This window comes from Neoarius graeffei, chromosome 18, assembly GCF_027579695.1.
Source record: "Neoarius graeffei isolate fNeoGra1 chromosome 18, fNeoGra1.pri, whole genome shotgun sequence".
NCBI lineage: Eukaryota > Metazoa > Chordata > Actinopteri > Siluriformes > Ariidae > Neoarius > Neoarius graeffei.
Genome location: NC_083586.1, coordinates 49,889,497 through 50,033,675, shown reverse-complemented (window position 1 = coordinate 50,033,675; position 144,179 = coordinate 49,889,497). Strand labels below are relative to the sequence as shown.

General features: G+C 41.8%; 4 protein-coding genes across 6 annotated transcripts; 3 read left to right on the top strand and 1 right to left on the bottom strand.

Annotated features, from left to right (window-relative positions):
* Window positions 1-27,101: 27,101 nt before the first annotated feature.
* Window positions 27,102-33,958, top strand: fgf8b (fibroblast growth factor 8b). Its single transcript, XM_060899548.1, has 4 exons — window positions 27,102-27,132; window positions 27,716-27,908; window positions 32,494-32,600; window positions 33,241-33,958. The coding sequence occupies exons 1-4, from the start codon at window positions 27,109-27,111 to the stop codon at window positions 33,514-33,516; spliced, it is 600 nt and encodes a 199-aa protein (XP_060755531.1). The 5' UTR covers window positions 27,102-27,108; the 3' UTR covers window positions 33,517-33,958.
* A 4,960-nt stretch (window positions 33,959-38,918) lies between these two features.
* dpcd (deleted in primary ciliary dyskinesia homolog (mouse)) lies at window positions 38,919-50,987 on the bottom strand. Its single transcript, XM_060899547.1, has 6 exons — window positions 50,915-50,987; window positions 45,363-45,443; window positions 45,169-45,284; window positions 44,948-45,081; window positions 39,738-39,840; window positions 38,919-39,370 (listed from the first exon to the last, which is right to left on the bottom strand). Exons 1-6 carry the CDS (start codon window positions 50,976-50,978, stop codon window positions 39,266-39,268), a joined length of 603 nt encoding a protein of 200 aa, XP_060755530.1. The 5' UTR covers window positions 50,979-50,987; the 3' UTR covers window positions 38,919-39,265.
* A 762-nt stretch (window positions 50,988-51,749) lies between these two features.
* poll (polymerase (DNA directed), lambda) lies at window positions 51,750-81,314 on the top strand. Of its 3 annotated transcripts, none has more exons than XM_060898980.1 (10): window positions 51,750-52,009; window positions 52,184-52,258; window positions 55,017-55,151; window positions 68,323-68,620; window positions 68,910-69,024; window positions 72,868-73,188; window positions 74,464-74,637; window positions 76,678-76,806; window positions 77,674-77,842; window positions 80,425-81,314. In XM_060898980.1, the coding sequence occupies exons 3-10, from the start codon at window positions 55,043-55,045 to the stop codon at window positions 80,784-80,786; spliced, it is 1,677 nt and encodes a 558-aa protein (XP_060754963.1). In that variant the 5' UTR covers window positions 51,750-52,009; window positions 52,184-52,258; window positions 55,017-55,042; the 3' UTR covers window positions 80,787-81,314. The 3 variants fall into 3 exon arrangements, with proteins under 3 accessions (XP_060754963.1, XP_060754961.1, XP_060754962.1); XM_060898978.1 differs by having other exon boundaries at window positions 52,135-52,258; XM_060898979.1 differs by having other exon boundaries at window positions 52,135-52,288.
* Window positions 81,315-87,153: 5,839 nt separating this feature from the next.
* wbp1lb (WW domain binding protein 1-like b) lies at window positions 87,154-119,623 on the top strand. Its single transcript, XM_060898977.1, has 4 exons — window positions 87,154-87,403; window positions 103,877-103,979; window positions 113,797-113,958; window positions 117,691-119,623. The coding sequence occupies exons 1-4, from the start codon at window positions 87,323-87,325 to the stop codon at window positions 118,197-118,199; spliced, it is 855 nt and encodes a 284-aa protein (XP_060754960.1). The 5' UTR covers window positions 87,154-87,322; the 3' UTR covers window positions 118,200-119,623.
* The last annotated feature ends 24,556 nt before the right edge of the window (window positions 119,624-144,179 follow it).

Sequence of the window (144,179 nt, the reverse complement as noted above, 5' to 3'; positions counted from 1 at the left end):
GACAAAGTCAGTAAGGGTCTGGGTCACAATAAGCCACCAGAGCAGCTTCAATGCACCTTGGTATAGATTCTACAAGTCTCTGGAAATGTACTTGAGCAACAAACACCATTCTTCCAAAAATATATTCCTTTAATTCATGCCTTGATGATGGTGGTGCAGACTGCTGTCAAACACATCACTCCAAAACCTCCCATAGGTGTTCCCTTTGATTGGGATCTGTTGACTGTAAGAGCCACAGCGTATGATTTACATCATTTTCATATGAAGAAAACCATTCGGTGAGCCCTCATGCCTGTGGATGGAGTCATCCTGGAAGAGACCAACTGGACAGAACTGTTTTATGACAGGGTAAAGGTGATCAGTCAGACAAACTTTGTATTGATTTGAAGTGACCCTTCCATCAAAGAGAATTTGTGGATCCAAACCATACTAGCACAGTGCCTTTTACAACACAGAGCTGCCAGTTTGTCATGTATAAGACCTGTATAAGGTCATGGATAGGAGAAATAGGGTGGAGCAATTTGGGGTGTGTGTACTTGGTGGTCTTAAAAGTGTCTCATGGTGGTCTTCCTCCCAGACAAGGGTCAAAGCAAAAGTCAGGATTCCATTTAACCTCTCAACCACCCACCCATCCACCCACCACACACACACGTACATATTGGAGGAGTAATTGGTTCCCCAGGTCACCCATGCACAAGCAGTCATGTTTCCATGATGCAATGGCTGATTTTTTTACAGTGACTTTTACAGCTGCAGTAAGACTGACCTACCTTAGGATATCGAGTGGTGCAGGGAGGATTGCTGATCAAGGTGTCAGAGTGTCAGAATGTCAGAATGTGGGTGTAGATCCATGTTGTGTGTGTGTGTGTGTGTGTGTGTGTGTGTGTGTGTGTGTGTGTGTGTGTGTGTGTTCTTTCCTACAAAACAGCCAAAATATATTTGACAACTTGATTGTTGCTTATTTCAAGGAAGTAACCAACATGGACACACACACACACACACACACACACACACACACACACACATATATATACACAAAATTATTCTATCCACATTCACTGGATATGAGCAATTGTGCACTCTGATTGGCTACTCTACTACTAGGCTATCAGCTCATATATCATGAGTAGAGAAAAACAAAATGGCAGATCGTGTTGCTGAACCAACCAAAGATGAAACAAAACCTCTACTCGAAAACAAAACCCCCCAAAATACAAAAAAAGCAACAAAAGATGGAATGAAAGTATTTGATGGTTAGAACATCTCTTTTTTATTTTTCAAGAACTATTATAGCATTTTTCATAAATTGCTACTGTCATTTCGCCAGTTTGTTTACATTCTAAGTGGAAATTATTTTGTCGGACGTTTTGTATAAAGTTTTTATTTATCAAATTTGCAAAAAATAAAAATGCTCTGTTTCTCAAAATCCAGTGAATATGGATAGAATAAAAGTTATTCCACTCAATCTCATCATGCACGGCTTATGTACCACTCAATTTCATGGAATAACTGTTAAATGCACATCCTAATAAATGGTCTTTACAAATCTGACTTGGTCCAAGAAAAGCCATTCAGGACAATCAGGATTTACTAAAAAACAAACAAACAAACAAAAAGGTTTGCATGTCTTTTCATAGATTTTCCAACTTTCCAGGCTTCTCGATATTGAAAATAATAGAACCATCAATACTACCGATTATAGATAAGACACATCTGAGTGATCACTAATAAAGAGCCATGAGAGTGGTCTGGGGTTAAAGTTGTAAAGGCAGAAGCCCCAGCACTCAGCACTCGCTGAACCTGCGCATGGTAAAATAATTAAACCTGGCTTTGATGGGGACTAAGCAAACAGTACCACTCTTAACACCACATTCTCCTCTCCCTCTCTCTTCCTCTGAAGACATGACTTTTCTCTGAAACTGTCCAGCCAACTCCTTTTCTGCTTTCTCACTTTGTTTTGCATGCCGGCATGCAAGCACACACACACACACACACATACACACAATCCCCTCTTTACCTCTCTCTAATCTCTTGATATGTGTTGTAACTTTTCTGGAAATCTCTGTGAAACAGAAAACATATTCCAGAGCTCCTTTGATCTGTGTTTTATATTTGCGATTATGAGATTTTTACCATAAGACTTTACATAAATGTTTACATTTAAAAAAAATTGTAGTACACATTCCGTAAATCAGGGGTTCTAATACTTTTAGAGGACCCCTTTAACTGTACAAAGAGTTCCATGGACTTCCTCAGCACAGATAAAGTGTACAATATTTTGGAAATTTATTAAAGCCATAGAGCTTTTAATTCCTGAAATATAAACTTGTAGAGCATGTATTTATTAAAATTGTCATTAAACTCATACATATGATAATGTATAATATTATATATTTAACAATCATTCCACAAAATCAAGTCGTGCATGAGCTGATAGCCAATGAGGCACGAAGTGCTGAGTTGGCTATAAGCCATGTACAACAAATAATTGTTTTATTATATCCACATTCACTGGATTTTGAGGAACAGAGCATTTTTATCTTTATTTTTTGTGAATTTTATACAAAATGTCTGACAAAATAATTTCCGCTCCGAATGTAAACAAACCAGCGAAATGACAGGAGCAATTTGTGAAAAATACTTTATTAATAATTATTGAAAAATAAAAAAGATACATTCTTACCATCAAATACTTTTATTCCATATTTTGTTGCTTTTTTTGCATTTTTTGGGGTTTTGTTTTCAAGTAAAGTTTTTATTTCATCCTCAGTTGGTTCAGCAACACGCGCCGCCATTTTGTTTTTCTCTACTCATGGTATATGAGCTGATAGCCAAGTAGTAAAGGAGCAAATCAGAGTGCACGACTGCTCATATCCAGTGAATATGGATATAATAATAACTTATATTACTTATATAATAACTCATAATAATGTGTTATGAATTTCAGCACAGTAATTATAAATAAATAAATCCCCTGGTTATGCAGACAGGATTCGACTTTGAGAGCCATTACACATGTTCATGTAACACAGTAAACAGAAAGTAATTTATCAGCTATATCAAGGGCTTCTGGAATTGTAGGAGGTAAAAACAGTCATTTATTAATATTAAGCCTGGTTATTAAATCGCTACTCTTAATTACAAAGTTTAGTTTCTCAAGGAGAAACGATAACCAGGTCATTCAGTGAAACATTAGCATGGCAGTCATGATGGACAGTAACGAAATACATTTACTTGAGTACTGTACTTAAGTACACTTTTTGAGTATCTGTACTTTACTTGAGTATTATTTGTTTTGGAAACTTATGACTTTAACTTCACTACATTTGAAAGACAAATATCGTACTTTTCACTCCACTACATTTCTATCAAGGTCCTCATTACTCGTTACTATGAAGCAGCTTTGAAAGTGGATGTTTTTTCTTTTTGTTTCTAAAACATGATAGACTTTCTCAGTGTCATCTGCGAAAAAACCTATCAGTAATCACTAGGGTCATATCACATCCATAGACTGTATCTATGATCAATGATTTCTCAGCAGCGTTATTTAACACGATCAGTTGATGGCAGAATGGAAGGAGGCGGTTCTTCTGGGGAATGCACACACACCCATGGCTATAGCTAGAACCCATGTTTCAGTTTTCTGAAAGGATCAAAGATTCGTTTCGTTTTAATTGTTTGCTTTGTTTACATAAAACAAGCCACATCACAGCCTACAAAAACTCACCGTCCAACCTGCGGAAGCATATTGAGGTATGTAAACATTTTATTCCAATTGAAAGCTTGCAGTGAAGTTGTCTGTGCTTTTACAGCTAGCAATAATGTTGCAATAGCTATGCAGTCTGGTTCGTCAAATGACTTTCTATAGATTTGCTCACCAAGTTGTCGTAGCTTTGTCCACGGCTAATGTTTACACATAGCTAGTTAACTTGGACACTGTTAGCATATAAACATGGAGTCACGCTAACATGAATAACATTAACTTATCTGAAGTCCTTTCAGAAATATGTTTCAGCATAATCTTGCCAAATAAACAGAATGTAGAAATCTGTGTTCATCTGTGTTTAAAGGCATTTATTCTACAGGTTCTACAAGCTAGTCAGTAAATCCAGTTGGTTGCTTCAGAGGCATTAGGTTCTGTAAGCGTTGTGGCAATAATACAACGATGCGTTGACAGAAAATGTACTTTTAATACGTAAGTATTTTTAAAAGCAAGTACTTCAGTACTTTGACTTAAGTAAAAATTTGACTGTACAATTTTCACTTGTATCGGAGTAACATTTAACCAGTGGGAACTGTACTTTAAGTAATGAAGTTAGGTATTTTGTCCACCTCGAATGGCAGTTGATAAAAGCAATCATGATATAAGCCTTGAAAGGTAAAGATGCATGTACTGTATTTTCATCAACTGCCAACAAGAGAACCACCATGAGAAATAACATGTTAAATTAACACATTTTTTAAATTACATTTCATACAGCAGTGATAAAAACTTCTTGGTTTGGTTTCAAAGGAGATTCCAGGTAACATGTCAATCAATATCTGTCTCTCAGCACAAAAGCTACTGAAAAAAAAAAGTTGGCATTTGAACCCCCAAAATATGAGAGTCGAGAGCTGCCTTTTTCATCTCCAGCCCTCTTTGGGCTTCTTTCCTCAGAGGAGGAAAGATGATATAGCAGGCAGTGACAAGGTAGCAGTGACCTGCTCCAGAGCAAATTCCATCCCACCCCCATGTATGCCTTATGAAGATTTTAACCTTGCCGCCTGCTCCCCTTTGCAGCAGGACGGATGGACAACAGTTTAGCTCACCCAGCACCGAGATACATCTGTGTATGGACCACAATGGCCGCCCACAACTTTAAGAAAATGGCAAGCCCACTGCTTTCTTATTCAAAGTGCAGGCTTTTGCTGGAATTCATAGGTAGAATTTGAAAAGGACCAGAAATGCGATCATATGCGAGGCGCCCCAATCGATTAAGCACCTGGGATGAAAACAGTTCATTTTTAAAATGATCATTTCTCTCCAGACTTTCAGATGTGACAGACAGAGAGAGAGAGAGAGAGAGAGAGAGAGAGAGAGAGATGGTGGTGGGAGGCTTTGGCTTTACTAACAGCCCTGTAAAAGCAGTGAAGGCAATATTCTGTGGTGATTTGGGAGAGAGAAACAGAAAAGGAGGAAAGAGAGGAGAAGAGAGGAGAAAAAAACAAACTCACAAAAGACAGGACCTAAGACTGAATTAAAGAGGACAAGAGAGACTGAGAAAGACCGAAAAGGAGAAAGGGAGAAAAAGTCCCTGCGGCCCATTGAATTTCCAATCTTTCTTTTCGGCCTTTCTTTTTGTGCTTTCCCCCCGCCTAGGTCTACACAGCTGTTTAGACACCAGGGGCCACTTTTCTGCACCCAGATGAAAAAGAAAAGACTCAAAGCAAACTTGCAGGTAGACCTGCTAAAGTAATCACCCCAACCTGCCCTAAACCCAAAACTACAAGGAAGGGGGAGCAGAGGAGAGTAAGAAAGTGAGGGTGGCTTACAAGTGTGTGTGTGTGGGTGTGCGGGCGCACACTCGCTCGCAGAGTGGTAGTGGATGGGGGGGGGAGTCAAATGCAACTCCAAAACCGGGAATGGTATCTGCTTTTATTGACTTTGTTAAAGCGTTTTCAATGCTACTTCCTATGTGTTTACAAGACAGTAAATCAGAGTGTGTTCAGAGGAACAGTGCACAGGAGTCAAGGGAAACATTTGGAGTGAACGGGATGAGCTACCGCTAGCAGCTGTCTTAAGTAAATCTTTTTTTTTTTTTTTTACCTCAGCATCACCAAGTTCTGATTCATTCCGTAAATCAGAAGCACTAAACCATCATGCATATTAAATCCATAAATAACATTGATCATCACTATTTACTTGGGGTTTTTTTCTTCATTCGGGATGGACAAATTATAAATCCATTAGCTAGCCCACTGAGCACGTGGATGCTTGACCAGACCAGTCACATAATTTTTGGCTGCCCAGAAACCTAAGTGACTATACTAAATAACATATGGCCCTGTAGTTAAGGTGCATTAATACATACTAAGACAAACAAATAGTTTTATAAGTTCCCAGGGACGAGTCGACTGTGTAGCCATCCTTTTCTGATGAAGTTTTTAATGTAGCACATCAACAAAAAGTCACCAAGTTGTTGGCAAACACTTCATATTTATTTCATTTCAGTTTTGTCAGTATTTTCACATACCTCTGTGTTCCTGATTCATCTGTACATAGCATTTAAAGTGCGGAATAAAAATCGTTCTAACATTAGACAGATCTCTCCTAAACTTATGTATGTAGTGCAGCGGGTGGTGAGATTCAGAAGCATGGCCTACAGTCACAGCATCATGTAGTGTGCAACATTTAAACATATATAGATCAGCAGCTACAATTATTGACACCTTTGTCCACAGTTATCGACACCGTTCCACAATTATCGACATCCACATGATTATTTATAAAGAAAATAATCGATACGTGGTGTTTAAGTGAACAAAACATGGTTTTTATTTAAAATTTGTTTGCATAGACTGATATTTAGTACAAAATATGTGGATGTCAGTGTTTACATAAATGAGGAAGTAATTCAAATGTTTGTAAACAAATGAACTGATAATGTTTAACCTGTGTCAGAAAATCTTTTTGTTCCACTTTCTACCCACTTTCTAAGTATTTTCGTAGATCACATTTTGTTAATCATTCGTTGTTGTTTGTATTCATTTCTAGTTTTGTAGTTTACCAATAAATGTCAACAGGCGATTGACATTGTAACCACATGAAAATCCAGGTCAAAGGTCGCATCTCATTACTCAAACCAAAATATAAAATGTCTACTGATACTGTAATATGTGGTAGAGATTTACAACAAACTGCAAAAAAAATTTTTTTTGAATGGAGGAGAAAAATCTGAATATTTCAAGCATGTAATTTTTTATATGCTCGGAATTTAATTTTGGTCTAATTCTATTTATTACAATAGGATTCCAAATACTCTATAAACATTCCATTCTGTTATGAATCAGAAAAAAAAATTATAAATCACAAGACTTTTTTTTAAAGTACTTCATCGACTTCAACAATGTTACACAAAGATCGATCTATAACAGTTGTAAACGTCACTTGATTCCATGGGGTGTCGATAATGGTGGACACCGGTGAAAGTGATCACTATTATCGACACCTCACGTGACTTCTCAAACGCGCATTTAGATACAAAATGGCGACTGTCAAATGAAAGAGTCAGAAACAAAGTAGGTTTTGACAAGGAGATCATGAAATATCGGTGAATTTGATGAGTAAAAACATGTCCATGATCTTTCCACCATGCTTACCTGCAATGATAACATCTGGGTTTTCATTAAATTGCTGATCATGCTAAAAAAATTCCATCTCAAGTCATGAGTTGTGTCATCAGACAACAAGATCAAAGGGTGAGGCGGGTCTTCCGGTTTATTAATTAACCAGTACTAACTGTTGTAACTGAAACTCACCTTTGTAAAATTGTTTTTTATTGGTAAATCTGAAAAGGTGTCTCTAATTATGGACGGTCAATAATTATAGCCTCCGCTCTATATAAAAAACAAAATGTTTGCACCATAGAAAGTATGCTTCATTTTCTTTCCGAGCTTGGAAGCAGATCATGAAATGGCTAAACTGTTACCGAATGAGAGGAAAGAAAGTATGCTAACTGCAATGTAATCATTATACCATAAAATATTTGAGTGCTAATTCATTGCAGGATGTAGCTATCAATTATGGTTACTGCATTTTTATTAGGATGGGCTTATATATTGACTGTATCTGATGTATACATCAACATAATATCAAGTTTTTACATTTGTTACATTCAGTAGCTTACACTTGATCACGGAGCTACAATACAACGAGATTGTCAATGACGGCGTAGCTCACTCCGGCCCTGTCTAGTCCAGAAGGAATGATCTAAAGTGGGCCACCTTGCGCAATAAATGTTGCAAGCTATCAAATTTATATACACCCTAGGAATACCAACCTATTTGCCAGAAAGAATACAAAACGGAGAGGAATTGACCGAGAAGAAGCTATTTTTGTTGAACTGCTCATTAAGGCTTAATTAGTCCATAACTTCATTAATAATTGTAATTAAGCAAATATGGGTAGAAGTTATATGCACCCTAGGTACCCCTACCTTCATGCCAGAAAGAATCAAAATCGGTGAAGAATTGAGGGAGAAGAAGCGATTTGTGTGGAAACTGATATTTCGGGATTAATTACTCCATATCTTCATTATTAAACACAATTATGCAAATTTGAGTCGAAGCTATATGCACCCCAGGCAGGCCTACCTTCCTGCCAAAAAGAATAAAAATCAGTGAAGAATTGAGAGAGAAGAAGCGATTTTCGTGAAATGTGGACGACACAGGATGGACGACAGATGACAGACTGACGACAAACAACACATGATGGCATAAGCTCATCGCTCGTCAGCCAGATAAGCTAATAATGTATTCTTTATCTATCAGCTTTTTTTTATCTCCAATCTACACACTTTCTAAGTATTAGCATGTCATGCTCCGCCCCAGACATCCACTCCTGAGATTATGGATCTCTCACGCCAGCACTGATCCGGATCTGGGACAGGAATTCCCTCTCACCTGTATTCACTTCCTGGTTTTCACTACTGTGTATAAATAAGCCGTTTTCAGACTTTGCCAGAACGTCTTGTTTGCTTCTTTATCCGTTTTTGTGCCTCTCTTACTGTTCATGGTTATTCTCTCTAGTGACTTTTTCTTGTTCATGGTTTTTTCACTAGCACTCTTCTGGTTCATGGTGTTTTTTTGCACTAAGGGTTATTTCAGATTCATGGTTTCTTGCACTAAGGGTCTTTTCTTGTTCATGGTTTTTTGCACCAGCGTTTTTGTCTTTGCCTGTCTCATGTTTTTGTCAAGTTGTTTGTCTTATTTTGTCCAGACTATTTTTGCCATTTGTTTTTTGTCCTGTTTGTTTACCTTTATGCCATGCTAGGGTGACCAGACGTCCCGGTTTTACCGGGACAGTCCCGATTTGGGGCTGTGTCCCGAGTCCCGACAAAAGTCTGTCGGGACACGGATATGTCCTGGTTTTTGCCACTTGCGACGTTTGCGACTGAGCAGCGTGGGAATCATTAGCGGAGAAATGTCTGCATTTACTATTTTGATGAATTGACAGGAATCGCAAACTTTCCTGGTTACTGCCCCCTGGCCCTGTGGCATGGGTGTTTATTTAGCCACATTATTCCAGACAACAGAACGTGTTGCCATGCAACAACAAAATAAACATTAACTGGCACGAATGTTCTTTGTCTAGCAGCTAGCAGCAGTAATGCCGCAGCAATTATGCCGAAAAGAAAATGTACCTTTTCCAAAGGTTTACAGGGCACCTACCCCTTCCTCCGAGAGGTGCAGAACAATGCGCACGAAGCCTACTGCACACACTGTAAGTGTTTTGTTCTTGTACTGAGTTGGGTAGCCTATGTTGCAAATGCTGTGCGCTCCTGTGGGGGCTTTTCTCGGGCTGTCGCCCCTCTCCTCCTTTAGTGCTGTTTTGTTTGAGTGTATATTTACAGAAGCCGTGAGAGGCCCTTCATATAATCTTTTTTTATTCACCTTGTTATCCCGAGATAACGACATAATTAATTCAGGCTCTCGAGAAAACAACACAACTAATTCGAGATCTCGAGAAAACAAAACCGTTATTCCGAGATCTCGAGAAAACAAAACAATTATTCTGAGATCTCGAGAAAACAAAACAATTATTTCATGATCTCAGCTGGATCACTGTATCTCCGTCGGTAGAGACGAAGCCAGGACAGTCTTCTGCGGAGGTGCCGCGGACTGATTTTGAAATTATCCCTTATTAAAAGACTTAATGCAATCTCTCCCTGTGTCAACCCCTGATCAAAATATTGCCTTATTAGGTGATCAATTATTCCAGACATTCTAATGACCAAAGTTGCGTCTACAGTATACAGAATGAGAAATAGCCCCAAAGTCAGCATATCACAAGTCTCTTGGCGTACCTGAATGAACCATTTCTCAGCTGTTTACTCGAGATCACGGAATAACGGTTTTGTTTTCTCGAGATCTCGAATTAGTTGTGTCATTATCTCGGGATAACAAGGTGAATAAAAAAAAAGGATTATATGAAGGGCCTCTCTCGGCTTCCGTAGTATATATTTTCAAATCACTTGTCTCTTTTTTGTTTCTGTTTAACATACCATTCTGACAGTTTGGCCATATTGCTGTGTTGAACAGCTTGTTGCACCTTCCATTAAAGTGTTCACTTTTGTACACATCTTCTTGCTTTATTCGTTCAGTTGTGGGGAATGGTTAGTAAGGTTGATTCTGATCTAGGCTATGTTGAGGTCACATATCTACTTTTTAAGTTCATGCTATAGTGCATACAATTTTAGAGATATAGCCTACATGTGCATATGCATTCTTCTTGGTGTTCTCACAAACAGGTGAAATAAATCAGTTTAAATTTGGCCTATGAACATAGCCTGGCCTATTCTCAGCCATTACAAAATCTGTTGTCTGACCATAATTTAACTGATCTGTATACCACTATGCTACTAGATAACAAAATGCCTGTTTGTTTTATTTCATGTGAGATGTTGATAAATGTGAGCTTCAACAAAATGATAAGAGCACCTCTCTGAGTGTCACGTTTACGTTAAAAAAAGGTGTGCATGCACGAGCATGGTCGCGCGCAAAAGTTTCCCGGTTTCAGACTAGGGAAATCTGGTCACCCTATGCCATGCCCCTTTTTTCCCTGAATTAAATCATATTATTTATTGGATTACTGTCCATGTTCTGCTTGTGGATCCTAACTTCACCATACCTCCACCCACCCTTACAGTATGTTCTGGCCAACATGGATCCAGCGGAACTCGCCCATCTGAGAACGGCCACCCAGCAGCAGGGGACTCTCCTCGGGACCCACCAAGAAGACCTACAACAAATTACCCAGAACCTCGCCACCCTGTCCAACGCACTCAACCTTCTCACCACGCAGATGCAGCACTGTCAAGCCGTGCCTACCCCTGCTCAGCCGTCTCCTACTTCAGCTCTTGCCACCACCTTTCTCCACGAACCAAGACTTCCAGCACCTCAGCCCTACGATGGAGAACCAGGTATTTGCAGATCGTTTTTGTCTCAATGTTCGTTGACCCTAGAGCTGCAACCTCTGGCCTTCCCCACAGAATGCTCCTGAGTAGCATATACAATAATGCTCAAATCAAATAAAATCAAATAAAATCAAGTTTATTTGTATAGCGCTTTTAACAATAAACATTGTCGCAAAGCAGCTTTACAGAATTTGAACGACTTAAAACATGAGCTAATTTTATCCCTAATCTATCCCCAATGAGCAAGCCTGTGGCGACGGTGGCAAGGAAAAACTCCCTCAGATGACATGAGGAAGAAACCTTGAGAGGAACCAGACTCAAAAGGGAACCCATCCTCATTTGGGCAACAACAGACAGCCTGACTATAATATTAACAGTTTTAACAGGTATAACCCTCAACTGTCCTCATGGGGCCATCCTTCACAGGAGCGGTGCGATAAAACTCCGACCAGACACAGGGCACCAGGATGGATCAAGCAGGTCCGAGGGGCAGAAGAGGCCAGCATCTCAATCCCAGGATCAACATGTAACTCAGAGGGACAGATTGGGGGGGGGGGGAAGAGAGAGAGAAAGAAAACACAGATTGTTAGGTATGCCCTAAAAATGACAAGTATTAAATCTGTGTGGTAGGCTCGCAGAGACGAGAGTCTTTACATCAGGCATAACACACAACAATGGCATGTTAATATGGTAAAAAATATCATGACCTGCTCTGGCTGGATGCTTGATTGGGTGATGGGAGCACACTCCTCAGCAATGATGAGATGCAGATGGGACCCTTAGGGCTGGCCAAGACAATTCAGTTACATTTCACCGGGTCTGGGACATGCGACAGAATGTCTGACGGCCGATTTCCTGCAGGCTACAATAGCCAGTCGAGGTCTCCACCCTCTCCACCAAAAGATTTCCTGTTGACTCCATGTAACTCAGAGGGACAGATTTGGGGTGGGGGGGAGGGAAAGAAAACACAGGTTGTTAGGTATGCCCAATGTCACCTGAATAAGTAGGAGCAGTATACATATTGCACCGAGTACAAGCAGGGACTCCGGCAACTAACTATGACAGCATAACTAAAAGGAGAGAGCCAGAAGGTAACACAGGCATGAGGGAGCCCCGGGACATAAAGCAGCCAGCCACTACACCGTCAACAAACTCGAGTGAGCAAGCGAGTGGGGACTGACAGCATCCATACATCCCAGTTTACCAAAACACTCTATGTCTGAGGACCCTCCAGATCTACTCCTTTACCTCATAAACACCATTAACAAAAGGCTTGACTAAACAGATATGTTTTCAGCCTAGACTTAAATGCTGAGACTGTGTCTGATTCCCGAACATTACTTGGAAGGCTGTTCCATAACTGTGGGGCTTTGTAAGAAAAGGCTTTGCCCCCTGATGTAGCCTTCACTATACGAGGTACCAGCAGATAGCCTGCACTTTTTGATCTAAGTAGGCGTGGCGGGTCATAGAGGAGCAGAAGTTCACTCAGGTACTGTGGTGCGAGACCATTTAGTGCTTTAAAGGTCAATAGTAGTATTTTATAATCAATACGAAATTTGATTGGGAGCCAATGCAGTGTGGATAAGACAGGCGTGATGTGGTCATATTTTCTAGTTCTAGTAAGGACTCTTGCTGCTGCATTTTGAACTAGCTGGAGCTTGTTTATGCACTTATTGGAACATCCAGACAGTAAGGCATTACAATAATCCAACCTGGAGGTAACGAAAGCATGGACTAGTTTTTCTGCATCATGCAATGACATTAAATTTCTTATCTTTGCAATATTTCTGAGATGAAAGAAAGCTATCCGGGTGATGTTATCAATGTGAGTTTCGAATGAAAGACTGGGGTCAATAATCACTCCGAGGTCTTTTACTGCTGCACGTGAAGAAACAGAAAGGCCATCCAGAGTCACTGTGTAATCAGAAAACTTACTTCTAGCTGTATGTGGTCCTAGCACAAGTACTTCAGTCTTGTCAGAGTTAAGCAGAAGGAAATTTATAAGCATCCAGTGTCTAATGTCCTTAACACATTCCTCAATTCTATTAAGCTGGTGTCTCTCATCAGGTTTTGCAGAGGCATACAACTGTGTGTCATCAGCATAACAGTGGAAACTAATACAATGTTTACGAATAATATCGCCCAGAGGTAACATACTGTATATAGAGAAAAAAGCAGTGGACCCAAGACAGAACCTTGTGGAACACCAAACTTTACCTCGGTACGTCTAGAAATATCACCATTTATATCAACATACTGATAACGATCAGTTAGATAAGACCTGAGCCAGGAGAGGGCCATTCCCTTAACTCCCACAACATTTTCTAGTCTATCCAGAAGAATGGAATGATCAATGGTATCAAATGCTGCACTAAGGTCAAGCAACACAAGTAGCGAGACACAGCCCTGATCAGATGCCAACAGTAGGTCGTTTACTACTTTAACCAGTGTTGTCTCTGTGCTATGATGAGGTCTAAATCCTGACTGATACATTTCATGGATGTTATTCCTATGTAAATATGAGCATAACTGCTGTGCCACAGCTTTTTCAAGGATCTTGGAGATAAAGGGGAGGTTTGATATTGGCCGATAATTGGACAGCTGACAGGGATCAAGGTCAGGTTTTTTAATCAGGGGTTTGATAACTGCTAGTTTAAAGGATTTGGGTACATAGCCAATCATAAGAGAAGAATTTATTATTTTTAGAAGTGGTTCAATTACTCCAGGCATTATCTGTTTGAATAGATGTGTCGGTAAGGGATCTAGTACGCAAGTTGAGGCTTTTGATGTAGAGATTAATGAAAGTAATTCAGTTTCTTTTAGGGGAGTAAAACATTCTAACTGATGATCTGATACAGTTATATTGTTAACTACAAGGTCACTTTCATTGTCTAACCTTAAATTAGTAGTTCGAATTTTTTGTCAGATATTCTCAATTTTGTCATTAAAAAAATTCATGAAGTCGTTGCTACTACATACTGCAGGTGTGCATGTGTTGATGGTGGACTTATTCCTGGTTAATTTTGCTACAGTATTAAATAGGAATCTAGGATTATTTTTGTTATCTTCTATTAGGGAGGAGAAATATGTTGATCTCGCAGCACTAAGAGCTTTTCTATACTTCAGGAAGCTCTCCTTCCAAGCTAATTTGAACACTACCAATTTTGTTTGACGCCATTTATGTTCCAATTTTCGAGTGGTCTGTTTTAATGTGCGAGTGTCATCATTATACCAGGGTGCTAATTTTTTGTCTCTGACCATTTTCCTTTTTAGAGGAGCTACATTATCTAAAGTATGGCGGAATGTTGACTCTAAGCATTCAGTTGCCTGATCAAGTTCTGCAGGGGCTGACAGTGACCCAATCAAAGTTGACAGCTCTGGGAGATCATTTATAAAGCTCTGTGCAGTAGTTGACGTGAAAGTACGTTTAATACAGTAGCGTGGTGAGGTGCATATATTATTAGTCAGACATATCTTGAATGAGATGAGACAATGATCTGAGATAACTTCAGACTGTGGAAGTATGACTATATTATCTACGTTTAATCTGAATGTTAGTATTAGATCAAGGGTGTGACCACCATTATGGGTCGGTCCTATGACATTCTGCTTAATCCCGACTGAGTCTAAGATGGACACAAACGCTGTTTTTAAAGGGTCTTCTGGGTTATCGAAGTGAATATTAAAATCTCCGACAACTAAAGCTTTGTCTAAGGAAATAACCAGATCTGAGATAAAATCTGCAAATTCAGAAAGAAACTCAGAATATGGCCCCGGGGGCCTGTAAATAATAAGCAATGGAATTAACTGGGTAGACTTATTTTTCGAGGCTACATACATTATATGAGTATGAAGAACTTCAAATGTATTAAATTTATAACCAGGTTTGTGTGTTACACCTAGATAATCGTTATAAATAACCGCGATGCCTCCTCCTCTGCCAGTTAGACGAGGCTGGTGTATATAACTGTATCCAGGAGGACTCGCTTCATTTAATGCTATATATTCATTTGGCTTAATCCATGTTTCTGTTAAACACAGTACATTAAACTCCTGATCAGTAATGAGTTCATTAACCATTAGCGCTTTAGATGTAAGAGATCTAATATTTAATAGCCCCACCTTTAGATCAAAGGTGCTGGCAGCAGCTGTACAGTCAGTATGATCTAATTTTATATTGATTAGGTTACTGGAACAAACTCTCTGAAAATTTCTACCTTTTTGTTGAGCTCGGGGAACAGACACAGTCTCGATGTAGTGGGCCCTGAGTGACGACTCTGTGCAGCTAGCAGACAGTCGGTTTAGCCTGTTCGTCTGCTCCCTGGTCTTGGCTCTGGATTGTCAGAAATTAACTAGGCCTGTTCTGAGACTATGACCTATGCTGCAGGAAATGAGAGCAGCACCTTCCCGAGTGGGATGGATACCGTCCCGCCCTAACAGGCCAGCAGTGCCCTCAAAATTGGCCCAATTATCTATAAAGCCCACACTGTTTTCAGAGCACCACCTGGACAGCCAGCAGTTCAGTGACCATAACCTGCTGTAAGCTACATCGCCACGCCGCATTGGGATGGGGCCAGAGCATACTACAGCATCGGACGTCGCCTTCGCTAATTTAAACACCTCTACAAAGTTACTCTTAGTAACCTCACTGGCAAGGCCAGAGAGTGGGGAACAATGGTCTGGGATGCCAATGCACCCTTTTGTTCCAGTTTCAAGGATTTCTCCGAAGAGATGAGGTGAACTTTCGACTGTTCTCTGTCCGGCCGGGAGGCGGCCAGAGAGCTCATGGAGCTGTGGCAGGGGTCCCGGTCTACCTCGGATTACGCCATTGAGTTCCAGACGTTGGTGGCTTCATGTGGTTGGAACAAGAACACCCATATCGATGCATTCCTGCACAACTTGTCCGATGCCATCAAGGACGAATTGGTATCACAGGAACTGCCGTCAGACCTCTCCAGCCTCATGGACCTCGCCAACCGCATTGATGCTCGGATCCAGCAATGGAGAAGAGAGAAGAACCACCCCAGACTCACCTCCTCTCCACCTCCCGCTGCATCCGTCGAACCCATGCAGGTAGACCAGGTTCGGGTGTCAGCGGAGGAACGACATCGCCGGCGGAGCACAGGGGCCTGCTTCTACTGCGGTCAGCTGGGACACATCTGCCGAGCCTGCCCGCTAAAAGGACGAGCCCACTGGTGAATCAAGGGGCCCTGATGGGCAACGCTCGGAACCAGTCCCCCGCTAATCGTCCATTACTTCCTGTCATCATTATCCGTGACAACCAGCATCATCACCTCCAGGCCCTCGTCGACTCAGGGGCGGACAGGAACCTGATTTGTTCCACCACTGCCAAGCGTCTGGGAATCCCGCTACTTGCTCTTGATGTCCGTCTCACTGTCCTGACACTCAATGGCACTGGCTTGACCAGCATCACCCACCTTACCGCCCCGTTCACCCTAAGGATTTCTGGTAACCACTCAAACAATCCAGCTTCATGTCATGAACAACCCCCACATACCCATCATCCTAGGATTACCATGGTTAATGCAGCACAATCCCCACCTTAACTGGACTAATAACACAATCCTAGGCTGGAGTTCTTCCTGCCTGGCCTCCTGTCTGAACTCCGCTCTGCCTCCCACCAAACCACCACAGCCCTCAGCCAGCGAGTTTCCCAACTTCTCTCACGTGCCTCCGGAATAGTGCTTTTTGAAGAGACTCTCCCCGCATTACTTTCTAAAAAAAAAAGCATGGAATTGATAAACCGGTCTCCTAACGAAATTGACACAGTTTTCCTGCCGGAACGTTTGCGGCTGGTTACGCGATGGACGCGTGGGAGCGGTGGCGAGTCGTGTGCATGGCGATTCTTTCTGTGGAGGACATTGAAGATATCTACCTATTCAGTACCATGATTACAGGACTTTTGCTGATTGGGTTAGGCATTGCCCTGGTATATCGAGGAAATCAGACAACAGTGACAGCTGTTCAAAGCCCCACAAAGCTACCCGATATGATTGAAGTGGTGGGCAAAGCTGTCAGCACTCAGACTGTGGATATTCAGAACTTGAACCACAATATGGTTGTTATCTTGGAGAAGCTTTCGGCTTTGCAAGGAATACGTTTTTCAGAGACCAATTTGAACAGAATGGATGGAATGGACAGATATGAATGGGTGGTGTGGACATGCAAAGACTGCATCTGGAAAGACCAAACAACTTATATCTTATTGACATTCAGCTCCCTGAGACAGCATTGGCCTCGGTTAAGGCCATTGCTGAGATAACATTTCCCCCTGAAGGTCACTGCTGGGAGACGCTCTCGCATTCCTCGCATTCCTTCTTCAACTTTCCATGGTCGCCATTTTCACCCCCAGTGTGACAAGCGGGTGTGTGACCAGCGCCTTCATGGCTGCAGGAGCGGACGGCTGCTTGCTTGCGCTGGGTTACCTCTACCTCCTCCCCTCCCCCCCACACCCACCCCCCCTTACCCCCACCCCTGATTGCCCCCTCCTTTCCCCCCTTTCCCCCCCTCAAGTCCCGTGTTTTAAAATGTACTTGTGTTATTGTGTGCTTATGTGCAGAGGTTTTTAAATGTTCCCACACTGTACTCCTGACAGGAGTATAGTGGGGGGGGGGGTGTTCTTTTTTCCTCATCTCTCCTCATGTTATTATTGTGTTTCCTTTTCTTTTATCCCTGTCTTCCTGTCCTGTTCCCCCTCTGTAAGGACAGGTTGATGGTCAATTTCACTGGCAACAGTGATAATAAAGGGTTCATTCATTCAATATCTGGACCTTAAGCTAGTTTTCAGTAAGACCCAAGCAGTGTCCCTCCCTCCTCACAGACCCTACGACTGTGGTATTGACCTCCTGCCCAGGACAGCGCCACCCAAGGGACGCCTCTACTCTCTTTCTCCCGCTGAAAGACAAGCCATGGAAAAGTACATCACCGAATTGCTGGCAGCTGGGATCATCGGCCCTTCCTCCTCCCCAGCAGGGGCGGGGTTCTTCTTCATCGAAAAGAAGGACAAGTCATTCTGCCCCTACATTGACTATCGGGGTCTCAACACCATCATGGTCAAGAACCGCTACCCACTACCGCTCATGACTATGGCCTTTGAACTACTCCAGGGAGCCAAGGTATTCACCAAGCTAGATCTATGCAATGCATACCATCTCATCAGGATTGGGGAGGGGGACGAGTGGAAGACAGCCTTTAACACCACCACTGGTCACTATGAGTACCTCGTGGTCCCTTTCGGCCTGACCAACGCACCCGCAGTCTTCCAGGCACTCGTTAACGATGTCTTAAGGGAATTCCTAAACATCTTTGTTTTCGTGTACCTGGATGACATCCTGATCTTCTCCCACTCCCTGGAGGAACATCAGGGTCATGTCCGGCAGGTCCTCCAGTGCCTGCTAGAGAACAAGTTGTTCGTCAAGGCAGAAAAGAGCAAATTTCACCAGAGCTCTGTCTCATTTCTGGGATTCATCATTTCCCCAGCAAGGATCCAGATGGACCCCCTGAAGCTCGAGGCAGTTGCCGATTGGCCCACCCCATCTTCGAGACGAGAGCTCCAGAGCTTCCTAGGATTCACCAACTTCTACAGGCACTTCATTTACAACTTCAGCACAGTGGCCAGACCTCTCTCAGCCCTGACCTCAACCAAGACCCAATTCAAGTGGGGGGAGGAAGCAGATAAAAAAGCCTTTTCCATGCTCAAGCATAGGTTTACCACAGCACCCATTCTCACCATGCCTGATCCAACCAAGCAGTTTATTGTCGAGGTCGACGCTTCTGAGTCAGGGGTCAGAGCTATACTTTCCCAGAGGGCCAGTGATGACAAGGTCCACCCATGCTCCTTCTTCTCCCGCCGGCTATCCCCAGCTAAACAGAATTACGACATTGGCGACCAAGAACTACTGGCTGTTAAACTAGCCTTGGAGGAGTGGAGGCACTGGCTCAAGGGGTTGGAGTTCCCCTTCCTAGTCTGGACCAACCATAAGAATCTGGAGTACCTCAAGTCCGCCAAATGCCTTAATTCCCATCAAGCCCGTTGGTCTCTCTTCTCCCGGTTAAACTTCATGCTTTCCTACCACCCAGGCTCCAAGAATGGCAAACCCGACACCCTGTCCAGGATGTTCTTCTCCCTTGAAGAGGAGTCCAAGCCGCCTGAGACCATCCTTCCTCCATGCTGCCTGGTGGGAGCTGCCATTCTAGAGGTTGAGACGCTCATGCAGAAGGCCCTGGAACAGTACCCCGGTGAAGGTAACCCCAACAGCATTCCTCCTAACCATCTGTTTGTTCCCAGTCCTGTGCAAACCCAGGTGCTGCAGTGGGGTCATGGGTCCAAGCTGGCCTGTCATCTGGGAGCTGCCCGAACCCTGGCACTCATCCAGCAGTGCTTTTGGTGGCCATCCATCAAGGAGGACATCCAGGCAGGAGTTCGTGGCAGCCTGTGACACATGCTCCCAGAACAAGACAACCAATCAACCCCCTGCCGGCTTGCTAAGACCCCTCCTGACTCCACATCGACCTTGATCTCACTTCACCCTGGACTTTGTCACAGGACTCCCCAACTCAGGTGGCAACACATGCATTCTCACTGTCATTGACCGTTTCTCCAAGACCGTTCATTTCATCCCTCTGCCCAAGCTCCCCTCAGCCAAAGAAACCGCTGAGCTACTCATCCAGCACATTTTCCGTCTACATGGACTGCCCACTGACATCATTTCTGACCGGGGTCCTCAGTTCACTGCGCAATTCTGGAGGGCTTTCTGCAAACTCATTGGGGCCACCTGTAGTCTCTCCTCAGGCTTCCACCCACAGACCAACGGCCAGGCAGAATGGCCGAACCAGGCCTTGGAGGTTGCACTCAGGTGCATGGCGTCCAGGGATGCCAGTTCTTGGAGTAAGTATCTACCCTGGATTGAGTATGCTCATAACACTCTTCCTTCATCTGCCACAGTCTCTCACCCTTCCAGTGCTCCCTAGGTTACCAACCACCACTCTTCCCCAACCAGGAGGAGGAGGTCACCGTACCCTCTGCCCAGATCTTCATATGCCGCTGCAGGAGGACGTGGGCATTGGCCCGTAAAAAACTCATTCGCTCCGTCCTAGCATCCAAGAGGCAGGCTGACAAACGTCGCTCTAAGGTGCCCACTTACCGGGTGGGGCAACGAGTCGTGCTTTCCACATGCCATCTGCCACTCAGAACCGTCTCCTGCAAACTGGCTCCCAGGTACCTAGGACCCTTCCTCATCAAAAAGGTAATCAACCCATGTTCTGTCAGATTGGCACTACCACTCACCATGCGACGCCTCCACCCCACGTTCCATGTGTCACAGCTTAAACCTCTGGTCTCTAGTTCTTTGCTCCCACCCTCCAAACCCCCTCCTCCTCCCAGGCTCATCGATGGTGGCGAAGCCTACACAGTCAAGAAGCTGCTGAAGGTGCGGCGGCAAGGCAGAGGACTCCAGTACCTGGTGGACTGGGAAGGTTATGGTCCCAAGGAGAGAAGTTGGGTCCCCGCCAAGTTCATCTTGGACCCAACCCTCATCTCTGACTTCCACCGGCAACACCCGGACACTCTTCCTAAAGCACCTGGAGGCGCTTGTTGGGGGGGGGAGGGTGTTATGGTCATGCTCCACCCCGGACATCCACTTCGGAGATTACGGATCTCTCACGCCAGCGCCGATCCGGATCCAGGACAGGAATTCCCTCTCACCCGTATTCACTTCCTGGTTTTCGCTGCTGTGTATAAATAAGCTCTTTTCAGACTCAGACTTTGCCAGAACGTCTTGTTTGCTTCTTTTAGCCGTTTCTGTGACTTTCTTACTGTTCATGGTTATTCTCTCTAGTGACTTTTTCTTGTTCATGTTTTTTTCACTAGCACTCTTCTGGTTCATGGTGTTTTTTGCACTAAGGGTTATTTCAGATTCATGGTTTCTTGCACTAAGGGTCTTTTCTTGTTCATGGTTTTCTGCAACAGCATTTTTGTCTTTGCCTGTCTCATGTTTTTGTCAAGTTGTTTGTCTTATTTTGTCCGGACTATTTTTGCCATTTGTTTTTTTGTCCTGTTTGTTTACCTTTTTGCCACGCCCCTTTTTTTCCCTGAATTAAATCATATTTATTGGATTACTGTCTGTGTTCTGCTTGTGGATCCTAACTTCACCATACCTCCACCCACCCTAACATAGCAGGTCTATAGTGCTGCTGGTGGATACATTCCTGCATTATCTTCATGATTTTTTTTTTTGTTGTTTTACTTGTTTGAAAACTTTGTCTTTGTCATAAATCAGGCCTTGCTAAAGACATGATGTAAAAAAAAAAAGCTTCTCATGGCGAATTTTAACTGAGGAAACTTCTTCCATCTTTGTTTTGTCTTGCTCCAGAGTCTCATCAGTCTCTAAATGATGAAAAGGAGTCTAACTGAGCTGTTTCAGACATTCAGTCATTCTGTTCTTCCTCTAAGAGTTTTAAGCCTGCAGTGCCAAACACCTCTCTGTCTCACTTTTATGCTCTAACGTCACTGGTGATGGTGTATTCAAACTGCATCGATACTAAGCTTTGTACTGAAAGGAGAGAAAATGGGAATACCAGCACAGTCTACGGGAATCCCGAGAGAAACACGCTGATGGAGAACAAGGGCAGTGTTTGGCTTGGTGTCAAAACCTCAATGAACAGACTTCAGACAGCGCAGCCGCTCAGAGCCAGCCAGACCTACTAATATGAGAGTTCATTAGTGGAAAGGACATGTGAAAAGACACAACCTAGCCACTTAACAAGACATGATTTTTGGTTAACCACCAGTGAATTATCATTGCCACTTAACCACAAATGACTGGGAACAAGAGAGATGGTGAGAGGAAAGACAGAGAAAGAGCTATAAACTTTTGAGTCTGAAATTTTTATTATCTTGAGACCGCAGTAAGGGCTCCAAAGAAAAATAATGTGCCGTCCAAGGGGAAACTGGCGCTAAACTGTTATGTCAAGGTTGGTAGGAATGTCATTCGAACTGACCGTTATCTAGTATTTAATCATTATTAGCAAATTAGTTCTACTTTGTGTATAATGTAAGCTCTAAACCAACAATAAAACATATAATAATGCCAAATGTGGGTGAAAATCTCTAAACCCACACCTTGAATGTAGGCGAATGTTTGGTCTGAGGTGAGATTTTTCTAACTAGTGCACTGAGCAGTTCCAGGTGGCAAAAAATTATTTTCCCTCTGGAACTAATCACGCAGGTTCATTCTCACTCTCTAAAGACTGATTTATAGGGGCAATGTGAATGAACACCGATAATTACATTTTCTATACCAGAGAACAGCTGCTCTGCCATAGCTATATGAGCGCAAAGGTGTGAAAAGTTCCCTAATGCTTCTTGAGCAGTACGTGGGAACCGAGATTTTAGATAGAAATTTGTCGTACATGTAGCATAGCAAACCATATCCCAATTTGTCTTCTTTTTATTTAGGTATGTTATTGTTATCTATAAAATTTTATGCCATTAACAAAAAAATTTACATTTGATGCTTCAGATTGCTGATATTGGGTGAATAACTGTAAAGGACTTCCACCAGAGAAGGACTAAAAAAGATGCATGCCATATGTTACTGTCATTAAATGTCTCTACGCACAGAGCAATATATTTGCTACTTCTACACACACCGATATTAAGATTAACGATATTAAACTACATATTTATGCTCTTAACAATGGGATTTGATTCATAGCACATGTTTTCCATTGTTCTAGTGCGTTATAGTTACACATCCACAATGAATGTTACAAATCCAGATTTTATTCTGCTGGGGCCATGAAATAATGTTTTACTTGCTGTTAAGGAATGATAAGAAACCTATTCACCAGACTTTAATAAGGGATTACAATAGAAATTGTTCTTTGTAGTGTTATGGAATAAATATGAAACCTGTCATATTTCAATATGAAATAATGCAGGTATGATGTAAAGGAGATGAGTTATATTTCTTGTCATGACTGTAAATTCACACAGCTTATCTCTGACTAGGGTGTCAAATAGCTATAGAGTGAAACACCCATTATATTTATCCTATAATGAAACATTTCTACCCCGATGGGTGTGATCTATTCCAGCATGACTCCACCCCATCTACAGGATACGAGGGCTCACTGAATGGTTTAATAAAGATGAAAAGTATGGAAATCACATGCTATGGCCTTAATAGTCACCAGATCTCAACCAAACTGCTTAACTATGGGAGATTTTGGAGCAAAGTGTTGGACCACATTCTCCACCACATCATCAAAAGGGAAGTCATGGCCTAATGGTTAGAGAAGCAGCTTTAGGACCAAAAGGTCACTGGTTTGAAGCAGGGACAAGCTGAAGTACTTTGAGCAAGGCACCTAACCCACAATTGCTCCCCAGGCTGCTCTGGATATCTTGTATGTCACTCTAGATAAGAGCATCTGCTAAATGCCTGTAATCTAATGTAATTAAGGGAATACAGTATCTTCCGGATTGGTACAGTCCCACTGAAACTGTTCTAGTGGCTCCTGGTTGCCCAAATCCTGACTAACACATTGATGTCATTTAAATTTTCCTTTACTTTATGATTGTTCAAGTCAACTTTATTGCCAATTCTGCTATGTTCTGTACAGAACATAGACAGGGTTGAAATGCCATTTCTCCAAGATCCTCAGTGTAAATATATAAGTACATAAATAAAACGAGGATAAAAAGTAAGCTGAAGAAAGACACACACATACAAAAACACACAAGCAGAAAATAGTTCTTAGTAGGTCTATAACGGATTAACTGCATCACTTTTAAATTATATGTAGGTATTTGGCTGCAAAACTACATACTATGTAAAATTAGCATACTAAGTAAGATTATTAATTAGTATACTATGTAATGTAGTAACTGTGTAACTATGTAGTCTACTATGTTAACTCATATACTTAGTAAGATTATTAATTAGTGTACTATATTAACTAGCATACAATATAAAATTATCAATTAGTATACTATGTAATACAGTAACTATGTCACTATGCAGTCTACTATGTTAATTAGTAAACAGTGAAAAATTATTTAGTATACTATGTAATACTATGTAACTATGTAGTATATGTTAATAAGTATACTGTGTAAAAATGTATTAATTAGTATAATATGTAATATAGTAACTATGTAATGATATAGTATACTATGTTAACTTGTAAACAATGTAAAATAATTTAGTATACTGTGTACCACGTAATGTACCACGTTAACTAGTATACTATGTAAAACATTATTAATTAGTATACTATGTAATGTTGTAACTATGTAGGATACTATGTTAACCAATATACTACGTAAAAATTATTAATTAGGATACTATGTTAACTTAGGATACTATGTAAAAAATTCTTAGTTAGTATACAATGTAAAGTATGTAAAAATTAGTAATTAGGATACAGTGTAATGTAGTAAAACTGTAACTATATCATGTACTATGTTATCTATGTAAAACATTATTAATTAGTATACTATGTAATGCAGCAACTATGTAAATATGTAGTGTACTATGTTAACTAGTATACTATCTAAAAATTATTAATTACGATACTATGTTACCTAGGATACTATGTAAAAAAGTATTAATTAGTATACTATGTTAACTAGTATATTATGTAATGTAGTAACTATGTAATGATGTAGTATACTATGTAATGTAGTAACAATGTAAATATGTAGTGTACTATGTTAACTAGTACACTGTAAAAATTAATTAGCATACTATGTTAACTAGTATACTATGTAAAATTATTCATTAGTATACTATGTAATGTAGTGACTGTAAATATGTAGTGTACTGTATTAACTAGTATATGTAAAAATTATTATGTAGTGTACTATGTTAACTAGTACACTGCAAAAGTATTAATTAGTATGCAATGTTAAATAGTATACTATGTAATGTAATGACTATGTAATGATGTAGTATACTATGTTAACTTGTATACTATGTAAGATTATTAATTGTATACTATGTTACCTAGGATACTATGTAAAAAATTTAATTATTAGTATCCTATGTAATGTAGTAACTATGTAAAAATGTCGTGTACTGTGTTAACTAGTATACTATGTAAAATTATTAATTAGCATACTATGTAATGTAGTAATGATGTAGTATACTATGTTAAAAATTAACTAGTATACTATTTACTGCAGTAACTATGTAGTGTATTATGTTAACTAGTATACTATGTAAAAATTATTAAGAAGTATACCATGTTATGTAGTAACAATGTAAATATGTACTGTAAAAATGATTAATTAGTATACTATGTTAACTAGTATACCATGTAATGTAGTAATGATATAATGATGTAGTATACTATGTAAAAATTATTAAGAAGTATATCATGTTATGTAGTAACAATGTAAATATGTACTGTAAAAATTATTAATTAGTATACTATGTTAACTAGTATACTAGTAACAATGTAAATATGTAGTGTACTATGTTAACTAGTACACTGAAAATTATTAATTAGTATACTATGTACTGTAGTAACTATGTAACTATGTAGTGGACTATGTTAACTAGTATACTATTCAAAAATGATTAATGTATGTATTTGGCTCCAAAACTGCATACCATGTCGGCCAGAGCTTTTGGGTGCCACTTGTAATTTTTATAGATTGAATGGCATTCTGTCTTGACTTTGGCCTAAACTTTCGTACAACAGCAGGAAATGTGATGTGTTAAAAACTGCATACTGCAAAACTTATCATCATACAACACCATATGGTTTATGGGCACAATAATAGGCTATTGTTAGATGTACAGATGGGAGTTTATTACTGAGGCATCCAAAACTGCACCAAATCAGATGAAAACAGTGCACTTCAGAGAAGGGTCTGAGTTCTAGGCTGTGTGTATGGACGTGACTTTGCCTTTGCTCCTCCTGCCTTTTGCGCGCGCCCGTATGTGTGTGTGTGTGTGTGTGTGTGTGTGTGTGTATGTTTGTGTGTGTGCGTGTGTGTGTGTGTGTTCAGTGTCGGAACTTAAATGCAGCAGGGATCCTGGTCCGAGCCGCACTTCTCTGCGTGATAAACTGCGGGATAAAAAGGCGACTCCTTGCGCATCAGTTCAAGCGGTTCCAAGCGGATCTTTCTTCCTTTTTTCTTTTTTCTTTTCAATTTCAGAAATGACTCTGACATGTTTTTTCCCCTTATGACTGATTTGATCTTACGAGAAAATAAGAACAACTGAAATAATGCACAAGTTACTGCGCGCTCTGATTAGATGCAAACGCGTCTCCTGGATAGCGGAAAAGATCCATTGTGTTTTTCCCAGGTTAGTTTTCCCCCCAGTTGTTTATACGAATCAAATCACGGATTCACACAGTCTGTGGTTTGGGGTGCAGGTATAAAATCTGCTTGAATGCTCTGGAATAACAGCAAGAACGATTTTTCTTTCTTTTTTCTCTTTGATTGATTGATTGATTGATTGATTGATTGATTGATTGATTGATTGATTGATTGATTGATTGTCCAGTTATACCCAGTGGAAGAAGATTTATTTCTGGGTCAATTGTGGATATCCTTCAATAGACTGTAAAATCCTGAGCTCTCAATTCAATCCAGCTTTAATTTGTAATTGATCAGAAACAGGATATATATACATATACATATATATCTATCTATTTTTTTTAGAGGACATTTCCATCGGGACTAACTGTGTCCCCTCAGAAACAGGGACCTCATGACGGATTTAAATCAAGAGACAGTTTGCACAATTTCACAATGAAGTTCAAATCCTCTAAATGGGGTTACCTGTGAGTACATCTCTTTTTGTTTGTTTGCTTGTTTTTTTTTTTAAATCAAAGAATACATATAATTATTAGCTGCATCAAATCCCAACCTTGTCTTTTTTTTAGGTTAATCCAATTCATGACGCTAATCTTTTACACACAGGTAAGTGTATATTTATTTTTAAATAAAGTATTGCAAATCTTTATTTTTGGTTGATGCAATGCACCAATCACTGCAGCCATGCACAGAACTGATCCTATATTTCCGTGCTGGTGTGTGAGTGCAATAAACCTTCCTTATATCAAACATCTTGAAAAGACGTAAGCCTTAACCACTACCACCACCACCACACACACACCATGCTCTAAAAGTAATGGTAATAGCATGTGGATCTGATGTATAGCTGACATGAAAAGATATCGTTGAGAGAAACGGTGCATGGAAAGATGGGTGAAAGATCACTCGTGCTAAAACAACCCATCAGAGGCATGTCATCTGTGTAAAAGCTCCCTCCAACTGCACTAGTGTCAAATATCTGTGTATGCATCACATGGAGCAAATTAATCCATGATACATTGATGTAAATAAATTATAGTTCAGGACTGAATTAGCACCTTTAATCCTTTATCTGTTATCTGGAATTTGCCTATATAATAAACATCATGCATGTTTTTTGCCTGTTGTTGAATACTAAATGCAAATCATTGAATCGCCTGTTTCTTTACACGTGTTTTGGTTTCCTCAGACGGCGGCAGGTCTGCACTCTGTGTCCGTGCCGAACTTCAAGCAGCACGTGACCGAGCACAGCCGCTTGTCAGACCGCACGAGCCGCCGATTGACGCGCACCTACCAGCTGTACAGCCGCACAAGCGGCAGACACGTGCAGGTGCTGAGCAATAAGAGGGTTGTGGCTAACGGCGAGGATGGAGACGTGCACGGTAAGAACAACAACAACAACAACAAGTCACCTTTGAATAGCAGTAAATCAATATACAGGCAATTTCAAATGAAATTGAAACATGACAAAAATTTATTCTAATCATCATCAATTAAACTAAGCACACCCCTGTTAACATATTGCGAAATTATTAAACCTGAAACTCAGGTGTAATAAATGAAACTAAACCAGATTAACTATCATGGATACAATTCTCAAATGAAGATCTAGAAACCCCCAGACATCAGTCACTTTCTCCTAGTTGCTCTTGCTCCTGTTGTTATAGATGTAATAGTCATAACTTGGTTATTAGGCCTACCTCACAGGTCATTTCCAGTGAATTGGTTTAAATTTTGAAAAGTCGTTCGTTTCATAATCTACAGCTAATTCATACAAGTATAGAATAATCAGATTTTGAATAAAATTAGGAATTGCTGTTAGAATCAGGAAATGTACTGTTGATTAAAAACGTATCAAATCGTTGAACAGGTTTGGATCACGAAATATGCATTTTGGTCAAACATGCCTAATATGTTAATATACAGGGTCCTGCAAAAGTAGGTATACAGTAATGAAAAGCAAAATGTTCACACGAAATGTTCGTATTAAATGAAACCTAGCACCACTATTACGTATAATACTGGTAATACTGGAGTAATCCTTACTGTATACCTACTTTTGCAGCCCCCTGTATTTACACGAACCAAATTGTAATACATACTCAGAGGGGGGAAAAAATACTAAATAGTACCTGTCCTGTACCATGCTCACGTGGTACCTACCCTCAAGAGTAAATCTTGTATCTTTCACACGGATATATAGATATAGTGTAGCTTTCAAATGATTTATGATATATTGTGATTCGCTTTTACAATAAAGCTTCGTGCACTGAGGCGAAAGATACACACACACACACACACACACACACACACACACACACACACAGCTACAAAGTGTGTCACATTTAGGGTATTCAGGGTACCACCCCAGCTTCAAGGAAAGATCCAGTTGAGTACTGATTTTTCCCTGATAGTGTAGCTGTTTATGAGGGGTTCTGAAACTGATACACCGTAAACATCTGAAGGTTTTAGCCAAACTCCCAGAATGTTGTGCATAGTATCCCTGCATGTTTTAGCTCAATAAGTAGGCAACTATTAAAGCTATATAGTTAGAACTGGCTCAGAATTAATCATATGGACGTATACGCTCTTTGAAATAAAGGTACTGAGCTGTACTTTTTCTTGTTGTTGGTGTAGTACCGCCATGTTTTGTACACATTTGGTACCTTGGAAAGCACATGCAGTACCTTTTAACTAGCTTTAACACTAGTGTTTTCAGGTTTAATGTGTATTCAAAAGTACGAAAGATGTATGCTTGATGGACCCACCCCAGCAATAAGGATAAGTACAGTTTGGTAAACTTTAAGATATTAAGAGAGTGTAGTTCATTAGCCATGACATCACACTTCAAACAAATGTACATGTTAAATCAAGGAAGGTTTTAGCCAGACGTCCAGAATATAGTTTAATGGAGGGATGTTTAATGTTTACTATACTATACTATACTATACTATACTATACTATACTATACTATACTATACTATACTATACTATACTAACATTACAAAAAAAATGGCTGTGAATTGTATAACAGGATTACCATAATCAAGTACGGTAATATCCTATGCAGTATGAAATAACTTATCATCCTGGTCATTTGCTCAAATGGCTGATGTGCAGGGAAACAAATGCAACTTATACAGACATTGATGGAGGATACAACGCCATCAAGTTGAAAGTCAAGGGTCAGTGCAATCTTTTCGCGTGAGTTATTTCAGTAGTAGAAATGGCTGAATCAATGGTTAAGGCTTTAAGTTATAGATCAGAAGGTTGTGTGTTCAAATCCCAGCACTATTGAACGTCTGTGGTTGGGTTATAGAGCATTGATTCTTAGCATTCACTTTTTAAAAGGCATCGGTCAAATGAGCACATGTACTGGATCACGTGTTATTTTTATACGATGTAAAAGTATTACAGCACTTTACTGTAAATGTTTTACGGTAGCTTGTTGTAAATTTTTCAATATTTTACTGGCAACCCTGCTGCTAGTAAATTACTGTAAAATTTACAGTATTTTTACACACACACACACACACACACACACACACACACACACACACACACACACGTATTCCACCATAATTCCAAATTTCATTTGGATATTCCGAATTTAGCATTTTCGGATTAAGATGTGGGCTATGCGGATATTATTTGGGTTTTCGGAGCATTCTTTGAACATGTATACAGTGCGTTCAGAATATGCATCTCAATTGGGGTCTTTACGGAATTTGTCGACGCACGGTCTCGTACCTGTTTACGGTTAGCTCTGCACATTGCACACAAACCAACTAGACAATCGGAGTATGTACGGCTGTATGTAAATGGGAATGTTAATGGAATATTCATTTTCATTGCCATGTAAACAGCTTAGTATGAATATTGGGGGGGGGTCAGGATAAGGGCAAAAAACAATATTTTGTGCATGCAAATGTAGTAAATCATTTGACATACAGGCATTTAATGAGTGTGATATACCAGCTATGATTTCCCAGATTAGCAAATATCAAGGATGGCTGTCTTTATCTTCAGGCTGGTAAATGACCCATTGGTTTACCAGGGTTAAATATTCACTAATTAGTCTTGAATATATACAATCTTGACTAAAGGGCTAAAGTTTATCCTAATTTGTCCCAAAGGATTGAGCTATAAAGCAGACTGCATATTTTGAAATGTCATATATATGGTTGTGAATGTGTGGGATCTTGGGAAAACCCGGCTCAGTCTGGAAAACACATCAGTTACTCATCTTACCTCTGTACCTTCTTAGCTAAACATTTCCTGAGCAGCTCTCTGTCGAACAAAAATGGAGCTGGAGGATGGAAAGACGAATAATTTTCTAACCTTGAGACAAAGCCTTTGTGCCTTGAAAGTGTGTAAGAAAACATGTCTATAGTTTATCCATAAAAGGGGCTTCTCAGCATGTAGGTTATAATATGTGTTAATCAAAACAGCTTGGTTACGTTCATGGAAGTGGTTTGTTTTATAGCTGATGTAGTGCACGTTTTAACTTTGTCTCCAACCAAAACAGATGGATAAACTCACGTCCTGAGGTAACAAGTTAATGTCACCTCAGTGCGTCTCTCCATCTTTCCACTTCGTCTCATTCTTTTTTCTTTTGTAGACTCGTTTTCATCGCTTTACAACTCGCCTACACGCTACTTTTAAGATATAAAGACATGAAGTGAGGTCAGTGTTGAAATCTTAGCCCCTTGTGTTTCTCCCAGTTTACCTTTTTACCACCTGTCACACGTGATTCGTATGAACTCTAACCTTGTAAATGCGATTTGGTTGGATTTGGAGCCTCGCCCATCACCATCACCTTAATGTGACGTTATCATACGAGTTTAAAATTCATTTCGCCTTTTATACGAGATTCATATGAATTTGCCATCATGATAAGGCAGCACGAGCACACTCACACCAGCGTAAGGGGGAAAAAAAGGCTGTCAGAAAGATCCAAAATGGAGACTCAGTAAAAGGCTTATGCACTCGAACACTTTAAATGGTTCTTAAATTTCCGTCAGGTAGAACCCTGAGATGCTTTCTTTCAGAACAAAACCTCCAAAAAGGACAAAAAACAAAGCAACCATTCAAACTTTTTTCCTAAGAGTGTGTATAAAAGTACTCTTACTGTTAACTTTTAAACTCTTGTTTTATGTGAATCAAATTGCAAATTTTGCATAACGTCTTTAAGACAATGATAAATGAATTTGTATTATTTGCCTCCAAAGCTTAAAATGCCGAATGAAGATGCACGTTGAATGAAAATGGAGCGATGAGGAATGAGAAAGGAGCGAACATGACAAATGTGGTCACTTAAGATTTCTTAAGCCTCTTAGGAAATTCAATAGAGGAGCGAGTAATCACTTTATAGTATAAAAGGACAAACAGGGCAGTCCATGTTGAGAATACGTCCCTGTTTATTGATGCTCGTCCTCAGCTTTGCTGATCTGCCTGAGGTTCAGCTCCAGGGGAAGTTTATGTCCATGTCTCAGACTTTATAAATTGCCCTGCTTAGTGTACATTCACAGGATTTCCATTTGGTATGCGACAAAGATGAAATTTAAAAGGCTTGATAAAGCAAAATAACTTTCAAATTGTGTAGAATTGTTGAATTTAAGTAGGTGTGGTGTAATCTGGCTTTGGATCACAGACCACTGTATGTTTTTGCCACTTTCACTAAGTGAATGGGAAAATTGCTGAATAAGATTTGGATTTTAAATTGATCCGATTTGTGGAAAATAATAAACAAAGTTCGAACATGTTTATTTCCGTTTCATTATAAAAAAAATTCTGATGTTTTATAAAAATTATCTTCTAAATCGAGAAAAAAACCCCAAAACCTACACAATTACTTCTTTAATATATGCATACTTCATAATAATTTGGATTCAACCAAATTCAGAGTATAATAAGGATTGTTAAATATCTCTTAAGACACAAATCCTGTTTGTTTGACATTTCCAGCCAAACTGATTGTGGAGACCGACACGTTTGGGAGTCGGATTCGTATCCGTGGAGCTAAGACAGGCTTCTACATATGCATGAACAAGAAAGGAAAGCTGATTGGACGGGTGAGGCAAATATTTTTTTTTAAGTGATGCAATGTGCAAATTTTGTATTGATTATGTCTTTATTTTATATGTAAAATTAGAGGTGAAAATAAACTAGTGTGGTAGACCATGACAGAAAAATCTATAATAGTAAGTGATCAATATCACAAAAATCAGAATCACAAGAAGAAAGAAAGAAAGAAAGAAAGAAAGAAAGAAAGAAAGAAAGAAAGAAAGAAAGAAAGAAAGAAATGCACAAGGCATTTTAAAGAATAACCATTGTTTTGTAAAACTCCATAACCAAATGGCTTGTTACTTCCACAATTGCTGCATTTTTATATTCCACGTAGCGTCATCCTTTACAAAATGTAAAGTTGTCAGTAAATACTGAATCCCATGATATTTGGGTTCTACAGTTAGCACGCTATGAATTTTCATACCACTCCACTCCTACTTCATAGAATTTTTATCCGTTTTCTTTTGTGCATAAAACAGTAATATAAATGTCTTTGAATTCTTGAATCTAGTCCAAATTTTTAACTCGATCTCAGCACGTCTTTTTCCCCCTTTCCCACCTTCCACAATGCAATAAAAACCAGCACCGCAGAATAACAGTTTTCTAACTTTATGTCCTCTGAACGTTTTACTGTCCCTGTTCCAGAGGAAGGGTCATGGCAAGGACTGTATTTTTACTGAGATCGTCCTGGAGAACAACTACACAGCACTGCAGAATGCCAAGTACAAAGGCTGGTATATGGCGTTTACACGTAAGGGCCGTCCACGGAAAGCGACACGCACGCAACAGCACCAGAGAGAAGCTCATTTCATGAAACGCTTTCCACGGGGACACCTGCTTACTGAGTTCAAGCCCTTCGATATTGTCCCTTATCAGCTCAACAAGAGGACTAAACACAGCCACCGGCCTGGCGTCAACTAAGGAGGCCCACTGACTCTCTCTCTCACACACACACACACACACACACACACACACACACACACACAATATAGAGCTAAGCAATAGCACACATCTTTAAAAAGACCTCTTGTACAGTAGCTTGAACAATCAAACTGGATTCGATTTGTGTGTATCTTATTTAAATGCAGAGTTATGAGACTTTATTTGACTTCTGAAGAGACTGAGCCTGGACTGCTTCTTCACTATAATTTAAAGAGAGAGAGATTGTTCTCAAATCAGCTTACTATGGAAAGGCTCCATAAGTAATAATGCGCAGTTTATCTCTGGGAATGAGATACACACACACACATACACACACAACAAATACACTCACACATGGCAGCTACGTTGTTTGAAACAATCCCATTCAGCAAAATACATCACCCTCTCTGGTGTACTTCTGCAGATTTGTGTACGTCTTTTGAGATGCCTCCATATCCTTTTCATTGTCTGTTTGAATATATATTTTTTATCAGAGGAATTTTTAAAAGTGAGGACAAAAATATTTATTATAGAGAGTGTATTAAATTTCTGTAAGTGTCCTGTTTTCCTTTTCATTTATGATGAATGGCATATGTTTATGTTTAAATGTATGTAAAATATAGATTTTAATTAAATTAATTCTCAGACGTCTTTTTAAAAAAAAAACCCAAAACCTCAAATTACAAGTGTTTTGAACTTAGACATGATTCAATGTTTTTCTCATAAATTCCTCAAGCAAGCTTATAGTGATGTGCCGCATGTGTGTGGGCGCCATTAATTATAAGAGAACCGCACGAAGTGGTTAAAGTTGAAAAGCTCTGCTTGGGTAAATTAGGACTCGGATTCTTTTAGAGACAGTGGTCTGAGGGGGAAAAAAACACAAGAGTCATGCATACAAGACTATTCAATAGGTTTCGGGTAGTATAGCTTTTTTTTTGGCCCTGGTGGTAGCTCAGCTCCTGAGGAAAAACAAGAAGCCTGTGAGCCCCAGTTAACCAGGAACCAATATCTGTGACTGGTCAGGCCTGATTGAATGTGCTCAGCAAGTGAGACTGGTTTTGAATGGCTTCGGGCCTTTCGCTTCGGGAGCGATGAGGTCAAAGCAGCGTTGCAGGCCCTGAACAAAGGTTACCACCACGTAGTCACATTTCTGTGAGCCGCACACCGTAACCCTCTGATCAAATGCCCCCTTTGTCAGCCAGAGAGAAAAGGAACATGTTGTACAATGGCAGGGCTCGAATAATGACACAAGAAGGGGTCAGCCATCACGAGGAAAAAGGAGAGTGGCATTGCATAAGGGAGGGAGAGAGAGAGAGAGAATTTCAGGGGTGAGATGAGGCAAAAGGCTCTGAAAGATGGGGGAATGGCTGGGAAGAGGCAACAAGGGATGCATGAGGTTGAAAAGGGGCAAAAGAACGAGTGTCTCTGGTGAGGCAGCCGAGCATGACTGCTGGGGCCTCGAAACAGGGAGGGACAGAGAGAGAGGGAAAGGAACAAGAGAGACTGGACAAAAATCACATCACCCTACTGCCTATTTACTTTTTTTCTTTAAATCTTCCCACGACTTCCAGTTTATCAACCAGCTCTGGAATCTCTCTATGTGCACAGCCTGATTGTCAGGATCACTGAAAAGTGGTGAAACTGGGGCTGAGCACCAACCCATTCCATTCAGAAAGGCAGATCATTCATGCTTAATGTTCAAAAAAAAAAAGATGGACCGTTCAGTCTGGTTATGAGCTGGAATCAGACAATTACAAACCATTAGATGATTCATGTGTCAACATGAATGTGAAATTTCTTCCCAGGAAATAAGCCAAATTTTCCTGTGCCTCATGACCCATGGTTTGAAAACTCAAAAGGAAATGTCAAAGAAAGCAACCGGTAAAAATGCAATGGTTTCGAACGATACGAAAAGCACAATTCAAACTTTTCTTTGGAACAAGCCCACACCAACATGGAGGCTATAAACGTTCCGCATCCACCCAGAACTGGAGATGAGCGTCACATGCAGCCAACAAGCCAGACCTCATATCCCCACATTGTAAGGGAAGAAAGCTATTGGCTCAAAGTTCCTGGGTTCGATACTGACTGGAGGATCTCGAAGAGCCTCTCTCTAGGTGGCCATTAACTCCTAGACCTTCTCAATTTGAACATTTGCCTGTCGAAATTTCAGAATACTCCATCAAGCCAAGGATTTCCCCTAGACAATAGGAATCGGTTCTTTCTGGAAAATACAGCGGCTGGAAGCTAGGGCGTACCACCTTTTTGTGCAGAGGGAATACACAGAGATGAGGTCCGAGCCAGGAGCTGCTCTGTTCCTGGAAAGCTCCAATGGTGTGTGCAAAGGTTTGGACGCTAGAATGATTGTCAACACCATAGGGATAATAACGCGTAACGGGTTCTGTTTTTCCATGGACAAAACAGTCGCTTGAATGTGAAATTTTGATTCAGCGCCACGCTACTGCGTTCTTCTGATCAAGTCTTTATAGTAAAGCTGATAAAGTCAGTTTGATAAAGATTATTGCCTAGTTACCCAAATAGATCTTTGCACAAGTTTGAATTAGATGAGATGAACACCTCTAAAACTGTACGAATATTATTTGTTAAAAAAAAACCAGACCAAATAATGTTAATCACATTTGATTTGCGGCTTTTTATTGTTCTTGGCATTCACGAAAACATGGACCACATAGTTCAGTCACTGAGCATAATCATCTTTTCGTGCAAAACTCACAAGTCTGATAGCTCGCTCAGGAGCAGGATGGAGGAATCCCTCGCTGAGATCTAAAAAGCAGGTATGTGTGTATAGAAAATAAGTTGTAGTCTTCTATCCGATCAATGCAAGAATTTGCCAATGTGGAAGGTCTATAGGAACTAACCAGAATCATCATTCTGATCAGTTCAACAAATCAATTACTTGTAATCCCTTTCAACAAATAGGGCTAAAATAACATTTACTTGTCAAAAATTTTCCTTTCCTCAAACCTATTGAAAATCAAGGCTAATTTTAATCCAAACACGCACTGTACGTCATCATGCTTATTAGAAAAGTCCTGTCTGAAACAGACTAAATATGTATATACCAAAAAAATTGTGATGTGGGTGCTAAGCAGTGGTGAACTGTTACTATTAGGGCTGGGATTTCAGCTCAGCCAACACTTAGCCAGACACCAAAAAAGCAACAGGGCAAAGGATTTTACAAGGGATCAGCGGCAGGCTGCCAGGTCGCTCCGTTGTGTGTACTCGTCGATGTTGATTTCAAAAGTAACTAAGTAAATTACACAGGGAAATGAATACTTAAGTCTGAGTGAAAAATACTGTCGTGAGCATGCAGGGTGGAAGAAGAGTCTGGAGTTTCTTGATCATTAGCCTGTGCTACCTGCTCTCAATAGATAGCACTGGCTTGACTGCTTTATTAGCATTTGCTAACACTACTGATGAACGCTACACCGGCTGGAAGGTGACTTCACTGCTGTGCTGACGGCACCGACTCGTGGTTAAGCTCATGTTGGCCTTCAAGAAGGCAGAGGGCGATAAATTTTTGGTCCCTCCCAATATAAATCAAAATCTGATTGGTTAATTCATCTGTCACTTCCTACATAAACACACACTGCCATGGCCTTCTGCCCCGGCAATGAAGTGCTAACCAATGAGTGAGCAGCTCTAAACTCTTCTCAGCCAAGAAACAATAAACAAAAAAATCTCATCGGATAACTCGATTTTAATGTTTTCAGGACAGTAACATTTTCATTACTGATGCAAATTTGATAGAAAATGAGGTCAAATTAAAATTAGAAGAGAATATTATTATGAAAATAAATTATGAAAGAATGAAAGCAATTAAAGAATGAAAGAAATTAAATATAACATTTGAAATGCTGATATGTTTGGGCCTTCTCTGAAGGCCTAGAAGGCTCTGATGGTTCCCATCTGGTGCTCAGGAGTTAATGCCATATTTTTATGATTCCTGTAAGAAGTTAGAGGTTGTGTGCTGCTCTGACATCACATGGGTATAGGAGGGGAAAAAAACAAAAGATCAAGAGCTTGTTTTTCTTGCTCACTATTTTCCAGAAATGTTTGTCATATTAATGTGATATTCACTGTTGAACTCAAAATTACAGAATGCAATGCACAACACAGCTGCACTAAGTTATGATCTAGGAAGCAAAACACAGTACGAGACGACGAGCGTTATGGCGTTTCATTAGTGTGAAATTTGAAGTCGTGGAAGCCTGATCTGTTTGAGCAGTGTGCACGGAGGATGAGAAAAGGGTTAAAGCTCTGCTGCATCATTCTCTTTTGAAAGAGATGAAGCCCCTGTCAGCATGTACTGAAAAGGCATTGTGGGAAACGTAGGAAACCGTTAACTAAAGTGAAAAATTTCTATGAAAGAAGACAAATTAAAATAAGTCAGATGTTTCTTATAAAATAAATCAAAGATGATTTAAATTAATTATTTAACAATTATTTAGCGAAGGCAAGGTGAATATCGGTGAATAATGATAAATGAGACGAAGTCGAGGTTATTATTCACCGATATTCACTGAGCCTCAGACGGATTATTGTTTTAGGAGAAATACACAGGTGATTATTTTAAAAATAATTTATTACAAACTTCAAAAGTGGCATGCAAATGAAATAAAGGCGTGGCACAGACTTGTCACTTACCCATAAAATAGTTTGTTTTGAAATCAGTAAAATAAATCACAATTCCACCTTACCTTTGAATAGTTTTAGACCAAATTTCATAGCATCTTTAGTGCTTTTAGGAACAGCGTTTTCTTTCATCATTTGTAATTCTTCCTCACTTACAGTGTCAAAGCGACTGGCCGCCATTTTGCCGAGTCGCTCGAGGTGATTATTGAGAAATAGTCTGAATTTCTCGACCAATCAGCGCACGATTTCCTATATTCACCTGCATATCTGTAGTAAAGATGTTTAATGGTTACTTGCTTTAAGAATCCAACAGTGTTTTTCTAGGCCTTGGATTTGGCATAAATCCAAGGCATAAAGGGCAGCATGGTGCTGTAGTGGTTAGCCTCACAGCAAGAAGGTTCTGGGTTCGAGCCCAGCGGCCAATGGAGGCCTTTCTTGTGTGGAGTTTGCATGTTCTCCCTGAGTCTGAAGACATGTGGTTAGGTTAACATGGGGCAACCTTGGGCTGAAGTGCCCTTGAGCAAGGCACCGAACCCCCAACTGCTCGCTGAGTGCTGTAGCATAGCTGCCCACTGCTCTGGGTATATATGTATGTGTGCTCATTGCTCACTTGTGTGTGTTCACTGCTTCAGATGGGTGAAATTTCACTGTGATTGAGTGTGTATGTGACAAAGGCTTCTTCTTCTAAATCTAACGAATGTAACGACAGTAACAACAAAATCCACAGCCATTTTTATTGACTATCCATGATCCATCAAAATTGTAATACAGCTTAACGGAGTAACATGACAAAAAAAACAAACAAACAAAAAAAAAAAAAAAACATATGTCACATGGCATAAAAAACTGAAGTAAATTTCCTAAATGTATTTTAGACCTAACGTTCTGGTTGAGTTGTACACATGCTGCACTTCATTGATGAGATAAAATTCACATTCACTTCAAAATAACTGCACTATAACGCCAGATGCTTTTATACTTTGTGCACATAATGAAGCTTCTGAACAGCAACAAAAATCAAAATCCCTTAAAAAAAGAAAAGAAAAAGCCACAGACAGATGCACATAACGCTACAGAGAGGGTCCACACCAGTTCATTGGGTTTTACAGTCCACGTCTCCTTCATTTGTCCCCTTCAGTTTCTTCAGTTCCCTCATCAGCTCCTGTTCCAGGCCTAAAATCTCTTTGGGCTTCTTATACTACGACAGATGTGAAAGAAATGCTTACAAGAGCAGTGAACACAATACAAAAGAAGCGAAAGGGGATCTAGTCTGAGAATAAAATGGAGTTTTCCTTCTCGTGCTTGTCTGAAACTGGCTCTTGCTAAGCCCAAGTGGATTCTTCATAAGCTTTTTTTTCTATTTTATATACTAAAGGGTATTGTTTTACGCAGCTATATGGACTACATATACAGTATTTTAAAAGAAATAGAGAAAGAATAAGTGGGATCTTTTTCATCACTGTGACTCCACTTTTTGAAACTTAAAGCAAACACAAAGCAGGTTCTGACTGAGTGAAATAGCAGGTGAGGGATTATGACAGGATTATGATGGGATTATCACTTACGCTGATGATTAAAGTGTTGTTGGCATGACTGAAGCTCAAGGCTGAGTTCTCGAGAGGTAGCTGGCAGCGGTCAAGATCTGGAATATTGAACTTCTTGTAGTACCTGGGAAAGGAAAGGACAAATAGAAGGACTGATTGAAAAAGCAAACCCACCAGCTTTTGCAACAGCACAACCTATGGGATTATTATTGTCATTACATGCTCTGGACATGAGCGCAGAAGATTGGATCGTTACTATGCGCTAACAGCACTGGCACAAATTGTTACTCTCATTCAGGATCTTTCTACTTTATTATTATTATTATAATGTTTTTAGGACGCCATTTCTCCCTCAGTTTTCAACCAATCATCACCACATTTCACATGAAGAATACCTCTGGGCTGAATTACGTTGCTATGACTTTTGGTGCTGATCTGGATCACTGATCTGGAATGAGCCATGATTTTTTTCAATCAGTTTTTGTGGCTACTGCCTCGTAGAGGCAGAGCCACAATGTCATCGTGTTGTAAGAATGAGTGCAACAATAGCGCACTGCACATATGCATAAGCATTATAAATCACCAAAACGGCGAATCGTGATCTCACGATATGAACAGTTGATCTCGCGTTATCAAAGGTACACAAGAACGAGTGGCGAAGCCACTTGTAAGAATGAGTGTAGCAATAGCGAAACTTCGTAACCAATCAGCACTTATCCTGATGAAGTTCGATTGCCCGTTCCTCTTCTTGATAAACTTTGGAACCAACCAATCAGAACCAGAAACGGAATAAGAGAAACCTCATTATAACTTCGTAGTATCGGAAGATAATCGGCAGATAAAAAGATCAACGAAATTCACCTAGTGGTTTGCCAAGGCTACTGATTCGATATCAAGTAAGCAGTGTTTATTTGAAGAAAATTTGCCTTTTGATTATCACAGCTTTTGTTTGGTCCTTCTGAAAGAGTTTTTTTGAGCTTTTTGGCAGATATTTACACCAAGAATTCCAGCCATTCAACAAAAACCCCAGAAGGCAGCGAAGACAACTTTGGAATCTTTTGAGCGAGCCGCTCGGTTTGCAATTACAAAAGTCCCATGTGGGAATAAATCAGCTCCTTCGTGAAAACTAAAAGTCAAAGTTAAAAGTATAATTGGTCAAACTTCTGCAATTGGCTTTAATTTTTTCATTTTATTTTCAAGTTTTTATACTACACTTGTGAAACAAAATGTGCTCATTAGTACTAAATAATGCTTCGAAGAAAATTCATGACCAAGTGCTTTCTTACTATTTTGAAAACTGATCTAGTTCACAGCGCTGTATTTTGAACAAAACACAGTAAACAAAATTGGTAACCAAAATCCTACAAGCCCTGATGCTGCTCACAGCTTGGTGATGCTTGCAAGAGATGAGACGAGTATCACTGATAACATGTATATATGCTATATTTACTGTATGGACATGGGATCAGAAAACTATTTTATTTATAAGCAATAGGCACATGCACACATAGGGTACCTATAATTTTTTTAAAAATTTTGTTCAAGGTGGCATGGTGCAACTTTTCCTCACCAAGCATCATTCTCTATCTCTTTCCGTTCCGGATCTATAGTGTATGGTAACCAGATGTCCTGGTTTGTAACAGCTAGCGCAAATTACTGTGACTTAAGTCACAATCAATATCTAGTTTTTAGTAACTGCCTTTTCCTGATCTAAAGTGGATCCTGAGTCTGTCCTATAAACACTGGATGTGAAACAGGAATACAGTTAGGTCCATATATATTTGGACACTGACACAAATTTTGTTTTTTTAACCTGTTTATTGAAACATATTCAAGTTGTAGTTATATAATGGACATGGACAAAGTCCAGACTTTCAGCTTTCATTTGAGGGTATCCAAATTAAAATTGGATGAAGGGTTTAGGAGTTTCAGCTCCTTAACATGTGCCACCCTGTTTTTAAAGGGACCAAAAGTAATTGGACAATTGACCCAAAGGTTATTTCATGGGCAGGTGTGGGCAATTCCTTCGTTATGTCATTCTCAATTAAGCAGATAAAAGGCCTGGAGTTGATTTGAGGTGTGGCGCTTGCATTTGGAAGATTTTGCTGTGAAGAAAACATGCAGTCAAAGGAGCTCTCCATGCAGGTGAAACAAGCCATCCTTGAGCTGCGAAAACAGAAAAAGCCCATCCGAGAAATTGCTACAATATTAGGAGTGGCAAAATCTACAGTTTGGTACATCCTGAGAAAGAAAGAAAGCACTGGTGAACTCATCAATGCAAAAAGACCTGGAAGCCCACAGACGACAACAGCGGTGGATGATCACAGAATAATTTCCATGGTGAAGAGAAACCCCTTCACAACAGCCAACCAAGTGAACAACACTCTCCAGGAGGTAGGCGTATCAATATCCAAATCTACCATAAAGAGAAGACTGCATGAAAGTAAATACAGAGGGTTTACTGCACGGTGCAAGCCACTCATAAGCCTCAAGAATAAAAAGGCTAGATTGGACTTTGCTAAAAAACATCTAAAAAAGCCAGCACAATTCTTGAAGAACATTCTTTGGACAGATGAAACCAAGATCAACCTCGACCAGAATGATGGAAAGAAAAAAGTATGGCGAAGGCGTGGTACAGCTCATAATCCAAAGCATACCACATCATCTGTAAAACACGGCAGAGGCAGTGTGATGGCTTGGGCATGCATGGCTGCCAGTGGCACTGGGTCACTAGTGTTTATTGATGATGTGACACAGGACAGAAGCAGCCAGATGAATTCTGAGGTATTCAGAGACATACTGTGTGCTCAAATCCAGCCAAACTGATTGGTCAGCGTTTCATAATACAGATGGACAATGACCCAAAACATAAAGCCAAAGCAACCCAGGAGTTTATTAAAGCAAAGAAGTGGAATATTCTTGAATGGCCAAGTCAGTCACCTGATCTCAACCCAATTGAGCATGCATTTCACTTGTTAAAGGCTAAACTTCAGACAGAAAGGCCCACAAACAAACAGCAACTGAAAACCGCTGCAGTAAAGGCCTGGCAGAGCATTAAAAAGGAGGAAACACAGAGTCTGGTGATGTCCATGAGTTCAAGACTTCAGGCAGTCATTGCCAACAAAGGGTTTTCAACCAAGTATTAGAAATGAACATTTTATTTACAATTATTGAATTTGTCCAATTACTTTTGAGCCCCTGAAATGAAGGGATTGTGTTTAAAAAATGCTTTAGTTCCTCACATTTTTATGCAATCATTTTGTTCAACCCACTGAATTAAAGCTGAAAGTCTGAACTTCAACTGCATCTGAATAGTTTTGTTCAAAATTCATTGTGGTAACGTACAGAACCAAAATTAGAAAAATGTTGTCTCTGTCCAAATATTTATGGACTTAACTGTATGCCCCAGACGGGATGCCAGTTGCACACACACACACAGACAAAATCATTCACACAACGAACGGGAAGCCATGGCTTAATGGTTAGAGAAGCAGCTTTGGGACCAAAAGGTTGCCGGTTTGATTCCCTGGTCCAGCAGAAATGGCTGAAGTGCCCTTGAGCAAGGCACCCAACCCCCAGCTACTCCCCAGGCTGCTCTGGGTAAGAGCATCTGCTAAATGTAACTGACATTTATTAAAAGTAGACGGCCTTTCGATTTCATAAAATCGGTGAAATTTAGTTCCCTAAGAAATTTCGTTGTGAGATGTTTATTTCTGTAATATCTAAAAAAATAAAATAAAATAAATAATATCAGGGGGCGGCACGGTGGTGTAGTGGTTAGCGCTGTCGCCTCACAGCAAGAAGGTCCTGGGTTCGAGCCCCGGGGCCGGCGAGGGCCTTTCTGTGTGGAGTTTGCATGTTCTCCCCGTGTCCGCGTGGGTTTCCTCCGGGTGCTCCGGTTTCCCCCACAGTCCAAAGACATGCAGGTTAGGTTAACTGGTGACTCTAAATTGACCGTAGGTGTGAATGTGAGTGTGAATGGTTGTCTGTGTCTATGTGTCAGCCCTGTGATGACCTGGCGACTTGTCCGGGGTGTACCCCGCCTTTCGCCCGTAGTCAGCTGGGATAGGCTCCAGCTTGCCTGCAACCCTGTAGAAGGATAAAGCGGCTAGAGATAATGAGATGAGATGAATAATATCAGGCGATTCTGTGGCTGGGAAGTTATTTAATTTGAGGGGATTCCCGAGCAAATAATGTGGATGAAATCGCTTGCTTTGCGCAGTCAAGCAGACAGAGGAAGTCCGTGTGTGCATGCGCACGCTTTACCTTCATCTTTTGGATTTTACGGCAGCTGGCATCCACAGTGTTGAATTACTGCCATCTACAGGTTTACCTTTGACCGTGCACTGACAGTTACAGCGACATTATGCCACTAAACGAATAGCTGATCACACCGAGGTGCTCGCTGACCACCGATATTTATTAGTTTGGTCCTGCGTTTCCTTTCCTTCGCAACATAAAATCTTTTCTTCTCGCTTACCATTACTGTAGTAATGGTGTAGTAATGTAGTAATGGTTTCACGCTTCATTCGCATCCTCCACTTTTCTCTCCTGTCTCAAATTTGTATCCCACAATGCCTTGCGTGAACGGGGAAAGCCCACCACGTGATGCATGACGTAGTATCTTGAATTGCATCATGGTGAAGCAGGAAAAAATAGCAGAGAATTTAGGGCCACATGGCCTTAAATTCATTAATTGTTCTATTAGAAAAAAAAACCTAATAAAATTGGAAGTTTGTGATTCGAATTCAGTAGCTTTCAGTCCACTAAACAAAAATAATTGGGTGTTGGGAAAATTCTTTTTATGACCTACACTTCTGAAAGGCAGTCTAGCTTTAACTTAAAACTGACGCATCATATAATTCCAGGATTGATCCGAGTGGCACGGCAGGTAGAGTTGCAGCCTCACAATAATCCCAACAATCCCAGTTTGATCCTGCGCTTGGATTAGTGTCTCACACATTACGTTCTCTTTGTATTCAGGTGAGATACCTCCTCCCACCTCACAAAAACACACCAGTGGGTGGATAGGTGACTCTAAAACACCCCAAGGTGTGAATGAGCGTGTCAGTATGTGGGTTCACAGTGCCCTGACATGGACAGGGGTCAACTCCTGGGTGTATTCCCACCTCGTACCTCACACCCAGTATTCCAGAAACAGGCCCCAGATCCACCCTGACCAGTATAAAGCATTTCCTGAAGACGCATAACCAAATTAATTGTGGAGTTACTTTTTGTTTGTGGTCCGGACGATACAGCAGCGCTCCAGAGGTTCCACTGCGATCTTATAGGTGTCTGTGGGGTACGGGATGTTACGGACCCTCCACTGGAAACTGGTCTTGGTGTCCTTGCGTAAAAACACAGGCTACAGAAGCAAAGCAACTTCAAAGTCATATATTCGGGAGGTTAAGCTGATGCAAGAACAACATGATGTAACTTGACAACAACATACATTTGAGCTGTTCTCTTTTATTTCTCCTGTCTCTGTGACGTTCGGGACTGTTTCACCCACTTCCACCTGCCATGCTCCTTGTCCTCCGAGTGTGGTCTTAGAGCGCAACCTACGTGCTGGGAAAAACAAGAACATTAGGGAACATTAAACAAGAACATGTTTAAAACCAAAACAAGTGTTTGAACTTTACTTACAGAGAAGTTCATCTGTCTTCATGTCATATTCTTCAGCCATCTCGGTACCGTCTGTAAACAAGTAGTGCACTTTCCGTTTTCCTGTAAAGACAGATTTTATAAATCTATTATTCCATCAGGGGCGGCACGGTGGTGTAGTGGTTAGCGCTGTCGCCTCACAGCAAGAAGGTCCTGGGTTCGAGCCCCGTGGCCGGCGAGGGCCTTTCTGTGTGGAGTTTGCATGTTCTCCCCGTGTCCGCATGGGTTTCCTCCGGGTGCTCCGGTTTCCCCCACAGTCCAAAGACATGCAGGTTAGGTTAACTGGTGACTCTAAATTGACCGTAGGTGTGAATGTGAGTGTGAATGGTTGTCTGTGTCTATGTGTCAGCCCTGTGATGACCTGGCGACTTGTCCAGGGTGTACCCCGCCTTTCGCCCGTAGTCAGCTGGGATAGGCTCCAGCTCGCCTGCGACCCTGTAGAACAGGATAAAGCGATAATGAGATGAGATGAGATTATTCCATCAGAATATACAACAAAAAAAAATAATAGCTGTCTTTTCCACTGAACATGTTAGACATCAGTCAGCTAAATCTTAGCAACTGTGGACAAACAGTTGTGGTCAGAAGTTTACATACAGTGACATTCATGTCATCTTGGATACGAACGTCATGGCAATATTTGGACTTTCAGTAATCTCTTTGAACTGTTCTTTTTCTGTGGCAGAATGATTGTACAGCATACATCTTTAATTAAAAAAAAACACTAGAATTTGGTGCACAAGTTTTAATTTTCTTTGGGTTTTCTGAAATCAACACAGGGTCAAAATTATACATACAGGGGCAAAAATATACATATAGCACACCTAATATTTGGGTAAAATGTCTCTTCGCAAGATTCACCTTGACCAAACATTTTTGTTTACCATGAACAAGCTTCTGGCAGAATTCTGGTTGGATATTTCATGACTATTCATGGAAGAATTGGCAGAGTTCAATTAAATGTGTTTTTTTTCTTGGCATGGACTCGACTTATAAGCACGGTCCATATATTTTCAATAGGGTTGAAGTCAGGACTTGTTTTCAGCTTAATATTAGCCTGCTTTATCCTTCACAGCCAGCTCTGATGCGTGTTTGGGTTCATTGTCCTGTTGTAAGTCCCAAGTCGTGTTCAAGTTTCTGATGGTTTATGCTGAAGAATTCTGAGGTAGTCCTCCTTCTTCATTATTCCATCCACTTTGTGCAATGAACCAGTCCCACTGGCAGCAAAACAGCCCCAGAGCATGATGATCCTACCACCACCACCAGCTGGTACAGTGTCCCTCTGTACATGGTGGTCATTGTGGCCAAACAACTCAATCTTTGTCTCATCTGACCATACAGCTATCCTCCCGAAGGCTTTTTCTTTGTCCGTGTGGTCAGCTTCAAACGTTAGTTAAGCTTGAAGGTGTCAATTTTGGAGCAGGGGGTTATTTCTTGGATGGCAGCTTCTTAGTCCATGGTGATCTGAACTGTACACAGTGATCCATCAGTTTCCAGTTCATGGCAGGGCTGTGCAACGATGGTTCCCAGGTTGTTCCTGACCATCCAAACCAATTTCCTTTCAGTTGAGGGTGACAGTTTGGATTTTCTTGAAGCAAAGTGGCTTGGCAAAGTGACTACACCTAACAATAACTTGGATACAACTGTTTGAACTAATCTTGGAATTTGCAGTTGTTTAGAAATGGCTCCAAGAGACATTCCGGAGTTGTGTATATCTGTGATCCTTTTTCTCAGATCTGCACTGAGCTCCTTGGACTTTCCCATTTTATTGTGTGTTGGTCAATCCAATGAGTGCTGTAAACAAACCCTTTTTATGAAGGCACAGAGAAGCTACCAGCTGTAGTCAATCATGATCACAAACAGGAAGTTAAGAAACCTCGGCCATGGCAAGATAAGAGACATTTTGGAAGTTTCAGCACCTCTGAATTAATAATCTAAGTGAGCGTATGTAAATTTTTTACTCTGTATGTATAATTTTGACCCTGTGTTGATTTCAGAAAACACAAAGAAAATTAAAACGTGTGCACCAAATTCTCATGTTGTTTTTTTTTTATTAAAGCTGTATGCTGTACAATCATTCTGCCACAGAAAAAGAACAGTTCAAAGAAATTACTGAAAGCTTAAATATTGCCATGACATTCATATCCAAGATGACATTCATGTCACTGTATGAAAACTTCTGACCACAACTGTATATTTGTGGACATCTGACCATCACACCCATACAGGGCCCTCCACTATTATTGGCACCCCTTGTAACGATTTGTAAAAAAGGGTTAGAAAAAAAATCCACCTTTTGGTGAAGTCGTTTCATCTCACACTGAAAAAATGAGAAATAGCCAACCTTTAACTGAAATATGCTACATCAAAATTGTGGACACACCCAGGATTCCAGCTGTTTGACTTGTTGCCCTCTGGGAAGATATACAGATCAATCAAAACCCGGACTAACAGACTCTATTACAGCTTCTTCCCTACAGCAATATGCACCTTAAACAGACTCTGTTATACAAGATGAATGTAAATTCTCATACATGTGCAATATATACAGTCTGGTTTGGGAATTGCACCATCTCGGATCGCAAAACCCTACAGCGGAGAAGATCACTGGAGTCTCTTTTCCATCCATCAAGCACATTTACACCACACGCTGCATCTGGAAAGCTACCAGCATTGTGGATAACCCCACACACCCCTCACACAATCGCTTCACCCTCCTGCTGTCTGGAAAAAGGTACCGAAGCATTCGGGCCTTCACAGCTAGGCTCGGTAACAGTTTCTTCCCACATGTCATCAGACTCCTCAACTCCGAGGGACTGGACTGATACACACGGACTGTTGATGACATCACATCCCACTGCAGTCTTTGCACAGTGAAGAATATTGTACCATCACTTTTTACAATGCTTCTGACATACACAATGTTTGCATTCGTTTATTGTGGCTACTGCCTCATAGAGGCGGAGCCACAATGTCATCGTGTTGTAAGAATGAGTGTAACAATAGCGAAACTTTGTAACCAATCAGCACTTATCCTGATCAAGTTCGATTACCTGTTCTACTTCTTGATAAACTTCAGAACCAGAAACGAAATAAGAGAAACCTCGTTATAACTTTGTGGTATCGGAAGATAATCAGCAGATAAAAAGATCAATGAAATTCACCTCATGGTTCGCCAAGGCTACTGATTCGATATCAAGTAAGCGATGCTTATTTGAAGAAAATTTACCTTTTGAATATCACAGCTTTTGTTTGGTCCTTCTGAAAGGACAAATGAAAAGTTTTGTAAGCTTTTTGGCAGATATTTACACCAAGAATTCCAACCATTCAACAAAAACCCGAGAAGGCAGCGAAGACAACTTTGGAATCTTTTGAGTGATCTGTTCGGTTTGCAATTACAAACGTCCCATGTGGGAATAAATTAGCTCCTTCGTGAAAACTAAGAGTCAAAGTTAAAAGTATAATTGGTCAAACTTCTGCTTGTCAAACAAAACGTGCTCATTAGTACTAAATAATGCTTCGAAGACAATTCATGACCAAGTGCTTTGTTACTATTTTGAAAATTGATCTAGTTCACAGCGCTGTATTTTGAACAAAACACAGTAAACAAAATTGGTAACCAAAATCCTACAAGCCCTGATACTGCTCACAGCTTGGTGATGCTTGCAAGAGATGAGGAAAGTATCACTGATAGCATGTATATATGCTATATTTACTGTATGGACATGGGATCAGAAAACTATTTTATTTATAAGCAGTCACCACATGGACCCATAGGATACCTATTTTTTAAATTTTTGTTTATATAAGCTCATCTCATCTCGTTATCTCTAGCCGCTTTATCCTTCTACAGGGTCGCAGGCAAGCTGGAGCCTATCCCAGCTGACTACGGGCGAAAGGCGGGGTACACCCTGGACAAGTCGCCAGGTCATCACAGGGCTGACACAGAGACACAGACAACCATTCACACTCACATTCACACCTACGGTCAATTTAGAGTCACCAGTTAACCTAACCTGCATGTCTTTGGACTGTGGGGGAAACCGGAGCACCCGGAGGAAACCCACACGGACACGGGGAGAACATGCAAACTCCGCACAGAAAGGCCCTCGCCGGCCCCGGGGCCCAAACCCAGGACCTTCTTGCTGTGAGGCGACAGCGCTAACCACTACACCACCGTGCCGCCCCTTTTATATAAGCTGCCTCAAAATTTCTGTACATTATCAGTAATAGGTACTGGTTGGCACCGGAATGCCCGTTTGTGCTAGTTGTCGTTTTTGCACTGTCCTTGTTGTTTGCACTTTATGTTGTGTGTAGTTTTTTTGTCTACAGTGTTTGCACTTGCTGCACTCTTGCACTTTATGTTGTTGTTGTATGTAGATTTGTAGTCCTGTGATGTTTAATGTCGTACCATGGTCTTGGATAAATGTTATTTCATTTTAACTGTGTACTGTACCAACTGTGTATATGGTTAAGTCAAGTCAAGTCATTTATTTGTATAGAACATTTAAAACAACAGAAGTTGACCCAAAGTGCTTTCCAGAATGAGGCGGATGAAAAATTACCTTAGAGGTACACATGGATAAAGGAAAACAAGTTAAATACACTACCGTTCAAAAGTTTGGGGTCACTTTGAAATGTCCTTATTTTTGAAAGAAAAGCACTGTTCTTTTCAATGAAGATCACTTTAAACTAATCAGAAATCCACTCTATACATTGCTAATGTGGTAAATGACTATTCTAGCTGCAAATGTCTGGTTTTTGGTGCAATATCTCCATAGGTGTATAGAGGCCCATTTCCAGCAACTCTCACTCCAGTGTTCTAATGGTACAATGTGTTTGCTCATTGCCTCAGAAGGCTAATGGATGATTAGAAAACCCTTGTACAATCATGTTAGCACAGCTGAAAACAGTTTAGCTCTTTAGAGAAGCTATAAAACTGACCTTCCTTTGAGCAGATTGAGTTTCTGGAGCATCACATTTGTGGGGTCGATTAAATGCTCAAAATGGCCAGAAAAATGTCTTGACTATATTTTCTATTCATTTTACAACTTATGGTGGTAAATAAAAGTGTGACTTTTCATGGAAAACACAAAATTGTCTGGGTGACCCCAAACTTTTGAACGGCAGTGTAGATCCCCGTGGAAAACACACAAAAAATGTGTTGAAATGACAATTTTACAAAATTGATGTCTTTTGGATTTATTGTTAATTATTGTCCTTTTTGCTATTGTTGTTATTGTTGTTGTATGGTACAGTCAATAAATGTATGGAGGGTTTTTTTTTGTACTAATGGCACCTTACTGAAGTTGCACTCCAAATTTCGTTGTATGGTTTTTAACAATACAATTACAATAAAGGCATTCTCTATTCTATTCTATACTATACTATTCTCTATTCTATTCTGTTCTGTTCTCACACCGTGCTGCCTTAAAGATAAATAGATAGTTACATCCGGGTCTCTGTCTGCTATCACTAATATTAGCAAATGTTTAAAGTTATTTTACAGAAAAAAAAAACAAAATACAAAATACCATCTGAGATCAACGCCGTTTTCTTCGCAGCCCTCAAGAGATCCGACCAGCACTGAACAGCCATGTTGTTCAACTTCCTTCCTGCAACAAAAGCACGCCAACGGTTTCCATAGAAACGAGGGTGAGACGGAAGAAGAAAAAGGGTTTAAGGATAAAAAAATCTGTTTTTTAAACACATGGTATAATAATAATAATAATAATAATAATAATAATAATAATAATAATCACTTTTTTGTTTATGCCTCCTTCAAAATATTTTAAAAATAAAATATATTATTTTTCAGTAACGATGACCCGGAAGTGATCCTTTTAAACATCATGTTTCTCTTCTAGAAGGTTGTGTTGTGGATGTTTCGATAGTTGTGGTTTACAATGATTTAAAAAAAAAACGCCCTTGAATTGTTTTCATTACTTGATACCTTTAAGTTAATATGAGAAAGCCCTTTATATTTTATGTTTATTCTTTATTTTATTTCATTATTATTTTACCAACCACAAGAAGGAACTGTATGTGACTTTGAAGTGCCTTATTTGTTTGTATCTATATGTTGTAAATAAAGTTTTGAAAAAAAAAAAGCTGTATGGCGTTTCCATAGAAACGAGGGTGAGACGGAAGAAGAAAAGGGTTTTAAGGATAAACATTTTCTTCAGTTTTTTAAACACAATATAATAATAATAATAATAATAATAATAATAATAATAATAATAATGTCACTTTTTTGGTTTATGCCTACTTCAAAATATTTAAAAACATTTATTTTTATGTGACGATGACCCGGAAGTGATTCTTTTAAACATCCTGTTTATTTTTTCTGTCAGGCTGTGTTGTGGGTGTTTCGACAGTTGTGGTTTACGATGATTAAAAAAAAAGGCCCATAAATTGTTTTCATTACTTGATACCTTTAAGTTAATATGAGAAAGCCCTTTATATTTTATGCTTATTCTTTATTTTATTTTGCTCAATCAAAATAAGGAACTGTATGTGACTTTGAAGTGCCTTGTTTGTTTGTGCCTATATGCTGGAAATATATTTTTGAAGATAAAAAAAAAGCTGTATGGCGTTTCCATAGAAACGACGGTGAGACAGAAGAAAAGGTTTGAAGGATAAACATTTTCTTCAGTTTTTAAACACATAATAATAATAATAATAATAATAATAGCATTTTTTTTGGTTTATGCCTACTTCAAAATATATATATAAAAAAAATATTATTTTTCAGTGACGATGACCCGGAAGTGTTCCTTTTAAACAGCCTGTTTCTCTTCTAGAAGGCTGTGTTGTGGGTGTTTCGACAGTTGGAGTTTACAAGAAAGCTGTATGGGGAGAATAACATGTTAGAGAACGTGAGGAGCTGACACAACACACACTGTTTAGTGAGGAAGTTTGTATTTTTATACCGAACAGAAATCAGAATAGAAACCAAATGCGATTTTTTATTATTATTATTATTATTATTATTATTATTCCAACACAAAGGCTGTACAATATAACAAAACCAAACGAAAGACAGTAGTGCATAGACAGTGAATACAAGCTGTGTAATGAACCAAAGGAAGAGGCAGGTTTTTAAAGTGCAAATTAAATCCTTAAGTGATTCATACAATATCAGTGATTTGTCATAGAGCGGCGGCTACAATTATCGACACCTTAACAATCTTTTGGCCGCTGCAAAAGTAGAAAAGACTTTCAGGATGTAAATTGTGCAGGAATAATTACTCAAACTTCCACTGGGAAAAAACTAGCTGATTCCCAATTATGTAGCGTATCAGGTCACATAACACCGTTCCACAATAATCAACATCTTTGTCCGCAGTTATCGACACCATTCCAAAATTATCAACACCTTTGTCCGCAGTTATCGACACCGTTCCACAATAATCAACATCTTTATCTGCAGTTATCGACACCGTTCCACAATTATCGACACCTTTGTCTGCAGTTATCGACACCATTCCACAATTATCAACATCTTTGTCTGCAGTTATCGACACCGTTCCACAATTATCGACACCTTTGTCTGTAGTTATCGACACCATTCCACAATAATCAACATCTTTGTCCGCAGTTATCGACACCATTCCAAAATTATCAACACCTTTGTCCGCAGTTATCGACACCGTTCCACAATAATCAACATCTTTATCTGCAGTTATCGACACCGTTCCACAATTATCGACACCTTTGTCTGCAGTTATCGACACCATTCCACAATTATCAACATCTTTGTCTGCAGTTATCGACACCGTTCCACAATTATCGACACCTTTGTCTGTAGTTATCGACACCATTCCACAATAATCAACATCTTTGTCCGCAGTTATCGACACCATTCCAAAATTATCAACACCTTTGTCCGCAGTTATCGACACCGTTCCACAATAATCAACATCTTTATCTGCAGTTATCGACACCGTTCCACAATTATCAACATCTTTGTCTGCAGTTATCGACACCATTCCACAATTATCAACATCTTTGTCTGCAGTTATCGACACCGTTCCACAATTATCGACACCTTTGTCTGTAGTTATCGACACCATTCCACAATAATCAACATCTTTGTCTGCAGTTATCGACACCTTTGTCCGCAGTTATCGACACCGTTCCACAATTATCGACACCTTTGTCTGCAGTTATCGACACCGTTCCACAATTATCGACACCTTTGTCTGCAGTTATCGACACCATTCCATAATAATCGACATCTTTGTCTGCAGTTATCGACACCTTTGTCCGCAGTTATCGACACCGTTCCACAATTATCGACACCTTTGTCTGCAGTTATCGACACCGTTCCACAATTATTGACACCTTTGTCTGCAGTTATCGACACCGTTCCACGATTATCGACGCCTTTGTCCGCAGTTATTGACTGTTCCACAATAATCGACATCTTTGTCTGCAGTTATCGACACCGTTCCACAATTATCGACACCTTTGTCTGCAGTTATCGACACCGTTCCACAATTATCGACGCCTTTGTCCGCAGTTATTGACACCGTTCCACAATTATCGACGCCTTTGTCCGCAGTTATCGACACTGTTCCGCAATTATCGACACCTTTGTCCGCAGTTATCGACACTGTTCCACAATTATCGACACCTTTGTTTGCAGTTATTGACACCCAGATAATTGTTTTTAAAAAATAATCGGTATGTGGTATTAAGTTAACAAAACAGTTTTTATTTAAAATTTGTTTGGCATAGACTGATATTTAGTACAAAATATATTTTATATAAATATATGGATGTTGGTGTTTACGTAAATGAGGAAGTAATTCTAACATTTGTAAACAAATTAACTGATAATGTTTAACCTGCATCATAAAATCTTTTTGTTCCACTTTCGAAGTATTTTCGTAGATCACAATTTGTTAATCATTAGTTGTTGTTTGTATTAATTTCTAGTTTTGTAGTTTACCAGTAAATGACAACAGGCTGTTGAGATTGTTACCGCATGAAAATCCAGGTCAAAGGTCACTTACCTGCGATGATGATAACGTCCGGGTTTTCCTCAAATTGCTGATCGTGCTCAAAAAAAAATTCCATCTCAGGTAACAAGCTGCGTCATCAGACGACAAGCTCAAAGGGCGATGGGAGGCGGGTCTTCTGGTTGATTAATTAGCCAATAATAACTGTTCGAACTGAAACTCACCTTTGTAAAATTGTTTTAATTCGTAAATCTGAAAAGGTGTCGATATTTATGGACTGTCAATAATTGTAGCCGCTGCTCTATATACACTGTACCAGTCAAAAGTTTGTACACCCCTACTCATTCATAGGTTTTCTCCACTGCAGAATAATACTGACAACACCAAAACTCTGAAACAGCATGTGGAACACATATTTATTTGTTTATGTGATTAACAAAAAGTGGTTAAAATATCAGATTTTTATCAGATTTTTCAAAATAGCCACTGTTTTGATCCCACCGTTTTTTTTCTTTCCCCTCCCTTCCCCCCTTCTCTTTTTACTTCAAATGCTATTTATAATACCAGTTGTGTAAAGTAGTCGTGGTTTTGTGTGGTTGGTTATCTTTCCGCACTAACATTCCTATAAAGAGTCCTATTTTTATATTTTAAATTTCTGTGCTGTTATTAGGGCTTCTCACCTGTCACCTGCTTAAAATGGAGACTCATGGCATTATGAAAGCCTTCCCCAAAGTGAAAAGACATCGGCCACATGAGGGTAAAGATGCTCCTCCAGGCAAGAAAGCTCCTGGTCAACCTGTTACTGGTAATGTAGTTTACTGCGGTACTCAAATATGTGCAGCTATGACTAAAATCTTTCATTCATTCATTTATCTTTAGTAAACACTTAATCATGATTCAGAACCGATCCTGACCTGGGGAACAGGGAATAGCGGGGAGGCTTGGGACAGTTTGTATTCCCATCAATTAATTTCAACCAATCAGGTTTGAGATGACCTCAGTTAGATGTTCGATGTTGCCCCTGAGAAAAACCGTCTTCCTTTGGAGGCATAAAGCTGGACACTGCCACTGTTTACAAAATACAGACAAGTCACGGAATACGGATTCATGGAAAATAAAAAATACAATACAAAGCACGGATCTTTTATTCATAGCTATGTGATATTTTCCGTGAAATCTCAGCAGTAAATTAATAAAGTCAATATATAAATGCAGGTAAGGCATGATATTTTAATCATGAACTTCCGCAGTGCAAACATTTAATTGTTTTAGACTTCTTTTTTTTTTTTATCCATGATGCATCATCATCCGTATAAAATCCGTAATATACTGAAATGTCCGTGACCACTCTGTAAATTACTAGCATTAGTGATCCATCCATATTAAAATCCATAACCACTCTGTATTTTGTATCCTTTTTTATTATAATTTCCCCGTGCCCATCTGCTCCCCAATCCCTACTTTCTACATCAGTCTTTGAATGAAATACGTAAACTTCACCTCCTTTTGGCAAAAATGGCATTTCAGAGTTGGGTTCTCTGTATATTATTATTATTATTATTATTATTATATGTTCCACATCTCTTATCGAAAGACTCATCTGCCGATTAGTGAGTATTGGCTTGACTTTATCTGGCGCTTCTACCTCCATTATGTAGCTACCATCGGCAGATAACATCACCGTGGAACAGTGTTGTTTTTGATGACGAAATGATTTCATTAACGCACCTTTTTTTCATGACTAAAACGAGACAGTGACGAGCTAAACATAACTCTTTGATCACGAAAATATGACGAGACGTATCTGTTGTTTTCATTGACAAGACGAGATGAAAATGTTAGCGGGTTGGCTATAGGACTATCAAAATGCATGGCGTTTCCTCCAACGGCGCGTGCGCGAGCAAGAGCGTGCACGCGAAACATTAATGTCTGCATCGCGCATATGACGGAGTGCGCGAGAGAGTCTGCGTGTGTGCCTGTTCATGTAACACATGCTAGACAAAGAGCATCCTGATTGGTTTACAGATATCCAAACTCATTTCAATCAGGATGCTCTTTGTCTAGCATGCGCTACATGAACAGGCACACACGCTCTCTCTCGCGCACTCCGTCATATGCGCGATGCAGACATTAATGTTTCACATGCACGCTTTTGCTCTAGATTCCGGGAGATATTATCCAATTTGCGGGCATCAGGGAGCCACTATCAATATGCGGGAGACTCCCGGAACTGCCGGGAGACTTGGGATGTCTGCACTCGACAGTGTTTATGTAGAGAGCATGCGCACTAGACAGCGTTTATGTAGCGCGCATACACACATCAATCAATCAATCAATCAATCAATCAATCTTTTATTTCAATTACATATAAGCATATAATAGACTACACAAGTCTGCAAATAGTGCACTGCTAATCAAAGCAGACTCATGTTTACAAAGAAAAAAATTTTATATGAATTAATATAATACTTAAATATGTATGAAAAAGATAAAACATACTTGACAAATTAACAACTATTTGGTAACAAAAAGAAAAAGAGGAGACAATACTTATTCGATATAAAGGTACAGTAATAAATCATTCAATAACATTGAAAAAAATATATATATGAGAGAGAGAGAGAGAGAGAGAGAGAGGTATACTTGTCATACTGATAATAATAATTCATGCATGGTATTAAATAATATTTCAAGTTAAAACAAAAATAAATAAATATATATAGCTCTTAATTATATATAGAAATAAAGTTATGTAGAAAGAAAGAGTTTGGAGATGTCAACATCATATCCATATCTACTTAAATCAGAAAAAAAGGTGGTGTCTGACTTTTTTCTTGAACGACAATTTAGATGAAGATCTTATAGAAGTTGGAATCTGGTTCCATACCCTAACACCAACACGGGAAAATGAGTTCTTTTGTAGATTTGTATGAGAATACTGAGTATATAAGCTCTTGGAGTAAGATGACCTAGTGTTATAAGAATGGATACTAGAAATAGAAGAAAATAATTTACAAATGTTTGAGGGTGCACTTTGATTAACAACGTCATACGTTAATTTAGAAATACATTCATAGAAAAGATTTACTAGTAAAATATTGGTTTTGGAAAACAATGGAAGGGCACTTTATCAACAAAATGGATTAATCTTAAAGCTCGTTTTTGTAGGATTAATACTTTGAGTTTTACAAGCCTGTCCCCAAGAACTAAGACCATATGTTAAATAAGGTTGAATCAGAGAGCGATATAATGTCATAAGGGTATGTAGTGGAATAAAATGTCTAAGCTTGGCCAAAAGGCCGACAACCTTGCTTATTTTGTTGCAAATAAAATCAATATGAGGCTTCCAAGAAAGATTGTCATTGATTATTAAACCCAAATATTTGACATACTTTTTATGTTCAAGTGAAACAAGTTTGTTTCACTGTTTTGAGAGTATGTTATGCACAACCTGTCAACCTCAATTACAATTTCCTATCTCTGTATTGGCCTAATTTAATGTTTTAAAGTAATTATTTTTCGACTAAAATGAATGACTAAAACTGGACTAAAACCCTTTTAGTTTTCGTCGACTAAAACTAGACCAAAACTATCAAGGATGGAATTGACTAAAATGTGACTAAAACTAATAAGCATTTCGTCCAAAAGACTAAAACTAAATCAAAAATGGCTGCCAAAAACAACACTGCCATGGAGACAATCTTTGTAATGTCCGTGTCATTGTTCCGTAGACTCATAGCAACGTCCGTAAACTTAACCATCCGTGATACATCATCTGTATGAAATCCGTAACCAATCCATAATAAAAAGGCCGGAAGGGGTATTACGTCGTGGTGATGTCTGTCCATCTGTCCCAGGAAGGGACAGAAAAATAAGAGAGCAGAAAGGGTGTTTGGAATTTGTCCCACCATGGTGATCCCAGCTGGTGAACTCAGAGCTATTAGAAAATTTCAGCTTTAAAATGACCATTAATGTGGAATCTTCAGTGCGGTTTAACACTTACAGAATCTTAAAGTTTCAGATGAGGCTTGTGGGTGCGGTTAGTGTTTACACCTTTTATTTACAACTACATTCATATGAACGGAAAGTTTTTTTTTTTCCACATAACTGAGGACTAATAATAATTAGATTTAAAAATTTCTGTTAAAAAAGGTTTTTTATCCCCCGCTGGCCGAAAGGCCCGAAGAGGGATTATGTCGTGGCGATGTCTGTCCGTCCATCCCGGGAAAGGTACTCACCTTCTGAAATCAACTCCTCTCACAATTTTTGGAGGAATTTCGCGAATCTTGACAGGATTCTTCATTATATGTCGGTAATACGTATATTGCAATTTCGTTCAATTGAGTCGCATTTTACCAGAGTTACAGCCCTTGATGACTAAACTTGTACTTTGACAATTTCATGAAAGTGTGCTCGTCTTCTGAAATCAACTCCTCTCTCAATTTTTGCCGGAATTTTCTGAAATTTGGCAAAAGGCTCTACTATATGTCAGTAATGCACATATTACAATTTCGTTCAATTCGGTCACATTTCTCCAGAGTTATGGCCCTTGATTACCAAACTTGTACTTTCATGAGGGTGTATTAAGCACTGATAGCATAGTTATAGTTAGGTTAACATGGGGCGGCCTTGGGCTGAAGTGCCCTTGAGCGAGGTACTTAACCCCTGACTGCTCCCCGGGCGCTGTAGTATGGCTGCCCACTGCTCTGGGTGTGCGTGCGTGTGTGTGTGTTCACTGCTTCAGATGGGTTAAATGCAGAGGATGAATCTCACTGTGACTGAAGTGTGCATGTGACAAATAAAGGTTTCTTCTTCTAATTGCCAGCGTGGGATATTTTGCTCTCAGAGCACTCGTTACTATATTTCCATAGTCCATGACCTATCCGTATTTTGTCAACCACTGGACACTGCAGGAAGATTTGTGCAAGTAAATATTTTATCAACCAAAACTTGTATTTTCTACTTCGCGGTCCACCTCCACTCTATGGTGTAATGTACGCTGGTGAATTCAGGGTTTGCTAGGAATTAAAGTATGTAGCCCAGAGTTACCATATCGAGTATTATTTATTAAACCTAAATTCTGTGGAAAAACATTGAAGGATTTTTTTTTTCCCAAAATGGCCAGATAGGGAGTGTTGGGACAATTTATCAAATTACAGTTGTTGTTTTTTATTGTGGTTTAAAATTTTTGTTAAAAATGTGGGCGTGTTTCTGCATGAGGATTAAGTTTATTTCATTCCTTCTTGAGAATGGAACTGTTTTGTCTAGTCAGGTTTGAGTAAACTACATGCAGATTAGCTAAAATACCCAGGTTGCACAAGCTAGTGCATTCTTTGTCCCAGTCCCAAGCCCGGATAGACTGGGGGAGGGTTGCGTCCGGAAGGGCATCCGGTGTAAAACCTATGCCAAATCAAACATGCGGAGAATGATCTGCTGTGGTGACTCCTAACGGGAGAATCCGAAAGAAGAAGAAGGTGGTTTGGGTAAACTTCAGAGGTGGACAACTTCATTACTTAAAGTACAGATCCCACTGGTCAAATGTTACTCCGATAGAAGTGAAAGTTGTCCAGTCAAATTTTTACTTAAGTTAAAGTACTGAAGTACTTGCTTTTAAAAATACTTAAGTATTAAAAGTACATTTTCTGTCAACGCATTGTTGTATTATTGCCACAACGCTTACAAAACCTAATGCCTCTGAAGCAACCGACTGGATTATTTTGTGAATTCACAAAATGAACGCGTGCTGTGCCGTCATGGTGGTTTAACGTTAAGCTAGCTAGTCAGTGAAGCGCCACCTGACATGCTAGCAAACTCTTTTCAAACTCGAAATCATATTGGGTAGCTAACGCTACTAGAAAAGAAAGATTTCCACATTCTGTTTATTTGGCAAGATTATGCTAAAACATATTTCTGAAAGGACTTCAGATAAGTTAACGTTATTCATGTTAGTGTAACTCCGTTTTTACATGCTAACTAACAGTGTCCAAGTTAACTAGCTATGTGTTAACATTAGCCGTGGACAAGGCTACAGAAACTTGGCGGGCAAATCCATAGAAAGTGATTTGACTAACCAGACTGCATAGCTATTGCAACGTTCTCGCTAGCTCTAAAAGCACAGACAACTTTATTGCAAGCTTTGTCTTGGAATAAAACGTTTACATCACTCGATATGCTTCCGCAGGTCGGACGGTGAGTTTTTATAGGCCACGATGTGGCTTGTTTTCAGCAAACAAAGCAAACATTTAAAATGAAATGAATCTTTAATCCTTTCAGAAAACTGAAACATGGGTTCCAGGTAAAGCCATGCGTGTGTGTTCATTCCTCAGAAGAACCGCCTCCTTCCATTCTGCCATCAACTGATCGTGTTAAATAACGCTGCTGAGAAATCACTGATCTTGATTTTATACAGTCTATGGACGTGACGTGACCCTAGTGATTACTGACAGTCTGTCTCAGTGTCACCTGCGAAAAAACCATCATGTTTTAGGAAAAAAAAGAAAAAACATCCACTTTCAAAGCTGCTTCATAGTAACGAGTAATGAGGACCTTGATAGAAATGTAGTGGAGTGAAAAGTACGATATTTGTCTTTCAAATGTAGTGAAGTTAAAGTCATAAGTTTCAAAAGTGTACTTAAGTACAGTACTCAAGTAAATGTACTTTGTTACTGTCCACCTCCGGTAAACTGACATTTTTCTGTTGCTGTACCAGCATTGTGTGTTCACCCAGTTCAAATGTTACAAGTTTTGATAATGAATAAAAATGAAACATGTAGGTCTAGGGATTTTATTTTTGTTCCATGTCTCTCCATTATGTCCCAAGTCTCCCAGCAGAAAATAATGAGAGAAAAAGTGAAGCCTGAAGGTCAGTATATGTGACAAGCTGAGAAACTAATGTTGTCGTAAGAGGGGATAGTAAATCCTCTATTAACGCAGTACGAATGTGACACTACCGGCAAAGAATTTCACACAATCTACAAAAGCCGAAAACGTGTCCCAAGTTTCCCACGCTCTCCCCTACTGATCGGATGGGTGTCAGTTGTAAAAGTTGTAACTTTAAAGCGAGGGTAGGCAATTTATTTTGGAAGCATTTTAATTATATTTCTTGAAATTCTCTTTACATTCCAAGAGCAGTCAAACGCTCTGACGATAAAAAGAAAAAAAATCCATAATTTGTGGCCGTCACAGGGCTGTAAAAAGAAAATCGACCCAGAAGAAATGATTGGATGGCTTACCTGCCTGTCTGTTTTCCTGTGCACGCTCTGCTCACGCACACATTACACATGATCTGAGTCTTCCACAAGGCTCAGCAGACATATTGCTCACACTAGCAAGCTAGTCAACAGCTGTGAGTACTAAAAGTAGCCATGTTTGTTGTTTACATTTATTATGATCATGGTAGGTGTTTTGGTTTTTCTATTTTTTTTTCTTTACTATGTGAATGAAACATGGGGTATTTTGGATATGATACTGATGCCCTACACTCCTCCCTCCAACGCGTTCTCGTCCACCAGCAGTAATTCGGCAGCGCTCATTCACTTGTTTTTGGAAGGAGGGCTTTTCCCTTTGGATACTTTCTACCTTACTCTTGCTGGTTTCTCCAAAGCCGCCTACCTTACTTTTAAGTTCTGTAACAGAAAGCGGACAGTTGAGGCTCCTTCCAAAATAAATAAACATCATGTCACAGAAAGCTTCACCATATCAACAACTACACAATTTTCCGTTTATGTCGAGAATCTGCTGTCTACTATAGAAACTATAACACAGTAAAACAAGTATATGCAGGGTTTGTACGGTCATGAAAAACCTGGAAAAGTTTTGGAATTTTAAAATTAAATTTCCAGGCCCTGGAAAAGTTATGGAAAAAAATATTTTGTTCAGAAGTTTTGGAAAAGTCATGGAAATCTATCTAGTGTTTCATCGATTATCTTTATAAAATTGATGTAATAAAATGTAAATCGCCACAAGTTGTCTTGGAAATGTTGTCTAGCGCAGTCTGCGTAGCCTACTGGCTATGCCTATTGACTGCCACACCCAGTGTTGCCAGATTGGGCGGTTTTCAAATTAGGCAGGTTTTAGTGCCTCCAGGCGGTTTTTGAGCATTTTTTTGGCTGGAAATCATTAGTCACATCTGACAACCCTGGCCACACCCTCCTCGTAACGTGCGATGTGCTAGTAGTTGTAGCGTGCTAGGCGTGGTGCGTCAAGTTTGGGGATGCTGGGACCTCCCCTGCCCGAGCTACGGGTGTCCAAAGTCGGGCTGGAGCCCGGGATAGAAACGAAACCTAAGCGGAGCGCCGCGGCTCGCCTCGGGGCGAATTACGATGCTGGAGCCCTGGAGCTCTCGTTTGATGGGGTTTTTTTTGCGTGTACAGATGGTAAATAAGATACTGGATTGGATAATATCCTCAGTTTTATGACTCTTGAGAGTTTTGCGTTTTAAAGGATAAAAAGACTTAATTTGTAATAGGTGAAGCCATATTAGCCTAGCCATTTCTTAATCTTGTGTATTCTCTGAATTTGGAGGTCACAATTGATTTTATTTTGCTTAAATTTATAGGAAAGGGATGGAAATAGACATTCCACTTTTTCAGTTTTTCACCCTCTATTTTCATTTTTTTATGATGCCATTTAGGCAATGCTTAATATTCAGTGTAGGGCCCTGAGGACCTTGCTGGATTCGGATGTAAATGTTGTTGATTAAACTGATTGAACACAGAAATAAATAGACATTCAATGTTAGTCTGGCTAACGCGACTTCAAAGCTCTGCGAGCATTTGGTCTGGCAAAGATATTAAGCCCAACCGTTTCCCAAAGTGCGTGGTTGACCCACCTCCCTGAAATGCCTCAGTTTGCTACTGGTCGAAGCCAGAAAAGGCTGTGACGAAGCTTAAACCAATCACATCACTCTTTCCTCTGACGTATGTGACGCGACGGGGCTAACTGGTAGATTAAACTCTTACCGAAGCCGGTCGGGAGCAAGGCGAAAACATCCTTCCTTTCAATAAATCCCTCCAGGGCTGCTCTTTGCTCCGTTTTCAATGAGAACTTGCTCCATGTTCGTAATGTTTCTAGTGAATGAAGCGCTTCCGGCATAGATTCTGTAAACAATCTATGGCTTCCGGTCGCAGTTCTACTACGTCACTGCCTTGAACACGCCTCTACCCAGGGCCGTTGGAGATGCTCAAAGTTGATTGGCTCCCGATTTTTCGGGAGCTTGGAAGAGCTGGAGATAGCTTGCCTGGCCAGACTAAGCTCGCAACAGGCCCTCGTGTTGCGTCACACTTAGGATGGGTGGGCCCAGGCTAATTCAATGTCGTCTTCAAATTGTAACTTTTTCCGCATTTACGATATCATTTAGGCAATGGTTAAATTACAATATAGGCCTATTGTGAAAGCACCTGTAAATTTCAGTAGTCTGCCTGTGTGCATATGTGTGTGGGGGGGGGGGGGGGGGGTCATAGTGCCAAAGTACCAAAATGCTTGTAATGCACAAATTACAAAGTTATGGGGTTGGGCCTGGGCAGGGGGTGGGTTGCTGAGAGCATGGGCTATGGGTTTGGGACAGATGGACTGGATATTTGGGGAAACATGGACTGTGGGTGTGTACTTGCATATGTGATGTGAAGGGGCATGAGGTACAGTACTGTAGTTGTCTGTGTGTGTGAAGAAAGGGGGCAACAGTGTTGTGAATGGTGACGTGAAATAGGTATGTGTATGATGTGATTGTGCATGAGGGGGTCTGCTATGTAAACTAGTGTTGGGGGCTGTGCTATAAATGCGATGAGCAGTGATGAACCAGCGATGGTCATGGAAATTCAGTAAAAGGTTTTGGAAAAGTCATGGAAAAAAACTGGTGAAAAAGTGTAAGAATCCTGTATATGAATATAAACCTTACAGCTGGAACCACTGTCACTGTGTGTGAATGAATCAACACCTTCTGCAGGGGCGTAGCTAAGATTTTTCAAAGGGGGGGTCACGCATTGACTGGCAGCCTGAGTGCATTATGTAACAAAAAATAAATTACCATTGCTAGTTTTAGGTAGCTTAGAAACCGGCTCTTCCATTATTGCGGTTTCTTCCACGTTTTCTTGATGATGTGTTCTAGAAACGGCACTAAAACTTAGCTTCGAAGCCACAAAATGTAACTTTGATGGAAAAAATGTATAATAAATTGCTTGCCTTTCTTCACGTCGAAAGAAGGAGGAAAGTTTCGCTTGTTTTGACATGGCGAATTATTAACACAAGAGGAGATACTCGTAATTCGCAATTAAAAAGACTGCAGCTACACTGGCAGCTTGACCATGCTTTCTAGTGCGATCGTGTTGCGCTTGCACAGAACTGTTTCAGTCCTGCACGCCTTGGCTCGTGCATCTGAAGGCGCGCCTCGGGCTGCGCGCGCCCCTAACGAGCTCCGGCACGCGCGCCGTTAACAAAGAACACCTGTCTTTAATCAGTGAACTATGTTTGGGCTATTTCAGGACTGCACCCATGCAAGGACGATGCGAATATTACGCCACGTCTAGTGTGTCTTACTGAGCCTTGTTTCCTGGCCCTGTCCTTGTTGACCTCCTGGTTTTTTGACTCCTGTTTCTTGTCCCTTGATCTTGTATAGTTTTGCCTCTGATATTCTGTCCGCGCCTGGATTGACCTCCTGCCTGTTTCCTCGATTATGACTTTGCCTGCCGTTTCGGACTGTTTGCTTGTTGTGTGCGTTTTACGCACTTTATGCTCATATCATACTGTGTATTATTTAACATATCTGCACTTACATCCGCCTCTCCCACACACACACACTGACAAACTGGGTTTTCGTGCCCAAACCACTGGAAGTCCATACAAGGTTATAGAAACCCTAATGAGGCTGAGGTGATAATCTAGTTTAAAAAAAATGTTAGAAAAATTACAGTGGGCACTTTTCTAATATTCTTATGTGGCTACTCAAAAAATGTATGGTCCGACAAGGGGGGGGAGAGGGGTCACGGGCACCCCAGGACCCCCCCCAGCTATGCCCCTGTTCTGACCAATAAGAGCTGAGCTTTCAACAGGAGTGATATATAAAATCTTTCTATCCACATTCACTGGATATGAGCAATCATGCACTCTGATTGGCTACTCTACTACTAGGCTATCAGCTCATATACCATGAGTAGAGGAAAAACAAAATGGCGGACCATGTTGCTGAACCAACCGAGGACGAACTAAAAACTATGCTTGAAAACAAAACCCAAGAAATACAAAAAAAAGGCAACAAAGTATAGAATGAAAGTACAACCCCGATTCCAAAAAAGTTGGGACAAAGTACAAATTGTAAATAAAAACAGAATGCAATAATTTACAAATCTCAAAAACTGATATTGTATTCACAATAGAACATAGACAACATATCAAATGTCGAAAGTGAGACATTTTGAAATTTCATGCCAAATATTGGCTCATTTGAAATTTCATGACAGCAACACATCTCAAAAAAGTTGGGACAGGGGCAATAAGAGGCTGGAAAAGTTAAAGGTACAAAAAAGGCACAGCTGGAGGACCAAATTGCAACTCATTAGGTCAATTGGCAATAGGTCATTAACATGACCAGGTATAAAAAGAGCATCTTGGAGTGGCAGCGGCTCTCAGAAGTAAAGATGGGAAGAGGATCACCAATCCCCCTAATTCTGCGCCGACAAATAGTGGAGCAATATCAGAAAGGAGTTCGACAGTGTAAAATTGCAAAGAGTTTGAACATATCATCATCTGCAGTGCATAATATCATCAAAAGGTTCAGAGAATCTGGAAGAATCTCTGTGCGTAAGGGTCAAGGCCGGAAAACCATACTGGGTGCCCGTGATCTTCGGGCCCTTAGACGGTACTGCATCACATACAGGCATGCTTCTGTATTGGAAATCACAAAATGGGCTCAGGAATATTTCCAGAGAACATTATCTGTGAACACAATTCACCGTGCCATCCGCCGTTGCCAGCTAAAACTCTATAGTTCAAAGAAGAAGCCGTATCTAAACACGATCCAGAAGCGCAGCCGTCTTCTCTGGGCCAAGGCTAATTTAAAATGGACTGTGGCAAAGTGGAAAACTGTTCTGTGGTCAGACGAATCAAAATGTGAAGTTCTTTATGGAAATCAGGGACGCCGTGTCATTCGGACTAAAGAGGAAAAGGACGACCAAGTTGTTATCAGCGCTCAGTTCAGAAGCCTGCATCTCTGATGGTATGGGGTTGCATTAGTGCGTGTGGCATGAGCAGCTTACACATCTGGAAAGACACCATCAATGCTGAAAGGTATATCCAGGTTCTAGAGCAACATATGCTCCCATCCATACGACGTCTCTTTCAGGGAAGACCTTGCATTTTCCAACATGACAATGCCAAACCACATACTGCATCAATTACAGCATCATGGCTGCGTAGAAGAAGGGTCCGGGTACTGAACTGGCCAGCCTGCAGTCCAGATCTTTCACCCATAGAAAACATTTGGCGCATCATAAAACGGAAGATACGACAAAAAAGACCTAAGACAGTTGAGCAACTAGAATCCTACATTAGACAAGAATGGGTTAACATTCCTATCCCTAAACTTGAGCAACTTGTCTCCTCAGTCCCCAGACGTTTACAGACTGTTGTAAAGAGAAAAGGGGATGTCTCACAGTGGTAAACATGGCCTTGTCCCAACTTTTTTGAGATGTGTTGTTGTCATGAAATTTAAAATCACCTAATTTTTCTCTTTAAATGATACATTTTCTCAGTTTAAACATTTGATATGTCATCCATGTTCTATTCTGAATAAAATTTGGAATTTTGAAACTTCCACATCATTGCATTCCGTTTTTATTTACAATTTGTACTTTGTCCCAACTTTTTTGGAATCACGGTTGTATTTGATCGTAAGAACGTATCTTTTATTATTATTATCACATTTTTCACAAATTGCTCCTGTCATTTCGCTGGTTCGTTTACATTCTTCATCTTTAAGCATTAAAATTTGCTGAATATTTTTTTTTTTTTTAGACTGGTTAAAAAGCAGGCGGCACGGTGGCGTAGTGGTTAGCGCTGTCGCCTCACAGCAAGAAGGTCCGGGTTCGAGCCCCGTGGCCAGCGAGGGCCTTTCTGTGCGGAGTTTGCATGTTCTCCCCGTGTCCGCGTGGGTTTCCTCCGGGTGCTCCGGTTTCCCCCACAGTCCAAAGACATGCAGGTTAGGTTAACTGGTGACTCTAAATTGAGCGTAGGTGTGAATGTGAGTGTGAATGGTTGTCTGTGTCTATGTGTCAGCCCTGTGATGACCTGGCGACTTGTCCAGGGTGTACCCCGCCTTTCGCCCGTAGTCAGCTGGGATAGGCTCCAGCTTGCCTGCGACCCTGTAGAACAGGATAAAGCGGCTAGAGATAATGAGATGAGATGGTTCAAAAGCTCAAAGAAGCTTGAAAGTTACAGAACTGAAATGTCCAAGGAAGAATTAAATAAATCTTCAAAGCTATTCTATTCCTCGGCAAGACGGCACTTTCGGTTTTTAAGAAGTCCGTCTAAGTGGAAATGATTTTGTCGGACGTTTCGTATCAAGTTTTTATTCATCAAATTTGCAAAAAATAAAATAAAAATGGTCCGTTTCTCAAAATCCGGTGAACGTGGATAGAATAAAACAGTTATTCCCCTCACTCTGGTCGTACATGGATTATAGCCAACTCGGTGCTACGCGTCTCGTCGGCTATTCGCTCATGATGACTCGATTTTGTGAAAAAAATAAATATTAAATTGCCAGTATCACAATAATGACCAAGCGATAACTTATTCACAGCTAGGCAGATGTATCAGTGTTGTGTGATGTAAAACCTGCATCGTAGGTTACAGATTGATGTTTTGTGTTGAACAATACCACGTCTGTGACGGAAACGGTTTATATTGGCTACGTGTGTCCATCTGGAAGGAGTCTTATAGGACGACGGTTGCTTGCCGCTATTCAGCATCTGTTTTTTCACTTTTAGGGAATGTATTTCAGGGTGTCTACATCCACATAGTCCCTACTGGTATAGGAAATGCCCGGTGTGACATATTCCAGCAGCAGATCGTGCAGAATGGAGGCCAGGTGGAAGCTGCGTACAGTCCCGCTTGTACACATGTGGTCGTGGACGAGTCGGTGGACAGGGAGCGAGCGCTGAGGCTGCTGAAGATGGAAACCTTTCCTCCTGCTGTGCAGCTGGTAAAGTGCACTTGGCTCAGTGCTTGCATCTCTGAGAAGCAGCTTCTGAGCACAGAAGACTACAGGCTTCATCCATGTGACCGGTATTTCTGATTATTAGAATTATAATTCTGAGTATATAGCATGTATGGAAACTAGAACTATATTGTATGGGTTTGTTTTGGGGTTTTTTTTTGTCCTGAAACACCAAAAAATCAGTAACACTGTCATAGTTTTCTACCCTATCAGAATTAATTTGGCACTTGCTTTGAAACGTAACTGTTTATAAAACCAATCGAGCTCAAATGATATTGCTGTGTGTAAAATTACAATACAACTCCACAACAATTTGCTTATTGCGTTTTTTTTTTTTTTTTTTTTTGTCGTCCATAGTCCTCAGGATGCTCCCGCTGCGGAGCCAAAACAGAACGTTGTCAGCTGCATCCCTGTTCCTGAGAAAACGCAGCCACTTGATCACAAATCAGCTCAGGATGATCCAGCTGACGTGGTAAAACCTCTGCAGAATCCATCAGATGCTTGTTTGTTTGTTTGCCTATTTAATTTATAAAGTGTCTCAAAGCAGAAATGCTGATCAAGGTCAAACTCCTGTTGTTCAAATCATCATGTCAGGGATTGTTTTGAGTTATTCGGGTCATTCTGAGCAGCAGAAAAATTACTGTAAAAGTAATTTAACAGTTAAAAGCAAGGCTTCCCGCCTCCTGTAAGTCAGGACGGCCTCGACCATATTGTATTTTATCAGTGTGAAAACAAGTAAGCTCGTAATGATGGATATAATTAAGATTTTAATGTAGTGTGGCAACCATTTGACAAGGTTCACAGTGAATCAGAAAGGTTTAATTGATTAATCCGGTTTGGCAACCCTGATTTTAACAATCACTTCGTCTGTATATGTGGCCCGTTCAGTAATTGCGGGTACATTTCAAGTGTTGACTCTTATTCATCGTCAGCTCTGTTCACGTTAAACTGGGCAATCCATTAAAGCTAGACGGCCTTTCGGTTTCATAAAACCTGTGAAATTTAGTTCCCTCTGAAATTTAGTCATTGTGATATATGTTTATTTCTGTAATATCTCACAAAATATCAGGCCATTCTGTGGCTAGGAAGTTATTTAATTTGAAGGGATTCCCGAGCAAATAATGCGCATGAAATCGCTCGCTTCTTCGCGCAGTCAAGCAGACAGATGAAGTCCGTGTGTGTGTATGCACATGCGCAGGTTTCCCTTTGCGCGTGCACTGACAGTTCCATCATTCTGTCACTAAACGAACAGCTGATCACACCGAGGTGCTCGCTGAGCGCCGATATTTATTAGTTTGGTCCTGCGTTTCCTTTCCTTCTTATATAACATAGCGCCTTTTCTTCTCGCTTTCTTTCCATTACTGTAGTTGGTCTTTCACACTTCATTTGCACACTCACGTCCTCCGTTTTTCTCTCTTGTTTCAAATTTGTATCCCACAATGCCTTGCATGAACGGGGAAAGCCCACCACGTCATGCATGATGTAGCATCTTGTATTGCGTCATGGTGAAGCAGGAAAAAATAGCAGAGAATTTAGGGCCACGTGGCTATAAATTCATTAATTGTTCTATTAAAAAAAAAAACTAATAAAATTGGAAGTCTGTGATTCGAATTCAGTAGCTTTCGGTCCACGAAACAAAAATACTTGGGTGTCGGGGAAAATTCTTTTTATGACCTACACTTGAAAAATCTGAAAAGCAGTCTACCTTCAACAGAGTTGACATTTTCCACCATTTTGTGGCTTAACTCCACACGCTAACCTCAAACTAGCAACCACATGGCATGTATCAAAACAGAATTTTATGGATTTTAATCATCTCATCTCATTATCTCTAGCTGCTTTATCCTTCTACAGGGTCTCAGGCAAGCTGGAGCCTATCCCAGCTGACTACGGGCGAAAGCTGATCACACTGAGGTGCTCGCTGAGCGCCGATATTTATTAGTTTGGTCCTGTGTTTCCTTTCCTTCTTATATAACATAGCGCCTTTTCTTCTCGCTTTCTTTCCATTACTGTAGTCGGTCTTTCACACTTCATTTGCACACTCACATCCTCCGTTTTTCTCTCTTGTTTCAAATTTGTATCCCACAATGCCTTGCATGAACAGGGAAAGCCCACCACAAAATATCAGGCCACCCTGTAGACCCTGGACAAGTCGCCAGGTCATCACAGGGCTGACACATAGACACAGACAACCATTCACACTCACATTCACACCTACGGTCAATTTAGAGTCACCAGTTAACCTAACCTGCATGTCTTTGGACTGTGGGGGAAACCGGAGCACCCGGAGGAAACCCACGCGGACAACATGCAAACTCCGCACAGAAAGGCCCTCGCCAGCCACGGGGCTCGAACCCGGACCTTCTTGCTGTGAGGTGACAGCGCTAACCACTACACCACCGTGCCGCCCGGATTTTAATCACATTACTGTTTTTTTAAAAAACGAGTGAGAGATTCACTGCAGTGTCACAATAACAGAGTTGACGAATAATTAATCTACTCTTAGTGTATCCTCAACATTTTGTTCAAATTAACGAGAGAAGAAACATAACATACCTCGCTGCCTTTCTGAAGTTTCCCGCCAGAGGAAGTGACATCTCTCGGTGCAGGTGTCATGCGTATTATTAAAAGCCTTTGTGGATTTTATACAGGTTTATAACAGAGTCAACAAGAATATTGGGACGGATAAAAAAAAATTTATACTTTTTTATTACTGGAATTTCACATAATACAGAAAATATGCAATTGATTTTATAACCGTTAATAGAATAAGCACCAAAAAAAAATGATAGTTAGACTGAATCACTTCATGTTTATTCGAGTTGAATGGATGAATCAGGAGTCGAAGGGGTGGGAGTCGTTTAGTTAATGTTTTATGAATAAATTGGGTCTAAAATATAGATGAAGCATCGCTACTGCTGAAAGTTTATCATAATTTGCATTACTGTTCAAAACTGATTCAATAAAGATTTCTCTTGTGAAAAATAACAAAAAGGTTTATCTCGGAGACGCGAAATGTACGCCGCGTTCTAAAATGTCCTTTACCCCAGACATATCTGTCTTTATTAATTTGGCACGAAGAGCCCATAATAGAGCCCTGCACTCCCGCGGGAGTCCCGCGGGACCCGACGCAAAGCAGTGCGGCGCAGGACAAATTTTGAAAGCTCATTGCGGGCAGGAGGGGGAGTGCACAATGCGGGCGCGGGCGGGAGAGGTGATAAGCTGCAGTCCCGCTAACTAAAAACGTGTTTAAAATAAAATTTATAAATTATTAATTTATGTCTATCGTATATAATTTGTGCTGGATATTTTATTTGGCATTAATAAAAACATTTTAAGATGCCTAAATTTGCGGATGTGGTCTAATCTCGCGTATGTTTCCGATTCCTTTCCGCTCTTCCGTGTTTGAGATCTCCGATCATGGCAGAAGAGCAGAGCTCCTCTAGTGAAGCTCACAGTGCTTCAGAAGTAAGTGCTGCTTTAAAAAGAGGTACATTTACCGTTAAAAAGTCAAGAGTATTAGTCCTAAGTATTAAAAAGTATTTTAAAAAGCATTAAAAAGTATTAACTAGTATTAAAAAGGACTGTGTATCGCACAGATTGTTCAATTTAAAGCTAGAAATAGACAGTGTATAATCTGAGGAGCTGGTTGTGGTTGTGCAGCACTTCATATGAGAGGAGAATGAAATCACAGTTGAAATCATAACGCCACAGACTCGGAAGTGGGAGTGCGAGTGCGCAAAGTGAGAGCTGTCAATCAAAGCGAGAGCTGTCAATCATGAGCGCATGCAGCGCTCAACTTGGAATGTGTCAGCAGAATGTCAGAGTCTAAACAATAAACTTACAATAAATGAAGGATCGGTCAGTGGAGAGCTCAGCTAAGCTCAGCATGTTTAATTCCCCAAGCCAATGACAAGAACTTTCGTGAGAAATAACGCGAACGTCTGCATCGTGCGGGATTTGCGGGCGGGAGCAGGACAAAATATGGCAGGCGCGGGCAGGAGCAGGACTGAAAATCATAATTCTTTGCGGGAGCGGGCGGGAGCGGGACTGCACAATGCGGGAGCAGGCGTGAGCGGGACTGAAAATTCTGTCCCGCGCAGACCTCTAGCCCATAATACATGAAAAGTTAAATAGTGATAATAGCATAGTAATTCATTTCTAAGAGCTGTTTTACAAGGACTTGATTTTGAAATCCAACCACTCAAATCAATGTTTATCATGAAACAAAAGCCAAAATATGATCCTATATCAGCACTCTTGGTACCTAATTCAATAGACATAACCCACGTTCTTTCCTTTTCATGCCCCACAGGTACCCGAGACTCAGGAAGAACCTCTCGAGGAAGACGCTGTGTCGCAGAATGATTTGGAAGCTCTGATGAACGGGGTTAAACACAATTCCGGCACTTTAGACGCTGTGCAGAACGTGTCAGAAAAGACGCAGGTGCTGGGAAAGTGGGTGTGCGCCCAGTCGTCTCAGAGAAAGAGCAAGAACCACAACAGTCACATCACTGACAAGCTGGAGCAGCTCGCCAAAGTGTACACACACACGGGTGACAAGTGGAGGGCGCTGAGCTACTCGAAAGCAGTTAATGCACTCAAGAGCCATCACAAGGCGATCTCTTCATATGAGGTTAGTGATAGGATAGTATTTAAGTGTGCCGGTGATATCACGAATTAAGCTTTGTGATTTGAATTTAGTGCAGGATGTGTTGCAATGCGGCAGCAGTACGATCGCAAATTAAAACTCGTTACAAATTACAGTGCCGCGGAAAAAGCATCAAAGACGCAGATGTGCAAAGCTGGTAGAGGGACGGATCCAGGCCAGAGAAATATGTGCACCAATTGGCATGTCACAGGGCGTTTGTTTACTTTACCGCTAGTTGGCTGCATGGGCTATAACCACGCTCAACCAACAGACCAATGATTCAGGATCTGATCACCTGTAGTAAGCGGTGATGGTTACCTGACCTAATTACCTGTATTATCACGATGCTTTGTATAGCGTGGCCTGAGACAAAGAATCTAGCTCAAATCAATCACGTGCTCCAGAACGAGGTCAAAATTCGCCGTGAATAACGGGTCGAGCCGCAGTTATAGCGGACCGTGCCTGGGCTGTTTTGATAGGTCTCAGGGGGATGGAGGTGCCTGTAAAGAGTGGCGGGACAAAGAGTTTCGGTGGCCGAGTTATGAATTTTTAAATCCGTGTGCGCACGCGGCTGGAGCCATATTAAAGTTTTCAGCGAGCCGCGCTCGCACAAGGCTTCAGGGCCTAATAGCGGACCGAACCGCGGTCATAGCGGGTCGTGGCTGCCTTCTTCAGAAAAGGCTCGGTGTGCTCTACGCCCCCGTGAAGCTCCATAGCGATCTGGTCAAATTAGTACAACTATTTCTACAAATGTGCATCGGTCAGATTCTTGGGCTGGATCCGTCCCCATGGTCGAGACATTTCCCAGAGGACTTGCAGCTGTAATTAGAAACAGTGATGGTTCTATTACGTGTTCACACAAGGGCGTGAATACTTATGCATTCCGGAAATCAACAAGTCTACTGTTTTAATTAGCCGATCAAATGATGCATACATATTGTGTAAATCATATGGAAATCCCAATTAAGTCTTTCCATTTCAGTTTCGTACATTACAAAATGTGGAAAAGTTCAAGGGGTGAATACTTATGTAAGGCACTGTGTATTAAAAATACATCTGTGGAATGAATCAGAAAATATGACAAAATCTGATACTGAGCCAGAGTTTCAGGTCAAAATTAGGACAAATATCCAGTACTTGTTTGCTGCAACCCGAGTTGTGTGAGGAACCACTGAGCTTATTTTAAACACGTAAGATACAAAGTTATTCAAACAGTGAGAAAAAGCAAGTACTATACACACCCGACCTGATTATTAACAGGAAGCCTGTAAGATCCCAGGCATTGGCAAGAGCATGGCCGATAAGATTGTGGAGATCATGGAGAGTGGGCATCTCAGGAAGCTGGACCAGTTCGGAGAGGCCGTGCCAGTCTTGGAGATGTTCACCAACATCTGGGGTGTTGGCGCAAAGACTGCCCAGCTTTGGTATCAACAGGTAAGAAGGGTTGAATGAACAAGCTCGGGTTCTTCTATCTTTATGAAGGTGATATAATAACAAATAAACGTGTATGTATAAACAAACACACGCTCACTCACCCACCAGCCACTTTGTTAGGAATACCCATCCACTTGCTGTTTTATACAGTTATCTAATCAGCCGATTCTTTGACGCATAAAATCACGCAGATACGAATCAAGAGCTTCAGTTAATGTTCACTTCAAACATCAGGATGGGAACAACTGTGATCTGAAAGAAGTATGACTTTCATTTCACTGTGGCATGGGTGTTGGTTTGAGCCAGATGGACTGGTTTGAGTATTTCAGAAACTGCTGATCTCCTGGGGTTTTCACACACAACACAGAATGGCACAAAAAACATTGAGTGAGCGACCATTCTTTCTTTCACTGTGGCATGGGTGTTGGTTTAACCGGCGAGTTGCCTAGCGGTTAGCGTGTCCACCTCTCAATCGGGAGGTCGCGAATTCTACTCGCAGTTGGGTCATACCAAAGACCATCATAAAAATGGTGCCTACTGCCATCTGGCAAGGCTCGCTGCAATACAGATGCGGGTCGGGAGTCAAACAGCCCACCACTGTAACCCTAGCTATGTAATATAGGCGAGAGGCCGAGGGCTACGAAACAGAGATCGGCACCGCCAAAACGGACTTTGACGTGACTTTTTGAGCGACAGTTCTGTGGGTGAAAACGAACGTCTTGTTGATAAGAGAGGTCAGAAGAAAATGGCCAGATTGAGTCAGGAAGGATATAGCAACTCTTTACAACCATAGTGAGCAGAAAAGCATCTCAGCATGTAACCGCAGAAGACCACGTTGGGTTCCACTCCTGCCAGCCAAGAACCGGAATCTTAGAATCAAGATTATTAAAGTTGCCGGTTAGTGTATGTAATGGGGCTTGCTGTTCTAGGAAAATTATCAACAGCAAGGTGGTTTTATTTTCTCAAAATGTTTTATTTACCTTAACACAGCAATTTGTCAATGATTACAATTTTACAAGAGCAAGTTGTTTCTTAAAGAACCACACTTTGTACCTTTTATGCGTTAATAGTTACCTTTAAGAACAGAGGAGCAGGAAAACAAGTTAGGTTCCATTCCATTAATGGCATTTATCAGATGCTCTTATCCAGAGAGACATGCAACATACCCAGAGTAGCCTGGGGAACAGTTGGAGGTTAGGTGCCTTGCTCAAGGGCACTTCAGCCATTCCTACTAGTCCAGGGAATCAAACCAGTGACCTTTTGGTCCCAAAGCTGCTTTTCTACCCATTAGGCCATGGCTCCTCCTGTGCAGCTTGTCATGTTCCAGAAAAACCATGCAGTTCTTCTCCAACATGAAGACTTTTCTTGTGTGAGACAGCCTACAGCTTTACTTCTGCTTGACACTGGAGACTCCTTCCATGAATGCTAAATAAATTCACTGAAAACATATCAGCTTTTTTTTTTTTTTAATCAATTGATCGTTCTTATAAACCTGTTATTTGCTTTGTAGCTAGAACCAGCGTCAGAGCTACTGTTCTAGAAAATGATTCAACACTTTCGGAACCAGTAATTCATCAGCATTCTGAATATTATACAGGGTTAGTCAAAATTATGTTAACACTTAAATGGTAGAAGCCAATCGGATCTGTAGTGGAAGTTCATCAATGGCGTACTGCTGCACCATCTCTAAGTAGACGTCTGGCATCACTGTTGGGGCGTCAAAAACAGTAGGGTCCCAGTTACGCCAGCAGTGGTCACCACACGTTCAGGAGAAAAATAATCCATTAGTATTCACATAATTTTGACTAACCCTGTATTTGATAAATGTGTTCTAAAACTGACGACTGGAAGACTCGTTTGATTTAAACGAGCTACCAGAGTCGTGTATGAAATGACTGAAATTAAAAACAAAGCCAGTTTGTTAATGTTGTTGTTGTTATTGGTATAAAATATGTCCATCAACCCATGAATGAAATACAGGTCACAAGTTGCAAAGTTTACCTGAACAAAAAAAAAAAAACTGTGTTCTTATCAATTCAGGGCTTTCGTACGCTGGAGGATATTCGCACCAAGGCCACTTTGACTCACACGCTGAGAATTGGCCTGAAGCACTACGACGACTTCCTCGATCGGATGCCAAGAAGCGAGGCGACCGCCATCGAGAAAACGGTCCGTAACAGACTTCATCGCATCCCAGTTCACGACATGTCATAACTATAACCATGTCATGAGGCACAATTATCGTCGAGAGCTAGCTGTAAAGGAAATCACCATTGTCATCCTATCAAGCCAACATAGCCATAAGGGAGTATTCAGCGCTATATTACCAATGCATGCTGAGATCTTCTAAACACGGGCACATTTCTCAGTGTAATATGTATGCGATAAGACAAAAAGGTTTGTTTTGGCTAAGAGAGGGCTGTCGATCTTTTTTAGCGGCTTGATGGCGAAACCAGAGGCAGCGAGCGTGTACGTTCTCCCTGAGGAGCTCCTGAAAGTTGGCGCATCATAAGTCAGAAACTCCCTTTGCTCTGTGGCTGAGCCGAGGCCCGAAGCCAGTTGTTTTTCTTATAGTATCGCTTGGTTTTCCCTCTCCGGCCAGATAGAAAGTACAGATGAAGAAGATGAGAATAGCATGTGTCCTTTTGCTCTGACAGAATGATATGTAGTGCATGTAACCTCTCCTCGAGCAGGTTCAAAGCCTAAATGGTGGGAGGCAGGGAGCAGATACAGAATAGAGAGAATAGACCATGTAATCTCCATCTCCAGTGATGGATCTTAAATTATTGTCTTTCACATATATTTCCCATAGTTGTTCTCGGACTCGCGTTATACGTGTGAACCTTCACATATATTTCTTGCAGCCATCATCACTGGGAAGTAATGAGTGTTTTCTTGGATGTCCTCTCTGCATAAATTTTGCTTCGTCCCAGGCAGCTGGTGTACTCGAAGCATTAATCGTTAACCCACTGCCAGTGCTGTTGAACATTACTGCATATGGCCATGCGTTGGTTAAGCAGCGTTTTTGATTGACAGGTGAAAGCGGCGGCACACAGCGTGAACCCAGAGCTGCTAGTGGTGGCGTGCGGCTCGTACCGACGCGGGAAGCCCACATGCGGAGACGTGGACGTGCTTATCACTCACCCAGATGGCCAATCGCACAAGGGTGTGTTCGGCAAAGTGCTCCAGATCCTCCATCAGAGCGGTATGCTTACACTGTATTCGTGCAGTCACTTGGAGATATGTGGACAGTCGTAAATCATTTACTTGGTCGACCTGCTCTAGGTTTTACTAGTGGTTAAAGTAAGGGTGTGTTGACAACGTTAAAGGTTAATCAGTGATTTTAAAGGGCCCCAGAAATCAGAATTTGGTGTTTGGATTTATTTTTTTGGTACCTAGTCAGAGATGTCCACAAGCACCAGCGACCAGCGGTTTTCTCCGCCTACACAGACAGTCTACGCCGGCTACTCGATCCCAGGAAAAAAAAAAAAAACTTTCCGTTCAATGTTCAAGCAATTTATCATCATCGCTGCCCATAATTTGCTTCAAATCCAATTATTCCACCCCAAAATCGTCTTCGATTCAGGTCTAGCATGACCAGAAGCGATGCCATATTTGTTGAGCGATTCTCGAACTCTGATTGGCTGAGCCGGACCACGTGACCATGCTGTTTTACTCAACTTATTAGATTCGAAGGTATGAATGATAAGTAAATTTTTAAAGAAAATAATTAGAAGATTCATCATTCTCTACCTCAGAACTGTTATTTTCATATCCAGAAGCTACCCAGAGTGCCTAAGTTCCCAGAGAGATATACTGTATGGTCCCTTAAGCACGGCGCACATGGCCGATTTTCCGTCGCTTGGTCGCGCAACTTTTTGACGTAAGCGAAAAATCACTTCGTGTGCGGATATTTGCGACAGCGATTTTTTTTTTGTTGTTGTTGTTGCTTGCGACAGATTGCAGGTATCGAACATGCTCGATATTCTGTGACAAAAAATAAATCACCAGTCGCTGACTTGTTGCAGAGATATCATGAAAATCGCTTCTTCTCCCTCAATTCTTCACCGATTTTGGTTCTTTCTGGCATGAAGGTAGGGGTACCTAGGGTGCATATAACTTCTACCCAGATTTGCTTCATTACAATTATTAATGAAGTTATGGACTAATTAAGCCTTAATGAGCAGTTCAACAAAAATCGCTTCTTCTCAGTCAGTTCCTCGCCATTTTGGATTCTTTCTAGCAAATAGGTCGGTATTCCTAGGGTGAATATTGCTTCTATATATAGCTTGCAACATTTTATTGCGCAAGGTGGCCCACTTTAGATCGTTCCTTCTGGACTAGACAGGGCCAGAGCGAGCTACGCTGTCACTGACGGTCTCGTTTTAGAGCTGTTCCTGTTTTCTCATCTCATTATTTCTAGCCACTTTATCCTGTTCTACAGGGTCGCAGGCAAGCTGGAGCCTATCCCAGCTGACTACGGGCGAAAGGCGGGGTACACCCTGGACAAGTCGCCAGGTCATCACAGGGCTGACACATAGACGCACAACCATTCACACTCACATTCACACCTACGGTCAATTTAGAGTCACCAGTTAACCTAACCTGCATGTCTTTGGACTGTGGGGGAAACCGGAGCACCCGGAGGAAACCCTCGCCGGCCACGGGGCTCGAACCCGGACCTTCTTGCTGTGAGGCGACAGCGCTAACCACTACACCACCGTGCTGCCTGTTCCTGTTTTAATTTTTGTAATTTAATATTCCTGGGAAAACTATACATTTTTTGATGAGTCGTCTGATACTAGTCTTGTGTTCATCCAGTTAAATGCCCTCTATAATGTCTTTAACCCAAGCCGGCTGTTGTGTAAATCAAACACGCCGTCATCCTGACTTCCTGTTTTAAGAGTAAGTATGCCAACAATTAATCAAATCATGGCCTTCAAATCGTCTCACAGCAAGAAGGTCCGGGTTCGAGCCCCGTGGCCGGCGAGGGCCTTTCTGTGTGGAGTTTGCATGTTCTCCCCGTGTCTGCGTGGGTTTCCTCCGGGTGCTCCGGTTTCCCCCACAGTCCAAAGACATGCAGGTTAGGCTAACTGGTGACTCTAAATTGACCGTAGGTGTGAATGTAAGTGTGAATGGTTGTCTGTGTCTATGTGTCAGCCCTGTGATGACCTGGCGACTTGTCCAGGGTGTACCCCGCCTTTCGCCCGTAGTCAGCTGGGATAGGCTCCAGCTTGCCTGCGACCCTGTAGAACAGGATAAAGCGGCTAGAGATAATGAGATGAGATGAAAACACTCTGGTCTCTGTGGTGTCTCATGTTCTGTAAAAGCGAGACAAAAAAACATCATGTAGACGACTAACATGCAACCAGTCAGGACAAGGAAGTATTTTTACTTGCCTGTCAGTCTTGTTGATCACGCCACCTGATTGATTGATTGATTGATTGATTGATTGATTGATTGATTGATTGATTGATTGATTGATTGATTGATTGATTGATTGATTGATTGGATTTGGGTTTTAAAACCCACTAACTTGGACAAAAATCACTGACTGTACCATTAATGTGTAGTCGGAGTCAGTCAAGACAACTGTACGTCCATTATAATCCTAATATTTCACCACTCGTTCAAAAACAAGGCATCCTTAATTCTGCAGAGTGATTGGCAAATTACATGTTTTGATACACTGAAATGTTTGTAAGTTGTGAATTGATGTGAAACAAATACTAGACTCAAAAATCTTGAGAGAAATATGGCTCTTAGCTGCTCCTTTGAATTCAACAGGCTTCTTGACTGACGATTTGGTGAGCCACGAGGAGAACGGCGAGCAGAAGAAGTACATGGGCGTATGTGTCCTGCCTGGCCCGGGTCAGCGTCATCGGAGGCTCGACGTAATTGTGGTGCCGCACGAGGAATTCGCATGCGCCTTACTCTACTTCACCGGCTCGGCCCATTTCAATCGCTCCATGCGTGCACTTGCCAAGACCAAGTCCATGAGTCTGTCGGAACACTCGCTGAACACAGGCGTGGTACGTGAGCGTGGTCTGAAGGTGGTACCAGGTTTGCCGCTGAGCACGCCTACTGAGAGGGCGGTCTTTGAGCACCTGGGCATCCCGTACAGAGAGCCTCATGAGAGAGACTGGTAGCAGGATGTCAGAAGAGGATAGGAATGAAAGCATATCCGAGCTGCTGTACTTCTCATAGTTATATTTTAAACTTTTGGTGTTTTCGATGTAAAAGCATAAAGGTGCAGTACATGACTTTTTTTTTTTTTTTTTTAGACTACACAATAATCAATTATCCACCCTCAGAATGTTTATGGAAGAATATATTTTTATCTTATAAACTACTATGTCGATGAAGGGATTGATCCTTGATCATCACTCTTTTTAACTATGGGCCCAGGTCCTTTCTGTATTTATTGTGCTGCTTGATATTGACCCTTCGTAATCAGATTAGTTGATTGTAATGGACATACGGATGAAGAAAAGATCATGCGAGTGCCAGAATGTGTGAATGAGGTCCAGTATTGGTTACCTGATAAAACAGCCGTGGCGCACTATTACCACAGGATGCAACACTTTTGGATGGGATATTTCCATACTGCAAATATTGTTAATTATTATACATACGGGCCACTTTTTCCATGGAATAAAAAAACATATATTCTATTCCCTTCGAGTGGGTTTATTGATGGCATGCAATATTATCATATCGCTTATCCTCCATGTATTACGCCACCCTCCGCAATGGAGCATGACCTTGCGATATTGTTATAATATTACACATTGTCAAGACAACACGATATCACACATTGGTGCACTTTCGAAGATCCAATGACAAAACTTTTCTGCTGCGCATGTGCACAATCGTTTCTTTGTCAGCTGGGAAAGAGAGAAGACGAGGTTAATTCAATGCTAGGATTAAGCACTAAATAAACTGAAAGCTGAAACTAAAGACACGCTGAACACCCGAAAGGCTACCAGAACTTCATTATGTATTCTTCACGCATATTTGCAAGAGAAAAACATACCAACGGCCATCGAAAAACTGGAAAAGAGACACGTCGGAGATGTAAATCTTTTGCGCAAGCGAGTGTCTTTGACAGTTTGTGAACAAACATGGCCACCAGGTTCGCTTTATTAAAAGCGGAAGATTTAGAAAGAATTTTGAAAGAGACAGAAGTGTTGAATACCCGAAAGGCTACAAAACTTCACTGGGTATTCTTGACGCATATTTACAAGAGAAAAACATACCAACGGACATCGAAAAACTGGAAAAGAGACCAATAGCGGAAATATTGTCAAAGTTCTACTTGGAGGTGAGGGAAAACTGACGGAGACTTTTACAAGAGGACTTCACTCAGCAAAGCCCTTTTGTTTTGATCAACTGCAATGTAACAATTAACTACGACCAAAAGTAACTGAACTTGAACTGTAAACCTGTATGTAGCTTGTATAGAAGTTGGGTTGTTGTTGTTCCGGCTTTTTGGACTTGTACAGTGGGGCAAAAAAGTATTTAGTCAGCCACCAATTGTGCAAGTTCTGCCACTTAAAAAGATGAGAGAGGCCTGTAATTTTCATCCTAGGTATACCTCAACTATGAGAGACAGAATGGGGGGGAAAGAATCCAGGAAATCACATTGTAGGATTTTTAATGAATTAATTGGTAAATTCCTCAGTAAAATAAGTATTTGGTCACCTACAAACAAGCAAGATTTCTGGCTCTCACAGACCTGTAACAACTTCTTTAAGAGGCTCCTCTGTCCTCCACTCGTTACCTGTATTAATGGCACCTGTTTGAACTCGTTATCAGTATAAAAGACACCTGTCCACAACCTCAAACAGTCACACTCCAAACTCCACTATGGCCAAGACCAAAGAGCTGTCAAAGGACACCAGAAACAAAATTGTAGACCTGCACCAGGCTGGGAAGACTGAATCTGCAATAGGTAAGCAGCTTGGTGTGAAGAAATCAACTGTGGGAGCAATTATTAGAAAATGGAAGACATACGAGACCACTGATAATCTCCCTCAATCTGGGGCTCCACGCAAGATCTCACCCGGTGGGGTCAAAATGATCACAAGAACGGTGAGCAAAAATCCCAGAACCACATGGGGGGACCTAGTGAATGACCTGCAGAGAGCTGGGACCAAAGTCACAAAGGCTACCATCAGTAACACACTACGCCGCCAGAGACTCAAATCCTGCAGTGCCAGACGTGTCCCCCTGCTTAAGCCAGTACATGTCCAGGCCCATCTGAAATTTGCTAGAGAGCATTTGGATGACCCAGAAGAGGATTGGGAGAATGTCATATGGTCAGATGAAACCAAAATAGAACTTTTTGGTAAAAACTCAACTTGTCGTGTTTGGAGGAGAAAGAATGCTGAGTTGCATCCAAAGAACACCATACCTACTGTGAAGCATAGGGGTGGAAACATCATGCTTTGGGGCTGTTTTTCTGCAAAGGGACCAGGATGACTGATCCGTGTAAAGGAAAGAATGAATGGGGCCATGTATCGTGAGATTTTGAGTGAAAACCTCCTTCCATCAGCAAGGGCATTGAAGATGAAACGTGGCTGGGTCTTTCAGCATGACAATGATCCCAAACACACCGCCTGGGCAACGAAGGAGTGGCTTCGTAAGAAGCATTTCAAGGTCCTGGAGTGGCCTAGCCAGTCTCCAGATCTCAACCCCATAGAAAATCTTTGGAGGGAGTTGAAAGTCCGTGTTGCCCAGCGACAGCCCCAAAACATCACTGCTCTAGAGTAGATCTGCATGGAGGAATGGGCCAAAATACCAGCAACAGTGTGTGAAAACCTTGTGAAGACTTACAGAAAACGTTTGACCTCTGTCATTGCCAACAAAGGGTATATAACAAAGTATTGAGATGAACTTTTGTTATTGACCAAATACTTATTTTCCACCATAATTTGCAAATAAATTCTTTAAAAATCAGACAATGCGATTTTCTGGATTTTTTTTTTCTCATTTTGTCTCTCATAGTTGAGGTATACCTATGATGAAAATTACAGGCCTCTCTCATCTTTTTAAGTGGGAGAACTTGCACAATTGGTGACTGACAATACTTTTTTGCCCCACTGTACCATTTTTATTGTTAGAACTTTGACTTTGTACATGTACACTGGATTGACAGAACACTGAATTACATTCAATCAGAATCAACATTCAATATTGGTAAGTTACCGCCCTGTTCTTAACTTTTTGTAAAATCTATAATTGTTCCATCAAATGTGTATGCATAATAATAATAATAATAATATTGGCTGGCTTTTTTCGTGGTATGTCAGATATATTCCATTCAGCTACTCGTCTTCGACTCGTTCAGTATCATGCTATCTGAATGGAATATATCTGATATACCACTCAACGCCAGCCAATATTATTTAAATATGTTTGGATGTTTTAATTTTCTGTCACCAAAATACAATATATGGCATTGGCTCAATTAAAGTGCATATCACGGGTAAATTCAGGAGCAAGATCAATGTAATTCTCCTATTTTATATTAAACTTTGGTCAAATATCTGTTGCATTTTGTGCAATTTTTTTACCTTGCGCAATACCAGAAAAATTCAGTTGAAATCAAGCCATTTGAGGCGAATTGGTCCGCCTCTGAAAAAACTTGGCGTTTGGATTTCCCGGCAAACATTGATTTTCGTGATGTCGCGTGCGGGACGCCTCCCTCTGAATCCTACGTCAGCGCTGGTTTGTTTATGAGAAAATGACCTGGTGGTTTTCTGCAAATTTCTTCAACGTTATCACATAATTATTAAAATGGTTAACAGATGTATCGTAGGAGGGTGTAGCAACACCAATCTTGATGGGATTAGTACTCATCGTTTCCCAAAAGACCGGACAAAGAGAGAAATGGGAGCGCTTCGTGCGAGGCACCCAGAAGCCAAGGACCAAGCAGAGCCGAGAAAAAGACCAAGAAAATCGGCGATTCACAAGTTGACTGTTGCCAGGGTAAGAAATAAGAGAGACTATACTCTAAATTAGGTGTTCCTGTGTTTGTATGGTACACGGATAATGTTATTTATTGACATACACAAAAGTAAACAACACGAAAGTGCTGGGCGATAATACACTTACTTCACATGTATCAAGGGATATGCGTGTCAGGGCTTGAGATCTTGGGACCTGTCAAACACATTAAATGTATATACAACCCTGCTTAGCCGATTCCATGTGTGTAGCTTATGAAATCTTTCTCCTACAGTAGCCAGTACTCTTCTAAATGAAGAAATATATAAATACATAATTAGTAATTAGAAAAAATATGATTTGTGTAACAATAGATAGATGAGCATTGATACATGAATCCATGGGTTTAGAAGCTCAGGCGACAATTCCATATTTCAATGCAAAATCGCGAGCTGCTAAACTTGGTCTACACAGACTGTGCACTGAAACCGTGCAAGCTCTCACAGCCTGCTGGCGCTTCCGCAGGTGACGTCACGAATCTGGCTCCAGACTCCCTTGGGATTTTTCCAGAAGTGTTTTATTTTATTTTTTTCTGCTGTAGACAGATGGCCTTGTGCAAAATTACCCTTCTGGATGAGTGTGTAAAGGGACATACTTTCATATTAAAAAAAAAAAAAAAACATGAAATTGGTCCAGGATATGCACTTTAAGGTGTTAGCAGGCCAAAAATAAAGATCGGCTCAAACGTAGTGAGCTTTGAAATCTGCATCATCTGACCTTTCCTAATAAATAATTTGAACAATAAGCCACAGCTCAATAAGCTAATTAAGGTCTGGAACCTTGGTAAAAGTTACCTGAGAACTCAAAGGTATTGGGGTGCCCAAACTTTCGCATGGTGTTCCTTTTCATTTTTCACTCTCCAATTGTACAAAACAAAAATAATACACAAATCTTGCAGAAAACGCTGAAAAGAAATGTCGTCTTTACCTTTATGCCTTTTGCTGATCAGTTCATCTTCTGCTCACTTAACTATTCACAGTAACAGACATTTTCAGTAAGGGTGCCCAAACTTTTGCATGCCACTTTAAACATTTCAGCATAAGGAAGCATTTATCACATGCACACTCGAGCACAAGGAAATTCCTCCTCTGCATTTAACCCATCTAAAGCACGCACGCACAGAGCAGTGGGCAGCTAGGTGACAGCACCCAAGGAGCACTTGGGGGTTAGGTGTCTTGCTCAAGGGCCCTTCAGAGAGGGAAAGTGCTATTTATTCACTCAACTCCCCTCACATTTTTCCTGTCAGTCCTGGGAATTGAACCAGTGACCTTCTGGGCCCAAGGCTGCTTCTCTGACATTCAAGTCATAGCTGTCCCATTAATATAACGTCCTTATTTGGATCTTCTCCTTCTTCTTCTGGCTGCTCCCGATTAGGGGTCGCCACAGCGGATCTTTCGTCTCCATTGCTCCCTGTCTTCCGCATCCTTCTCTACCACACCTGCCATTTTCATGTCCTCTCTCACCACATCTCCTCTTTGGCCTTCCTCGTTTTCTTTTGCCTGGCAGCTCCATCCTCAACATTCTCCTTCCAACATGCTCTGCATCTCTTCTCAAGATGTGCCCAAACCATCTCAGTCTCATCTCTCTTAGCTTAATTCCCAAGCTCTCCACATGTGCTGTCCCTCTGATGTGCTCGTTCCAACCTCCCATCGCAAACCTTAACATCCTCAACTCCGCCATCTCCAACTTTGCCTCCTGTCTCTTCGTTAAGGGTACGGTCTCCAATCCGTACATCACAGCTGGTCTCACTACTGTCTAATACATCTTACCTTTCACTTTTGCTGGGACTTTCCTATCACAAATGACTCCTGAAATCCTTCTCCAACTGCTCCACCCTGCCTGCACTCTCTTTCTCACCTCACCATCGCAACCCCTATTTTCCTGCACAGTTGACCCCAGGTACTTGAATTCACCAACTTTCTTTACGTCTACTCCTTGCATCTTCACTACACTCTCATCCCCATTCTCATTGATGCACATGTACTCTTTTGCTGTTGCTCACTTTCATTCCTCTTCGTTCCAATGCATCCCTCCATCTCTCCAAACCCAACTCAACCTCCTTTCTACGTTCACCACACATCACAATATCATCCGCAAGCATCATGTTCCATGGTGACTCCTGCCTCACTTCGTCCGTCAAGCTATCCATCACTATGGCAAACAAGAAAGGACTCAAAGCAGATCCTTGATGGAGTCCCACCAAATAAGGACCAATAACGTCCTTATTTGGATATCAGATGTTAAACTGATAAGAACGGATACTGCACTGGATATAAACTTGCTGTATTTAATGTGTTTCAGGGTAGGGTGGAGTTTTCCTTTAACTCTGCAGGAAGTGTGTTTACAATTTTTATGTATTATAAAACTTTTTTTTTTTTTTTAGATCAGATTTGACTGGTCCTCCTCATCCAATCCTGGATCAGTGCGCGTTTAGTGGGCGGGACAAATCAAGTTTTGTCCAATCTGGTTGCGCGCGTAGCTTTGGATATTCAGATGTTGCGCAAAAGCTGGAAGTTCCGCGCTGAGAGGTATTCTGTTCTTCCTGAAGCGGACAGGGGGAGGAAGGAAGACTAAATGGTCGCTTTTCACGTCTCTGACACTCGCAATGAACAAAACATAACTCTGATCTCGGTGTTTGTTCTGTTCCGAACTGCGGTGTGGTGTTGACAGCTGAATGTTATCGCTCGTGTATCAGGGAATGGGTTTGTTTTTTTACGCAGCTGAACCTGTCAGTCCCGCAGAGGCGACTCTTCAGGTGAGAAATGTCTGTCTTTCTCATAAATCGGCTAGTTAATTCGATGCTTGCGTACTTTTAACCTCCAACCCGTATTCTACAAGCTCCACCTCCTTATTCATGATTGGCTATCAAAAACTCGCTTCACGAGCTATGATTGGTGTGTAACTCACTCTCGAACGCTCTCCTCGATTGATTGGTTGACAATACAAACGCGTGGCCAATCCTAGAGAAGGAGGCGGGAGTAGTCGGAATGCGGATGTGGCTGTAATCTAAAGTCAGGACTTTTTTTTTTAAACCACCAGATATGAGTATTCTGAGTTTTATAAACGTGTTTTAGTACTTACAAGTAATGTGTCGATTTTTTTTTTGTTTTCACTCAGAGGCTCAAACGGCACCAGTTTCATTTAATTCGTTTAAAACTGCTGTTTGTTTGTTTGTTTGTTTGTTTGTTTTTTGAAAGCTTCGACTGTTTTAAGTTCGAGGACGTGCGCGCGAGCTTGTTGTGGAGTGGGTACATCCGCCTTGCTCGCGCAGACTTTGGTTTGTTTTTACTGGCATGGTGTGTCTGTGAGGAAACGGTTGCCAGATCCTTTCAGGGGAAAGTGTCTAATGTATGCAGAAAATGCTGCAAGAAGTCACTGGATGACGTCATAAGCTAACTAGCTTCTGAGCTACTGAGGTTCCGGAGCGCGCTCTGGCTTGCTCCCCCTCAAATTAAGCAGCGCGCTCCGGCTTGCTCCCGGAGTGCTCCGGCCGAGGTTCCGGAGCGCGCTCTGGCTTGCTCCCCCTCAAATTAAGCAGCGCGCTCCGGCTTGCTCCCGGAGTGCTCCGGCCGAGGTTCCGGAGCGCGCTCTGGCTTGCTCCCCCTCAAATTAAGCAGCGCGCTCCGGCTTGCTCCCGGAGTGCTCCGGCCGAGGTTCCGGAGCGCGCTCTGGCTTGCTCCCCCTCAAATTAAGCAGCGCGCTCCGGCTTGCTCCCGGAGTGCTCCGGCCGAGGTTCCGGAGCGCGCTCTGGCTTGCTCCCCCTCAAATTAAGCAGCGCGCTCCGGCTTGCTCCCGGAGTGCTCCGGCCGAGGTTCCGGAGCGCGCTCTGGCTTGCTCCCCCTCAAATTAAGCAGCGCGCTCCGGCTTGCTCCCGGAGTGCTCCGGCCGAGGTTCCGGAGCGCGCTCCGGCTTGCTCCCCCTCAAATTAAGCAGCGCGCTCCGGCTTGCTCCCCCTCAAATTAAGCAGCGCGCTCCGGCTTGCTCCCGGAGTGCTCCGGCCGAGGTTCCGGAGCGCGCTCCGGCTTGCTCCCCCTCAAATTAAGCAGCGCGCTCCGGCTTGCTCCCGGAGTGCTCCGGCCGAGGTTCCGGAGCGCGCTCCGGCTTGCTCCCCCTCAAATTAAGCAGCGCGCTCCGGCTTGCTCCCGGAGTGCTCCGGCCGAGGTTCCGGAGCGCGCTCCGGCTTGCTCCCCCTCAAATTAAGCAGCGCGCTCCGGCTTGCTCCCGGAGTGCTCCGGCCGAGGTTCCGGAGCGCGCTCCGGCTTGCTCCCCCTCAAATTAAGCAGCGCGCTCCGGCTTGCTCCCGGAGTGCTCCGGCCGAGGTTCCGGAGCGCGCTCCGGCTTGCTCCCCCTCAAATTAAGCAGCGCGCTCCGGCTTGCTCCCGGAGTGCTCCGGCCGAGGTTCCGGAGCGCGCTCCGGCTTGCTCCCCCTCAAATTAAGCAGCGCGCTCCGGCTTGCTCCCGGAGTGCTCCGGCCGAGGTTCCGGAGCGCGCTCCGGCTTGCTCCCCCTCAAATTAAGCAGCGCGCTCCGGCTTGCTCCCGGAGTGCTCCGGCCGAGGTTCCGGAGCGCGCTCCGGCTTGCTCCCCCTCAAATTAAGCAGCGCGCTCTGGCTTGCTCCCGGAGTGCTCCGGCCGAGGTTCCGGAGCGCGCTCCGGCTTGCTCCCCCCCAAATTAAGCAGCGCGCTTCGGCTTGCTCCCGGAGTGCGCTGCTTAATTTGAGGGGGAGCAAGCCGGAGCGCGCTCCGGCAGCTATTTACACTGGATCCGGTGTAAATAGCTGCCGGATCATAATTACAGTAAACTAGTAAATACAGTAAAGGAAAAACTTGAGACTGAAAGGTTTTAAGTCATCCAAATGACTGAACCTAAACATTGCTACAGTAACATACTAGCTACTATGTTGTTGACATTAGCTAGTGCTAACAGCTAACTGCTAGTACACTGCTACGACACAGACACCGACCCTAATAATACAGTTCTTGGTCATTGCCTGGTAACAGCAAATTTATAACGGGCCATGTCTCAACAGACTAAGAAGTTATTTCAATGACATTTAATAACATTTTGTTTATCCTGAGGACCGAAAGTAAATGAAAATGTGAACAAACCTTAGCTGTAATAAGATGGCGACCACCGGCTCCAGGGACGACCCGCTGATGTAGGCATGTTACCCAGCCTGACACAAAATATTTGTAGGCATCCAAACTCTTATACGCTTTCAGATCAATACCTGTGTATGGCGATGGGTTTTTAACGACATAGGTATACAGATCATGTGGGCCGAAGTCAGGTAAAGACGAGGGCTTCGTGTACTTCCGTACATCAGTGAACAATCCTGGTGGAAGCAGGTAAACGTCGTTCTCTAAGCCTGCTAACCTCAATTTTTGCAAATACCTCTCCCTCTGCTCGCCCTGTAAATGCCCTACGTCGCTGGATAGTGAAGGTGTTTTCTGCATCTTGCTCCTTTTTCTTTTATGTTTTTCGTTTGTCGCCTTCCTCGCATTCAAACTGATTCGAGCCGTGACGTCCAAAATGGCAGCCTAACGATGCATCACATGACTTGGTCACGTGGGTGAAAAACCTCAATATAAAATCTGGAGAGCTCACAGGCTCGTCACTAGGACTACGTTCAGACTGCACCCTGAAACGACCCATATCCGATTTTTTTGCCCATATGCGACCTGTATCCGATTTGTTATTGACAATCTGAACGACACAGATCCGATTTTTTCACATGCGACCCAGGCTGCTTGGATATGTGGTCCTAATTCCGATGCATATCCGTTATTTTCATATGCGACTGCAGTCTGACCGGACAGGTCGCATTCATGCGACCTACACGTCATCAACAAGAGACAAACGTCACTATTCTGCGTTGGCTAATCCCGCCTCTTTGGTGGAAAACAACAACATTTGTACAGTTTTCAGAATTTAAATAGACTTTTTTATAGAATTGATCAAGCTAATGGTGGATTTGGTAGGGACCTGGATGTTGATCTGTTAGCCTGATTAAATAAAACAGTTTCTATAACTGATAACTTAAACCATCCTGTATTACAAGATTATAAGATTGTTCTAGAAATTTCCAGTAATTTGACACCTTCGGTCTCATTAGTCTGCTGCCCACATTAATCAGATTATAGTGTGAGTTCCGCCGCCGCCACAAAAACCACATCGCCAGGTCTCTCCTCATCTCCATGCTTTACTTGCAAACTTGGAGTGCGCTTTTTTTTTTTTGTTTATGTATTACGTAGATGTGCTTATTACGTGTCAATTTGCGCATGCGGGACACTTTTGGGTCGTTTTCCGTTCATATTGGAGATCGCATACAAGTCTCATATAATTGGTAATGTGAACGGCCTAACAAAAAAATCGGATTTCACAACAAATCGGATATGGGTCGTTTCAGGTTGCAGTCTGAACGTAGTGTAGGGTTGCCACCATTCAGAAATGAAAATAAGGGACGCCCACCACGGCTCCTTGGGGCCATGACCCCCACGGGCACGACTCCCGTGGGGTGGGGTGGGGTGCCCGCAGCAGTGGTATGTTTTATTTTGTAGGTGTTTTTAGTAAAGGGGTGATCGAGAAAGCAATTACTCATACTTAAAGCTTGAAATGCTTTATTGCCAATGCTGTAAAAATGTATAATGTACAAGTGGGCAACAATGAACTTCTCATCTCATTATCTCTAGCCGCTTTATCCTGTTCTACAGGGTCACAGGCAAGCTGGGGCCTATCCCAGCTGACTACGGGCGAAAGGCGGGGTACACCCTGGACAAGTCGCCAGGTCATCACAGGGCTGACACATAAGGGGTGTTCACACGGCACATATTTGCATCGATGCTGCACCGATGTATTTTGTTGCGATATATCTTACACCGGTGTAAATTTTGTGGAGCGTTCACACGTCACAAACCTGCTTACTAGAGAGAAGCGTGTTAGCACCGGTGCAGCCCCACTTGCGTTCACACGGCAGTTTTTGCGACCGTGCTATACGATAGTAATAATGCGGAAATGAAACATGCGCATGCGTGAAAATGTACTTCCTTTTCCTGGTTGTCATGGCATCACCAAGCACCGGGAAAACAACGTGGCTGAAGACACCAGTCTTGCCAGATACTGCTGACGTTTTCCAGCCCAAAATATGTTCAAATCTGCCAAAATGCACTTAAAACCGCCCAATCTGGCAACACTGGAAGACACGCAGTTCTGTTGTTGTTGATATTCGCCATTTTGGAAGCGCAAAATACCAGGATGCAAGTTATGCAATGCCCGTATGTAATCAACTCTCCTCACGCGTAGCGAGTCTACCCCTGTAGCGTTCAGACGTCCCATTTTATATCGGTGCTGCCCCGCAAACTAGCATTTACTCCTGAGAGAATTTCTTAAACCACCTCCCGAGCAGGGTTAGATTTGCACCGGTTTAAGCAGCATCAGGGGCTACACCGCTATAACTTCAGGGTTTTTTCTAGAAAAATTTAGTACGAGGGCGCTCACCATGGCGAGGGAGCGAAGCGGGGGGGAGATGGTGCCGGTTGTCCCCCCCCGCCGTGCAAAGCCTTTGAAAAATGCTCCAATGGGACATTCTGAGGCTATCTGAGAGGGAAATTGTAACAAATTGTCTGTCAACATTGAAAAAGAAAGAAGTAATCTTCTTCTGCCCCGGACAGTCTTTGGCTTTCTTCCGCTTCGTGCCGCGGGATGACATCTTTAAATGCCCAAGTGTCAACAAAAACAACTTGCGAACTACTTCTGTCAAAAGCTCCCACGCCGGTGGGTGAAAGGTCATTCAGTCTCGAGAAATCTCGCTCTACAAGTCAGCTGACCTTGTATGTAACCCATGTCAAATCTCGCGAGAGCAGCCGCGACAAGTAAACAACTAAACAACATGGCGCCTCAGTCTGGAAAACGCCAATTCGGATTGTTTTTGCACCGTCTGGCGTTGTATCTACTATGATTGGAATATTTTTGGAGCAATTATAACGTATTTGATGATCAGACACATTGTCATGTAGTGTTGCTGGGATGTTTTCACGGAGTCGGTAAGGGGGCGCACGCCGAGAGTAAGAGGGCGCAGCGCCCCTGTTCCCCCGTTTAGACGAAAGCCTGAACTTTGTACCGTGTGAACGCTCTACCGGGGCAGTCCCGGTGCTACGCCGGAGTAAAAGTTGACGTGTGAACACCCCTATAGACACAGACAACCATTCACATTCACGCCTACGGTCAGTTTAGAGTCACCAGTTAACCTAACCTGCATGTCTTTGGACTGTGGGGGAAACCGGAGCACCCAGAGGAAACCCACGCGGACACGGGGAGAACATGCAAACTCTGCACAGAAAGGCCCTCGCCGGCCACGGGGCTCGAACCCGGACCTTCTTGCTGTGAGGCGACAGCGCTAACCACTACGCCACCGTGCCGCCCCAACAATGAACTTTTAAAATATAATCTATAGTATATTGAGAACTTAATATCACTGTAAATGTAGTGCATAACTGTTCTTGGTGTAGGGACTCTCTTTGTGAACCTTGGGGACATTTTTACTTAGAGAGGAAAAAAGAGAACCAAAAACACAACAAACATGTATGTCTGCTTATTCAAGAATGCAGAAAACAAGAAAGTGCAAAACATTACTCCTTCCCTCAACAGTCCGGAGTTCATCAGGAACTGTTGTGTTTCTCTTGTCTGTGGAGTAGATCAGATTTAAACAGTCAACAGATTTCCCTCACTTCTTTTTCCAAGTGTACTTCTTGTGACTCCTTGCTGCACTGAGTAACTCTGTCTTTCAAAGCGCTGTTGTAAAACTCGGGTTTTTTGAGCAGCGCCAGCGTGTGTTGTCTGTCTCTAGGCAACCGTGACAGCGCCACACGCAGTGACGCAGGCAGCCAGGCACAGACGCACAGAGCGGGACACAGAGTGGAGGGGTTTGTGTCCTGGGTAGATCCCGCAACGTAGTATTTCCTGTTTTATTTTGTTCATTATTGTTAGATTTAGTGTTGATACGTGTGAGACAGACACGTGTATTGGACATTTATGAAAATACGGAACAAATCGCATCCCGTATCGGTTCAATACGGGACACAAGATTTAATTGCCAAATAAAGGACGATTCCGTATTTTACGGGACGGGTGGCAACCCTGCTCGTCGCAGTGGAGCCATCTGGCTGCCATCTTACCACACCCATCGTGTGTATTTGGCTTATGAGTTAAACCATCATATCTCATCAAACTTGCCCCAAGAAAAGTATCTCCTGACCTTCTTTTCCCTTTCATTACCTCCTTTTATTTTCTCACCTTGGCGGCACGGTGGTGTAGTGGTTAGCGCTGTCGCCTCACAGCAAGAAGGTCCGCGTTCGATCCCCGTGGCCGGCGAGGGCCTTTCTGTGTGGAGTTTGCATGTTCTCCCCGTGTCCGCGTGGGTTTCCTCCGGGTGCTCCGGTTTCCCCCACAGTCCAAAGACATGCAGGTTAGGTTAACTGGTGACTCTAAATTGACCGTAGGTGTGAATGTGAGTGTGAATGGTTGTCTGTGTCTATGTGTCAGCCCTGTGATGACCTGGCGACTTGTCCAGGGTGTACCCCGCCTTTCGCCCGTAGTCAGCTGGGATAGGCTCCAGCAGGCTTTTAGGCAGGATTTTTTTTTAGGGAGTCTAACTTTTTTGCAGGTGTCACTGTATGTGGCGAGGTGTAGCGGCGCGTTGAGCGCCGCTGGCACGAGTGTTTTAGGGGGTTCCGGGGGTACTCCCCCGGAAAATTTTGAAATTTCTAATGCTCTCAAATGCTATTTCCTTCATTTTGACAGCAAATTTTGAGCAATACAGCCAAGTGTTTTTGCCTTTGTTACAACATTCTTGTATCAATAGTATGAATAGGGTCCCTTTCAATGTACAAAGGAAGCTGCAAGTCTCAGGTACGACTGGAAGGTGGTATTTCTACTTTATGTCGTTGTGTTCAAAAGATATGGGCTGTCAAACACACTTTGACAGATTGTGACACCCTATAGGGTTGGTTGTCACAATGTTATTTCAATGGGGCGGTACAGGAACCGAAAATACATACATATTTTTGAGAATTATGTAAAAATGTTAAAGAAAATGTATTCAAAATACATGTAGGTATAACAGATTGGTAATACAATATCAACTTTGGGAACACCAAAACAAAATACACTGCAAACTGCGTATATTTTTAATGAATATTATTATTAAAATGGGTATATTTCTGGGATTTTTTGAGCTGGAGTTGCATATTAAGCATGACAAATTAGCTATAAAGCTTTCTGATCGCAGAATACTACATAAATAAAGCTTGTTGTAGCTGTGTTTGTCTCAGTCAGTAGTGCACCTATTGCAATTGCATTACATGTGACAACCAACCCCGAACACAGTGTGACAACCAACCCCGGCTGACCAGTTTTGCTTTCAAAGCCGCTAGCGTCCAAAGATTTAGTATAACAAAGAAAAAAACACACAGGAAATATGGCTAAGTCTTCAAACATTATAATGGTATTCGTTTTTTCAATAGAAACCCATTAATTACAAAGCTAGAAGGTAAAAACCAAGGTACTAAAAATTTACATTTAGGTATGAAAAACCTTCAAATTGTTCTCACCTTTGAAATGCATGCAACACACAATAACTTTTCAGGTAGAATGACCCCAGTACTAATTCTAAACATTTCTATCTTGGTGGAATTGAGCAGCGCCCTATGGTGGCTGAGATATGACGAATGTGACAACCATAACTTGTGACAACCAACCCCGGTCATCCCTATTTATTCATGCAAGAAACCTGGCTGTCTAGTTATGGGATTGTGATAGTTTTTTGACATTCCAAGCCTATCAACAGTTACAGAAGAAAAAAAACAACTTAGATGAGTTCTCTTCTGAAAGAAGTTGGAAATCGTTGTTTGCCTTCCTCTTTTCTTCATTTTCTTCCTGTCATGCCCAAAAAACTCAGAAAAATCTATCTTCTATCTTCCTTACCAAATATCCCACGTGTTCGTCCTTTTCACGTGCGTTCTTTGGAATCCCAGCATCCTTTAGAACGTGTCGTATTTGATTATTGTTTAGCCTACTAGAAATACTACCCGCCGGCTCGACTACCACACTCTCCACTACGTAGCCTGTAATGTTGGGAAAATCTGCATGAAAATGTGTTATTTACTGTTAAAAGGATTTATTCGGGATAAATAACATGTCAGGTAAGGCCGGTTTTCTATAGACTACATTCCACATTTAGCTGCGGCAATATAGTCTACGGCTATATTGTCTGGATATTTATGCCAGTGTCTCCTAGGCATACATCTTTTCCCCCTCTGCTCTGGGAACGCATATTACAAGTGCTTTGTACACCAAATTTATTTAATAACCCATTTATTTATAACGAGGGCTCTCACAACTTTGAAATTAGTGCAGCCATAGAAACGCGTGTTTCTGTAGCTCTGCGGCGGGTGCCTATATTTTGTACTCTGGGCTCGTGCTGTTGCTATGGTAACCCTGGGCGTCTTCGGGAAAGACAGCTGTCAAAGCGAGACTTCTGAAATTTCCAAAATGGCGGTGTCAACAAAGCTTGTAGATCCTCGGAAAGCTCAGACTCGGCGATTTTTTAACATATTCAGCTAAGTTACCGGACATAACACGGGCGGAAATATTAGGGCGTCTTTAGGGCGTCGTACTAAAAAGTAGGGCGTCCAATTTCTTGTTTTTTTCAGTACAGGGCGTCGAAAAGACGCCCAGACGCCCCTCTATCTAAAAGCCTGGGCTCCAGCTTGCCTGTGACCCTGTAGAACAGGATAAAGCGGCTAGAGATAATGAGATGAGATTTTCTCACCTTTGTCCACATTCCTTACATATCTTTATCACGCTCCGCTTCACTGTTATTGTGGGTTTTTTTTCCTTTTCCAGTCCAGTCTCTGATCTTTTTTTTTTTTTTGAATGGCTCTTTCTCATCTTATCTCATTATCTCTAGCCACTTTATCCTGTTTTACAGGGTCGCAGGCAAGCTGGAGCCTATCCCAGCTGACTACCTGGACAAGTCTCCAGGTCATCACAGGGCTGACACATAGACACAGACAACCATTCACACTCACATTCACACCTACGGTCAATTTAGAGTCACCAGTTAACCTAACCTGCATGTCTTTGGACTGTGGGGGAAACCGGAGCACCCGGAGGAAACCCACGCGGACACGGGGAGAACATGCAAACTCCACACAGAAAGGCCCTCGCCGGCCCCGGGGCTCGAACCCGGACCTTCTCGCTGTGAGGCGACAGCGCTAACCACTACACCACCGTGCCGCCCCAACGGCTCTTTTATGACTATAATTATTTTTAGGGAGATTATTTCAGTTTCTCTCTCATATAGTGTATCTTTCTCTTTCATATACAGTGGTACCTCGGGTTACAAACTTAATTCGTTCTTTGACTCCGTTCGCAAACCGAATTAATTTTTCCCATTGAAATTAATGTAAATCCAATTAATCTGTTCACCGGCCCCAGAAACATAATTTTTTGTAACTTTTTATGGGTTTATGTGTGGAAAAAATACAGAAAGAAATTAAAGATTACCTTAATTATAGAAATATACAGTAATACTAAAATAAAACGGGGCGGCACGGTGGTGTAGCGGTTAGCACGGTCGCCTCACAGCAAGAAGGTTCTGGGTTCGAACCCAGCGGCCGGCGAGGGTCTTTCTGTGTGGAGTTTGCATGTTCTCCCCGTGTCTGCGTGGGTTTCCTCTGGGTGCTCCGGTTTCCCCCACAGTCCAAAGACCTGCAGTGAGGTTAATATGGGACGGCCTTGGGCTGAGGTGCCCTTGAGTGAGGCACCTAACTCCTAACTGCTCCCGGGTGCTGTTAGCATGGCTGCCCACTGCTCTGGGTATGTGTGTGTGTGTTCACTGCTTCAGATGGGTTAAATGCAGAGAGGAAATTTCACAAATGTGTGATGAATAAAGTTTTTCTTTCTAAAAACATAATGTTTAACTATTATTTGAGCAATTCCAGCGTTATGGATGTGACACTTGAACTCAAAATGGCAACAAATGACCCAGTGCATGTTTTATTGTCTCCCAGTATTTAAACAGGTGTTGCATATTTTAAGGCTGTACCATACTGGAGAAGTGATAGAACAAGAACAATTCCCATAGTACATCTAGGGCATGCCAGAAAACGCCAATAAAAGATGCGTTATGGATGTGACAGAAAAAGTATCACTTTTCTTGGGTGACTGTACATTTTTATCAAACTCTGTGAAATTGTAAACCTAATGTCGAAATGGAGAGATCCATTTGATAGAGGGGTCCAAGGTGAATATTAAAAAAATCTTTGTTTAAAATATTTTGTATTTCATGCAGTGTTTCGGAAGGAAAAGTCAGCGTTATGGATGTGATGCATCTGAAATAGACATGGCATATGTTTAGAAAATCAGCAATTTAACCACCATAACCCTTTGAAAAACTCTCTAAATATCAGCTAAAACTATCAAAGTTCTTAAATAATATTTAGGATGGCTATTGTTTTGCTGTTTTGTGGATTTTGGCATACATTTCTGTGGCTTGTGGCAATAATATAGAATTGTACATGATCAAAGTTGATTTTAGCTTGGGTTTTACATTATAAGAAAGAAAGACTGACAGTGACATATTAGGTTGGTTACAAATTGGTTCAACTTATTCACATCTGTAAAATACAGGCCTAGGTGATATCTCTGGGAGTGGTTTTGATGTATTACATGTTGCTTTATTTTTGCATGGTGAGGTTGACATTTACATGGAATTGCCCATTTCCTCCTTCGTTTCAACAGTAATAGATTTAGGCTTCTTAACAGCACTAACACTTTTCACTTTCTTGGGAGCCATAATGAGGGTTAATTTAATGCAAGAAGCAAAAAAGAAATTGTATCAACACAACGCAATGACGAACAATGTTCACAGCACGCCACCTTGAGTACAACTGATGCTGCCGCACGCCTCACATGGTGTGGAAGCCCGCCAGTTTGTGTGTTTGTGCCTTCATGTATCAAAGCATCGTTCGCGAATCAAAGCAAAATTTGTTTGGAAATGGTGTTCGTAGCCCAATTTGTTTGTAAATAGGGACGTTCGTGACCCAAGGTTTGACTGTAGTTCTTCTTACGATCTATCTATCTATCTATTTATTGTTTATTAAACTAGCACAAAGGCTGTACAGTACTTCCTTTCCCTTTGGGACAGTTGATGAAACATGATTATTTTCTCATGTTGTTTGCCATTTTCACTTCATTCTCACAGTAACGTCTTAACAGTATTTACTGGTCACATAATTCACTGTCACAACATTCATGCAGCTTGCGACCAATATGACCAGAGGGGGCCAAAGTACCCGACTTCATTACTTAAGTCAAAGTACAGATCCCACTGGTCAAATGTTACTCCGATACAAGTGAAAGTTGTCCAGTCAAATTTTTACTTAAGTTAAAGTACTGAAGTACTTGCTTTTAAAAATACTTGAGTATTAAAAATAAATTTTCTGTCAATGTATTGTTGTATTATTGTCACAACGCTGACAAAACCTAACGCCGTTACCAAAGACAGAAATGTGAATTCACAAAATGAACGCATGCTGTGCCATCATGGTGGTTTAACGTTAAGCTAGCTAGTCAGTGAAACTCCACCTGGCATGCTAGCAAACCCTTTTCAAACTCGAAATCATATTGGGTCGCTAACGCTACTAGAAAAGAAAGATTTCTACATTCTGTTTATTTGGCAAGGTTATGCTAAAACATTTCTGAAAGGACTTCAGATAAGTTAACGTTATTCATGTTATCGTAACTCTGTTTTTACATGCTAACTAACAGTGTCCAAGCTAACTAGCTTTTTGTTAACGTTAGCTGTGGACAAGGCTATGACAACTTGGCGGGCAAATCCATAGAAAGTCATTTGACTAACTAGACTGCATAGCTATTGCAACGTTCTCGCTAGCTCTAAAAGCACAGACAACTTCATTGCAAGCTTTCTCTTGGAATAAAACGTTTACATACCTTGATATGCTTCTGCAGGTTGGACAGCGAGTTTTTGTAGGCCGTGATGTGGTTCGTTTTAGGCAAACAAAGCAAACATTTAAAACAAAATGAATCTTTTAATCCTTTCAGAAAACTGAAACATGAGTTCTAGGTAAAGCCATGGGTGTGTGCGTTCATTCCCCAAAAGAACCGCCTCCTTCCATTCTGCCAGCAACTGATCGTGTTAAATCATGATGTGGAGAAATCGCTGATCTTGATTTTATAGTCTATGGACGTGACGTGACCCTAGTGATTACTGATCGGCTGTCTCGGTGTCACCTGCGAAAAAGCCATCACGTTTTAGAAAAGAAAAAACATCCACTTTCAAAACTGCTTCATAGTAACGAGGACCTTGATAGAAATGTAGTGGAGTGAAAAGTACGATATTTGCCTTTCAAATGTAGTGAAGTTAAAGTCATAAGTTTCCAAAAAAAAAAACTCAAGTAAAGTACAGATACTCAAAAAGTGTACTTCAGTAAATGTACTTCGTTACTGTCCACCTCTAAGATGCATTATATGTGCAGGGAAATGTTTAGGGAAGACAACCAGTATTTGTCGTGAAGTTTGGGTACAGAACTTTGAATCTTTATTTGGTTACATGATTGACGGGAGTGAGATGTGTATCCTTATCATTATTCTCATACCGCACACATCTAGAGGTATCCAATTCCAACATTTGTATTTGTGTGCGCGCGCTTGTTTTCTGGAAAGCATACAATTTTTGGTTTAATGTAGCAACAAAATACTAAACCGAGGTCATGGAACTTCAGTTCTGTGAAGCCTGTTAGCTCAAAATAAACGTATTACCTGCGCCGGCCACTTTAATAGAAACTTCTGTACACTCACTCGTTCATGTCAATCATGTATCAGCTTGATTGCATAAAATGCTTAAAATCATACTGCTACAGATCAAGAGCTTCAGATAATATTCACAATCCTCAACAGGGAAAACCATGTCATGATTGTTGGTGCCAGATGGACTGGTTTAAGAATTTCAGAAATTGCTGATCTCTTGGGATTTTCATGTACAAAATCATGAGCCACAAAACAGCTTCTTTTCACCTTGATCTAGATATAAGGGTTTGGAATAGTACTGGATCAACGAACATTAGGGCTGTAACGATATGCGTATCGAAATCGCGATACGCAGAGCCACGATCCGTATCGCAATACAAGAAGGCAGAATCGCGGTACACCCTTTCAAACTTCTCCTCAGCCCAAAAACAGAGGCGCTTCCAAACTTCAATTTATGAATACTTTACTTTTTATTTAAATTACATTTTAAACGTACTTAAATTACTTTTTTTTATTTTTTTATATATCTATTAGTAAGTCGTTTTTTCGCCGACCTGCGACAATCTTCTGCGAGTCACGCAACGTCCACACTCGCCACTGGCAGAGCATTCATTTCTTTTAAGCGGTCGCCATTCTGGTTGCGACGCGGGGAGCGAATCTATAAACAAGCAGCTCATTGGCTGGCTAGGTGTGCCACAAGCCAATCACAATCACTTGACCGGAAAGGCATGCAGTGTTGCCAGATTGGGCAGGTTTAGGTGATTTTTGGCTGGTTTTGAACATATTTTGGGGTGGAAAACGTTAGCAATATCTGGCAACACTGAAGGCATGTCTGCTTGGGCGGAAGCCTTCTGCGGCAGTTACATTTTGACACGCGAGCAATGTTTCACCATAAAAATTCCGTAATTTCCATCTGTTTTCCGCGATCACAGAAAATCATTGGCCCTATGAGAGTGAGACAGTGAGAGAGCCACCCCCCCCCCCCCCCCCAAAAAAAAAAATCTTAACGGATTTACACGATTTGGAAAAATGACTTTTTCAGAACCGAAAAAAACAGAGCTTCCGGCTCAACAGTATTATTTTGAGAAATAAAACAATCTTTGGATATACATTTGTTCATTTTTGCATACATATTACTCATTCTCTGCAGTGGTCTGAATTATTTGTTATTAAATAGTTAATGTAAGTAAGTAAATGTTAATAAGTCAAATTTACTACTTAAAAAAAACATTTTTAAAAAAATCGTGGGTCAAAAATCGCGATACGAATCGAATCATGAGTTGGGTGTATCGTTACAGCCCTAACGAACATCATCGATTCAAAAGATATTCCCTCAACTGGTGTTTTGGTAATGATGATGATGATGATGATAGAAAGAGCAAAGAGCTAGTATGTCATGACAAAATCTCTTCTAGGTATTCAATTGGGTTGAACTCTCAGCCTCATCAGATTGTTCAGGGCGATCTTGCGCCCTATCGATGGGGGCGGAGTCATCCTGGGCATAGTTATCATATGATGATGTTTCAATCAGAACTTTTCTGTGCAGTGGATTTTCCTTCAAACAGAACGAGTGATGGCATGACAGTCAAAATCCATCCATTGCCAAACAGAGCAACCAGTTTTTAAAGGAACAGTCCACCGTACTTCCATAATGTAATATGTTGTTCTCTGAATTGAGACGAGCTGATCCGTACCTCTCCGAGCTTTGTGCGACCTCCCAGTCAGTCAGACGCGCTGTTACTCCTGTTAGCAATGTAGCTAGGCTCAGTATGGCCAATGGTATTTTTTGGGGCTGTAGTTAGATGCGACCAAACTCTTCCACGTTTTTCCTGTTTACATAGGTTTATATGACCAGTGATACGAAACAAAGTTCGGTTACACAAATTGAAACGTGGCGATTTTCTATGCTATGGAAAGTCCGCACTATAATGACAGGCGTACTAACACCTTTTGTGCGCTTCGGCAGCGCATTGATACCTTCACTCCTGTTTTCCCCCTCTCCCCTGCCCCCCTGACTAGACTGTGTTCCAAGGAATGCAGGCTACTTGTCTTGGTGGTCACGTTGGTTGTATTGACGGAAGTTGGGGGGGGCGGGGGAGAGAAAAAAAACAGGAGTGAAGGTATCAATGCGCTGTCGAAGCGCGCAGAAGGTGTTAGTACGCCTGTCATTATAGTGCGGACTTTCCATAGCATAGAAAATCGCCACGTTTCAATTTGTGTAACTGAACTTGTTTCATGTCACTGGTCATATAAACCTATGTAAACAGGAAAAACGCGGAAGAGTTTGGTCGCATCTAACTACAGCCCCAAAAAATACCATTGGCCATACTGAGCCTAGCTACATTGCTAACAGGAGTAACAGCGTGTCTGACTGACTGGGAGGTCGCGCAAAGCTCGGAGAGGTACGGATCAGCTCGTCTCAATTCAGAGAAGAACATATTTCATTATGGAAGTACGGTGGACTGTTCCTTTAATTTCATTTATCACCTGGATAGATTTGTAATCTGGATAAATTTGCCCATTTGTAAACTTATTTACAGTGTTGTGTATTTGTGTTGACTGGGAATATAGGAATTTATTCTATCCACATTCACTGGACATGAGCAATCGCGCATTCGGATTGGCTACTCTACTACTAGGATATCGGCTCGTATACCACGAGTAGAGAGAAACAAAATGGAAGAGTGTGTTGCTGAACCAACCGAGGACGAAATCAAAACTCGACTCGAAAACAGAACCCCAAAATTTGTTATAAAGTATTTAAAAGAAACACAGATGGCGAAAAGAATATAGGGTGGTTGTTTTTTTTTTTTTTTTCTCCTCCCCCCAAATATCTCCTGTTCCACACTCCAGCCCAGTCGGTGGCGGTAATGCACCTTTTAAGTTGGTTTGCCAACCGCCAAAGAATCCTAAAGAAGAAGACAACCCCAAAAAATAAAAAAGCAACAAAATATGGAATAAAAGTATTTGATGGTAAGAACTTTTTTTTTTTCTTCAAGAATTACTATTAGCATTTATCACAAATTGCTACCGTCATTTCGTCGGTTTGTTTACATTCTAAACAGAAATTTTGTCGGACGTTTTGTAAAAAGTTTTTATTTAGCGAATTTGCAAAAAATAAAAATGCTCTGTTTTCTCAAAATCCAGTGAATGTGGATCGAATAAAACAGTTATTCCACTCAGTCTCGTCGTATGTGGTTTATAGCCTACTCGGTGCTACGCGTCTCATCGGCTGTCAGCTCATGTACGACTCGATTTCATGGAATAACTGTTAAATAGACTCGTCTATGATCTAGCTTACTTGCTGTATATTGGTGTAGTGTTTGGACAATGCTCATGACTGCTTATATGTTCTCTTTCGATACTGGGATGCTGTAAGTGTGTTTCCCGCTTCCGTTTAGCAGGCACAGCGATGCATTGGGGAGAATAACCAGAGTTACGTTTGTGAGTCAGGGTACTGCTGTGGAGACCTGCAGTGCTGCATCAACTACTACGAGTTATGGTGTGAGTACCCTGTACACTGACAATGCTGTTTCTCATCAGGGAAATAAATAAACGAGCCAAAAAAAAAAAATGATTTCATTGACTCATTCATGTTGCATCTGATTCACACAGTGAGGCTTATGGAAAAACGATACGATCAAGTAAAATTTTGTACACTTTTTCAAGGGAAGAAAAAAACATCCAAAAAAAACCCCTAAACGTTTTAGTACAATGTTGTAGAAACGTTTGACTGTCTACAGGGCTCTACGTTAACTTTGAGACATGGTTGCCCATTCTCATCTCATTATCTCTAGCCGCTTTATCCTGTTCTACAGGGTCGCAGGCAAGCTGGAGCCTATCCCAGCTGACTACGGGCGAAAGGCGGGGTACACCCTGGACAAGTCGCCAGGTCATCACAGGGCTGACACATAGACACAGACAACCATTCACACTCACATTCACACCTACGCTCAATTTAGAGTCACCAGTTAACCCAGGGGTGGGCAAACTTTTTGGCTCAGGGGCCACATTGACTTTTGAAATTTGCCAGGCGGGCCGGGCCAACACCAAATTCATACATATCGAACATAAACCGGAAAAGCTTTAGTGTTATTGTAAGGCCTTCACTGACAGAGACCCAAATGCAGATCAGATTGACATTCATTTTAGTTCTCAGTCAACAAAGGCAGAGCAGAAAAATGTTTGCAGTTCAAAAGATTGGCACTGGATCCATCCAGAAAAGTAACACACACACGTGACAGTAAGAAAAGTAGCACACTTAATTCTTAAATTACATCTTTGAGCTGCCAGGATGAGTAGGATGCCAGTGTATTTGTATCATTTTATATATACAACTAAATTGCACATCATTAAATTGAACTAAATTACATATCAGTACATATCATTTTTGTACATTTCACTGAACTCATAGATTTACACCTGAGTGTTTTTTTTTTTTTTTTTTTTTTTAACCATCCACTTCCAGCCTGCCAGTACAACCAACCACCATTAGTAGGAGAGGTACCACACCATGCCAACATGTTTGCAGTTCAGTGGTTTGGCACTGGATCCATCCAGCCCACAAAATCAAACAAAACAGCTCAAGAAAGCAAAAAAAACTCCAAACTGGTTTTCAGGTTCAAAGTCGCTCACTGAAATATTTCCAGTCCTCAAAAAATCAAAACACAGGTTCCAAACAGGTTTTCATATTCCAAAAGGCCACTCATAGATCAGAATAACCTCCACAGGCAAAAGTCCAGGAACAGATATAAGCAGAAGCAAGGTCAGCTGCTCATAATCGACAGGGACATAAATGAGGGGCGGAGCAGACACCCAAAAGCACATGGTACTTAAGCCTAGGTCACAGCCGGATGTACGATTTTTTTTGGGCGTGCGATATTTTTTTTGTTTTTTTGTTTTGTTTTGTTCGTGGAGAAAGGCGCGCGTTGGCTGTAAGTTTGTCTTGCAACCTGAAAAAAACATAAGCGCCTATAGAGTTTGTTTGACATGACAAAGAACCTCTGCAGCCAGTCTCCGGCTCAAAAATCAGCATGTCACACACGCGCCCTCCGTACGTTTCTTGCGTTTTTTGCATGTAGACCGGCCGTAGGAGCACGTACAGCCGGCTGTGACCTAGACTTTAAAAACAAACACCAGCACTACAGCAGCCACCCACAACAACCAAAATTACTAAGAGTTATACTTTTTATATTATGTCTGTAAACATGTGACTACCATCTTATTACAGCTCCAACATAGTTTTAAAAAGAGAAAGTGTTAATACTCACATTCACTCAGCAACCACTGAGCTGTATTCGGCCGTGCTTGCGCTGACTGGTTGTTAGCATAATTAGCATGCTTGGAGGAAAACTGCCGTTTGATGTTATATTCCTTTAAAACTGCAACAGTTTCTTTGCAAATAAGGCATACAGCCTTTGATCGGACTTCAGCAAAAAAAAATATTTAGTTGTCCATTCTTTATTGAACACCCTGCACTCACTGTCCACTTTTCTTTTTTTAGGACCACTCATTGTAAAGTTTTATCCTGTGTTCTCGAGATCATCAGTGGCACGGGCGCCAGAATGACTTCCATGGCACGCGCTGCACCACTCTGCAAATGTAATCTCGCGTGAATACGACTGACTGGAAAGACGGATCTCTAGAACACCTGTCTACGTGATAACACTGATGCTTATAGTTTATAGATCTGCTCAATCGTGTTTTATATGATTGTCTTCCGCGGGCCGGATTAAAAACGCCAACGGGCCGGATGTGGCCCGCGGGCCGTAGTTTGCCCACCTCTGAGTTAACCTAACCTGCATGTCTTTGGACTGTGGGGGAAACCGGAGCACCCGGAGGAAACCCACGCGGACACTGGGAGAACATGCAAACGCCACACAGAAAGGCCCTCGCCGGCCACGGGGCTCGAACCCGGACCTTCTTGCTGTGAGGCGACAGTGCTAACCACTGCACCACCGTGCCACCCCTTGGTTGCCCAAATATTACATATTATTTTTTTATTTATTATTCAACCTTCTCAGACGCTGTCTGTATCAACAAGCATTAACACTAGCGCCCCCTGCGAGTAATGCAGTAATTAGTCATGTAGTGAAGGACACACCAATAGAGCAGTCCCCCCAGGATTTTGCGGGCCTTTTTTGTGATTGTTGCGGGCTAAAATGTCTGATGTTGCAGGGGTTTTCCAAAAAATTGCGATGAAAGTTGCGGTGTTTTTTAGGTTTTTGTTGCGATTACATTGCGGGAGGAAGTGAAAGTTGCGAGAAATTGTTGCGATTTTCTCTTTTTGTGATTAAAATTGAGTGATATGTTAAATATTAAAGTTATTACTGAAAAACTATTGATTAAAAAAACAAAGACACTGAGAAATGGTCCTATAAACAACTTTACCAATATAAAAGATTACCAGGACTACAAAAATGCAGAAAAATAGGCTTTACTTATCCAAATGCACCTGTTGGTTCAAAAGTTAAAGTGCAGAGAACCTCACAGCACAACATGAAGTTACCTTAAAATATAATATAAATGCCTCAGCTTTCATGTAAGAAAAAAATCTATTAATACTAGTACTGTGTGCAGGCAGTCTCTCCTGAAGACTAAATTAAACAATAATTATAAACTAATAAAATAAATGGCTCAGGCTTCATAGAAGAAAAAAAAACAATTTGAACAGAATCTCACAGTATGATGCTGAAGCTGCCTAAACAATAGAAAATAAAATACCATTTTGGCAAAAATGTTGGTATCCATTAATTTCTTGTATTAAGTAAAAAAAAAATAATAATGTAAAGTGCGCACAGTGCTTCACTGTAAACATAACACACTTTCAGTAACAGAATTTAAGCCTACATAAACAGTGACTCGCACATCATGCAATGTTGCCAGATACTGCTGACGTTTTCCAGCCCAAAATATGTTCAAAACCCGCCAAAATGCACTTAAAACCGCCCAATCTGCACATGCTGCTTCTCTTGAATGTATACACGGAAGTAAGGCAGAAGGTAGTTTGTCAACGTCACCTCAAGACAACGCCAACGATTGGTCAAATTTGCGAGAAAGTTGCGGTGGTTGCAATTATATCCAACACCGCCCTGAATTCGCAGGGATTGGTTGAATTTGCATTGAAGTTGCAAATCGCAACATCGCGAAATCCTGGAGAGTCTGAATATGCACTACGCGATAATTATTAGCAATGGGAAACTGCATTGCGAGCCCGCGATGTGCAAATGTGAATTCCGCTAGTTGTTGAGCATCCCGTAATGATAACATGGACGCGGTCTTTCCGAGTCAAACTATCGCAAATCGTGATGGAATTTCATCACAATGTGAATGAATAAACATCGTTTTTCACACAGGTTGACATATTTGGGTAGTTGGCCGATCGAGTAAGCATTTGTGAGAGTCTGGTTGTCCGAATCTATTGAATGGTTGCCCCGGGCAATCGGGCTACTGTTAATGTTGAGCCCTGGTCTATCTTGTTCTTCTCATGGGCTCCTTATCCTCTTACAGCATCTCAAAAAAGTGAAAAATACCATGCTAAAAAAAAATAATTGAAATAATATTTCTCATCATATGACCTGTATGGACCCACACACTGGGCAGATACGGATTTTTGAATCCGGTCTGAAAAAAAACATATGCAGCCTGGACCCTTTCAAAAAAACGCTTCCGCCGTTTTTGATTTTGCTCTGAATTGTTACTTTGAGAAATGAGCGACACAACTGAGCACAGTGAAAGTAAATTTTATTATCCAGATGATTTATCAGACGCAGACCTCATGACTCAACTTTATTTTGTTTTCAAATCAAAGTTCTTTTGTGTAGACTTAATACACTGTCTGGCAAATGTATTCATCCTCCATGGTGTTTGTCCTGTTTTGTCGCATTACAAGCTGGAATTAAAATGGATTTTTAGAGGGTTAGCACCATTTGATTTACACATGGCAATAACTTTTTAAAGGTGTAAAAAAATGTTTATTGTGACACAAACAATAATTAAGATGAATAAAACAGAAATCTGGAATATGCATAGGTATTCACCCCCTTTCGTATGAAACCCCTAAATAAGAGCTGGTCCAACCAATTCACTTCATAAGTCACATAATTAGTTGATTAAGATCCACCTGCGTGCAATCAAAGTGTCACATGATCTGTCACATGATGTCTGTATAAATCAACCTGTTCTGGAAGGACCCTGACTCTGCTACACTACTAAGCAAGCAACATGAAAACCAAGGAGCCTCCAAACAGGTCAGAGACAAAGTTGCGGAGAAGTATAGATCAGGGTTGGGCTATTTTGAATATCCCACGGAGCACCATTAAATCCATTGAGCAAAACTGAAAGAATATGGCACCACTACAAACCTGACAAGAGAAGGCCGCCCACCAAAACTCACAGACCGGGCAAGGAGGGCATTAATCAGAGATGCAACAAAGATAACACTGAAGGAGCTGCAGAGATCCACAGTGGAGATGGGAGTATCTGTCCATAGGACCACTTTAAGCCGTACACTCCACAGAGTGGGGCTTTATGGAAGAGTGGCCAGAAAAAAGCCATTGCTGAAAGAAAAAAAAAATCAGAAAACATGTTTGGAGTTTGCCCAACAGCATGTGGCAGACTCAGCAAACACATGGAAGAAGATTTCATCTTATCTCATTATCTCTAGCTGCTTTATCCTGTTCTACAGGGTCGCAGGCAAGCTGGAGCCTATCCCAGCTGACTACGGGCGAAAGGCGGGGTACACCCTGGACAAGTCGCCAGGTCATCACAGGGCTGACATGTAGACACAGACAACCATTCACACTCACATTCACACCTACGGTCAATTTAGAGTCACCAGTTAACCTAACCTGCATGTCTTTGGACTGTGGGGGAAACCGGAGCACCCGGAGGAAACCCATCCGGACACAGGGAGAACATGCAAACTCCACACAGAAAGGCCCTCATCAGCCACAGGGCTCAAACCCGGACCTTCTTGCTGTGAGGCGACAGTGCTAACCACTACACCACCATGCCGCCATGGAAGAAGATTCTCTGGTCAAATGAGACTAAAATTGATCTTTTTGGCCATCATGGGAAATGCCATGTGTGGCACAAACCCAACACCCTGAGAACACGATTCCTACAGTGAAGCATGGTGGTGGCAGCATCATGCTGTGGGGATATTTTTTATCTGCAGGGACAGGAAAGCTGGTCAGGACTGAAGGAAAGATGGATGGCACTAAATACAGGGCAATTCTGGAGGAAAACCTGTTTGAATCAGCCAAAGGTTTGAGACTGGGACGAAGGTTCACAGTCTAGCAGGCCAATGACCCTAAACATACTGTTAAAGCTACACTGGAGTGGTTTAAAGGGGAACATTTAAATGTCTTGGAATGGCCTAATCAAAGCCCAGACCTCAGTCCAACTGAGAATCCGTGGCATAACTTGAAGATTGCTCTACACCAACGCAACCCATCTAACTTGGAGTTGGAGCAGTTTTGCCTTGAGGAATGGGCAAAAATCCCAGTGGCTAGGTGTGCTAAGCTAAAAGAAACATACTCTAATGGCCCTTTTCCACTACCCTTTTTCAGCTCACTTCAGCTCGCTTCAGCTCACTTCAGCCCGACACGGCTCGCGTTTCGACTACCAAAAACCAGCACGACTCAGCTCGTTTCAGCCCTGCTTAGCCTCTAAAACTCGCACCGTTTTGGAGTGGGGCTGAAGCGAGCCAAACCGTGCTGACTGAGGTTGGGGGCGTGAGCAGACACTCCCCTGTGCACTGATTGGTGAGGAGGCGTGTCCTCACATGCCCACACACGCCCCGCGAGCGCGCTGGGATCTGTAAACACCGCAAACCCGGAAGAAGAAGAATTATGAATTACGAGAATTTCTGAAGCCTTATGCGCCTCGCCTCATCTATACGCTCTTGCCAGTATCTGTCCGCGTTGTCGGTGACAACAAGCCACAGCACCGAGACCAGCAACACTAACGACTCCATGTTTATTGTTTACTATTCGGGTCGTGAGACTACCGCTTAAAAGATCACTGAATCAGTGACATACAGAGCATCGTGGACGAGTTCGCGGAGCGCAAGGCTCGTCGTATGCCCTTCAAATAATGCGCGCAGTAGGCTATTGATGTTTTATTATGAGCCATGTACAGTATGTCGCCTAATGTTTTTTTGTTTCTGAGTTACATGTTCGTTTGAAGGACTTAATGTACAAAATAACATAGTTGCACCCCGGAGTGTTGAAATTGGTAAACACAGTGCATTCAGTGAGGTTTGCACCGCCCTCCTTTTATTTCTGACTCTTCCTGTCAGCGTTGCAACCTCTGAGCGCTCATTCGTATGCCCTTCAAATAATGTGCGCAGTATAGGCTATTGATGTTTTATTATGAGCCATGTACAGTATCCTAATGTTTTTTGTTTCTGAGTTACATGTTCGTTTGAAGGACTTGATGTACTAAATAACATAGTTGCACCCGGTAGTGTTGAAATTGGTAAACACCGCAGTTGCGGACATTTTGTAGCCTAAAATGATGTTATGATAAGCTTTAATAAAGGGTCCGGTCATTTGCCCCGCCCCCGGCCCGGCTCTGACTTGTTCCGCCACTGTCACTGATGTCACTGTTTGCGCTGCTTAACGGCATCACATGACGTCCACCCACTTTCGCTAACTCCACCCAATGTGTCCACCCACTTCCAGCCAGCACGGTTCAGCGCGGTTGTAGTCGAAATGCAACTCCAACAGCCCCGCTCAGCTCGACTCGGCACGGCACGGCTCAGCCGCGTTTGTAGTGGAAAAGCGGCATAAGAGACTTGCAGCTGTAATTGCAACAAAAGGTGGCTCTGCAAAGTATTGACTTTGGGGGATAAATACCTATACACACTCCAGATTTCTGCTTTTTCACCTGAATTATTGTTTGTGTCACAATTTAAAAATAAATAAATCAATAAATTAAAATTGCACCTTTTTAAAGTTGTAGGCCTGTTGTGTAAATCAAATGGTGATAACCCTCCAAGAATCCATTTTAATTCCATCTTGTAATGCAACGAAACAGGACAAACACCAAGGGGGATGAATACTTTTGCAAGACACCGTAGGCTTGTATCGATGTTGTCTCCCTGAGCTGACCGGAGTTTGAACTGACTTACTAACGATATTCTCTTAAAATCATTTTCATTTCAAGAGTACAGTAAAGTCAGGTGTATTTTATCGAATTCAAACTGTTATTTCAAACTTGTGCAAAGGTGATTTCAGCAAATAAATGGTTTGCTGTCAATCAAATAAAAATTGATTGGTTCATTTTTCACACACCATTGTTCATTGTTTTCCACTGTGTATGTTCATTAAAAAAGGTCACACGATAAAATGCTTATTGACTGACTTAGGTCGGGCCGGACGGGAAAATATTTGGCTCAAGGTCATGCCGTACAGACTCTGTCTGTACGGCATGACCCTTGAGCCAAATATTTTCCCGTCCGGCCCAACCTAAGTCAGTCAATAAGTACGTATTATGAGATGTATTAATACAGATCTTAGATTATTAAGCTTATTTCTTGATCATTTTTTTTTCTCATTTCAAGTCAGAAATGATCTTGTTCTTTTGGATGTTTTTCATTCTTTCTAAAAATATATTTAATTGGAATAACTCTTGAAGCAACTGACATTCAAAATATCTGTTTACCTTATTTGCTGTAGGGCCTTCATGTGCTGCTGCTTATGAGCTCATCTAATTTGCACAGTCAGTTTGCTTGGCTTTGTATAGTATTTGTCGTTTGCTTTGAACTGTTCTTTTTCTGTGGCAGAATGATTGTACAGCATACATCTTTAATAATAAAAAAAAACACTAGAATTTGGTGCACAAGTTTTAATTTTCTTTGTGTTTTCTGAAATCAACACAGGGTCAAAATTATACATACAGGGTCAAAAATTGACATCCACTCACTTAGATTATTAATTCAGAGGTGCTGAAACTTCCAAAATGTCTCTTATCTTGCCAAGGCCGAGGTCTCTTAACTTCCTGTTAGTGATCATGATTGACTACAGCTGGTAGCTTCTCTGTGCCTTCATAAAAAGGGTTTGTTTACAGCACTCATTGGATTGACCAACACACAGTAAAATGGGAAAGTCCAAGGAGCTCAGTGCAGATCTGAGAAAGAGGATCGCGGATATACACAACTCCGGAATGTCTCTTGGAGCCATTTCTAAACAACTGCAAATCCCAAGATCAGTTCAAACAGTTGTATCCAAGTTATTGTGAGGTGTAGTCACTTTGCCAGGCCACTTTATTTCAAGAAAACCCAAACTGTCACCCTCTGCTGAAAGGAAATTGGTTTAGATGGTCAGGAAGAATCTGGGAACCACCATGGCACAGCCCTGCCATGAACTGGAAGCTGATGGATCACTGTCTACAGTTCAGATCACCATGGACTAAGAGGCTGCTATCCAAGAAATAACCCCCTGCTCCAAAATTGACACCTTCAAGCTTAAAGTTTGAAGCTGACCACACGGACAAAGAAAAAGCCTTCTGGAGGATAGCTGTATGGTCAGATGAGACAAAGATTGAGTTGTTTGGCCACAATGACTGCCATGTACAGAGGGATACTGTACCAGCTGGTGGTGGTGGTGGTAGGATCATCATGCTCTGGGGCTGTTTTGCTGCCAGTGGAACTGATTCACTGCACAAAGTGGGTGGAATAATGAAGGAGGAGGACTACCTCAGAATTCTTCAGCATAAACCATCAGAAACTTGAACACGACTTGGAAGTTACAACAAGACAATGAACCCAAACATGCATCAGAACTGGTTGTGGAGGATAAAGCAGGCTAACATTAAGATTAAAACAAGTCCTGACTTCAACCCTATTGAAAATACATGGACCGTGCTTATAAGTCGAGTCCATGCCAAGAAAAAAAAAATTTAATTGAACTCTACCAATTCTTCCATGAATAGTCATGAAATATCCAACCAGAATTCTGCCAGAAGCTTGTTCCATGGTAAACAAAAATGTTTGGTCAAGGTGAATCTTGCGAAGAGCCATTTTACCCAAATGTTAGGTGTGCTGTATGTATATTTTTGACCCGGTGTTGATTTCAGAAAACCTAAAGAAAATTAAAACTTGTGCACCAAATTCTAGTGTGTTTTTTTTTTTTTTTTTTTTTATTAAAAGATGTATGCTGTACATTCTGCCACAGAAAAAGAACAGTTCAAAGAAATGACTGAAAGCCCAAATATTGCCATGACATTCATATCCAAGATGACATTCATGTCACTGTATGTAAACTTCTGACCACAACTGTATATTTATTTATTTATTTATTTATTTATCAAACAGGGATCTGGTTGCTGTGTGCTTTTATCTTCATCCTGACTTGTTACTGTGTGTGTCGTCACTGGCGCAGCAAGCACAGGCAGCAGCAGCAGCAGCGACAGCGTGAGATCAATCTGATTGCCTACAGAGAGGCTCGTAACTACACTTCACCTCCATTCTACTTCAGTAAGAGTCACAACTTTCGCTCTGTGTGTCTGTTTTTGGACCAATGTTCAGCTGAGGGATGTGTAGCCCTTTCTCAATATCCCATAACACTGTATAATTCCAGCTGTTTCCACTAGAAAAGCATCAGGGAATGTTTTAAAAAGCCAAAAGAAAAATACATAGGGCAATCACGAGATTCTGTCAGTGCTGATGCTGTAAGCTAGTTTACATACTGCACACCAGTGTTTTTCAACCACTGGGCTGTGGCCTATTAGTGAGCCACGAAGCACCATCTAGTGGGCCGTGAATTTTTGTTTTTCAAGCTTGAAGCCAAATACTAAATAGCTCAGGATGTCGTTGTGTTCCAAATCCGGTAGCTGATTTGTTGAACGCTTTTCAAGTGGAATAAATACATTTGTGGGTAAATTAAGAAGAATAAACCTTTATTTTTGTCATATTCCTTCTCTACGTTTAACCTGCGCGTGCGCACTCTCACACAGAGAGAGAGCGCACGCGTGTGCACACAGAGCACGTGCGTGCAGTGGGCAGAATAAATAAATACTGCCCACTCATAAATTCATTAGGAGTTGGATAATTTTCCAACTCCTAATGAATGAATAACTTTTTATTTAAACATAAGTTGATCGGCAGAGCTAGTGGGGTCGTGCATGTACAGATACAAATAATTACGAATAAAAAAAGACTAAAAATATACACAATCTTTAAAAAAAAAAACCACCTTAATCTGTTAATTATCTTCACATTAAGTTAATTAATAATCTGCATAACTATTGTCTTTGTATTTAGTTACGGCTACAGTAGGATCAAAATTAATTTTACTAATGTCAAATTCAGCGAGTAAATTTTTCTTTCATAGAAAAAATTCTTCTTTGTTAGCGTGTGAGGCTCTATCCCATTGAGTGGTTTCTATATCCACTTCTTTTGAGTGTACATCTTGGTTTTAATAACTTGCTTGTTTGCTGAACACAAGCATGGCAATAAGTTCTTGTGTTAATGGACCAGACTCCACTTTTGGATCATTAATCCCTTTTGACTGAGAATGACTCGCATGCATGGGTTTATGTTGTCTTCTGGCACATCCATACAGTTTTAAATACAATACCTACAATTAAAAACAGTTTGTTTTTATTGCATTTATTTAATTTCTGGGCTCCCATCTGTAACAGGGAGTGATGTTGCATCCCGTTAATACACTTTACAATAGATTATTAGATTCTAATAGAATAGATGAGCCAAAATAATTGGAAATCTTTTTTTAATGGGCCCCGACTCATTACAAGTATGAATAGCTGGGCCTTAAATTAGAAAACGTTGAAAACCCCTGCGGTACACACCTTAAACCAGAATGTCAAGGACATAGCTCATCTGGCCTGCCATCAAAACAACCATGCCAACCAAAATATCAAACAGAACTGAAATGTGACGATGTGAGAGAGGACCAACCTCCATGACTAATTGTTCACAACAGAAAAATCAACAAAGGACTACATTTTGTTCCCCGAGAGATCGACCCAAAACATCCATCAGAACTGAATTTGCATGGCAAATGAGAGAGAGAAGATAAAATTCTAGTCAGAAGAAAATTTGTGAAGTTGACCTAATTACTCATTTATGAGCAAAAAATTGACAATGCAGTGACCAAGTGTTGTGCAGAAGGACTAGTTCTTTCAAATAAAACAATCAGAACTGAAATCCATTGAGAACTGAGGGAGGGAGGAGACACAATTTAACTGAAAATAAAGTTGTAAACAAATTGTTTGCAACAGGAAAATCAACAAACAAATGACCATGTTTTGTTCCTCAAGGGAAGATCGACCCAAAACATCGATCAGAACTGGAATCTGATGAGAACTGTGAGAGGAGATACGATTCTCATGAGAAGTCCCAAAACTTAAGTCGACCTAATTAGCAGTTCGTTTGCAAAAAATTGACAATCCAACGACCATGTGTTGTACAGAAGGACTAGTTCTTTCAAACGAAACAATCAGAACTGAAATCTATTGAGAACTCAGGCCAAGTTTACATTAGACCGTATCTGTCTCGTTTTCTTCGCGGATGCACTGTCCGTTTACATGGAAACGCCGGGAAACGGGAATCCGCCAGGGTCCACGTATTCAATCCAGATCGTGTCTGGTCCGGTGCTGTGTAAACATTGAGAATACGCGGATACGCTGTGCTGAGCTCTAGCTGGCGTCGTCATTGGACAACGTCACTGTGACATCCACCTTCCTGATTCGCTGGCGTTGGTCATGTGACGCGACTGCTGAAAAACGGCGCGGACTTCCGCCTTGTATCACCTTTCATTAAAGAGTATAAAAGTATGAAAATACTGCAAATACTGATGCAAATACTGCCCATTGTGTAGTTATGATTGTCTTTAGGCTTGCCATCCTTCCACTTGCAAGTGGTAAGTGACGCGCATACCCGATATGCACTGAGAGCACACACACAGCGGCTCAGTCCCGAATTACTGCTCGTGCGCTCCACTCGCGTGCTCTGTGAGCTGCGCAGGGCCGGAGTGCGCACCCTCCAGAGGGCACTCGCTGTTCAGGGCGGAGTGATTTGGAGCGCAGGATGCCTGCGGAGCCGAGCATATCTGTGTATTGGGGTTGCTGTGTGTAGGTGAATCGTGTATTGGTGTTGCTGTGTGCATGTTAATCGTTTTAAAAACGTTAATCTGATGAGCCGCTGATACGGTCTAATGTAAACCCCACCTCAGGGAGGAGATACGATTTAACTGAAGATAAACAAATTGTTTACAACAGGAAAATCAACAAACAAATGACCAAGTTTTGTTCCTCAAGGCAAGATCTACCCAAAACATGGATCAGAACTGGAATCAGATGAGAGAGGAGATACAATTCTAGTGAGAGGCCTGGAAAAGTTGTTCATTTGGCCGAATTACTAACTTGTTAGCAAAAAATTTGACAAAACAACGACCAAGTTTTGTGCGGAGTGATGAGTTCTTTCAAACAAAACAATCGGAATGGAAATCCATGGAGAACTGACTGAGGAGATACAATTTAACTGAATTGTGGATGACAGACGCCACGCCACGGCATCGACTTTATTGACAGATGAGCTACCCAGTCACTATGCCTTTGAAACTTGGTGCCCCTTTTGTAGATGATGATATGTTCAAACTCTTTGCAATTTTACACTGTCGAACTCCTTTCTGATATTGCTCCACTATTTGTCGGCGCAGAATTAGGGGGATTGGTGATCCTCTTCCCATCTTTACTTCTGAGAGCCGCTGCCACTCCAAGATGCTCTTTTTATACCCAGTCATGTTAATGCCAATTGACCTAATGAGTTGCAATTTGGTCCTCCAGCTGTTCCTTTTTTGTACCTTTAACTTTTCCAGCCTCTTATTGCCCCTGTCCCAACTTTTTTGAGATGTGTTGCTGTCATGAAATTTCAAATGAGCCAATATTTGGCATGAAATTTCAAAATGTCTCACTTTCGACATTTGATGTGTTGTCTATGTTCTACTGTGAATACAATATCAGTTTTTGAGATTTGTAAATTATTGCATTCTGTTTTTATTTACAATTTGTACTTTGTCCCAACTTTTTTGGAATCGGGGTTGTAAGAAAAAGTTGCAAACTGTAGATGGACCACATAAAAACAACTTGCTTGTTATTACATTCTTGTTGTTTGTCAGTTTGAAAAGAAATGTTAAGTTTGATTCATCACATGTTCCTACATTTCTCTCCTTTTTGTGCTTTTCAGGGTTTCTACCAAGCTATCTCCTCCCTGACTATGAGGACGTAACAAATCATCCACTCACCCCACCACCTCCTTACTGTAACTTAAGCGCCGGACCGCCAGCTTGTACCAACAATGACCAGCAGGAGGCCCAGTGTTCATCCAGAGAAGCTGCTCCTGTGCTCACAGCATCGACAGCACTGTGCTCCAGTCCTGACCCAATGGGGCTTGAGAACTCCAGGGAGAACCAGCACAGAGACTATGAGAAAGACAGGGAGACAGTGTTGAAGCAGGACATGGCTTGCGAGGACCAGGTAAGGGATGAGGAAGTGCCTGAAGAGGAGAAAGATGGGCTCATGGGAAGACGGCGCCACTTTACAGGCGACTCTGGCATTGACGTGTGTTTGTGCAGCCAAGGAACTGAAAGCCACAGAACCAAAGAGCTTGAGGAGCTGTTAAGCAGTGAAGTTAATGGTGGCTCGATGGAGTTTTGCGACGACTGTGGAGCTAAAGATGATAAGGATAGTGAATAGAAGACAAAACTTGACGCACCACCATCCTCTCTGCCTATAATTGCTTACTGTTAATGAGCAGCAGGGGCCACAGGAGTGTCCGAACTCAAGGAATGATATCAAACACAAAGGAAACAGAGACCATACCATGTTCTGTGGATGGTATATATGTTATAAAACTTTTGACAGTCTGATGGTTGAATTATTATTATTTTTTTTTTAAGACAGGGGAAAGTCTCTTGGTGGATCCAGAGCCTATCCTAGAAACACTGGTTTCAGGATGGGAAGACATCCTGGATGGGATACCAGTCCATCACAAGGCGTCCAACACACATTCGTAGACTCATTCACACTTGGGGTAAGCTAGATTAGCCAGTCCACTTCCTGGCATGCTTTGGAAGGTTGGAAGAAACCGAAACTATGAGCAGTGACTTGAGCTAGTAACAAGATCCAAAGGTCGCACATCATCATCAGTAGAATTGTTTGGTTTAATGAGCCTTTTTGTGTTTTGCTGAGTGCAAAGTTTGGGGTGTCATCATAGAGTGCAGGGATGAGTTCAAAAAACTGTTTCTCAAGAAGATGTCTGTGAAGATTCTCAGTCATCCAGGTCATGGTAAACTGTGGGTGGTAAAAGAGAGCGACTGGACTTGCTTGAAGATTCTTGAAGACGTTTCACCTCTCAAAGGAGGCCGTTCACAACCAGCCCCTGGTTGACCCACACCAACAGGATGACTCAATGACACCTTAGATGAGCTTTTCATCCATGAGAAGATAAATACCTGATGCTCCCTACCAGTCAGACAGAACTGAAGAAGCCTTTCGGATGAGAGGTGAAACGTCTTCAAGAATCTTCAAGCAAGTCCAGTTGCTCTCTTTTACCACCCACTGTTTCTCAAGAACTGCAACTCTGCTTGAGCTGAAATTTGGTGATGCCGGCTTACTTAAAAACATGGCCAACATCAGCCAATTGGTTTCAGTTGGCAGTTCACAGGGCTAGCATTGAGCTATCAGTATAAAACTTGAACAGTACGTTCATTTATGGCCTCTATATAGTTTTATGTAACTTGACAAGAACTGGCCTATGGCAGTGATGTTTGCAAAGGATGTTTGGACCCTGCTGATTGGCCCTTGTAATTTATACAGTATTTACATGTTGATTTTTGTCAAGTTATGTAACTGGGGTCAGGTTTAAGTACAGTAATTCAAGCCTTGAAGTGCTTTTACACGACAACAACTTTCACTTTCAAACCCGTAAAGGTAAATGACGAAGTACCTTTACATCGTGCTCACTCGACCGGTCTCTGCTTTGCACATTTTACAATCTCTCTTGCCAAAACACAGAAATTGAGATTGTGATTGATTTTGTTGTGTTATTTTGCAGTTATAATATACAGCCATATATAGCAAAGTGGCCAAAAAAAGTAAATAAAAGTTATGAAAGTTGATTTTGAAAGCCTAATTTGCATGTTGTCTCATTTTTTTTTTTTTAAACCAGAATTTGCACATTAGAAAACTCTAGCAATTTCACAGGGGAAAGAGTCATGGTGGATCCAGAGCCTATCCTAGAAACGCTGGTTTCAGGATGGGAAGACATCTTGGATGGGATACCGGTCCATCACAAGGCGTCCAACACACGTTTGTAGACTTGTTCACACCTAGGGGTAAGCTAGATTAGCCAGTCCACTTCCTGGCATGCTGGTGCAGTGGTGGCTCAATGGTTAAGGCCCTGGGCTACTGGTCAGAAGGTCAAGCCCCAGCACTGCCAAGCTGCCACTGTTGGACCCTACCTGCTCCAGGGGCGCTGTATCATGGCTGACCCTGTGCTCTGACCCCAACTTCCTAACAAGCTGGGATACGCAAAGAAAAATATTTCACTCTGCTGTAGTGTATATGCAGAGATGCCAGCATACACAATTTGGGCGTAGCAGCTACAGATTTGAAGCATAATTACAGAAAATATGTTTTCAACCAGTTTTGCCCGTGTATTGATCGAATCAACATATTTTCGGCGTTCGGACTGTTCACGTGTCATTGTTAACACTGATTCGGATAATTCCGGAAATTTCCATATCCTTACGTTAGCTGCATTATTGGCCGAGAGGTGACCTGATTCATGCTCTCGGCCAATCACAGCACTTGTTAAATGCAGTGCTCAGAAACGCACAGTAGTGATGTGTAGTCATCTTCCTGGAAGCAAACTGTCTTCATCGGTCATGTTCCAGAACTGAAACTTTCGATTTCTCTCACAAACTAGTGTCAGATGTGACGTGAAGCCAGACCATGGATTGCGCATGATGGAGTCTCCGCATCAAGAGAGGAAGCTATGTGAACAGTAATTTCTAGCTGTCCAGTTGAAACTGGACATTCACCATGTCTACTGTACTCTGTGCAGGGGCGATTTCAGCATGTGACATGGGGCAAGGAGCGATGGGTACTGCCACACGAAAACCACCAAACACAATTATAAATAATAATCAGTTGAATTTATATAACACCTTTCTCATACTCAAGGTAGCTTTACAATTAAGGATGGGGGAAGTCCACCAAAAGGAGCTCAGGCTGTCATTCTCATGATGTTACTACAGCCCCACCAAAAGGCGCATGAAGATAAGTCCCACACCACCGGCACAGCCGCTGCGATGCCACCAAGCAGCGTCACTCAGAACACCGCAGAGGTGGACAGTAATGAAGTACATTTACTTGAGTACTGTACTTGAGTGGGGTGGGTTTTTTTTTTTGGAAACTTATGACTTTAAGTTCACTACATTTGAAAGGCAAATATCGTACTTTTCACTCCACTACATTTCTATCAAGGTCCTCGTTACTCGTTACTATGAAGCAGCTTTGAAAGTGGATGTTTTTTCTTTTCTAAAACGTGATGTTTTTTTCGCATGTGACATTGAGACAGCTGATCAGTAATCACTAGGGTCACGTCACGTCCATAGACTGTACAAAATCAAGATCAGTGATTTCTCAGCAGCGTTATTTAACACGATCAGTTGATGGCAGAATGGAAGGAGGCGGTTCTTCTGGGGAATGAACACACACACCCATGGCCCATGAACCCATGTTTCAGTTTTCTGAAAGGAATAAAGATTTGTTTCGTTTTACATGTTTGCTTTGTTTGCTGAAAATGAACCACGTCACGGCCTGCAAAAACTCGCCGTCCAACCTGCGGAAGCATATTGAGGTATGTAAACACTTTTTATTCCAAGAGAAAGCTTGCAACGAAGTTGTCTGTGCTTTTACAGCTAATGATAAAGTTGCAATAGCTGTGCAGTCCGGTTAGTCAAATGATTTTCTATGGATTTGCCTGCCAAGTTGCCGTAGCCTTGTCCAAGGCTAACATTAACACACAGCTTGTTAACTCGGGCACTGTTAGTTAGCATGTAAAAATGGAGTTACGCTAACATGAATAACGTTAACTTATCTGAAGTCCTTTCAGAAAAACGTTTTAGCATAATGTTGCCAAATAAACAGGATGTAGAAATCTTTCTTTTCTAGTAGCGTTAGCTACCCAACATGATTTCGAGTTTGAAAAGTTTGTTAGCATGTCAGGTGGAGCGTCACTGACGAGCTAGCTTAACGTTAAACCACCATGATGGCACATTTTGTGAATTCACGTTTAACGGCATTAGGTTTTGTAAGCGTTGTGGCAATAATACAACGATGCGTTGACAGAAAATGTACTTTTAATACTTAAGTATTTTTAAAAGCAAGTACTTCAGTACTTTAAGTAAAAATTTGACTGGACAACTTTCACGTGTATTAGAATAACATTTGATCAGTGGGATCTGTAATTTGATTTAAGTAATGAACGTGGGTACTTTGTCCACTCCTGGAATACTGCGCAAAGCACAAAAGCACCACCGCACAGAGTGCTGGGCATCCACGATGCTAAAAGAGCAACAAGCTCACTGCAATCCATAGCGAGGAGCACAGGCATCACCCACAGCAAACCAAGGCCTGGAGGGAACCGACACCCAAAAGGGGGTCTGGAGCTACACCACAACCAGTGGAGAAAACACTCAAACAAAAAATAAACTACACAAACACACACACAAAAAAAAGGGAAAATAAAAAGCTCTGGTGAGAAGCGGCAGCCAGAATGTGCACAGCGTACTCTCAACCGGAAATGGAAAAGAGGAAGAGGCTTGAGTCAAACTCCTATAATTCCTACAAATCAGCTGTCGCTGAGACAACAAAAGTCCAGACTGGTGCACAATTCAGGAAGTAAATACAGTATTAATTTAGTTGTTATTGAAAGACCCAGACATAAATCTTTTGTCTTTTACTCATGTTGATCATGATGAAACTACTGAAACATTATTATAGTACAAGCTCGGTTATCTGAACATCCTCTTAGTTAGGCGGCACAGTGGTGTAGTGGTTAGCGCTGTCGCCTCACAGCAAGAAGGTCCGGGTTTGAGCCCCGTGACCGGCGAGGGCCTTTCTGTGTGGAGTTTGCATGTTGTCCACGTGGGTTTCCTCTGGGTGCTCCGGTTTTCCCCACAGTCCAAAGACATGCAGGTTAGGTTAACTGGTGACTCTAAATTGACCGTAGGTGTGAATGTGAGTGTGAATGGTTGCCTGTGTCTATGTGTCAGCCCTGTGATGACCTGGCGACTTGTCCAGGGTGTACCCCGCCTTTCGCCCGTAGTCAGCTGGGATAGGCTCCAGCTTGCCTGCGACCCTGTAGAACAGGATAAAGCGGCTACAGATAATGAGATGAGATGAGTTTGGATAATTGAGCTTATACAGTAAACCCTGCATTTATTTTCCTCAAAAAATAGCTCAAAATGGCTGAGATTGCATCTCTAAGCTTCCCTGAAATTTGGTTTCTGGGGGCCTCGGTGACCCCCGGCCTAATAGGAAGCCTCGCTTCACTTGGCTTCACCTCACTGCACTCGGAGATGCTACTGTTTTTCATTTGTCATTGTTGGCATCTCGGCGGCACGGTGGTGTAGCGGTTAGCGCTGTCGCCTCACAGCAAGAAGGTCCTGGGTTCGAGCCCCGGGGCCGGCGAGGGCCTTTCTGTGCGGAGTTTGCATGTTCTCCCCGTGTCCGCGTGGGTTTCCTCCGGGTGCTCCGGTTTCCCCCACAGTCCAAAGACATGCAGGTTAGGTTAACTGGTGACTCTAAATTGACCGTAGGTGTGAATGTGAGTGTGAATGGTTGTCTGTGTCTATGTGTCAGCCCTGTGATGACCTGGCGACTTGTCCAGGGTGTACCCTGCCTTTCGCCCGTAGTCAGCTGGGATAGGCTCCAGCTTGCCTGCGACCCTGTAGAAGGATAAAGCGGCTAGAGATAATGAGATGAGATGAGATTGTTGGCATCTCTGTATAGGTGACAAAGCCTCTTCTTCTAAAAATTTCTAGATGAAAATACAAACTTCGTGTTTAATGGTTGACAAGCTTAGACGTGCAAAAACATTTCCGCAAAAGCATTCAACTTTAATTATAGCATTTATCATTTCTTTTAATTTAGCATTAAATGAACGAGAAGTAGATTATATCAGCCATTTAGCAGAATTTGTAGCCCTGCAAAAATAACTTGATAGAGATGTTATATCTTTTTTTAATTTTTGCAAATCAATTGCAGATCACTTAATTTTACTGAGACAATTGCTCATTTGAAAACTAGGAGAAAGAATTTTTTTTTTTATATTAATTTGTTGGATTGTTTATGTGCCAATAAAAGTCTTAAGTAACTGGTCTTATATTAGTGTCTACACTCTGAGAAAATAAAGTACATTATTATACATTTAGGGGTACAACGGTTTGTTACTGGGGCTGTACCCTCTAAGGTACTGATTCGTACCATTTATATACTGCTAGGGAACATATACAGTGGTGCTTGAAAGTTTGTGAACCCTTTAGAATTTTCTATATTTCTGCATAAATATGACCTAAAACATCATCAGATTTTCACACAAGTCCTAAAAGTAGATAAAGAGAACCCAGTTAAACAAATGAGACAAAAATATTACTGTATACTTGGTCATTTATTTATTGAGGAAAATGATCCAATATTGCATATCTGTGAGTGGCAAAAGTATGTGAACCTTTGCTTTCAGTATCTGGTGTGACCCCCTTGTGCAGCAATAACTGCAACTAAACGTTTGCGGTAACTGTTGATCAGTCCTGCACACCGGCTTGGAGGAATTTTAGCCCATTCCTCCGTACAGAACAGCTTCAACTCTGGGATGTTAGTGGGTTTCCTCACATGAACTGCTCGCTTCAGGTCCTTCCACAACATTTTGATTGGATTAAGGTCAGGACTTTGACTTGGCCATTCCAAAACATTAACTTTATTCTTCTTTAACCATTCTTTGGTAGAACAACTTGTGTGCTTAGGGTCGTTGTCTTGCTGCATGACCCACCTTCTCTTGAGATTCAGTTCATGGACAGATGTCCTGACATTTTCCTTTAGAATTCACTGGTATAATTCAGAACTCATTGTTCCATCAATGATGGCAAGCCGTCCTGGCCCAGATGCAGCAAAACAGGCCCAAACCATGATACTACCACCACCATGTTTCACAGATGGGATAAGGTTCTTATGCTGGAATGCAGTGTTTTCCTTTCTCCAAACATAACACTTCTCATTTAAACCAAAAAGTTCTATTTTGGTCTCCTCTGTCCACAAAACATTTTTCCAATAGCCTTCTGGCTTCTCCACGTGATCTTTAGCAAACTGCAGACGAGCAGCAATGTTCTTTTTGGAGAGCAGTGGCTTTCTCCTTGCAACCCTGCCGTGCACACCATTGTTGTTCAGTGTTCTCTTGATGGTGGACTCATGAACATTAACATTAGCCAATGTGAGGCCCTGTTTACATTATTTCGAATCAGCGAATCATCAGATTAACGTTTTTAAAATGATTCGCGTGCACACAGCAACGCCAATACACGGATACGCTAATTAGATGGCACGTCACATGATCCCAGTGCATATTGGGCATGCGCAAGTCACTCACCACTTGCAAGTGGAAGGATGGCAAGCGAACAGCTTCTCCAGCAGATAAACACACCTGGCTGTGATGTTCATGTTCTCACTGAGTTTAAGCGCCTGAAGGAGGTAAATAAGTTGAAATGTGTAAATAAACCTCAGTGCAGCTCAGCGCTTCCTCCTGCACTCCAAATCACTCCGCCCTGAACAGCGAGTGCCCTCTGGAGGGTGCGCACTCCGGCCCTGCGCAGCTCACAGAGCGCGCGAGTGAAGCGCACGAGCAGTGATTCGGGACTGAGCTGCTGTGTGTGTGATCCCAATGCCAGCGAATCAGGAAGGTGGATGTCACAGTGACGTTGTCCAATGGCGACGTCAGCTAGAGCTCAGCACAGCGTATCCACGTATCCTCAATGTTTACACAGCACCGGACCAGACACGAACTGGATTGAATACGTGGGCTCTGGCGGATTCCCGTTTCCCGGCGTTTTAATGTGAACGGACAGTGCATCCGCGAAGAAAACGAGACAGATATGGTCTAATGTAAACTTGGCCTGAGAGAGGCCTTCAATTGCTTAGAAGTTACCCTGGGGTCCTTTGTGACCTCGCCGACTATTACACGCCTTGCTCTTGGAGTGATCTTTGTTGGTCGACCACTCCTGGGGAGGGTAACAATGGTCTTGAATTTACTCCATTTGTACACAATCTGTCTGACTGTGGATTGGTGGAGTCCAAACTCTTTAGAGATGGTTTTGTAACCTTTTCCAGCCTGATGAGCATCAACAACGCTTTTTCAGAAATCTCCCTTGTTCGTGCCATGATACACTTCCACAAACATGTGCTGTGAAGATCAGACTTTGATAGATCCCTGTTCTTTAAATAAAACAGGGTGCCCACTCACACCTGATTGTCATCCTATTGATTTGAAACCACCTGACTCTAATTTCACCTTCTAATTAACTGCTAATTCTAGAGGTTCACATTCTTTTGCCACTCACAGATATGCAATATTGGATCATTTTCCTCAATAAATAAATGACCAAGTATCATATTTTTGTCTCATTTGTTTAACTGGGTTCTCTTTATCTACTTTTAGGACTTGTGTGAAAATCTGATGACGTTTTAGGTCATATTTATGCAGAAATATCAAAAATTTCTAAAGGGTTCACAAATTTTCAAGCACAAATGTATGTACCTTTTTAGCCCTAAAAAGGTCCACATAGTTACCTTGAGGTCCAAAAATGAGCCCCGGGGGCACATCAGTGTAGATTGTACCTTGGGGGACAGAAATGGACTCCTAATGTACCCCTATTTCTGACAGTGTACTTGTGTATAATTTATAATCTATAACTATTTATGATTATTATTCATCTCATTATCTGTAGCCGCTTTATCCTGTTCTACAGGGTCGCAGGCAAGCTGGAGCCTATCCCAGCTGACTACGGGTGAAAGGCGGGGTACACCCTGGACAAGTCGCCAGGTCATCACAGGGCTGACACATAGACACAGACAACCATTCACACTCACATTCACACCTACGGTCAATTTAGAGTCACCAGTTAACCTAACCTGCATGTCTTTGGACTGTGGGGGAAACCGGAGCACCCGGAGGAAACCCACGTGGACACGGGGAGAACATGCAAACTCCACACAGAAAGGCCCTCGCCGGCCGCGGGGCTCGAACCTGGACTTTCTTGCTGTGAGGCGACAGCGCTAACCACTACACCACTGTGCCACCTATTATTATTATTATTATTATTATTATTATTAATCTAGATTTAACAAACCTTTAAGTATTACTAATAATCGCTTACCCCAATTTTGCCCTTTTCATTTCCACAATAGGGTCCCATACAGTAAGTAGTCTTGATTTGATCGCTTTAAGCCTAGTCCCACTTGTACCTTATCCTTGACTTGCAAGTGACATCAAAGCAAAATAGAAACCCAGATGTCGGCCATGTTGGTGGAGATACAAATGCAGGGTCAAGCGACATTCCATACAGAACACAGTCATGCGTGCGCAACTCTCTTTGTTTTTCCACTGCTTTAAGCGTTCTTTTAGTGATGCCATATCTTTGTGCTGTATATGGTTGTGGTGACAACAGTACTCGTGACCATGGCACGTTCTGATTTTTTAGAATTCTGTCCGTGATTCGGAATGAGGGCGAGGAAACTCTGAGGCTTAGTACGGTGAAGAGACGAAGGGATCAGGACACTTCGTCCAATGACCAGGACTGGGATTCGCGAATGAAGCCCCTGCGAGAGCGCTGCTCTGCGCCTAAAGATTTAATATGATCCAGCCGGCTTTAACAATTAATAACTCAGCCAACAGAGCTCACAGTGAAGCCAAATTTTACAGGCACCTCTGTCTAAGGCTCCCCCTTTGAAAGAGTACGGTCTCGGGTTGGTATTTGCGAACGAAGCCCCCATGAGAGAGATTTAATATGATCCAGCCGTTAACATAGACATGCCAGTGAGCAGCCTGCAATGACAAGGGATTTAACTCATCCCAGGGTCAGCAAGTGGCATGGGCCGATGTGGTTACCCCCCTTAGTATGCTCTTTAGCGTCGAAGCGTATGTACTATGGCACTCATTTGCTTTACAAAAATGTGTTTTGCTTCAGTCAAATTCCACTGAGAATTCCTCCTTTTTTCGAACAAATACCTGAAATATAAAATAATTGATAGCGCGTATGAAAAAGGCATTGGATGAAATGACCCGTATTCATACTCGATGGTCAGTAGAAGCGTCTTATTTTCAGAAAAGTCTGACTTTTTAAAATAATATGGGTCAAAACCACACACATCTATCTTCTCTTTGTATCGAATCTTCGCTCGACCGTTCAAATCGTGGTAATAGTGAGAAAATTCAGCGTTGTTTTAAAGACACGCTTTCAGCAGCTGCCGTCCTAGTTGCTTTGCATATCCACCATCATGGCGGACGCTCATGACATAGCATGTTTTGATCACGTGCTTGCAAGTCATCTATACAGTTAAAAAAATTAAATTTTTCAGAATAACTTCAAATATTTGCAAGCACACAGTGTTATAAACTTTAAGATTCAGTGGTATATCTTCCATTAACCACTGTTAGAAAATGATAGGAGAAAAAAGCCTGAAATACAAAAATCGATTAATTTCAGCCAAATGTTCATGATTTAAGTGTTTAAGGGTTTTTTGGAGCTCAAACAGACTTGCAATACATCCCGGCATTTGTGTTTTTGGTCTTTTCACTCAAAAAATGCAGCAGCAGATATTTAAAAGTCATAAATTTAACTTTTGTGGATAAGAGTATCGGCATTCTATTTAGACTTGCTTACACACACACACAAATAAAAATCTGTGGATTGTTTCTAAACTTGATTGAAGAAAGAATCTCATCTCATTCATCTCATTATCTCTAGCCGCTTTATCCTGTTCTACAGGGTCGCAGGCAAGTTGGAGCCTATCCCAGCTGACTACGGGCGAAAGGCGGGGTACACCCTGGACAAGTCGCCAGGTCATCACAGGGCTGACACATAGACACAGACAACCATTCACACTCGCATTCACACCTACGGTCAATTTAGAGTCACCAGTTAACCTAACCTGCATGTCTTTGGACTGTGGGGGAAACCGGAGCACCCGGAGGAAACCCACGCGGGCACGGGGAGAACATGCAAACTCTGCACAGAAAGGCCCTCACCGGCCACGGGGCTCGAACCCAGGACCTTCTTGCTGTGAGGCAACAGCGCTAACCACTACACCACCGTGCCGCCCCACTTCAGTCATCTTAATAAATTTATTTTTAATGTTTATATCAGTTGGCATTTAAAAAAAAATATTAAATAAATCAGGGTGACCAAACGTCCTCTTTTGCCCGGACATGTCCACTTTTTACGTCCTGTCCAGGGCATCCGAGGTTTTTTTTTTTTTATAAATTCATGAAAATGTCCGGTTTTCACTCTTTTTCATAGGACCATGAAGCGTGTACTTAAATAGACCGGCGCTTTGCACAGAATACTACGGTACTTTGTTGCGTGACGTAATTCCCGAGAGGCTGCCTTGTGGGCGGTTCTGCGACACACACACACACTAGTGATGGGAAGTTCGGCTCTTTTCAGAGAGCCGGCTCTTGTGGCACGGCTCCCAAAGAAGAGCCGGCTTTTTTGGCTCCCAAACGGATCTTAATTTATTATCATCTGTAGCCTCATATCTTAGCCTAACTTGGCAAATATGAATGTTTTGTGTGTTGATAAAACCCTTTTGCATTTAGTGTTTTTATGAGAAGCCTTATAATTGCCTAATTTTGTGTATTTGTTCTGCTACAAAAGCAGGCATTCTTACTTTTGTTTAATATTTTAATCAAACTTGGGGTGGCACGGTGGTGTAGTGGTTAGCGCTGTCGCCTCACAGCAAGAAGGTCCGAATTTGAGCCCCGTGGCCGGCGAGGGCCTTTCTGTGTGGAGTTTGCATGTTCTTCCCGTGTCTGCGTGGGTTTCCTCCGGGTGCTCCGGTTTCCCCCACAGTCCAAAGACATGCAGGTTAGGTTAACTGGTGACTCTAAATTGACCGTAGGTGTGAATGTGAGTGTGAATGGTTGTCTGTGTCTATGTGTCAGCCCTGTGATGACCTGGCGACTTGTCCAGGGTGTACCCCGCCTTTCGCCCGTAGTCAGCTGGGATAGGCTCCAGCTTGCCTGCGACCCTGTAGAACAGGATAAAGCGGCTAGAGATAATGAGTTGAGATGAGATTTTAATCAAACTTTTAATTTAACACTGCAAACAAATCCACAGAACCAAACTCAGTAACCAAACAGTATGTCCTCAGTGCAGGTTGGCATTCAAAAAAATCAAATGCCTCTGCTTGGATGAGCTGATGCGGTTTCTCCTCTCAGTTAGTATCTGCCCTGTTTTTGAGAAGACTCTCTCTGAAGGAACAGATGTTGCCACAATACACAGTCTCCCCTCCATCACCTTCACCAGGTGTGGGAAGACTGAGGCCTTGGCCTGCCACCAGCTCAGTGGGTCTTCTGCTCGTTGGATGAGGGGCTCCTCAAGATAACATCGCATCTCCATTATAACATCAGCTGTAATATTTCTCCTTGCAGCATCTCCTGTAGCTCTTTCATCAAAGAGTCTCCACACAGCAGAAGTTTGTGGCTCCTCCTCCACTTGGCCCTCTAATGGTGGAGCTGGCTGGCTGCTGGTGGTGCATTTTGCTGCTGCGGCAGTTATTCTCTGAAGTGCCTCGTCAACAGCTCTGTTGTCACTGAATGCAAGCTTTTTAAACCTAGGATCCAGTAATGTGGTTTCTGAGAGGACAGTGACTACGTTTACATGCACATCCAAATCGAGCTGCTGTCGGTAATCGAGCTGAAGGTCCCAGCAGGGTGCCAGAGAAATCCAATCCTACATGCACACAATGAAATCGGGCTATTGTGTGAGGTGCATTGTGCACCCGAGCCACAGGTGGCGCTACACGCCCCATCGTGTTGGTACACTTCCGGTTGTCGTCATGAAGAAGAGCTAGCTATTCAAGAGTGTAAACAAAGTTATCAGTTCCGTGTTCTCCATTGCGCGTTTTTCTCCCGTCCATGAATTTTAATATATTCAACTCCTTAAGCTGAATGAGCATGAACTCTGTCTCCTCATTGCTCCAGAAGTGCACGTTTCTGCTCGCCTGTGGCAGTGGGGGCGTGGTCAAGCGCCGGTCTGTGACAGGAGGGCGGAGCCAGGGAAGGTGAGTGGCAGAATCACGACACCTGACGGTAATTAACCTGTGTTTGTGTGTCTTCCCAGTAACCGCGCCCTATTTAAGGAGGCAGAGGGAGAGCAGAGGGGAGAGCTCATCCCGGGACTAGAACACAGCGCACGCGCGTGTGTGTGTTTGTGTTTTTCTCTCAAGAATAAAAGTAGGCTGTTAAACTGAAAAGTCTGACAATAAAAAGCCTATTAGTACCAGAAGCTTTGTCCTGCCGTCCTCTGTGCTCCACCCACACTTCAGAGAGCTCTACATCGCCATTTTCTCTTCTTCGTTTGTTCCTCCTGACCTCTTCTGCTGCTCGCTACTACTGTTGTCATGCCGACCGAGGCTGTTGTGTTTCCCGCTTGTGGTCTCGTCACTCGTCACTTCCGGAAGTAGCTCGACAACTAGCTCGATAGGGTATACATGCACAAAGTAGCTCGGCAGAAATCGCATAAACTAGGTCGTGTAGCTCGATTCCGAGAAATCAAGTTCGGTTCAATTTCAGCCGAATTAAGGTGTATACATGGCATTTTGAACTTCGATTTCAGTCGAGCAACGGCAGAAATTCGATTCTCTCTATGTGCATGTAAACGTAGTGACTGTTGAACTCCATACGCAGAAATTTTCGGTCCATGGCTGAACAAAGAGCCACAACCAATTCCTTTACTTTCTGCACGGTTACTGTCAGTTGGTGTTGGGCTGTCACCCGCTGAAGACCTTTGCAAAGCAGGAGCATTTTGGAGGCTGTGACATCACTGAAGGAGAGAAAACAGCAACTTTTTTAAAATTAGGCTTTTTTTAAATTATGCGGCATCTTGCTTTTTTTCAATTTAGTTTTGTCAATCATATGTGTTGTTTCTGCAATGTATAATAGTGACTGAATAGTAGTAGAGAAAAAACAATTGTCCAAGGGACCTGTCTGCACTTACTGTACCTCCACAGTGACCTCCTCAAATGGTTGCAGGACGGTGCAGACCTCTTTCACCAGCTCCCATTCCTCTTGACTTAACATATCAACAGGTGCGTTGATGAGGGCCAGGGTGGAGATGATGGCATCTTTTCTTTCAAGAATGCGTTTCAACATATAAAATGTTGAGTTCCACCTGGTAGCACACTCTTGTTTGGGCCTCAGTTCGGGCAACTCCATCTGGCGCTGTGTGGACTTCAGCCTCTCTGCAGCTCCTGTGCTTCTGTGGAAAAACTCCACAATAGCCTTTACCTTGTCCACGGTTGTTTTCACCACCTTCAGGGAATCTCTTCTCATCTCATTATCTCTAGCCGCTTTATCCTGTTCTACAGGGTCGCAGGCAAGCTGGAGCCTATCCCAGCTGACTACAGGCGAAAGGCGGGGTACACCCTGGACAAGTCGCCAGGTCATCACAGGGCTGACACATAGACACAGACAACCATTCACACTCACATTCACACCTACGGTCAATTTAGAGTCACCAGTTAACCTAACCTGCATGTCTTTGGACTGTGGGGGAAACCGGAGCACCCGGAGGAAACCCATGCGGACACGGGGAGAACACGCAAACTCCACACAGAAAGGCCCTCGCCGGCCACGGGGCTCGAACCCGGACCTTCTTTCTGTGAGGCGACAGCGCTAACCACTACACCACCGTGCCACCCCAGGGAATCTCTTATCAGGTTTAATGTATTCGCCAGGCATGGGTGGTGGGTCCACTTCAGATTTTTTATGGCTTTAGTGATGTTTGCAGCATTATCGCTCACACAGCACACCACTTTGTCCTGTACTTGCCACTCATTTACAACTCTTAATAGCTCCTCTACCAAGTTTTCTGCAGTGTGTCTGTCCGTGAACTCAAAGCAGTCCAGCAAGCAAGATGTCCTCTTGTAATTTTCAATAAAGTGGCAAGTGACGGACATGAAGGAGCAGGTGGTTCTAGAGGTCCAACAGTGAGTTGTCAGGCAAACTGATGGAGCTTTTTCCACCCTGTCTTGCCATAATGCACGTTCTGTGTCACATAGTTTTGGGATCATTGTTAGGGACAGTGTTTTTCTACTGGGTAGAGTGTACATGGGATTTAAGGCTTTGACAGAACTTTTAAAACCTTTGTCCTCCACGATGGAAAAGGGCTGGAAATCATCTCATCTCATTATCTCTAGCTGCTTTATCCTTCTACAGGGTCACAGGCAAGCTGGAGCCCATCCCAGCTGACTACGGGCGAAAGGCGGGGTACACCCTGGACAAGTCGCCAGGTCATCACAGGGCTGACACATAGACACAGACAACCATTCACACTCACATTCACACCTACGGTCAATTTAGAGTCACCAGTTAACCTAACCTGCATGTCTTTGGACTGTGGGGGAAACCGGAGCACCCGGAGGAAACCCACGCGGACACGGGGAGAACATGCAAACTCCACACAGAAAGGCCCTCGCCGGCCCCAGGGCTCGAACCCAGGACCTTCTTGCTGTGAGGCGACAGCGCTAACCACTACACCACCGTGCCGCCGGGCTGGAAATCAGTGGCAATCATTTTAGCCAACTCCTCAACAATACTGTGCTGTTTGGCTGGGGTCATCTGCTTTGGTATAAACTGACTTATTTTGCTTTGAGTTGCAGTAGGACGGGTTATACTTGCACTACTAGTAGCTGCTGCAGCAGTTGTTGGTTTGGGACCAGACACACCAGGGTCAGTAGACGTTGAGCCAGGTATTTATCCTCTCATATAAATTTGTAAATTTACATATTTATCTGGGGCGGCACGGTGGTGCCTCACAGCAAGAAGGTTCGGGTTCGAGCCCCGTGGCCGGCGAGGGCCTTTCTGTGCGGAGTTTGCATGTTCTCCCCGTGTCCGCGTGGGTTTCCTCCGGGTGCTCCGGTTTCCCCCACAGTCCAAAGACATGCAGGTTAGGTTAACTGGTGACTCTAAATTGACCGTAGGTGTGAATGTGAGTGTGAATGGTTGTGTGTGTCTATGTATCAGCCCTGTGATGACCTGGCGACTTGTCCAGGGTGTACCCCGCCTTTCGCCCGTAGTCAGCTGGGATAGGCTCCAGCTTGCCTGCGACCCTGTAGAACAGGATAAAGCAGCTAGAGATAATGAGATGAGATGAGAATTACAAAGCCTGTGGTAAAATACAAACCATTGAGAGATATTTCTGCTCTATACTATTATTCCGTCCTGTACTATTATTATCACTTAAGAATTTCTTGTCTATACTGTTATTTGGGCCTGCACTGTTAAGACAGAGAAAAACTACCAACCTATACTATTATTCCTACCTGTACTATGATTTGGAACATTAGAGTAAGTCTGTGATTTGATAAGTAGTACATAGCATCTAAGTTCTAACAGTTACATATGTTATAGATTAAAACTTATAATTATAGTTAACATATAGAAATATCTTCATGTGATATGGCATTATCAGTTTGAATAAAAGGTTTCCTCTTATTTATACATTGTTTATTTACCTTATTATTATGATATAACATATTATTACATTATAACAATAACTGTTTCCCATAAAGTTTATTATCTAAGTTTTGGGTGACCAGGGTCACTGACACCCCCCCCCCCCCCCCCCCCCCAAACCAAAATCTATTTCGCACACAGGCGAGGTGAGAGTTCTTCTGCAAAGTTGACAGAGTTCTACTTTGTTAGACCTGGGAAAACAGAGGATGCTGTAAATGCAGCGGAAGGTGCGATGGCATTTCATACTGTGAAACACCAGAACAGCTCCAGGTCCATGGATTGCACCAGTACCTTGCTAAAAAAGTCATTTCCAGACTCTGACATCGCTAACAGGTTTAGTAGTGCTCGCACTAAGACTGAAGCCATTGTCAATGGTGTTATAGCGCCCCCACTCTGTTGAAGTTGCTCATGAAGCACTCAAAGAAATCCAGTACTGTGGTGTTTCTAAAGATGGGAGTAACCATGGAGCAGTGAAAATATCTCATCTCATTATCTGTACCCGCTTTATCCTGTTCTACAGGGTCACAGGCAAGCTGGAACCTATCCCAGCTGACTACGGGCGAAAGGCGGGGTACACCCTGGACAAGTCGCCAGGTCATCACAAGGCTGACACATAGACACAGACAACCATTCACACTCACATTCACACCTACGGTCAATTTAGAGTCACCAGTTAACCTAACCTGCATGTCTTTGGACTGTGGGGGAAACCGGAGCACCCAGAGGAAACCCATGTGGACAACATGCAAACTCCACACAGAAAGGCCCTCGCCGGCCACGGGGCTTGAACCCGGACCTTCTTGCTGTGAGGCGACAGCGCTAACCACTACACCACCGTGCCACCCCAGTGAAAATATTCCCAAACATAATCCAGTATTTTGACTGGAAGAAGGGTGGCGTGCAAACAAAATTGATTGAGGTTAAGGACACACCTAATGAGACAGCAGAAACCATCGCACACTATCTGACTGAAACACTGGCAAAAAACGATTTGTCTGAAAAATGTATTGCATTTACTGGCGACAATTGCAACACAAATTTTGGAGGAATCCGACGTGATGAAGCAGGAAAGAATGGGTTTGCAAATTTGAAGAGGTTGCTGCAGAACAAGACTTTGATCGGTGTGGGTTGCCCAGCACACACATTGAATAATTGTGCTCATCATGGGGCAGACACAATAGATGCTGACCTTGAGAATATCATGTTCAAAATCTACCAGTACTTCCACATCTACACTGTGCGCACTGAGAGCCTGAAAGAGTACTGTGATTTTGTTGAGATTGATTACAAAAGGATGCTCTCTCACAGCAAGACAAGATGGCTGTCATTGTTCCCAAGCATTGAGAGGATGATACAGATGTTTCCAGCTTTAAAGGCATATTTTCTGTCTCAGCAAAAGCCACCCATAGTACTCAAGAAGTTTTTTTTGAAAATGACTTCGTTGAGATCTACCTCTGGCACATGCCCTCACTCATGTCTGTGTTCCACACCCACGTTCAAGAAATGGAACAGGAGAACATGTCCATTATGGAGGTGAAGAAAATATTGAACAATATCCACACCCTTCTTCTTCAACGCAAGAGCAACAACCTCATGTCCCTTAAAGTTAAGGGACTACTGGCACAAAAACGCAAAGATGGACTTGCTAAGGGCTGTGACAAGTTCTGTGCTGATGTGCAAGGCCTGTACAGTGCATGTCTGGAGTATCTGGAGAAGTGGATGACTCCCATGGAAGAGTTCTCAACATTCATGTGGATGGATCTGAGTGAGACACCAAACTGGAATGATGTGGAGGCCTGCATCAAGTACCGAGGAGAGAAGGGGGTGCCAGTTGACGATGTCAAGTATTTTGACCAGGTCACCAATCTGAAGAAATTCACAGAAAGGTGCAACAGTGATGAGGAGTTCAGTGGCCTGCAGGTGCACCAGAAGTGGACCAAATATTTTGAGAAGGCAAAAAGCATTGCATGTTACTCAGAGCTACTGAAGATTGCACAGTTTGTCTTTGCACTTCCCTCTCACAATGCAAATGCTGAGAGGGTTTTCTCACTGATGCAGAGCCAGTGGACCAAGGAGAGGAACCAGCTGTCTGTTGAGTAACTGAAGGGGATTCTATTAGCGCAATACAATTTCAAAGACACTTCTTGCAAAGACTTTTATGCTTATTTGTTGAGCAACCGAAAACTGCTGGGAAAGATCAGCTCTACAGCAAAATATGCATGGGCAGACAAGCATGATGAAGAAAAGCATGATGAAGAAGAAAAGCATGATGAAGAAAACTAAAGATGAAAAGTATAGATCCTTTTTGTTTGTTGAGTTAGTATCTTTGTGAGACTGTTTTATTATTTATCTTATTACATTAAAAAGGTATTAAGAGAGATTTTGTTGAAGCAGAAGAGGTCATATTTAAAACATTTATTTATTTATTTATTTATTTATTTATTTATTTGAAAAGAGAGCTATCATTTTGTTATAGGTTGTTACAGATTTTATTTTATTACAGAAGTTATTTTTGTACCATTAAGGCGTAGTAAAGCATGTTCATTAACCTCTGAGAAGCCTGTCTGAATTTGTGTCTCGAGGCCAGGCCGAGTCTCATCTCATCTCATTATCTCTCACCGCTTTATCCTGTTCTACAGGGTCGCAGGCAAGCTGGAGCCTATCCCAGCTGACTACGGGCGAAAGGCGGGGTACACCCTGGACAAGTCGCCAGGTCATCACAGGGCCGACACATAGACACAGACAACCATTCACACTCACATTCACACCTACGGTCAATTTAGAGTCACCAGTTAACCTAACCTGCATGTCTTTGGACTGTGGGGGAAACCGGAGCACCCGGAGGAAACCCACGCGGACACGGGGAGAACACGCAAACTCCACACAGAAAGGCCCTCGCCGGCCACAGGGCTCAAACCCAGAACCTTCTTGCTGTGAGGCAACAGCGCTAACCCCTACACCACCGTGCCGGCCGGGCCGAGTGTCCTCTTTTTTGGAAATCAAAATATGGTCACCCTAAAATAAATACACATGCATAATAAACTTTAATAATCATTCTCATAATTAACTTTATTCACTCTAGGACTAAAAACAAGTTTTCCCAAAATAATATTACAGCAAGGTGCTCAGTGTTGAAAACCTACTGATCTCTACTTTGTTAATGTCACTGATGGTGTATTGATGCTGAAGTTTATCATTTATGATGCAAATTACATTTACTGTGATGTCGTATTATTAATTGTTTTATACTGAAATGGCAGGATGGGGTCGGATATTTGCTGTGGGATTCTTTCATCTCCTGCATTTTTGTTTTCATAAGTGTTCAAAATATATAGATGTTCATATAGTCATTCATTCATCTTCAGAAAGCATTTTATCCTGCTCAGGATCACAGTGGATGGGATGTCAGTCCACCACAGAGCAACACACTCTAAAATATAAATATTTAATCTAAAAAATATAAAATTATATATTTTATTTTAAATATATAATCGTTATATATAATATATATACTCGTCATGCTGACTTAGGAGTATACTTTTGAGGCGTATACTCATGCTGACTAAGGAGTGTGCAGTTTGAAAATCAATTCAGTCTAAGAATCGGCTCATGGTGAGAATCGGTTCAGTTTAAGAATCGATTCAATTTAAACACTTTTTTTGTTTGTTTGTTTTGTTTTGTCTTTGAACTCCGAGTATAATCATGCTGATGTATGAGTATACTTATTAAAGATTAAAATTCAGTTTGAGAATCGGATCAGGGTGAGAATCGGTTCAGTTAAAATCAATTCGGTCTGAGAATCGGATCAGGGTGAGAATCGATTCAATTTAAACAATTTTTTTTTTTTTTTGTCTTTGAGCTCCGAGTATAGTCATGCTGATTTAGGAGTATACTTATTAAACATTAAACTTCAGTTTGAGAATTGGATCAGGGTGAGAATTGGTTCAGTTCATTATATATGTGTGTGTATATATGTGTGTATATTTTATATATATATATATATATATATATATATATATATCATCTCATCTCATTATCTCTAGCCGCTTTATCCTGTTCTACAGGGTCGCAGGCAAGCTGGAGCCTATCCCAGCTGAACTACGGGCGAAAGGCGGGGTACACCCTGGACAAGTCGCCAGGTCATCACAGGGCTGACACATAGACACAGACAACCATTCACACTCACATTCACACCTACGGTCAATTTAGAGTCACCAGTTAACCTAACCTGCATGTCTTTGGACTGTGGGGGAAACCGGAGCACCCGGAGGAAACCCACGCGGACACGGGGAGAACATGCAAACTCCGCACAGAAAGGCCCTCGCCGGCCCCGGGGCTCGAATCCAGGACCTTCTTGCTGTGAGGCGACAGCGCTAACCACTACACCACCGTGCCACCCATATATATATTAGTGCTGTCAAGCGATTAAAATATTTAATCGCGATTAATGTCGCGACTGTCATAGTTAACTTGCGACTAATTGCAATTTAGTCGCACATTTTTGTCACATGAAAAACCATTGTAATTCTCTTATCAGCATAAAAAAGTGAATGGGCTTGCTCACCGTTCGAACTACGGGGGTACTCGGGGGATCCGAGATCCCCTGAAACAGACATGAGATCCCTTGAAAACATGATTTGGGAAATGTTGGGGGGTCTCTAAAATATTGGCAAAATGATGTTTATTGACACAGCAATCGTGTGTAACGGGAAGCATTTGCATATCCGAAGTGAGCATGCGATGGAGAGCCGCGCTCTGAGACAAGCGCAAGCACCCCCCAAGGGAAAATAAGGGACCCCCCAAAAATATCGGCATAGTTCGAACACTGGTTGTACCAATGTTTTTTGGTTTTTTTTATTGCAGAGCATAACACGTCTTGTCACAGCCACTGCAAAGTGGGGCTGGAGCCGCCGATGGGAAAACGAAACCTAAGCCGAGCACCGTGGCTCTTCGGGGGAGGGCAGAGGACTCTGGCTGTGCGGGGCGTGGCATCATGTCACAGAGCGTTAATCTCGCGATAAAAAAATTATCGCCGTTAAAATTGAGTCAAGTTAACGCGTTAATAACGCAACATTTTTGACAGCACTAATATATATATATGTATATGTGTGTGTGTGTGTGTGTGTGTGTGTGTGTGTGTGAACACAGTCTAGTCATGCTAACTTAGGAGTATACTTATTAAAGATTAAAGTTCAGGTTGAGAATCGGTTCAGTTAAAATCAATTCAGTCTGAGAATCGGTTCAGGGTGAGAATCGGTTCAGTTTAAGAATCGATTCAATTTAAACACCTTTTTATTAAACATTAAACTTCAGTTTGAGAATTGGTTCAGTTCATTTTACAGTTGTGCTCATAAGTTTACATATCCTGGCAGAATCTATGATTCTTTGACCATTTTTCAGAGAATATGAATGATAACACAAAAACATCTTTTCCACTCATGCTTAGTGGTTGGCTGAAACCATTTATTGTCAAACGACTGTGTTTTCTCTTTTTAAATCATAATGACAACAGAAACTACCCAAATGACCCTAATCAAAAGTTCACATACCCTGGTGATTTTGGCCTGATAACATGCACAGAAGTTGACACAAATGGGTTTGAATGGCTACTAAAGGTAACGTCCTCACCTGTGATCTGTTTGCTTGTAATCAGTGTGTGCGCATAAAAGCTGAGTGAGTTTCTGGGATCCAGACAGACTCTTGCATCTTTCATCCAGCCACTGACGTTTCTGGATTCTGAGTCATGGGGAAAGCAAAAGAATTGTCAACGGATCTACGGGAAAAGGTAGTTGAACTGTATAAAACAGGAAAGGGATACAAAAAGATATCCACGGAATTGATAATGCCAGTCAGCAGTGTTCAAACTGTGATTAACAAATGGAAAATCAGGGGCTCTGTTAAAACCAAACCACGGTCAGGTAGACCAACAAAAATTTACACCAAACAGCACAGAGACAAGCCTCAAAACTTCTGGAACAAGGTAATTTGGAGTGATGAGACCAAAATTGAACTTTTTGGCCACAACCATAAACGTTACATTTGGAGAGGTGTCAACAAGGCCAATGATGAAAGGAACACCATTCCTACTGTAAAGCACGGAGGTGGATCGCTGATGTTTTGGGGATGTGTGAGCTGCAAAGGCACAGGAAACTTGGTCACAGTTGAAGGAAAGATGAATGCAGCACGTTATCAGCAAATACTGGAGGCAAATTTGCACTCATCAGCCCGGAAGCTGCGCATGGGACGTATTTGGACGTTCCAACATGACAACGATCCAAAACACAAGGCCAGGTCGACCTGTCATTGGCTACAGCAGAACAAAGTGAAGGTTCTGGAGTGGCCATCTCAGTCCCCTGACCTCAATATCATCAAGCCACTCTGGGGAGATCTCAAACGCGCAGTTCATGCAAGACAGCCCAGGAATTTACAGGAACTGGAGGCTTTTTGCCAAGAAGAATGGGCAGCTTTACCATCTGAGAAAATAAAGAGCCTCATCCACAACTACCACAAAAGACTTCAGGCTGTCATTGATGTTAGAGGGGGCAATACACGGTATTAAGAACTGGGGTATGTAAACTTTTGATCAGGATCATTTGGATGTTTTTTGTTGTCATTATGATTTAAAAATAGAAAACACAGTTGTTTATCAATAAATGGCTTCACCCAATGACTAATCATGAGTGGGGAAAAAAGTTTTTGTGTTATCATTCATATTCTCTGAAAAAAGGCCAAGAAAGCAAAAATTCTGCCAGGGTATGTAAACTTATGAGCACAACTGTGTGTATATATATATATATATATATATATATATATATATATATATATATATATGTGTATGTGTGTGTGTGTGTGTGAACACCTAGTCTAGTCATGCTAACTGAGAACTGAGGAGTATACTTATTAAAAATTAAAGTTCAGGTTGAGAATCAGTTCAGTTCATTATCCATCCATCCATCCATTATCTGTAGCCGATTATCCTGTACAGGGTCTGTCCAGGATAAGCTAAGCTATCGACACTGAGCTACGCTGTCAGTGACGGTCTCCATCCATCCATTATCTGTAGCTGCTTATCCTGTACAGAGTCGCAGGCAAGCTGGAGCCTATCCTAGCTGACTATGGGTGCGAGGCGGGGTACACCCTGGACAAGTCACCAGATCATCGCAGGGTTGACACATAGAGACACACAACCATTCATACACCTTCACATTCACACCTACGGTCAATTTAGAGCCACCATTTTATTTTATTTGGACTGTGGGGGAAACTGGAGCACCCTGAGGAAACCCACACAGACACGGGGAGAACATGCAAGCTCCACACAGAAAGGCCCTCGTCAGCCGCTGAAGGCTCGAACCCAGAACCTTCGTGCTGTGAGGTGACAGTGCTAACCACTACACCACCGTGCCGCCCTATATATATCCTGATTTTTTTTTTTTTGCATGTTTGTCACACTTAAATGTTTCAGATCATCAAACAAATTTAAACAAAGATAACACAAGTAAACACAAAATGCAGTTTTTAAATGAAGGTTTTCATTATTAAGGGAAAAAAAATCCAAACCTACATGACCCTGTGTGAAAAAGTGATTGCCCCCTAAACCTAATAACTGGTTGGGCCACCCTTAGCAGCAATAACTGCGATCAAGCATTTGTGATAACTGGCAATGAGTCTTTTACAGCGCTGTGGAGGAATTTTGGCCGACTCATCTTTGCAGAATTGTTGTAATTCAGCCACATTGGAGGGTTTTCGAGCATGAACCGCCTTTTTAAGGTCATGCCACAGCATCTCAATCGGATTCAGGTCCGGACTTTGACTAGGGCACTCCAAAGTCTTCATTTTGTTTTTCTGAAGCCATTCAGAGGTGGACTTGCTGGTGTGTTTTGGATCATTGTCCTGCTGCAGAACCCAAGTGCGCTTCAGCTTGAGGTCACGAACAGATGGCCGGACATTCTCCTTCAGGAGTTTTTGGTAGACAGCAGAATTCATGGTTCCATTTACCACAGCAAGTCTTCCAGGTCCTGAAGCAGCAAAACAACCCCAGACCATCACACTACCACCACCATATTTTACTGTTGGTATGATGTTCCTTTTCTGACATGCTGTGTTACTTTTATGCCAGATGTAATGGGACATACACCTTCCAAAAAGTTCAACTGAGACAAGCCTTTATGTTCTTTTTGCTCAGCAGTGGTTTTTGTTTTGGAACTCTGCCATGCAGGCCATTTTTGCCCAGTCTCTTTCTTATGGTGGAGTCATGAACACGGACCTTAACTGGGGCAAGTGAGGCCTGCAGTTCTTTGGATGTTGTTGGTCTTTTGTAGCCTCTTGGATGAGTCGTCGCTGTGCTCTTGGGGTAATTTTGGTCGGCCGGCCACTCCTGGGAAGGTTCACCACTGTTCCATGTTGTCGCCATTTGTGGATAACGGCTCTCACTGTGGTTCGCTGGAGTCCCAAAGCTTTAGAAATGGCTTTATGATCTTTTCCCGGGGCGGCACGGTGGTGTAGTGGTTAGCGCTGTCGCCTCACAGCAAGAAGGTCCTGGGTTCGAACCCCGGGTCCGGCGAGGGCCTTTCTGTGTGGAGTTTGCATGTTCTCCCCGTGTCCGCGTGGGTTTCCTCCGGGTGCTCCGGTTTCCCCCACAGTCCAAAGACATGCAGGTTAGGTTAACTGGTGACTCTAAATTGACTGTAGGTGTGAATGTGAGTGTGAATGGTTGTCTGTGTCTATGTGTCAGCCCTGTGATGACCTGGCGACTTGTCCAGGGTGTACCCTGCCTTTCGCCCGTAGTCAGCTGGGATAGGCTCCAGCTTGCCTGCGACCCTGTAGAAGGATAAAGCGGCTAGAGATAATGAGATGAGATGAGATCTTTTCCTGACTGATAGATCTCAATTACTTTGTTTCTCATTTGTTCCAGAATTTCTTTGGATCGCAGCATGATCTCTAGCTTTTGAGGATCTTTTGGTCTACTTCACTTTGTAAGGCAGGTGATTTCTTAATTGAGAATAGAACAGGTGTGGCAGTAATCAGGCCTGGGTGTGGCTAGAGAAATTGAACTCAGCTTTCCAAAGATGTGATAAACCACAGTTAATTTATGTTTTAATGGGGGGATCACTTTTTTACACAGGGTCATGTAGGTTTGGATTTTTTTCCCCCTTAATAATAAAAACCTTAATTTAAAAAACTGCATTTTGTGTTTACTTGTGTTATCTTTGTCTCATATTTAAATTTGTTTGATGATCTGAAACATTTAAGTGTGACAAACATGCAAAAAAAAAAAAAAAAAGAAAGAAGGAAGGGGGCAAACACTTTTTCACACCACTGTGTGTGTGTATATTGATCCCTTTGGGCGGGTTCCCTGGGAAATTAAGAATGTATAGTTCAGTTTGAGAATCGGATCTGAATCGGTTCAGTTTAAACTCAGCTCAGTTTGGGAACATTTAAGTGTGACAAACATGCAAAAAAAAAAAAAGAAATCAGGAAGGGGCAAACACTTTTTCACATCACTGTGTGTGTGTGTGTGTGTGTGTGTGTGTTATTTATATTAGATAAAACTTTATTGATCCCTTTGGGCGGGTTCCCTCAGAGAAATTAAGAATAATATACACACACACACACAGGACTATACTAGGTGTTTGTTGTTTAGTCATGCTGACTTAGGAGTTATAGTTATTAAAGATTAAAGTTCAGTTTGAGAATCGGATCTGAATCGGTTCAGTTTAAACTCAGCTCAGTTTGGGAATCGGCTCAGGGTGAGAATCAGTTCAGGTTAAAATCGGCTCAGTTTGGGAATCAATTCAGGTTAAAATCGGCTCAGTTTGAGAATCGGCTCAGTTTGAGAACCGGCTCAGTTTGGGAATCGGCTCAGGATGAGAATCAGTTCA

What these genes read in the sequence shown, in the direction of transcription:
- dpcd (XM_060899547.1), bottom strand. Translation starts at nt 50,978, where the DNA reads ATGGCTGTTCAGTGCTGGTCGGATCTCTTGAGGGCTGCGAAGAAAACG. An exon ending in GAAGACAGATGAACTTCTCT is followed by an intron (nt 45,285 to 45,362) that starts GTAAGTAAAGTT and finishes TGTTTTTCCCAG; the next exon opens with CACGTAGGTTGCGCTCTAAG. An exon ending in ACAACACTTTAATCATCAGC is followed by an intron (nt 39,371 to 39,737) that starts GTAAGTGATAAT and finishes CATCTGTCGTAG; the next exon opens with TATAAGAAGCCCAAAGAGAT.
- fgf8b (XM_060899548.1), top strand. Translation starts at nt 27,109, where the DNA reads ATGACGCTAATCTTTTACACACAG. An exon ending in CGCTAATCTTTTACACACAG is followed by an intron (nt 27,133 to 27,715) that starts GTAAGTGTATAT and finishes TGGTTTCCTCAG; the next exon opens with ACGGCGGCAGGTCTGCACTC. An exon ending in AAGGAAAGCTGATTGGACGG is followed by an intron (nt 32,601 to 33,240) that starts GTGAGGCAAATA and finishes TCCCTGTTCCAG; the next exon opens with AGGAAGGGTCATGGCAAGGA.
- wbp1lb (XM_060898977.1), top strand. Translation starts at nt 87,323, where the DNA reads ATGTTATCGCTCGTGTATCAGGGAATGGGTTTGTTTTTTTACGCAGCT. An exon ending in CCGCAGAGGCGACTCTTCAG is followed by an intron (nt 87,404 to 103,876) that starts GTGAGAAATGTC and finishes GCTTCCGTTTAG; the next exon opens with CAGGCACAGCGATGCATTGG. An exon ending in CAACTACTACGAGTTATGGT is followed by an intron (nt 103,980 to 113,796) that starts GTGAGTACCCTG and finishes TTTATCAAACAG; the next exon opens with GGATCTGGTTGCTGTGTGCT.
- poll (XM_060898980.1), top strand. Translation starts at nt 55,043, where the DNA reads ATGGAGACTCATGGCATTATGAAAGCCTTCCCCAAAGTGAAAAGACAT. An exon ending in AGGATGATCCAGCTGACGTG is followed by an intron (nt 69,025 to 72,867) that starts GTAAAACCTCTG and finishes CATGCCCCACAG; the next exon opens with GTACCCGAGACTCAGGAAGA. An exon ending in CCCAGCTTTGGTATCAACAG is followed by an intron (nt 74,638 to 76,677) that starts GTAAGAAGGGTT and finishes TTATCAATTCAG; the next exon opens with GGCTTTCGTACGCTGGAGGA.